This window comes from Corvus moneduloides, chromosome 1 (assembly GCF_009650955.1).
Source record: "Corvus moneduloides isolate bCorMon1 chromosome 1, bCorMon1.pri, whole genome shotgun sequence".
In the NCBI taxonomy this organism is placed as follows: domain Eukaryota; kingdom Metazoa; phylum Chordata; class Aves; order Passeriformes; family Corvidae; genus Corvus; species Corvus moneduloides.
In genome coordinates this window covers 7,920,029-8,064,207 of record NC_045476.1, presented here as the reverse complement: position 1 = coordinate 8,064,207, position 144,179 = coordinate 7,920,029, and the positions used below count along the sequence as shown (strand labels likewise).

At 41.5% G+C, this 144,179-nt stretch overlaps 2 protein-coding genes and 1 long non-coding RNA gene across 7 annotated transcripts; 2 read left to right on the top strand and 1 right to left on the bottom strand.

Annotated features, from left to right (window-relative positions):
• Positions 1 to 307: 307 nt before the first annotated feature.
• On the top strand, positions 308 to 10,214 carry SHH (sonic hedgehog signaling molecule). Its single transcript, XM_032099140.1, has 3 exons — positions 308 to 869; positions 5,613 to 5,874; positions 9,403 to 10,214. The coding sequence occupies exons 1-3, from the start codon at positions 561 to 563 to the stop codon at positions 10,107 to 10,109; spliced, it is 1,278 nt and encodes a 425-aa protein (XP_031955031.1). The 5' UTR covers positions 308 to 560; the 3' UTR covers positions 10,110 to 10,214.
• A 12-nt stretch (positions 10,215 to 10,226) lies between these two features.
• LOC116439505 lies at positions 10,227 to 13,641 on the top strand. Its single transcript, XR_004238180.1, has 2 exons — positions 10,227 to 11,792; positions 12,291 to 13,641. It is a non-coding gene; the product is annotated as an uncharacterized LOC116439505 (long non-coding RNA).
• A 20,443-nt stretch (positions 13,642 to 34,084) lies between these two features.
• Positions 34,085 to 135,530, bottom strand: RBM33 (RNA binding motif protein 33). Of its 5 annotated transcripts, none has more exons than XM_032099088.1 (19): positions 135,298 to 135,530; positions 124,457 to 124,535; positions 119,525 to 119,573; positions 117,614 to 117,690; positions 115,330 to 115,630; positions 114,124 to 114,234; positions 107,258 to 107,429; positions 102,228 to 102,436; positions 100,127 to 100,436; positions 94,878 to 94,936; positions 79,036 to 79,195; positions 77,806 to 78,137; positions 76,849 to 77,097; positions 75,774 to 76,061; positions 67,728 to 68,366; positions 54,546 to 54,749; positions 52,969 to 53,157; positions 40,962 to 41,050; positions 34,085 to 40,782 (listed from the first exon to the last, which is right to left on the bottom strand). In XM_032099088.1, the coding sequence occupies exons 1-19, from the start codon at positions 135,323 to 135,325 to the stop codon at positions 40,734 to 40,736; spliced, it is 3,594 nt and encodes a 1,197-aa protein (XP_031954979.1). In that variant the 5' UTR covers positions 135,326 to 135,530; the 3' UTR covers positions 34,085 to 40,733. The 5 variants fall into 5 exon arrangements, with proteins under 5 accessions (XP_031954979.1, XP_031954988.1, XP_031954997.1 ...); XM_032099097.1 differs by having other exon boundaries at positions 54,546 to 54,746; XM_032099106.1 differs by having other exon boundaries at positions 100,127 to 100,283; positions 135,298 to 135,529.
• Between the last annotated feature and the right edge of the window lie 8,649 nt (positions 135,531 to 144,179).

Sequence of the window (144,179 nt, the reverse complement as noted above, 5' to 3'; positions counted from 1 at the left end):
TCAGAGAGGCATCTGTTCCTCTTGCTGACAAATGTACCATTCTGCCAAGAAAGTTTTTGGAAAAAAAAAAAAAGGAGAATAAAAAAAAAGAAATAAAAAAGAAAAAAAAAAAAAAGCGTGTAATTGATGTTATCCCAAGAAAGCACGATCTCCACCCCTCTCAGCTCCAAGCCCTTCAGGTAAAAGGAAAAAAAAATCTTTCAAGAATTTGTTGCCTTTTTGAGGGTTAAAACATCAGAAGACAAGCTTGTCTCGCCTTGGCCAATCAGCTCTCGGCCCTGGCAGCTATAATATAGAACTAAAGGCAGACTCCTCTCACAAGCGTCTTGCTTTGCTACCATTAAAATCAGACCCTTTTTTTGTCTCTCGATTGCTGTCTCCCGACCAAACTCCGATGTGTTCCGTTATCAGCGACCTAAAGCCTGCCATTCCAGCACCTGTCTTGCTAGGGATCGGTGGATAGTATACGATTCAGAAAGCAGACAAGGACATAGGAGGAGAGAGAGCTCTAGAGAGACAGCCAGGGATAGGCACAGAGAGCTTTGAAGTAATTGGATTCAATGGACGAAATGCTGCTGTTGACAAGAATTCTCTTGGTGGGCTTCATCTGCGCTCTTTTAGTCTCCTCTGGGCTGACTTGTGGACCAGGCAGGGGCATTGGAAAAAGGAGACACCCCAAAAAGCTGACCCCTTTAGCCTATAAGCAGTTTATTCCCAATGTGGCAGAGAAGACCCTAGGGGCCAGTGGAAGATATGAAGGGAAGATCACAAGAAACTCCGAGAGATTTAAAGAACTAACCCCAAATTACAACCCTGACATTATTTTTAAGGATGAAGAGAACACGGGAGCTGACAGACTGATGACTCAGGTAGAGCCACAGAGATACCTGTATTTGTGTTTGTTAACCTCTCTGAGCAATCCTAAAGGACGCATCTGTCTTAGTATTTTTGAAAGCCCCCCCCTTTCCCTCTCCCCCTCCTCCCCCCGCCCCTCCAAACTCTGCTAGTTTCCCCATTAAATGTAAATACCATCTATCCAGACAAGTTAGCAGGGGCTGGAGCTGGAGGTGTTTAGATATTCGGTGGGGAAATCTGTGTGATACTTACAGTCATTACCGTGCCATGGCGTTCCCTGTAACTTGGTTAGTGATTGCTGTTTGCATTTGTCCCCAAGGATGCACTTTGATCAAACGAATTGCATACAGCTCAGCGGACCCCAAGTGTATAGTGACCGCCAGGCCACCCACTCATTATTACAAACGTAGTCCGTGGTTGCTGCTCCTGCTGACTTGATTTATATATATATATATATTCTTTAATTTCTCTTTTTTTCTCCTTCATTTCATTTTAACCTTCATTATTATTATTGTTTTCCTCGCGAGCATATTCTAAATTTAGTAGGCATGCAGTCGTGCACTCACAAAAGGCAGCTGAAGCCGGATCGACCGTTCCTCATCTGATTCCGTATTATATAGCTCGTATTGCAATACCATCATTTGCAATTGTGCCCATCAGAGCGTAAATATATTGATATTTCTTTAAGGATGCTCGCCGCCAATGCCTTGGTACTTCCATAGGGGAGGGACTTGCAACTTATCGGCATTGCATCACCTTCTGTTTTAAAAAATCTGATGGCACAAGGTTTACAACTGGGTAAATATTGGATCTCGGGTGGAATCGGATTGCGGAACCATTTTATGGGGGAAAAAAAAAGAAAAAAAGATAAAGGAGAGAGAAAGAGAAAGAGAGAAAGAATGTGAGAGAGAACCGCTCCGAGAGTCACCTCGTAATTATTATTCATGCTCAGCAGAGAGCTCGGTGAAGTCAATTGCTCTGCCAATCCCGGAGTTTCAGAAACTACATGCAATCTAGACACTGGAAATGGGTTTCCTCCAAATATAGGTCAACAGCGCTTTTTTAATATTAATACATTTAAGCCCCACCTTCAGTGCTAGAGCAGGACTCGCCTGGAAGGACTAGGCGGGGAGTGGACGCGGGCAAGGGGGGGTGGGGGGTGGAATTTCCCAAACTCTCCCCGTTCCTCGGCCTGATTTTCCGCACGTTGCCGGGTCTCTCGGGGCGAGGGACCGGCGGCCGCCACCATCTCCTCCCGACCACCTTAAATCGCACCGCACCTCAGAGCGCGGCGGCGCCTCCGCCCGTCGCCGCCGCCGCCCCGCGCAGGGGTGCGGAGCGGAGCGGAGCGGGTGCCGGTCCCCTCTCGGGCGCTGCCCGCGCCCCTCCGCGCACCCGCCGTCCTCCGCCCCCGCTGCCTCCGGAGCCGCATCTCTCGCATTTTCAGCTCCACTTACTCCCCTCGCGTATCGATCGCGCCGGCTCGGGTTTCACCCTTCCCTCCGCAGCCCGGCGGCAGCGGCGGCGGCGGCGGCTCCGCGGGAGACGGGCTCCCGCCGGGGCTCGGCGCATCCCTCCCTGCGCGGCTGCGCCGGTGCGTGTGCGCGGCGGAGAGGAGCGGAGCGGGGCGGCGGGCGCGGGGGGAGCCGGGGCACGGTCGGGAGCGGTGGGCTGCGGGCCGGGGGCGGGCTGCGTGCTGACCCCGGCCCCGCGGCTCTCCCGGGGCACGCCGCGCCGGCTACGCGGCTGGCCGCTCCCGCTGCATTAGCTGGCAGCGTCTGAACTCCTGACCTTCTGTCAACTTCCCTCAGACGAACGAAACGAAAACAAATACTTTTCCCCCCCTCCTTCAGTGCTTGTTCCCGTGCCTTAGACACAAAGGGGGGAGGTGGGCTGAGAGCAGCGGGGCCGGGGAGGCCGCAGGGCCGGGTACCCGGCGGCAAAGAGGGGAGCGAGGTGGGGGAACGTGGTCGGGGAGCGAGCGGGGCTCCGGCACCCCTGGGCCAGGCAGGAAGAGGGGAAGCGGAGCGGGACCGGGGAGCAAGCGGAATGGTTGCCCTTGTCCCCCGTTCCCCGGCGACCCGGGGTGCCGTCCGGCCGCTGGCCTCCCTGCCTTGCTTTCGTCTCCTTCCCTCTCTCCCTCGGCCAGCAACCTCTCGTTAAATCCCAGCCTTTAAACGCCGGCTTCGGGAGCCCTTCAACCATGGAGAGATCTTTCATGGACAGAATCGTTAAACTTGCAGAGTGGTTGCCGAATGCATTAGCCGCTAGTTAATATTAACTCCAGAAGGAGAGGGGGGGCGAACGCAAACAGAGGTAGGTAAGTCAGGTTTTCAACTTTGCAGGTGACACCAGCAGTTTGCTAAGGGCTCCCCCCTTCCTCCCCTTCCTCCCCCCAACCCGGCCATTGGCTGGATTCGGGAGAGAGATAAGGAGGCCAGGTCAGTATGATAAAGCTGGAATTTGTATGAAATAAAATAGCAATCTCGTGTAATGCAGGCACACAACCGGTGCGTGATGTGAGGAATTTAGAGATCAACTTGGCATTTAGGAAGCCCACCAGGTTGTTTACACTGACAGGTACCTGTTAAGTGTTTCCTTCAAGCAATTCATTTGTGAAGAGATTAGGAGCTGGCAGGAGAGGGCTTGTTGAACAACTTTGCCTCCACACAAAGCGTTAGTGGAGGCAGCCCTGCTGAGCTTCACGGTGGCTGAACAGAATTGGGCTTGATTTGTGGCACACGACCCAATGAATTAATAAATAGTCTGGGCTTCACGGCTTTTGACTCTGACAATCCAGCTCAGGCAGTATAAAAGGGAGAAAAGTCCTTTAGGACGCTGTTTCTTCTTCTTTATTTCGCCTGAAGCTGGGAACTGGTGCTGGCAGGGCCGGAGCGGCCAGAGCCCCTCGGCGCTGCCCGCACCGCTGTCCGCGTCCCTGCCCGCGCCCCCCGCGCCCGCTCCTCCGTGCGGGGCAAGACATCGCCGTGTCGCGCAGTGCTGTCGCCTTATCAGTAGCTGACATGTTTGATCCTTCGCCCCTCTTCCCCTGTAAATCAGTGAAGGAGCGTATCTATCCACTCGGGTGTGAGAGGGAGAGGGAAAAAAATAAATCAACTTCCTTGTGCTGCTGCACTTTGCTGCCAGGAATGGTGCCGAAACCCAAACACCCGTCTCTCTCCATAAAACGGTAGGCCAGAGAGTCCAAAGTGAGCTCACGACTGTGTATTATATCTCTCGGATACCTGTACGTTGCTGGAATCACTTTCATGGCTGTTGGTGGACACATGGGATCTTTCTTGCTGAGCAACCTTGTCACGTCCCTAAAAGTAGCGTCGTCAGAGGGGCTTTGCCTTCCTGGGAGCTGTGAAAGGGGGATTTTGTGGTCTGCTATTGGGTGTGCTGTGAGCCCACTGGGGAGAAGGGTCCTGCAGAAGGCCAAGCATGGCACTCAGGCCAGTGAAATTGTTGGGAGCGCAGCTTACTGAATCCCACCGTGGCTTTCAGCCACATCGATACTTGCATCAAGACAACCACATCGGGTATATCCATGGGTTGTTTTTCTCTCAAAAAGGAGGAAGAAAGCTGGCAAAGTGTGTGTTTCTAACTCTGTACCTTTAGTCAAGCACTTTTCAATGCTTTCGGTGCTGATTTTCTCTTTCTGTAGGGCTGAGAGTCCTTTTCCCCTACTGCTGCTGTGTCTATTCCTTGCCTGGCTAAGATGGGAATCCCCCCAAAACTTTCAGGGTTTCATTTAGAGCTCATCCCCCTCCAGGGCTGCCGCTCCCCTTTTCCTCATTTTCCCCCATCCTGTGCCCCTTATTACTTGGTCCCTGCGTGCCCTGGTGCTGCTGGGCCCAGTTCAACCCAGGGAAGGCTGGTGGCTCTGGAGGTCGATGAAAAACCCTGCAGTGCCTTCTCCAAGCAGTTGGAAGGGTTTCACTCCACACAAAAGGGCTCCTATCTTGCATGGCATCCCTGCTTTGCTTAACTTCCCTCTTTGGCCCTCCCTTGCTTTTCATCTTCCCACTAAGAGCTATATTATTGTATGGATTTGCTCGGCTTTGTAGGCGAGCGCCGATGTATGTTTGAAGCAGAGTGAAGGCTTCCAGCCCATGCAGCTTTGAGGGCTCTAATGAGTGATGGGCGAAGGGAGAGAAAAATAAACCACCCCTCCCTACAGCACATAAAGGCTGTTAACATGTATTGATACCCTTTTCAACACAGAATTAAGCTGAAAAGACCAGGAGAGACATTCCGGGGGGGAATTCGTGACTCCGAGATATATGGCGAATGTTTGTTCTGGGCAGAAACTTTGCTCTCGGGAAGGCACAGGGCACTTAGCAGAGGGAATTCGCTGCATGCAGGTGGCTCTGAACCGCCACACTCACAGCCCAGCGCCAATGGTGCGGCGGAGGGGGACCCCCTGTCCCTGCAACAGGTGCCGGGTGAGGGGGCGGCTTCGTCCCTGTGGGTATTTGTGGTGTTTCAGCGTCTGTTCATCCTGTATCCCCAGGTTTCACTCTCCTCCTCCTCACCTGCCTCCCCGTCCCTCCCTGGCAGCAGGGGAAAAGATGCTCAGTTCTGACTGAGCCCATCCTGGGGTGTGTTTGGCGGGGAGCGGAGGGATGCCCCCTCTTTGGCTGGGCAGGGAGGGCAGGATGAGGCCCAGGGGGGTATAGATAGAGAAGGGGGAGTGTTCCCCTGGCTGCAGCACCCCCACAATGACCCTTCCCTGTCTGCCCGTGTCCCCGCAGCGCTGCAAGGACAAACTGAACGCCTTGGCGATCTCTGTGATGAACCAGTGGCCCGGGGTAAAGCTGCGGGTTACCGAGGGCTGGGACGAGGACGGCCACCACTCCGAGGAGTCCCTGCACTACGAGGGCCGCGCCGTGGACATCACCACCTCGGACCGGGACCGCAGCAAGTACGGCATGCTGGCCCGCCTGGCTGTCGAGGCTGGTTTCGACTGGGTCTACTACGAGTCCAAGGCGCACATCCACTGCTCCGTCAAAGCAGGTAAGGCGGGCAGCCTGCCCAGGGGCGCGTCGAAGTGGGCGGACACCCCCGGGCCACGACTCAGCGCCCCAGAGCCTTCTGTGCCCTGTGTCTGCCGCCGGGCTCCCTCCTCCCGTCCCTGCAGGGTCCCCATCACCCGGCCCGCCCCGTCCGGGCTCCCGCAGGGATGGGAATGGAGCCCCGAGGGCGCAGCCGGCCTTCCCCCGCCTCTTAGTGACCCCGCCGTAGCAGAGGTGGGGGAAAGGAAAGAATGAAGGGGAAGGGGGAAAAAAAAAGCCCAGCTGCAACTGTTTTTCACAGCGTTTTTATTTGGGTGATTTGCTCGGCCAGCCTTCCCACGAGCTCTGCGTCGCAGCCACACACCCTTCTCCTCCCCCCGTGGGATCTACTGCTTTCCCCATCCAAGGAGCATGTTCAACACAAACACTCGTGGCCGTCTCCAGCCGCCCCGCTGGCTGCACGCCTTACTCGCGAGCGCTAATCTCCGAGTGGGAGCCGGCCAGGAAAATAAATAAGTAACGTGGTCCCCAGCCTCCTTCAGCGGTAGCCGCTAGGAAATTCCCAGACAGGGATACACATACACATAATTTTTTTCCTCCCCTCCCCTGTGCTTACAACGCCACACGCTGTCTCAACCCGGGAACAGCTCACAAGAAATCCCCAACTCGCAGAGTTCCTTTTCTTCACACTTGACTCGTTTTTTGGGGTAGCAAATCTGTTGACAAGTGCCAGCCCCCAGCTCCACCGCCTCCCTCCATCCAGCTGTATGACATCCAAAGCTCTTTTTAAGAGCATACTCTAGCCCAGCAACCTGCTGGATGTGTCAAGAAACACTTGGCTGCAAAAGAAAATAATGGGCTTTCTTTAAATATAGCCGTTTGCTTCGAACCCAGCAGCCCCACGGCAGGGAAACCAGCCCGGCCCACCTGCAGGAGGGGTTTATTCTCCCCATTACAGCCCAGAGCTCCCCAGGGGCTGAGCACCTCTCCTGGCCCATGTGGGCTTTGTCCTGAGAGCCTGCTACTGCTTTTGTTCAGCTCCTGGGTCCTTTCTAGCCGAAAAGAGGCCCTGCAAAACTGTCAGCTGTGTGGAGATCCGAAACACCCCTTTCAATAGCCAAGATGGGCTTTGTAGCGCAAGGTGTCCGATTGTGGTGCGCGATGACCTTAGCCCAGGAGCGCCTCCTAATCCACCCCAGGGGTGTTTCATAGGAGAGGAGCAACCCCAAGCTGCTCATTGAGATTCGGCACACACGGACTTGGGGGCAATATTTAGAGGGTGTCAGGCAGGGTCGTGTGACTGTACGAGGCAGTCTGAAGGGAGCAGGCTTGAATTCCATCCTCTCAGCCTGATCTTAAACTGTCCAAACCTCGTTTCATGACAGAGCATCTCATGAGAAGATTAATCCCATAATGCCAGCAGGAAGATTCTTTATCTAGATCTCTGTTTGCAAAAAGTATGATCCAGGAGACTGGAATGCAAAGAAGAGTTCCCCCAAGGCCTGAATTATTGTCACCAGAACAGAGGAGGGAGAGGCAGGGGTGGTAAAAGGGACATTGATAATGCGCTACAGCAAGTATTTAGAGCAAGCTTCTACATTTAAAATTCAAATACAGATCTTGAGTGCCTTGGAAAAGTGGCTCTGCTGTGCAAATAGTGCTTGGAAGGTCCTGGGTTTTTTGGAGAGTATGTGTGTGAATTGGCACATAGGGTTTCTGCACCTGAACAAATAGGGAGGGGGAGAAAAGGGGGGGGAAGAAGCTGGGAAAAAAATGGAAGTGTCCTCTCTTCCAAGAGTGTCTGCATTTATTACATGAATCAGAATGACAATGCTGATCCTTTATTGGATTTTAATTAGAGAACCCAAACAAGCACTGCTCAAAGAAGCAGATTTTCACACCTCTGCCAATTCACTGGCATGTTTGTAGAGCTGCTACACTACTACATCTATTCATCAAGTCCCTGAATATGCAAACAGAGCTCTAGCCAGACCTTTACTGCCGGCTTGTAGGAAGGTGTAGTTTGCTAGCAGAGGCCTCCACATAAAGCACATAGCTTGTTTGTTGCCATGTCCTCCCTGAAGAGGGAAGCCTTGGAGATCTTGCTGCTTCATTTCTGAAGGAGAAGTGATAAAGTCATTAGCAAATCAATAACGGTCTAATTTTCACCCTTCCTGTCCTTCCTGAGAAAGTCATTAGGAGACACTCCAAGGATTTGTTTAAATCATAGGAATTTCAGTGACAGCCACAGAGGCAAAATATAAAATCTGTCCATCTTTAGGAGCTAAATCACCAGGTCTCTTAACTGATATAAGGAGTAACTGGGAGACAGCGGGGAAAGGCAAGGGAGGGATGGGGAATCTCAACAGCTGTAGCAAAGACACTTGCTACCATGACATACTATGGGGTATTACCCAATATTTAGAAAACCAGAGCTTTTAGGAACACTGCAAGTCCCTCTGTTAAGACAGAGACCAGCCTGGAACACAGCTTTCACACTGCTCCACAGGCAGTAGGGCTTCCAAAAAGTGATTTGCAAGAGAGACTTAGAGTCTCATTGTTACTTTCGCTTTCTTTTACTCTGAAATTGTTCCACTCAGTAGCACTGGAAAGCAGCAACAGATGATGACAGCATGTAGTATCTAAAATGAGTAACTCCCAAGAGCTGGAGGAGGTGAAGGAGGCATTTACTTGGGCCTGGCACAGGTGTTGGGCTGCTCTGGGACCGCAAGACCTGAGACAGGGAAGAGCATCCTTCTTCTAGTGGGGAGGGAGAAACTTTACCCTTTTTTGAAAGAGGAGTGAAGCAGAGCACTGGAGATGTCAAGCAGGGGTGCCATGAGAGTGGGAAGTGCCCCAGTAGCCACCACTCCTGCTGAGCAGGAGAGCAGTGAGGGCTGGAGTCAGCATGGGGGCTTGTGCAGCATGGTGGAGTAGAACTGGGGAAATTCGGGCTGCTGCTTTGCAGTGGCAAAATTTGTGCGCATGTTAGGCAAATCCTCCTCCTGTTCCCTGCTGTTTGCTACCCTAGATGTTCTCCTTGAGTCAGAGCTGAGTGGGCACCCCGAGCATCGTGAGCACAGGCACTTGCTTAGAGATGAAACTTTATGCCAGCAAAACCACTTGGCTTTGAAAGCCTGCAAGTTATCTGGCATCAGGTGTCAGTGCAGGGTAAACAGTAGCCAAGTGAGAAGTTCTTCCAGAAGAGATTTTGTTCTGGAACAGTTTTCTCAGTGGAAATATTTTGGCTCACTTCCTTAATGAGACAAATCACTCTTGTAACTCCTAACCTAGAGGGAAACGCACTGGCTCAAAGCTGGCAGGAAGGGGATTCTCACTTGACCCACTGAGTGCAAATGGGGCGTGTTCATAGGTGAGAACAGAGGAATTTCAGAGGAAAGTGGGGCTGTGTCCTGCACCTTCTTGGGTGGGTTGGGGTGGCTGGGTAAGTGATAAGTTCCCCCATGCCCCCATGACCCAGCCTGCCATGCGCCTCCTCTAACCCTGTTGTGCCTCTCTCCTCGCACAGAAAACTCAGTGGCGGCCAAATCTGGGGGCTGCTTCCCTGGCTCGGCCACGGTGCACCTGGAGCAAGGCGGGACCAAGCTGGTGAAGGACCTGAGGCCGGGAGACAGGGTGCTGGTGGCCGACACGGAGGGCCGTCTGCTCTACAGCGACTTCCTCACCTTCCTCGACCGGGAGGACGGCTCCCACAAGCTCTTCTACGTCATCGAGACCCGGCAGCCCCGGGCCCGGCTGCTGCTGACGGCCGCCCACCTCCTTTTCGTGGCCCCCCAGCAGAACCAGTCGCAGGACGGGGCCGCCGGCAGCCGGGCGCTGTTCGCCAGCCGCGTGCGGCCGGGCCAGCGGGTCTTCGTGCTGGGCGAGGGCGGGCGGCGGCTGCTGCTGGCGGCCGTGCACCGCGTGTCGCTGCGGGAGGAGGCCTCGGGCGCCTACGCCCCGCTCACTGCCCAGGGCACCATCCTCATCGACCGCGTGCTGGCCTCGTGCTACGCCGTCATCGAGGAGCACAGCTGGGCACACTGGGCCTTCGCTCCCTTCCGCCTGCTCCAGGCCGTGCTGGCCGCGCTCTGCCCCTCCGCAGTGGGCGCCCCGATGGGAGAGCCGCCGACCCCCGGCATCCACTGGTACTCTCGGCTCCTCTACCGCATCGGCAGCTGGGTGCTGGATAGTGACTCTCTGCACCCGCTGGGCATGGTGGTGTCATCCAGCTGAGGGGACCCTGCGCCACCCCGGCCACCCGCCAGGCTCCAGCAGAGAGACAGAGACACAGAGGGAGAGAGAGAGAGAGAGAGAAAGGAGAAAAAAAAAACAAAAAAAAAAAAAGAGGAAAAAAAAAAAAGAAAAGAAAAACCTAAAAGAGTAAAAAAAGAAAAAAATACATATTTTTAAAAGAGAGCACGGATTAAGACTTAAAAATAATAATAATAAAATAATAATAATTAAGTAGGACAGTCCAAAGTAGACTTTAAGGGAAACAAAGACCCCTGGAAGTTCTGTTCTGTTTAGTTTATAAATATATATATATTTTTATTTGTTCTTTTGTTTTGTTTGTTGGTTGTTTTGTTTTTTTTTTTTCCTCCTCTCCTGGATATTTATTTCTTTGGTATTTTGAATAGATGTTTTAAATGATATGAACCGGACCTTCAAGAGCCTTAAATAGTTTCTTTGATAATTTATTATCATGTGAACTGTACTCACAGGGGAAAAAATTATTTTGTGAGGCCAAGTAAAACTGCGCAGAGTCTATTTTTCTACATGTCACGTGTGTCCTGACTTTCAGAAAGCAAAATTCTGTACTTTCCCATCTCTCCATTACATTGCTCCTTCATTTCAGCAAGCCTAAAAAACAAGCAAACAAACAAACACACACAAAAAAGACAAACTTCATGGGGGTCCGTAAATTATATTTTTATACACAGAATTGTAAATTAGATTTTTTTGAGAGATCAATACTTAACTGAATCACATTTCGTTTTTTGAAATAGTGTAAAATATGAGAATATATTATTTTAATTTAAATAGTTTCAAATGTAACATCATTTCCTGTATTGTTTTCCATGTTTTGCGTTGTAAAAACACCATTTGGCCATGTTCATGGAAGTCAAGACTGTTACACAAACTTTTTATTTGCAAAAACCGTAAGAAACTTTGTTATTTTTAACTTCAGAAAAAGTTTATTAGAAAATAATATTTTTTAAAAAGCGCACATGGCGGCAGTTCTGTGACGATGGAGATGGTAGTTTGTACAGAGGGGGGAAAAGGATGTTTTGCATTAATAAATTGAGAAATAACTGCTGTAAATTTACTAAAATGTATTTTTGAATATTTTGTAATAGTTTTAATAGTTTTATAGAAATAAAATGTGCCATGCACAGTTTGGTTAGTATATAATAACTAAGAGTTCCTGGTGCATCCCATTTTTTTTTTCCTTTTTGCTTATTGGTTTAGGAATTATGATGCCTAAATGAGTGCCCGTTATTTTATTTAGATGTGTTGCTTATAACATTTAATTTTGGTACTTAATTAAGGAAATGAATCCATCACATCTGTGCATAACCTGGAATCTCTTGTACTGACAGTAGAACCTCACTTATTTGCACGAGCGACCGGCAGACGGGTTTTCCTTTGCCAGAGCCCTGGCTCCCCATCCGCGCTCAGGTGATGCTCCTCTCTTCCAGCTCCAGCACCGGCTCCATGTCCACTTCCCAGTCTGGTCTGGAGACTGTGGATGGCTCTTAAAATTGATTTCTGAGGACGTTAAAGCAAGTTTTCCCTTTGAAGCACGTTAATGTGAAGGCAGGCAGCTGTCTTCACCTTGGGACAACACCGGGATTTCAGTGGGCTTCAATTTGGGTGCCCAGAAGATGGAAACCTGAGGGAGAGACATTGACTTTGGTGAGTTAGAGGGATTCATGTGGCTGATGCTGGAAGAAGGAGATGGCCACCAGATTTCACTGGCCGCTTTGAATAACAGCACAGGGCTTGGGGCCACTGAGAACAGACCAAACGCCCTTTGCAAAACAAACAAAAGGATAAAGATTTGTTCATTTATCCTGAGAGACATTCCTTAGCTGTAACGCAGGAGTCCGTCCCAAGCCACCCATGGGTGAATGTGCTGGAGATGTGTTTTAGGAGCTGAGTGGTGCGGCCAGCGCTGCGTCCCCTGCCTGGTCCCAGCCCCAACCCACCCCAAGGGGATCATCCTTGACAGGTGCTGATCAGTGAGGTTCTGCTGCACCGTGTGCTCCTCCATGGAGGGTTTCCAGGATCCCTTTAAAAATTTTGCAAAACATTGTGTGTGCATGTGTGTGCGCGTCTGCGACGGGACCGTGCTGGAAGGGAGCTTGCCTTGAATGTCTTCTCACCTTTTCTTTGGTTTCCATTACTCACCAGTCTAGGATGTTCATCCACCAGGCCTTTTGCTCCAGAGAAACAGCCATGTTCTCTGCCGGGATGGACGGCAGCTCCAAGGCCTCCCGGAATGCCCCTGCCTGGGGCCATCTCCAGAGAGTGTAGACAGTGCTCTTCCACGCTGAAATCCTAGGAGTTTCTGGAGCACTGTCAGGAGCTGATGGCCGAGCCCCATGCATGAGCACTGCTGTGTCAAGCCCCAACAGATGGATGTGGTCTCTTCTTCCTGTCAACCTCTAGTCCAGGCCCACTTCCAGCCTCCAAAGATCGGACATGGCCAGGCTGATGAGACTTCGGAGTGACCACAGCGTACTGCAGCGCCAGGAGAGGAACCAAGCCACCCCATGCCCACCCGACATGAGGCATCACGGGGGACTGTGGACTGCCTGGTGGGTGCTGAGGGCTTGCTGCCCACCCCAGCTCGGACTCTGCCACCTCCCTGTCTTTGGGATGTGCTGGGGGCTGCAAACCCAGCTTATTTGGGGCATGTGAGAATGTGATCGTGGAACAAATGAGTCTCTGCTGTAAGAGTCTGGCCTTAGTACAGCAGCGCCTGGGTGTCTGAGCTCTCTTACTGTGTCTCTGAGAGGTGGTTGACCTTTTTTAAGGCCTTTGCACTCAAAGAAATGACCGTGTTGGAAGGTCCCTTCTCCAGAGGTTGGGTGGTGGAGGTGTTTAGGGATGTCAATGATCAAACTTAAAGCCACTGGCTTGAGGGCTTTCAGTCAAAATCACAACTGAGATGTAAAAGAGCCATCAGACCAGAGCCCAAGCTTGTGTCAGGGCAGGGCACGTGCCTGGATGGGACCACACCAGACATTGCCTCATTTAATCTTCACCCAAAGGCCGAGATGAGCTCAGAGCTTTGGGGTGTGAGAGAAGCTAAGATGCTCTTACGCCAGGATCAGCCTGTTTCACCGAGCAGAGAAATGCTGTGCCATGTTCTCCGTTGCACTTATTCCAAGCAGCTTCATGTCCTCCTCTCATCATGTCTGTATTTCACCTCTCCCTCTGGCGCCTCTCGTCAGGATCACCCCTCAGTGGTGTGTTAGAAGTGCTTCCTTAGATGGGCCAATCCAACCCATAGCTACAGCTCTTATATGAAGGATGTACTGCCATAACTTTGTGCAAAACATCTAGGAGATGTCACTGTCCATTTTCAGGGTCCAAGTATGGCAATAGTTTGTATAAAATGTACACATAGTGGTGGCTACAGAATAGTTTATGACTAAATACGTATCTATTACTGTCAAAATAATGTATAAGAATGTACTTGAAGCTATTATCCTTGTGCTCTGTTGTCTGAATAATTAAAGAAATTACAGAGACTTCCTGAAATGTCTGATATGTGATGGCATTCCTATCTCACACTTTCTGAGGATTTTACCCTGATGACATTGAAACGCAGAGTGGGGATCCTGTGGGATTTGGTATTGGACTCTTCAAACATGTCAGGAATTGTGCTGGTGCCGCTTCATGTGGTGGTCACAACATCCCTCTCCTCCCACCTACAGCCACGTAGACAGTCTGTCATTTACCTGTGAAATACTGCATGGCTTTGCAAAGCCAACTCATTTGGAAGGGTTCTGCGGGGAGGCCAGAGGTGCCCTGAAGGGCAGCCCAGCAGCAGCTGCCTGTCCTCTCCACCTCCCTCACCCAAGCGAACGTGAGAAATGACCCTAATGAGACTGGGAGTAGTTTGTGTTTACCTGACCAATAGTTCAAGCAGGGCCCTGGTGCTCAGACACCAGGGAAACCCTCCAAAGGGAAGCTTGGATGGGCCAGTAAAAGAGGATCACATCCACAGTGCAACCAAAATCCAAGCCAAGCACTGGGGTGAACCAGGTCTTTCACAGCCAAGTAGCTGTGCTGTGCCTCAGCCAGCAGCTCTTTGTGCCCTCACATGGGAAAGTTTGCTTAGCTGGATGGTTAGACATATATATGCACATATATGTATACAGATAAAATATTATTATCCTGATATTAGGAGCTCAGCATATCCTATCAGGATATAAACATGTTTACATTGGCCCTCCTGAGCATTTCACGTCACGCCGCGGCTGAGCAGATGTAAATCAGCCTGGTTGGGTGATAATTGGGCAGCAGTTTTGCAGCCCCAGTACAGCATCTATTTCAATTACAGGGGGAAGGAAACCAGAAAGAGCATTTTATCTTACTCATTACTGCAATCCATAAGGGACCACTGAATTTCTTAAGCTTTTGAAATTCTCTCTTCAGCAGTTTCTACCTAAAACTAGTTCAAACTTAACTGGAAAAAAAGGTCAATTTTCCATGTACAGAGCCCATCAGAGCTTTCAAAGGAGCAGTGTTAATGTGATCCTTGGCCTCTGCAGGCTGAAAGGGAAAAAATCATCTTTAAAAAATGCATCTTTACAAGCGATGGGGCTGTCTCAGATTTGATAGGAGGTCTGTTTGTGCCAAGATTGTTAAATATAATTTTTAATGCTTTGCATTTGGGGTGTTTAGGCTTACATATTTAAGTAATTTTGGTTTTCAGGGATGAAAAATAGTGAACAAATCCAGGAAAATACGAGTTTAATGGTCTTGTCCTGGTTCCAGTGAAATCAAGAGTGGCATCCAGAGGTGATCTGGGTGCACAGGCAATTGTGCACCTTAAAGCTGAGTGCAGGATCCTTTATAACTTCTTTTCCTTTCATTTTTAAGTGAGAGCAAGACATCTCTTCAGACAAATATTGCTGCAAATCAGGAGTGAAACCACAAGGTCAGGAAATCTTTTTGGGATAAAAATATTTGTTTTGATGTCCTGTGTCCTAAATGTGAAATAAATATTAGATTTGCTCAGTTCGGTGTGAACAAATGTCCGTTTGTATTACTGAGGAGGAGAGGTGACAAGGGATGCTCTGTGTGGCGTGACTGTGGAGGGTTCCTTGGCCACCAAACTCACATCTGGCTGCTGCCCAAGGGCAGGAGGGCTTGAACATGGACAGGGGAGCAGGGATGCTGTGAGAACACCATGCAGATCTGCCCAGCTCGCTGGACTCTGGGAATGGCACAGGGACCCCTTCTTCTTCACCCCATCTCTGGGGCAGAGCTTGCCTTGGACCAGACCCCTGGGACACCAGGATGCCCCCTTGAAAAGGGGATGTACTCACAGGAAAATATCCTTGGGAATGCTGTATCATTCCAAGTTTTGAGTCTTTTGGTGGCATTCGCTGCAAGGGAGTGGATGCTACGTCTGTGTGCAATTACAGCAACATCCTTTTGGTCTCATGACAGACAGACACTGTGTCACAGATCTGTCATAGGGTTCCCCTGGGTGGAGGAAGCTTATTTACAAGCAGGATGCAGCTCAGGCAGCTCAGGCTTTGGCTAGTTTGGAGCATTAAAGCATTTCATGCGCTTTTGTTTTGAGCAGTTTAGGCTGTAAGCAGCCTCTGGTGGTCCCAGCTCTCATCTCAGCCCAGGCCAGCTTAGAGCAAGCTGCTGGAGGCCACCCTCTGTCAGGTCCCGCATGTCTGCAAGGATGGAGGGGCTCCATCCCTCTGAGGACTGGCATTGTTCAATCAGCTAACAGTTTTCCTAAATACAGCAGCATTGCATCCCATCTATCAAGAATCTTCCTTTATATTCTCTTTGCATTTATTCTGAGAGGATGGAGACCAAAGAGTTAAAACAAGATTAGTTTTAAGAAATCTCAGGCTCAAAATCTGGGACATTCAGAGCTCTGCCAAGCTCTGCTGCTGCTTCTGCAGCCTGCCCTGAGCAGCGAGCTGCAACCTCACTCACCCATCTCACATCTTCCTTTTAAGTCAGCCCCATCCTGTTTTCTATAGCAGTAAGAACTGGTTTTAATTATTAGACAGGGATGAATGCAAATAAATATTAGTCTCAGGATTGCTCATGAACAATTCTCTTGGAATAGTCACTGGTTTGGTGTAAGCTTTGTTGGCTTTGCCAAATGATGGCCTTTCTACTCAGCAAAGTTTTTCTGGAAACAGGAGCGTAATAAATGTACAGTATCAAACAAGTCTGTTCTGGCACAGTATTTGTGTGAATAACCATTTTGTGCTAACACCAGTGGAAGCTACGGGGTTCACAGGCATCAGAAAGTCCAACTGCCATTCAAATAGTAGCAAATAATGAGTATGTGATCCCACAAATAACAACAAACCAACCTGGTTGCTTTCATTGAGGAAAATTATTATGAATCACTGTGTACTGTGGGCTCAATCCAACAACCACCAGCGTCAAAAGAAGTCTTTCCACAACTTCAAACAGGCAGGGAGCTGAGCTGTGTTTGCTCAGCTTTACCTGGTGTATCCATCGCTCTCATATTGCACCATTAAATAATAGAATTTATCAGGCAAGTAAGAATTTCCTAGAGCAGCCAAGAGTGGGCAAATGTCATCCCCTGACTGCATAAGTGCAGCTCCCAGTGATGTCAGTAGGGTTATGGATGGGCAAAATGAGGTCAGACTGTGTTGTCCTACTTTATGTGCCCTGTGGTATTACACTCAATTAAGTTTTGTCTCCCAGGACACAGCCTCTCTCCCACTAAAGTCACCAGGAACTTTGTCACTACACAACAGTGCAGGAGGAGGCACGAAATACCAGTCAGTCTTTGATCCAGAGTGCAATGAGGTTTAACCCATGTACTCAGGAACTTTCAGCTGCACTTGAAGAGGGGGGATTAAATTCATTAAAAAATAAATATATCCACGAAAATCCAACACAGGACATCTTCAGGAGAAGGCAACAGCTTTGCAAGCTCACTCAGAGCCTTGCACAGTCTAGTAGACTCAGCAAGCCCTTCTTGCCAAGGCGGGAGGGCATCTTTCCTGCCCTCTGCCAACAGCTCTCCACTGATCCTTGCAGAAAGATCCTGAATATCATGGGCTACGCTTCTTTGGCAGCGCAGCAGAATCACTCACATCTTCTGTGTGGGTGACCACATGATTGACTACTTTGAAAGTATTAACCACTGGTTATGAACTGAAACTATAAATAGCTGTAGGAAGGAGAAAACAGTAAAAAAAAAAATTCCTTTTTACGGACAAACAAGCTGCCAGAACAATGCTGGGCTTTGAGTGAACCAGGTTTGGTCCTTGCCCCTTTGATGGGGTTTCTTCTGATTTTGAGCAAGTAGCTTGTTGTCTCCCTGGCTTTACCAGAGATGGGCAGAAAAACATCTCTGAGGATAATTTTCCACCATCTATGGGGCCGACATGATGAGAAACACAGTGAATCAGGTATCATCTACTTCCCATGTGCCACTCTAAGGGATGTCCTCTGTGGGCACATGGTGAAATGCAGGGACTATCCAAAACCTTTACACAGTCCAAGCCCGCGTAATTTACACATTGGTAAAAAACTCATCTAATTTTTAGATGTCTCACAGCTGCCAGTATTAAGCATTCTTATATATAAAATAAGCATGCTTCCTACAGGATTTGAAGTCCATTCTAAATATCTTTGGAAAAGAGGACAGCTGGCTTTTCCATGATGTTAAACTCAGCATTACACACATACATCACAAGGATGACCCACAAGGGTTTAGCCAGACCAAGGCTAAGAAACAATTTTGGCTTCTGATTGTGTCTCCGTGTACCTCCATGGAGAGGAGATACCTTCTGGCTGGTGGAGTCTGGCTGGATGAGGTCTCTAATGAGTGAGCTGAGACACCAAGAGCTCACAGAGACACCTGCAAATACATCTGAATGTAGAGTCCTAACTTTACTTCTGAATCCTGCCTAAAATGTCACACCAGCCCTCTGCAGACTCCCCATGAGGTCCCAGGCTACATTTGGGACATCCTTGACTCATCCAGTGGTCCTGGTGTGGGGTGCACATGGGCTTTCCTCAGCTCTGCAGAGTGACCAAGCTCTGGGCCCAGACACATTCACCCCTCTCTCTGTGCTGGGGTAAGCCCAGCGTAGTTCAAAGCCAGAGCTCTCTCTGGAGGTGGTTCTCCACTGTGGGATTAGGACTTCAGAGAGGCCACAAACCTCAGTGCCTCTCTTTCCAAGAACAAGGCACACTTGTTCAGCCTTGCCTGCGTAGGTATAAACACCGTGCACGTACAGTGTAGTTAATTAAAACTATTCCCACTCAATTTTCCCCTGGGGGAAGGAAGGGAGAAGATACATGCTCGTGGGAGAGGTGCTCATCACATTGCTTAATGTAATCTGGAGGGGGACATGCAGTGCTGTGGGGATAAAAAGCTGTGGGGGGCTGAGGAGCACCATGGAGAGCTGTCCCTGGAAAGAAATTTCCCTTAATGTGTGCCCTGTCAAAGGGAAAAGGGGATGTGTTTCCGGGAGGGATAGCAGGAGACCAAGACCATCTGCTCCCTAAGGTGAGGAGATATGGATGGAGGCTTGCCCTGACACCCAACATAGACTTCTTGCTTGGGACTTTTGGGGATGTTGGGAACCTCCCACTTTCCAAAGTCCAGTTTTAGGGCAGCTCATGGAAAGGACAGAAGTCCCCAGTGGCTGGGTGTGGGTACAACACAGCCGGGTCTGTGCACCGGGGCTCAGTCCGAGCGACTCAGTGCTGACACCAGGAGCTGTCCTGGGCATCAGACACAGAACAGTCACAGCTCTCCCGCCCACCGCTCCCGAGTCACTTGCGGAGACAGCAGGGAGCCACTGGGGCCTGCCTTTAGTGCCGTGTGGGTGTGAAAGGGGTCGTTCACAGTGAGCGAGTGCCCTGGTCTCTGCAACCAGCACTGTGACAGGCAGCATCACAGGTGTTGTCCTTGGCTCCTTGGCTCCCAAGCACAAGTACGAACATCCTCTGCACTGAGCACAGGATATGGGACAAGCCCTTCTGAAACATTTTCATTTCAAATAAGCTCTGGTGTCTTGCTTTTGTCAGTGCCGAGCAGCGTGGAGCTGAGCTGGTGGTGCCACCGTGGAAGGGATGCAGTTGGTACCCACCAGTGCATGGGGCGATATAGATCCCTCAGGTGCTCTGGTGCCTTCCAGCAGGAGCTGAACAATACCAGGTGCAGAAGGAAAGGTGTAGCTTTGTGGGATCTGCTGGTTGCAGCAAAAGCTGACCTATGTGCAGCAAGAAGGACCTAAGCACCACCAACATCCTGGACATGCAAAGTGTTTATGCTTTTCCCAGAACAGGATTAAACCAACTGCATTTAGAACCAGGCGGGATGATGCCACTCTTCAGGGCAGGGGGGATGTCTCTGTGCAGCTCTTGACCCATCAGGGACTCAGCACGTAGGCATCTGGACAGCAGTGATGCCATTCCTCAGGGAGATGTGCCATGGGTTCCTCAGCTAGGGCTCAGGCACTTGTGAACCTGTGACAAGAGTATCTGGCACGGTAGGACCAAAATGTGCCAAAGTGCCCCAAATATCCTAAATGAAAAAGTCAGATTTCATGCTATAGGTTCCCAGGGAAGCAAATTGTCACTTTAAAAACGTTAAAAAAAAAAGCCAAGTTTGGTCTCCCCGTGGAGCTGCTCTTTGCACCAGGGAAGTATTTTGCCTGATCACAAGGTGGTCCTTTTTGGGGTGTTTTTTTTCTCTTAGCAAGGAGATATCTGTACTTTGGTTATCAACTGAAGCTAGGAATGAAATACACCTAAATATTACTTCTTCTTTGGGTGTAACTGAATATGCAGCAAAATTGGAGTATCTTCTTGTAGATTATACATTGCAGCTATTCTTTTCCTACTTATATGGATCCTGACAGGACAGAACTATTTATTGAGAGTTAAATAGTGACATCTGTTATCAGGAATATCAAATCCAGTAGAAGATGTTTCATATTAAAATAGAAACTGGTGGCCAAATTTCCTCTTGATGAATATAGACACAGCTTTATAAACTTCTTCAAAGTTTCGCTCTTTACAACAGAATAAAATTCAGCCCAAGGAGCTTCTATTAACAAGTCTTATACACATGTGCAAAAAGAGTCTGCTTTTAAAAAGTGTCTCACAACAACAAAAAGGCAGAAACAAACCCCCAGATCTTTCAGGTTTTGCTGCATTAGGTGGAATCAAAGTGACCTCTAGTGATTCCCTGTTAACCGTGCAGCTCGGCAGCCGCCTGCACTGAGCTTGAGGGGTGAGAGGGGACGTGTGCTGCTCTCTCAGCTGGTAAAAATGCAATCAATACCTGGTTAATGCAAAATTACAGCAATTAATAGCTGTTGCAATAACAATTATTACAATTCAAGTGGAGAATATTTTCCCAAACTCTACCATTTCTTCTCATGCAAGCTGTGCACTGTTAAAAGGAGTGTTTTCATCAGCCCATTAAAAATCAGCAACATAATGAATTTATTAGTAACTTATCATCCATGTGTCTTCTGGCACTGCTGACGTGCTGTTCTTTGGGAATAGACAGGATAGGAAGTGCACTAGATTTGTGATTTAACTCATTTGTTCCTAATTTTTGGAACAGTCTCGGGCTGATCACAAAATTATTACCAGTTGTGTAGGGGGTGTGGAGTGTTGCTGTGGGGCTAAGCCATCCCCAGGTTCAAGCAGAGAGATTATCACCTCTACAAGGTCATCTTTTCTCTCCCAGACTATTAAGGTTTTTTTAAAAAGAGCATAGAGAGAGGATGTTACAATTCATCAGTGGCAGGGGAAATGAAAATTGTGTATCAGCCAAATTATGTCGGTTTACCAAGAAAATCAATAGCAAAGGGAGTTAGAAATGGGGTGTCATCATTCAGAGGCAATGCAGGAGAAGATCTGTCAGCAGCAAGATGACTGTGTGCTCTGTCCTGGTATTCTCCAGGGATATTTCAGGGTTGGCAAAGGCAGAAAAAATCGTTGATTCCTTTGGCACAGGAGATTGGGATGGGCACGAAGAAGATGCTCAGGAGATGCTGAGCTCTGTTGGGACTCAGAATGTAGATATTTTTAAAAAGTCTTTCATAGGTTAGATGTGTCAATCTCTGAATCAGAGCTGGGTGAAAACCAGGACCCTATTCCTACCAGAAGAAAACCCACCCAGCTGCTTTATGTTTGTTCATGTTTCGAAGAATTAATCTCTGACCTCTGGTTCTTTCCTGCCCTATCTCTACGTCCATTAAAGACCATGAGGTTTGACATCTGCAGGAAGAAGGACAAGAACATTACTTCTGTCTTGCTGTCTCTCCCTGCTGTCGGCTCTCCACAATGGCCATGCTGAGAGCAAATTGCTGTTTGAATCATTTCCAGGGCTGATTTAGCATTCCCTGTAATTTCCACGGAGGCTGTGCCGCAGCTGCTGTAATGAAACGAGCTCCCTTGTTGTGGTCAGTGCCAGGCTGATCACCCACTTGCAATAAAGATCCTTTTTTTTCCCCCCAGATTTGTCAGCACCTTCCACTCCCACCAGGCAGTGCTATTTGGGACATTCCTAAGATACACTTCAGAAGGACTTCACATGGAAATGAGAAGTTTTGCAATGGGTGTTGCCTGACCCACCAGCCCTGTCAGGGATGCTGGGGACCCTCCTGCCTCTCTGGGGTGTCCATGGTGAAAACCAGGCTGTATTCCTAATAAACACTGCTCTCTACCCTCAAAATGCCCAGGTTGGACCTGAGTGTTGGGCTGTTACAGTCAACCTGTGGTTTCACCTGCCACTGCTCAGGAGCATCTCCTGAATTCAGCCTCCTCCATCCTGAGGCATGAAGCAACTTGAATGAGTAAAATGATGCATGTGTTTGTCCAGGGCTAGAAATTAGCCAGAGAAAAGCTATTTGTCTTCAAATAATGAATCCAGCTACCAGAGAGTCCCAGCCCAGGCTCTGCTCTGCCTGGGTAAACTTTCTGCAGAGCTACGACTGGGGGCCAAGCAGCAGGTCCCATCCACATTTCTGTGTGAAGTCAAATATGACTCAATCTGTGTCTGCTTTTAAGGTTTAGAGACTGAAGGGAAACACTTTTATTTGTTGTGAGCAGCAAAACCAATAAAAACAGGAGGGTAAGAAAAAGCAGGGGGCTCAGCACTGGATGATCTGGTGCTAACTCCGAATTATGTTTTAGACCAAGGTATCTTTATTGGTGTTAAACCAAACCAGAATCCTTCTGTGCTTCAGTTAATTTCTTTCACAAAGAAACATGCACATTTTATTAAGCTCCTTAAAAATTTCATTTTCATTTTGGATTAAATGATATCATTTTAATGAAAGACAGCAGTTAGAAAAATGCATTTTGTCTTGAAAGAATCACTTTCTGGTAAAGAACCATTTCCTATTTTTAAAGCCAGGATTGTGATAATCCAAATACTTGCATAGCCTTTGGTCACCAGCCCTGAAAGCTGTAAAAACATAATTTATTTTACACATGCATGCTGTGGGTTTATTTTTCCAGCTAAGGAATGAGAAGACAGAAGCTAGTTTCACTTTTGTGGTCTAATAGGTCAGTGCAGATTTACCATTTTAAACATGTGCAGCCATAAATACAAAACAAAACAAATTGTTGCTGCTGCTGTGATCCAAATTCCAAATTAAAAACAAATACAAATTAGACATCCCCTTTAGAAATCTCATCTATCTAAAGCTGCTGAAATATTGTCTTGATGACAGAACTTCTCAGATAACAACACTGCATAATAGGTTGACCTTTTAGAGTATTTTTACTAAACCTTGATTTTGTTTGTTTTGAATATCCTCATACTTAGAGGCATTTTTAAATTTGACTCTGTGAGCATGTGTTTGCATGCCAATTACAGATTTTGGTTTTTTTTCAAATTAACTTCCAGCCTTCATTGTCTGCAGCAAAAATGTTAAGAACATGAACCTGAAATGTTAAAAAATAAAAAGGAAATAAGGAAATTAAAATAAAAGTTGATCTTGTATTTATGTCATGGCAAAGTTTGGACAGTTGAAACTGGAATCAGGAGATGATTCAAAAGTAGCAGAGTGGAACATTTAAATTCTTTGATGCTGGAAACCATAGAAAAGTGTAAACCAGCCAGCTGGATACCAGCCCACCCAGCTCAGCCTGTCCACAAGAGACAGTGTCACCCCGGTCCTCTGTGGTCACTCGCTTGAAGAAGGAGAAACAGGATGGTGTTGAATATTTTATAAAAGGTTCACTTCTGTCTGAAGGAAAGTTTTCCTAAGGGAAGGAGTTTGACAATCTGTTCCTTAGCAAATGTCTCACTGAATTCATTGGGGCTGGAAGCAATGGAGGGGTGCAGGAACAGAGCCGGGAGAAATCAGTGCTGCACAATATGCTCCTGTAGATTCCTCACAACCATCTGTGGAGATTTGGATTTCCTGCCTTGGTACCCAAGAGTGGATTCAGAAATGTCAAAGGAAGAAGCAAGAGAGAGGAGGGGCAAACACTGGGGCTGAGGGGTCCCTTCAGCTCCTCCCCAGCACCTCCTGCAGGGGTTTCCAAATGGAGCCAGCCTCCAGACTTCCCTCATGCCAGAGGAGAGTGAGTCAAGATGTTATAACAGCTCAAGTTTCCCTGGTGCTGGTGGGACTGCACAACCTACCAAGCACATTTTGGGTCCAAAAGCAAAAAAAATAGTGTTTACCAACAAAACCTAATGCTAATGGAAGGGACGATGCCTAAAAGCCCAGTGAAGCCCTTTGAAGGTGTTGAGACTAATGGCTCTTCTCCCTGTATATCCTCCTGGGCTGTGTCTGTGGTTCAGCCAATTTTGTGATACCTGTAAAGTGTTGAAAATGCACTTCCAGTCCTCTTTAGCCACCCTTGCACAAGGCAGAACCTGACACATCACTGCAGGCACACCTCACTCCCAGAGACAAGCTAGCAAGCCTCTGAGTAGCAAAGAAGGCGATCTTTTTTGGAGGTTCATAGGGAAAATTACCATAAACCAGGTTTTGTAGCTTGACTTTGTGTAGGAATGACCTAAAGGTTGCTGAAATGTCCAGGTAAAGGTGAGGCTGTGCAGGGATAGCTTCATTCACCCTGCAGGGAGGAGCGAGTCAAAGATAACTAAGTATAGCTTGAAAAGCACCTTGCTGTGGCTTCCAGGAGAATGCTGATACTGGACATGGGAGGAAGAGAGAAATGGCTCATGGATATGTATGGAAAATTACTGGATCCACCACAGAAATTCAATTTGTCCTTTTATGCCCCTAACCTAGAAGCCTTGCAGCTCTCCACCCAGGAGCAGACAGGAACCAGCATCTGAGATAACACACCCAGAGAGGATGATGTTACACAGACCCATCAAATCAGCTGTGCTGTCAGGGCAACTGTGAAAGTAGAAACTCTAATTTGTGGTAGGGAGGAGAGGGCCTGAGCAAGCACAAGGCAAATGTCATGACCCTGGTATTGCACAAGAAAACAGAGCAGGTTTTAGATGAAAAAAGGATCAAAGATAGAGAGCCAAACAGAAAATGGAATATATAGTACCAGAATGAGTCGGTTAATGTAGAATGGTTCTTTGATAAAGTCAGCAATTTTATTTTATTTTTAGAGAGAACAATTGATCTAAGGTGAATTTGCAATTTTGTTACCTCAGCCCGAGAGAATGGAAACAGGCAGGGCTGGTGTGCAAGCTGAAGGCTTGGCAATGAGGGGCTGTGAAGAGCTCACCATGAAAATGGAAGGAGGAGACAAATGGATTTCCTCACAGATTGATTTGTTTCACTTATCTACTCTAATGCCCTGGCAGGAATTTAGGAGTATGCAATGGTGGGTGACAAGAGGAAAGCTGACCCGGTCAATAAATGTGACCAAAATACTGGTCAGGAAGCATGAGACAACCTTGACCAAATAATACAAATTATGAGAAAATGATAATCAGAAGTGCTCCTTGTGAGTGAGAACAGTTATTCCTGTTAGAAATGGGAGGGGAGAAGGGAGAACAGACTCCTGCAGGCATTAACCACATCCATGTAACCATCAGGAATGTAGCATTCCTGTGCAAAAAAGCCAGTATGATGCTAAGAGGTATCAGGTGAGCTATTTCCACCAGAGCTGGGGGAAAAGTTTGGGAAGTAGCAGATAGGCACAGGAAAAAAGGGGTTTTGAAGTCGAATTTTTTTGCTTAGAAATTGAGTGAGTCTGATGATGATGGAGATAGAGGAAGAAAGTCAGGGGGTTGTGTACTCTGAAAGAGGGAGGATTAGAGACAGGCCCTCTGCTGAAAGGTTGCTCATCCTTTGTGTACATTAACACTGGTCGGTCACACCACCCATGGAAAAACAAACACTCAGAAACACATCACATCTCTCCAGGAATTTCAGCAGGTTTCACACATATCTCTATAGCTAATTACTTGTTATTTAAAGCAGTGTTTAGCTTGCACTTATATGTCAGGAGAGATTTCCAGGGCTGACCAGCCTGACCTATGGGTGTTGGAGCAGCAGTCAGGAGATGAGCAGAGGTCTAGGTCACACTGAAAAGACCCATCCCAATCCAAGCTCTGGTAAATCAGGCATGTCGAATCCAGAGGATGGGGGTTTGGCAGGAAAGAGCTCCAGGACAGATGTGCATACCTGGAGGGGATGTCCAGGTGGGGTGCCTGGGAACACTCACTTTTGGCTGATGTTATTTTTGGTGACTGCAGTCAAAGAGCTGATGTGATGTGGGTGGAAAGTGGTGATCTCTGCAGTGTGGCCTCGGGCCAGCTCTGCTCCTATCTAGGAGCATCACCCCACCACAGAAGGGTGCACAGAAGGGCAGCCCCTGATGTAGGGTCCAACTTGTGGTTTCTCCATGGACAAACAGAGTGCACAGCTCAGAGCCAGAGCCCAGTTTCTTCCCAGTATGATGAAGGGACTTTTGCTGGGCCAAACCTTGAAGCCCACACTGCCACCCAGCTTTTCCCTGTCCAGTTTGGTGCCCAATTCACTATTTCTCATAGCTAGTTTCCTTCTGTTCAAGAATCTGCTCTTTAATACATCCACAGTTTTTACTGAATTAAAACCTTTCCTTTTTTCAGCTTCATTCCAGGTAAAGAAAATGACAATTAACCTGATTCAGTTGTGAGTTAATTCATTTAATCTCCAGGTGCCCTTAATGTTGAAATAAATACCCCTAAAACGTGGCTGAGTAGCATTCAACTCTCTTCCTTTAATTATGTGTATAATGAAGCTCATTTAGAAAGCAGCCAGCAGTACGGAGACCACATTGCAGGTATTGCCCCTCTTCCCACTATGATCCAAATCCCCTTTTCCAGGTTAGGCTGACAGTCAGGACTTCGGTCAGCACCAACTGACCACACTGCTCCTAAAATGTCTCACATGGCACAACGGCCTGGGAATTTTTGGTTCTGTGAAATACAAAGAAGAAACGGTGTCAGTGGACCCAGCTTGTGGTGTGTTACGGCTTTTCCTGCCCTCTGCCAGCAGGTAAAGATGTTTCAGTGGCAGCAGTCTCCTCTCGTTCCTCCCACCTCTCCCTGTAGCCATACCCTGCTCTGCCACACAGGAGCCAGGCTCTGGCATCCCTCAAACGCTGCAACTGAGCAACAAACTCGAGTTAAACTATTGTTCTCTACCTATCTCCTGAATCCGGAGAAAAGGAGGCTCAGGAGAGACCTTATGACTCTACAACCATCTGAAAGGAGGGTGTAGCCAGGTGGGAGTCGGTCTCTTCTCCCAAGGAACAAGTGATAGGACAAGGGGAAATGGCCTCAAGTTGCACCAGGCGAGATTTAGATGGGATTTTAAGAAAGAATTGCTTCACAGAAAGGGTTGTCAAGCCCTGGAACAGGCTGCCCATGGCAGCAGTGGAGTCCCCATCCCTGGAGGTATTTATAAGCCATGCAGCTGTGGCACTTGGGGACGTGGTTTAGTGGTGCACTTGGCAGTGCTGGGTTAACAGCTGGACTCGGCATCTTGGGAGTCTTTTCCAACTGAAGCCATTCTGTGGTTCTCTGATATTTTGATTTATCACCAGGAGGAAGGCTGGCACGGACCATGAGCGTGCCCAGGAGTTGTGTCCTGCAAGGAGCGCCCTTCCCAGCAGCTCAGACTGCAGCAGGATGCATTTCCAGAGCTGCTTGCTTCCTTGCCTGTTCGTTGTGCTCCTGTCTAAAGACTGTTGGGGATGCCAGGGGGGAAAAAAAAATAAAAACCCTACCCAAACCACTGGTAATTAGTTCCTGTAAATGGGTTTCGGTCTGGTTACGTCTCTGGCTCAGTCTGATGTAAGATTTTTCACGCCCTTTCCAAAATCACATGTTAAAACTGGTTCTCTGAGCATATTCTGGGACATTTGGTGTAAACAATTCTGATATAAAACTGCAACAAGGGGTTTTTTTGTGTTTCCCTAGGGTGTTTCAAATCATGGCACAAGGACCATATTCCTGTGGGAAACACAATCCTGCCCTCCCTACCCTCTGTTCCCCTGGAAAGCTTGACAGTGCCCAGCTGGGCACCTCATCGACCCAGCACACCTCCCAGCACACCAGACACCTCTCCTGGCACTTCTGGGCTTGGCAGGAGCAGGCAAAACTCCAGCACAACCCACACCTTGTTCAGCATCGCTCCTCCCCAGTGGCTCAGCATTGCTTGTGCCCACCCCACTGCCCCACGTGGGTCTGTGTCCTTCCATCTTACAGTAGAGACAGGAGGAGGAAGGGGAAGGTAAGCATTACAAATGGATGTCGAACCCAGAAAAGGGATTAGAGATGGGCACAGGCTCTTCCTGGGGTGGAGGATTCCTTTCCCAGGTGGGACAAGGCTCCCCCATACCAATGGCTATGCTAGAGGAGGCAGCACAGTTTGGGTGGAGGGTTTGGGAGGGGAGTGGGAGGTCCTGGGGGAAGAATTTCTCAGGGAATTTCATCATGGCTTGCTGGACTGGGGATGGGCAAAGGTGTGGTTGAAGGACGTATACCAGACTTACTTAATTTTATGAGGCTGAGAAAGAAGAAAAGCCCTTGTACCTTCATGCCCAGCATGAGTCCTTGCAACCCGGGCCAAAAAAATCACAGAGCTGGCAACAGTGGTTCACTGTCTCACACTGGCACATCCTCCTTAAGATTCACTCACCAACATAAGGAAACCTAAAAAAAAGTGAGGATTTTTGTGACACTTGGCTTTCATGTATCTTGTCATGGGTAACTTCATACATCCACTCAGGAAGCAACCCCAAATATCTTGTAAATGAGCACCACCTTCATGGGGAAGGTTCCCATCCATTGTGGTGCCCACTCTGCACTTTTAAATAAAACCCAGGAGATTCTAATAGAATGTGACAGCATTTTTTCATTTGCTTTGAAGTTTTTGATGTTTCAAAAATGCTTGCCTTCAATTCCTTGACCCCATGGCTTGTAAGGCCTCCTCACCTTCCCTCAGGTCCCTTCCTGATCCTTGGGTGAGGATCACCTGAGTCCTCCCTCACCCTCCTGCCAAGTCCCTGTGGATGGAGACCCAGGGTCTGGTTTGTCTCCTCCATGGTACAAGACCATTTGTATCAACTGAATGCTCCCAAGTCCATGGGACCTGATGGGATTCATCTTGGAGTTCTGAAGAAGCTGTCAGATGTTATGGCAGGACCCTTCTTGATCATCTACCAAAGGTCTTGGAAGTCTGGGGAAGGTCCCTCCTGGTGGGAGATACTCAATACACAAAAAGGAGTGTGAGGGAAGACCCCGGGAACTACAGATCCTTGGTTCAATGTCAGTTCCTGGAAAAATTATGGACAAGATTATACTGAGTACTACAGAAAGGCATTTAAGGAATAATGCAGTCATCAGGCACAGTCACTGTGGGTTCACAGTGGGAAAACCCTGTCCTTGGTGTTTATGTTTTAGCAGATACATGAAGCTGGGAGAGCTGCTGGGCCACACTGGTGACTGGGAGCTTGTTAGGAACTGATGGTGGGTAGGAGGACAGAGGCCTTTCCTGGTTGGGTCTTTTCATTTGATGGGTTAGCTGTTTTTGCTTGTGGGATTTTTGGGTTCTTTTAGGTTATTTTTAAGCTTTTGGGGGTATTTATTGGTACTATTTTGATAAGACAAGTATTTCTGTGCTCAGTAAATCACCTGCTTCATTTAAGCACCATGAGAGGAGGGGGAAAGCGAGGATGCAGCAGCCGCCAGGTACGAGATGCTCAGAGGATGCTGCCTCTGGGGCTCAGCAATCTCTTACCTTGTGTGCCCACCCCATCTCCTTCTAAGGCCAAACCAAGGGGGAAGAAGTGAAGAAGGCAGCACCTCTTGGCAGGAGGAGGCCAAACTGGTGACACTGTGCACTGACCAGGCTGTTACAACCACAGGCCCTTGGACATTTCACACCTAAATCTCAAAATGCAGAGTCTCGCCAGAAACAGCCACATAAAAGAGGAGCAATGAAACAGAGACTGATGCAGAGCCTCACCCAGCTGTTCCCTCACTGCTGAGGCTCCACCAAGCCCTGTTTGCACCACGGTGGCTCATGGCAGCCATCTGGTGACCACAGTCATCATCTTCTACAGAGACCAGGTGAGTGATGGCAATGCTGGGGACAGAGTGTTGTCAGGCTGCCAACAGAGCCTCCTCCTGAGCTGCCCTGAGATGGTACCTGTTTTCCTCCAGCGGCACACAGCATGACCCTGGATGGGCTCTTGCACAATAAGAATTAATTAGATAGCAGATACAAAATTTTCACTGTATCCAAAGTGTTTGCATTGTCATCTATGCAGTAACAGAGATAATAAAGCCAGAAAAATGTAGTGGCATTCAAGCCATCACATTCATGCTTTTGTGTTTGACTTCATGTTTCTCGCATACTCAAAATATTTAGGGTTTGATTTGTGTGGGGTTTTTTTAAGGCTCCAGCATGATCTGTGAGGATGCAGGTTTAAGATTGGAGAACTGCAAGTCCTTTCCTTTTCCCTTTTCCCTTTTTCCTTTCCCCCTCCCCAGCTTGCAAGCAAATGCACTCATCTATTTGCTTCTTGCAATTGATTGGACAAGAAGAAAAAAGTCAGGTTCCTTTAGATCCTAATGCACATCTTTGCAATAAGAAACACGAGGGCTCTTGCTCTGAAATAAAACCAGCTAAGAGACACTTGCCAGTTTTAATCAGTAATGCAGGGAATATCTTGGCTCTGGGCTCATCCCTGCAAGATGTGGTGTCAGGGTTTTAAACCTCCCCGGGAGCAGAAGGGCAGGAGGGATGTGCTGAGTCACTGAAGGACATCACCCTATGTGAGAAAACCTTCGTGCAGGATGCTGGCACGGGGTTCAAGCTGCCAAGATGTGGCATAAAACCTCGGCAAGGATCCTGCCGGCTCTGGGACAGCCCCTTCATCAGCAGCATTCACAGTGTGAGGACCCATTTCACCTCCCTGAGAGGGGGTAATTATTTCTTGTCAGTTAGACTCAATCACTGAACTCCACACAGCTGGTGGCAGAGAACCATTTAGCCTCATTTACCACCCTGATAGCCTTTTAGCTCTTCCACATTTCACACGGTCTCTGCCATTTCGCCCATAAATTCTCCTTTAAAAAAAAAATCATAAAAATTTATGAGGGGAAGAAAAAGGCTTAAAATGGAGGCGGCTAAGAGAAAAGGTACTAAAATTTTCAAATGAAGATGAGGTTACGTACCCCCAGCTGTTTCAAGTGCAGTGATTGAGGGTCTCACTGATGAGGGATGATTACATTCTTCCTGCTCCTCACCCCCACTAAAAGCAGTGTGCATCCTCCCTCTGGATAGGGCTGATTAACAGTAGCACAGGGAAGACTTGGGAAAGACCACATTTTCCCTGTTTTGATGCAGTCCTTGAATTTTCCTGACCCAAGTGAATGAACACAAGCCCTTTGCAATATGCCACCACCTTTAAAGACTCTGAAAGGTTTGAAGCAGTAGGAACTGTGGGTATCACTTTGCAGACAAGGCCCTTTTATAGTAGTATTTAAGATGGAGAATATAAAAAGAAATTATCTTCTCATTCAGTTAATCAGGATTTGGCTTCCAGGACTGGTTTTGCCACACAAAAATCCAGGGTAGAAATAGAAAAGGACATACTTACAATGCCAGGGTTCTCAAACTATCCAGTCCCCATGACTCAGATTTTGCATCCAGCTACTGTTTGCAGAAGCACCAGTTTCAATAATAAAGTTAATAATGATAGCAGTAATAACTTTCTTTAAAAAACGCCAATTATAAAAAGTGACAAAGAATTGACTGGGGGCTGTAAAAACAGCCAGGCATCCCAAACTCCTGAATACCTTTTGAGTCTTATCAAAAACAATTGAAAGAGCTGCTTTCCACTTTTTTTCTTTGAAGCTTTTAGCTATTCCCTCATTTCTCAGGCCCTGCAGTGGGATCTACATTAACTAAGGCTGTGGAAGGCACCTGACTTACAGAGTCATAGATAAACATAGGAAAAAGTCTCCCAAACCCCTCTCTCTCTGTTCTTACTGGCTTTGCTGCAAGTAACGGCTGTGTGATGCTGTACAGGAACATCACAGTTTCAGAATGCACAGCCTAATTTGTTTGAGACCCAAGAAAACAGGATTGGAAAAGGCTGAGGGGCTATTCAGTCCATGCTCGTGCTGTCTTAAAATCCTTCCTATGAAAGGAGAATCAGTAATTTAATGAAAAGGTTTTTAATTAGGTAACAATCAGTGGAATACAGGACTAGAATCAGAAGAAATAGAAATGCTTAACTCCTAAGTTCTCCCCATAGCATCCCCAATGCCAACAGCATCTCCACAGAACAATTTTCCTGGTCAGCATCTTTAATTTTTCACCAGCTGAAGGCACACATTCCCCTGGGATCTTTTCAGAACAGCATGGATGGGTGAATATATTTAATGTATATTCAGCAGTTACCAGAATTGACATCTGAAACCAAGGAGCAGTGGCACCATGTGACCAGTCAATTCTCATTGAACCCAGCTAAGGATGTTTTCTGTAGTTTAAGCCCTGTTCTTTGACAGGCTGAATGTGTACAGCAAAAGTAGAGGAAACCTTTGATAGATGAACCATTCAAAAAAGATTCCCAAAATAAATATCCACAGGGTGTTTCTACTTAGGGCAGTAGGGAGGTGGCTGATTGTGTTGCAATTTTTGAAGTCCAGCACTAAATCTTCATACCACACATACACATGCTGATAACTCAATTCTGGAAGTGTCTGATGCATCCAGGCTAAAAAGGCAGATCACCCCATCTATAGATCAGGTATCTGCAATTAATTCACTGCTCTTCCTCTTTTCCTAGCGACTCTAACAGCAAAAATCCTTATTTATTAATACCAGAGTGCATAGCCTTGCACTTTGCAAGATTAAATTTAATCTCACCTCTATTATTCTAATTCTCTAGTTCACCCAATTCCTCTAAGATACTCTGATCCTCCTCCTCATCTAAGCCCTCCCTCATCTCTCTCCCAACACGCTTGGTGAGCATACTCCAACTCTTCCTGCCCAAATCATTACAAATTAATTAAGGTCAATCAAGTCCAATTTTTGAAGCACAGCACTAGGCATCTCACTATTTGATTTTAAAGGTTTGTTTGCACCTCCCTTGGTCACTCCCTTTCCATTCCCTCAGTAACTATTTTTTAGCCCCATTGGTTTCCTCCCTCTCTTCCTGGCTGTCAGCCTTCCAGCTCTCAAAGCACATCACTGCATGAATCCTGAAATCCTACAAAACTGCAAGTTCATCAGCAGGACATTTTAACTTCTGAAAATCAACAGACTCCTATGCCCAATCCTCACCTGCCCTCTTGAAAAGGGAGCTTCTTCCTCCCCTGTGCTGTGCTATGGTCAATCCATTCAGTTTATGGCAGGAGTAGACTGGAGTCGATGCTCAGTGGTGCTTCAACATCACTAAAACACAAATTCCTGCCCCAAGACTATGGATTGACAGGGGTAGGGAAAGGTGATACAAGGAAGTAAACACATAGGACTCAAGTTTGCGTTTTGAGGGGTTTTGGTGAGGTTTACTTTGGTTTGGAGCCTTCTCTAGAGGAGGAGATGTGGAAGAGGTGATGCTGCAGTCAGATGGATATTTACAGTGTGCTCCTACTCTTAATACATGACAAAATCACAGGCTGAAAACTAAGTTGGAACTTTGCTCACAAACATGGCTGTTCTTACATGGCTCACTATTTAAATCACTGCATCAGAGGCATTTTTTTTTTACCTTGATGAGCCTTCTCAGGTCACTGTGTTGCTGGCTGCTGTATGTCCTCCATCAGGCTCCCAGCAGAACAAGCAATTTGGGGTGTCATTGGTCTGCCCCCATGTAACGATGTTCTCTTGAGATCTACCCCAGTAATTATGTGACAAGTTAGTAATGCTTCCCTGGAAACGTGTGTGCTGGATCACAGGTGCCACGTCCAGTGATGCCAGGATTTTTTATATTTAACTTTGTGAATAATGTTAACAAACTACTAAGTAACCCTACGAAGTGCAAGACAGCTCATTCTGACCTCTTTACTTGATCTGCAAGGGACCAGTAGAATTAGCCTCCATTTATGTTGATATAATTGTGTTCAAGAAGTAATTCATGGTGACCAAACTGAGCTTGCCAAAAGCTCCTCTTTATGTCATAAATTAAAGTAGGCAACATTTGAAAGTAGAGATCTTTTATTAGATATGTCAGTATGGCTAAAAAACACCAGAAAAGCTTTAACACTCACAAGCTTTCCTCCTCTGTGTATGTTATGAGATTCCTCTTAGCTTCCAGACCCTTTGAACTAGCCACACAAGCACAAGTTCCTTTTACCCTCAGCCACCTTTGCTTCCATCTGGGGCACCTTTGCACAGCTGTGGAAGAATCTTGTGCTACAATGCTGATGTATAAGTAAGCCCAGAGATGACACCATAATAAAAATGGTAAAATAATCCAGTTTGTGAAGCCTTTTTTGACAAGTCTGAAGTACATCAAGCAACAACGCAGGAAATGATAAAGATCAGGTTTTATTGACATATTTTAGGTACAATAAATATATTTACATGTTCACATTTCAGACATGGATTTACACGTAAAAAAACTTGTACATGAGATCATCTTTGCGTTTCCATTTTTACATTCACTTAAATAGGTACGACAAAGATCTCTTATTTGGTATCCTCCAGTCCAGTACTACACTCAAGCAATCAGCAGTGCACACCTTGTGCAGATGATGCTGTAGAAAACATGAGGCAGACGCACTCCCAGTGCAGTCAGCATGATACAGTCGGCTGTTGAATTTATATCCTGAACTGCTAATAAACAAACTCTGCAATCCAGATTAGAGCAGTACATTTGAAATGATTCTCAAAACACCCAAATATAGAGAGATATATATATGTATATATATACACTGTTTAGGACTTTACAGGTTAGGAAGGATCACATTCAGTAATAGTAATAGGAGGTAGAATCGTGTCGACAGTGTTGGTATTTCTACGTGGCAATAAGAAAAAGTGCTATTACTATCACTGAATTCAAGAACAGAGATCCTGAAAAAGTGAAAAGGATAAAATAGTTGTTAATCCTGTTTAGCCTGGCTAAATGCTCAAGCATGTAACGGAAATGTCTAAATTCCCCAGCATGGGTAAAACTGCAAAGTAAAAATGTTAAGTGGTGCTTCTCCAGCGCTCTGGGATGGGCAGCATCGCCTAAGGGGTGATACCTGTATAAAAGCAACCTCAGCTTCATGCACCAAAGTCTGCAAAGAGAAGTAGAGTATGGTAGGATTTCAGAGTGGGAGATACAGGCTTCAGGTACTGTCAAGAGAGCTGGAAGATCAGAAAACAGAGCAAAAGATTGAATGCAATGCACTCAGATAAAAAAACAGAGCTTAACAGGGAGTGAAAAGGGCAGGAACATAAGGATACAAATATCCTTGTGAAAATGGAAAAATGGGAGCAAATGAGATGGAAATGAGAAAAAGCGTAGCTGAGAGGCAAAGGGTACCACAGGAAAAAAAAAGTTGACTTAATCCAAGGGCTCCTTTATAAATAAAATTATATGCAATGGTACAGAAGATCAGCTGTGAATAAATAAGTCTTAGAATCTGGTCTCTGCTGGATCTGTAAATGAAAATGTCTATTAATTAGGAGTTAAAACTGCTGAAAGAAGTTCCATCATCTGAAAAAGAAAACCTGCAAACAAATGGTTTTGTTAGTCTAGAAACAGAAATAAAACTGTAACATTCCAAGCTCAGCCTGACAGACACTAGGAAAAAAAATACAGTGCATATTAAAATCCATTAGATGCAGACAAAGATAATCCTGAACAAACACAACATTAATACAGCAGTGTTTGAAACTGTTATCTGCCAAGTGACTACACACAACATTGCAATACATCTACATTTAACCGTACACAGGTTCTTTCACAAAAGTATTTGTAATCTGCAATACTGTTTAAAGTTTAGACGGTAAAAACCACTGAACACAAGTGCTGTTACACTAAATAAAAGCAGTGTAACCTGTTGAAAAAGTGTATCTATAAAGCCCATTTCCAGTTAGTTAGAAAAATCAGTGCATCCAACCAAGAAAGCAGAGAGCAACACAGGCACCTAAAAGATCCCATGAGATTAACCTTCCCCTCAAGGTTTTCCTTAGTGCAATAAGGACCACACTTTCCACCAAAACAAGCAGAGAAGTTGAAAATGGAGTTTGTTTGTTTTTTTTTAAATTAAAAAACCCAACCCTGCCAAAAGCAGCATTATAAAGAACAAAATGATCCTTCCCAACCATATTATACCAGAAGTTGGTATACGCAAGGATCCAATACGAATCTGGTTTTGTACACAAGCCCCTGTGCTCATGTGGACAGTAAGTTATCTCCATGATTAAAAATCAGGTTACAAAAAACCTTACAGAAAATCCTTAGGATTTGATAGTAATTTAAGATAAAATACTTTCAAGTATTATGTTTATGAATTAATTAGAAGACAAGGCATGATTTAAGGTAACATTGAAACAAAAGCTCTGTGTTACCCTAAATGACCCGTATAATACAGCTAACTTTCTGAAATCTGTTCAGGATTTGTTTCCTTTACATTTAATTTCTCATCTACCATGATGCTAAAAAAAATAAAAAGAAAATCACAAAAAAATGCATTAAAAAAAGGTTCATGTCTCTCTGAACAAAAAATGCCTTTTTGACAGTGAACAGGTGAAGCCAGATTTCTACCTTCAAGTACCATGACTTGCATCACAGACACAGTACTACACAAAGGACAGGAACATCACAAATACTATGCCAGAGGACAAACCCAGGGTATCTCCCAAGCAGACAAAAAAAAAAACCAACAAAAAAAATAAACAGGCCAAAAAAAAAACCTCAAAAGAAGAAACCCCAGAGCCTCCCACCCCCCCTCTCACCCGAGCTACACGGGGAACACACCCACACACACAGGCAGACACGGAGTTACTGAGTGCAGCAGCAGGAAGTGCCTACAGCAGCTTCCAGGGAAACTGCATCATTTCAAGCTACACAGATAAAAGATACTATGTTTAAAAAAAGATTAAAAATTTAGCACCAAGTGAAAGGTTTTTTCTTATCCCCAGTAGCTAATGTTAAAAAGAACAATGGGGACCCCCAAGGTTATTCTGAAATAACCTTCAGTTTTACTCTCATCTATATCCTTGCAATGGAAACCTAACATCAGTGAATTAAAATGCTCAGTTTGCTTGGCATTTTGACGGCTAGAAGGACTTCTTTACAGAAATTTGGAAAACTGAAGCGAATCTGGGGGATAAACTAGATATCCAAGGACAGCATAGAGAGCTTGTATCCACTCTTCCTTCCCAAAGTGGCACTGGGGATATGTGTGGGCTGAGGACAGCATCCCTCTGGCTATGGAAACGCTACAGACCTGTCCTCATCCCCCTGCGTGTGGCAGGGACCCCGAGTGTCCCCAGCACCACACGTCACTCCATCAGATGGCTCGTGTGGCACTGATAACGTGTGCCACTGATAACATGTGCCACTGGTAACACTGCAATGCACCAACGTGCCACCAACCTGGCCTACGTGTGAAACCAAAACAGCCCCAATTTTTGAGGACAGTATTACACCACAGACCTAATTTGTACCTGCCACACAGCACAATGGAACAAACCCAGAGACCCTGTGCCTTGGTCTGACAGTGCACTGTATTACCCCTCAGAAGTTAAAGGACAGAGTTGTTTCAGGGGTTTTTTTTAATTAAAAAAAAAAAAAAAAAAAAGTAGAACATTCTACTAAAATACCACAGATCATATGGGTAATTCAATATTTTAGTCAAGGCAAAATATGAATAAAGTGAATTTTCCAGTGGTACAAGATGGAAATGAAATAATTTGGAAGAAAAAAAAAAAAAGCTGACTTCATTTAACTACCTACTGGAGTTGCCTATTTAAATAATTATAAAATTATGCTAATAAAAACTGAACAAATAATACACAGATCAGGATATATGTATTGACTTACTAGCATCTTTATAAAAATTTGAAGATATACACAAAAACACATCAACATTTATGGAACCATATCCATTTAAATTTAGATAAGACAACACAAAAAACTAACAAATAGCTAAGATGTGGTTGACTGTAAGCACTTTGAGTAACATTTTAATTTTAAAAGGTCAATATTTACATACTACATTAAATGCCTTTTTTTTTCCATTTTGCATCATATTGTGAATTCACTACAAAGAAAGAACAAGATAATGGTTGCAACAGATCTTCCAAGAAAGTTAACTTAAAATTCTCAGATTTAACTCTGTGCTGGAAGAGAACACATCAAGAACACGTCCGTCTAGCTTTACCTCTACTTCCTTTGGGTTTTTTTGGGAGGAGACAACAAATGGATCTGAAAGAGCTGTATCATCCAAACCGATCAATGCCAAGAGATCCACTTTTAAGATAGGATTTGAGAAGTAAGAGAACACAAACGTTTTAAAAAATGACTCACCTAATTGCTACTTTTGCTACTGAGTTTTTCAGGGTATTAGAGAGATATGGTGACAACACAGGGTGTGAGTATGTATGTATGTGTATAATAAAACCAATATAGACATACATACATATAGTATGTTTACATATAGGAAGATACCCAGGTACTGCAGTAAGCAGCTGAATTAATCCCCAGCAATCCACCCGTGCCCTGTCTATGCACAAGCAATAATCTCCTGCAACTGCTGTTAAAGAGGATGCATCTACTCATTAAACAGGCATTGCTCACGTCACTCCTACATTTAAATAGATATGAGGCCATTTAATGTCTTTATTCCAAAGCCACACATTTGTCAAAAAAAAAAAAATTTAAAAACCCAACTGAAATAAAATTTTTTAAAACTTAAGTTGGCTGAACCTCAGGCTCTTTGGGATGGATTCAAAACCCAAAGCAGGAGCGTTTCTACAAACTTCTTTGACTTTTGAATCAAACCCATATTCTTAGGCTCCAAGAAACCCTCTAACCCCAATAATGTTTGCTTCTGACAGGACAGCTGATCAACTGCAGATGTTCCTACTGCTGAACTCGGCTGCTGGCCTGTCTGGCGTTTGCATCTCTCCCAGATTTCCAGACACGCACCACTATCACTCCACTCCGAGATGTCTCCTCGTCCTTCTCACTGCAGAGAAGCTGCTCCCTAACACTGGGATGAGGAACTGTTTAATGTGTTGTTTTAAAGGTAAGCAGTTATTTCTGAAGAATAGAAGTGACATAATCTGAGGAGGCAGTGTAGGGGTCCCAGAGCTGATGGTGTCAGCACTGAACAGCCCAGGGCTGATCACTTTGCAGGTCTTTGGGGTTGGTCCCACTGGGCACTTCCTACCTGCAGCTCATGCTCTGTCCTGGACTTGGCTTGACCCTGAAGCGCTAACAGAACTTCATGTACAGCAGTTGTGCTGGCTGTCATTAAACATTATGCATGAATATGAGGGTATAAACCTCACTTCCATGAAAAGATTCTCATTCTGTTACTGTGTCTTGCCACTACGTTTTAAAAGGACTTTAAGAGTATTTCCTAAGCACCATGTTATTCTATATTATTTCAATGAACAGAGAGCAGGTCTACCTAGCAGACTTTTGACAGTACTTACTCATTATTTTTGGTAACTTTTACCTAATTGAAAATCTGGACCAAAAGTGGAAGAAAGACAAATAGGTATCTGTGCCATTAAATCTTAAAAAAAATAGATACTATTAAAAAAAGGTACTATAAATTTCCTTAGCTCATCCTTTCCAGCTTGGCATGCCTATTTTGGACCCCACTTGAAGCACTTTTATTTCATACCCATAGTGTTTTTCTGCAGTCACTCAGGTAACAAACCTACACTTCGGCAAGTCCCCCTCCCTTCAAACAGTAGGTAGAGTGCTTAAGAGTATTCCTAAAATAAAGCATGGAGCAAAACATCATGGTCTAAAAACTAAGGAAATGTTCATAAAAACTGGAATCCAATATAAAGATGACATTTTAATAAGTTTATTCAGAAGTAACTGAAAAAATTGTTCCTTTGGCAACTCCATCTGGACGGTTCTAATCAAAAGGAAATATTACGAATTTGACTTTGAATAAAATATAAGCTCCTTAACGTTTGCATGGCATTTTTGGGAACTGACATGTTCACCAGGAGATTCACAATGTCCTTATAGCCCTTTATGTATCAGGAACACCATATCAAAACAAGTCCTTTCAGTTATGGGTTTCTTACGGTTCAGCATTAATCACAAAATAAATCTCAAAGAAAAAAGCCTGATCAAAATAAAGCATGAGGCAACCATGAAACACTAGCCCAAAAGAACTACCAGGAATGCACCACTCTTCCTGCATAACATTTTTGAAGTGACCCACCAAGTATTTCTTTTTCCTTGCATCTGGCAGTGTTACTTAAAACAATCTAATTACAACTCAGAGTTCACCAACCCATGATGCTACTGAAGGGTGAAGATCCTTGTTTTTAAAAACCAAGGCAAAATACAGCAGTGGTTTTATGGAATAAGCAGAGTTGGAAAGAGAAGATGGAACTCTATGTTGGAATAGAAAAATGCAAAGACAGACTTATTTACAAAGACCAAAACTACAATTTTCCAGTGTCACCTCCAAAGCTTCTCAGCAAGCTGCTATTCAGTGAAGCAGACCATGTTCAAATCTATGCAAGAATACCTTCTGTGCTCTCAGGTATACAATGCAACTAATTTGTTTAGAAAAATGAGTTTTCATTCAAATACCTTGCACTGAAGATAAGAGCAACCATTATCAAATATTCTTTGCTATGAAGAAAGTTTTTTAAATCTTTCGCTGCAACCATTCTCTCTCAAGTCACTGTGGTCACACAGTAGGATCTTGAAGAACAGTGTCTACATGCATCAAAAGCATTTTGGAAAAAAAAAATTCTATAATTCCATGTGGTTACAACAGAATGTGAAGAAACCGAACAGAAATTCCACCTTTGCAGATTCTCTTGAATTCACCTCTCCTGGAGGTCATCTCGGTGCTTTCTGTAGTTCAACAGAGCAGTTACAGACTGAGCTGACAGGGTTCCCAACCCGATGCATTTTTCACTGTGAGTCTGTAGCTCCACAGTACACTGAGGTTGGTGCTGGGGCTTCTCTCAGCAGACATCACTCCACAATCAGCGCCACGTTGATGTGGGACAGATCTATCATGTGCCTGTCAAAAGTTAAAAGAAGGTTAAATGCGGTGCTCAGACTGATTCTGGCAAGGAGCTTCTATGAAGGTCACTAATCAACAGATGCTTGATTGGATTAACGAAACACTGGGCCAGAGATTGATTATATCTTCTGAAAGGAGGGAAGGAACCACGGCGGAGACAGTGCTTAATTATTTACCTGTGGAATTTCTGTTGAAATGCTAAAGCGTGTGCTGGCTCCTTAAATTTTGCTATGGCTTTCCGTTGTTGAGGAAGCATCTGTAAACTCTGCAGAGACAAAAAGCCAAAACATATTTTTAATATTCACTTCAAGATCCGCTTCACAGTAACCCCTTATTTTGCACGAAACCAACTGAAATCTTGCTGTATTTCTTTTTTTCAGTAACATACTTCAGTTCTCTTATTGATAACCAGTAAGAGAACACACTGGAAAGAGACTTCTGAGACTGCAGTCACAGTCCCAGCTGAAGGTGTTTGAGTTGGTGTGTTAAACAACTGAACCACCTGGAAAACCCAGACTATCATTTGTTAAGCAAAGGTGACAACTTCAACTCAATCCACACACATGAGCCAAGCCCCACAGCCAAACTTCCAAGGAGTAACAAGCAGTCAACTGGTCAGAGCTCAACTTCCCACACAAGCACCTGGAGTCATTCACCTGATGTACATTAAGGGATCAGGGCTTCCCACAGGTTAAACAGGGGCAGACAGAAAAAAGTGCTAAGTTCTGATCTCTCAACTGTGTATCCTCACACCGTTTTCATAAAACAACAGGCCAGCTTTTGACAGGCACCACCATGAAACCCCACTGAGATGGATTAGGTCACCACTTCCAAGTCCTCCTAGTAAAAGGAAACCATATAACACACATCTACCCAGACACGTCCATCGGATACATACCTCCCATACCATGAGAGCAGCAGTTCACAGTGCTTTAACTATGACAAACAGTAGTACTGAGCTCTCCGAAACTACAGCACACCTGAGCCAGGGCTCTGGAGAATTCATGTCCTTACTCCCTGCTTGCAGCAGAAGTTCAGGCCAAAATGATCTCAGAGAGGAGTCCTGTGGCCTTGGTAAAGAGGTGTTACCACACTTATGAAGATGAAAGTTCATGCTTTGAGTTAGCCCTTCAGTTATGATAGAAGAGTTTCCCAAAAGATACTTGAGAAATTCAAGAAGATTAAGCTTTACACATTAAGTAGTTACATACCCAACAATGAGTGGGAACATCCAACAAGTATACTCAGAATGGAAACAGAATACTCAGGATGGAAATACGATCCTGAAATCCTGCTGCCTGTGAACACAGGCCAGAGATTTCAGAGTAACTAGGTTAAAACAGATCTGAAGGTTTTAATCAAAATTTCACAGTTCCACAGTGATTCCAACATCTCAAAGAAAGTTCTGGATGTTTAACAGCCTATGCTGCAGCACATTAAAGACAGAATTGTTCTGATTCAGCTTCCAGTTTCCAGTTGTTCTTATGGCTTTGGATGCAGAATAAAGAATTACTAACATTCTACTTTTCTGTGAGTGTCTACATAAAGACAATACAGTTTTATACTGAGATTTAGATACATATATATATACACACACACATATATATACACACACAGACAAATGCAGGTATATGGACACCTTAAAACTTTTCTAGATGATAACTTCCTGATGGGTAAGTATGAACATAATTCTTTGCTCCTGCATTTTGCCTGGACCTCAGCTGCATCCCCCACACTTGGATGATTCCAGTCCTCTGACGGTCAGTCTTTGGGATTTTAAACTTTACTTCCAAAAATTCTCTATCACCATCTAGACTGTTAAAAAAGTACCACAGATCTTTAGACAAAACAACTATTCCTTGGGAAACAACATACAACCCCACTTGATACATTTTGAGGGTGACATACTTTGAGATCTCTTAGTGAAATAGCTTTTAATCCCACGAATGTGTTCCCTGTTCATTCAATCTAATGGAGCATTTTAAGCAAGACGTCAAATGCCTAGATGAAATTTGTCATTAAAATTGTCTACTTCTATCTTTTTTGAACACATAAGACTCTCTTGGAAAGATGTTTATTTAACAAGAGCCATGGAACCTGATAAGTCGTATTTCTTTGCATCTAAGCCTGACAATTCAGCTTTGCCACTTTCTGTAACTTACCTATCTGTGATTTTGAAGCAATTAATTTTGCACCTTCCTGTAACTGACAGGAAATTTTCCTCTCTCCAGGAAAATCACAGATGTTTAGTATTTCCACCACATCTGTGATTTCAAAGTGAAAGCTGAGTAAAAGTTAAAGGATTCAGCAAATCTGATAAGCATCAGCAGGTTAATTTGCATTTTATAGTTTTTTGAAAGCTGCTATGATGAAAAGGTAAGTCACTGCAACTTCCCCATTTCTGAGCTGGTAGAAATAGTAGTTAGCTTTAAAAAAAGCCATTCAGTGGATGATTTTTTTTTTTTTAAAATCAAAATGCTCTTGACACAGTTAAGCACATTTTACCTACAAGAATGCAGTCACGCTGCAGAAAGCAGCAGTGAAAGATCTTGGATAAAGCTCAATTCTCCTGCAGGTTTTTCTGCAGGAATAAGCGAATGCTGTAGTTTGTGTTCTCCTCCCTTACTGATCTCACTTTTTTATGATTTATAGAACTAGATCTTAACACACACTTTCTTGACACCACTTTTCTTACTAGAAAAGAAAGAACCACAAACTAAGTAAGTGCTATCACTGAGGACTAAGCTTTTGAAGACTAAAAATTAAACACAGCCCTTAAATAACCTTTGGAAAGAACAGACTTTAAGAGTTGACAAAAAAAAAGCATCTCTGAATTGCAACTAAAAACAAACAAACAAAAAAAATCCGTTCCTTTCAAAGAAGTCAACAGTTTTAATACAAGAAAAACCTGTTTGAATCATCAAAAGGATGAATATTTCAGTGAACAGTTCAGCAAGAAGGGCTGTAAAAGAACACAGGGATGCATCCTTCCAGCTGCACCCTGCATGTCCTGCTGTCAACTGCTTCCCTCCCCTCTCCAGATCCACCTCCAGCTCTCCTGCTGCCAACTGATCCTCCCCACAATGTCAGGTCTCACTCGACTGCCACAGCAGATTCTCCCAATGCTTTATGGTCCAGACCCCTGTTGTGATCAACTGAAGAAGAGAAGCTGCATTTGGTGATGTTTCCCACAAGAACTGAGCTATTATTGCATTAATAATCTTGACATGCACAAAAGCAAAATTTGATTTTGCAGTTTATACAATCATGATGCTAAATTATTAACAAGCTTCTCAGTAATTAGCATGTAAAAAGTCAACTAAAGGCAGATATTCTGGTGTAGTGCAGACTTATTAGCAGAATTAGGCAAAGTATCTAAATATTATTATAGGTAACTTATTTATACTTTCTAATGAATTAAGTTTATTGACTGACTAGTTTGGGTACTGTGTTCTTACACTGCATTACTGCTTTATTTTCCAAAGTAAAAAAAAAAAATCCAAATTAAAACACAATGTATTTTAATACTCAACTGCTTTGGCAACAAGGCATCAGTTTTTGGGTAAGTCTACTGAAAAGCATCTTTATCAGATTTAATTTCACTGGTCAATACAGACAACAATGGAAACAAAAAACCAACTCATCTGATCCTTCTCTGAACTGCCTAAACATCACCCATCACTCAGCCCAGGGTAAGGCAGCATCTCCTCAACTGCTGCAATTACACATGCCTAGACTAAGACCAAGAATTAAGGACTGCAAAACAAAGCATACACTAATGCTACACAAACAATACTGCTCCAGTAGGAAACTGTCTGAAAAAAATTGATTTAAATGTGCTTAATACAAATTCTCAGCCTCTGCTGTGCTCAAACTATGGTAGCAAAAATGATGCATAATCACTTCATGTTTGTTAAGGTATATGAGGTCTATACACCTTCTTTGGGTATAGATGAAAAAAACTTCTGGTTTTGTTTTAACAAGGGACAATTACTAAGCTAAGTTACTCTGAAGATGTGACTGCAGCCTGCAATACCACCATAAATACCTCTGCTGTGTTTTCAAACAAATCCTCAACTATCTTCACTTGCAAGTATGAACATTATTCATCTAACAAATATAAAACAAATATAAAAAAATATATCTAACAAAGATTTATTTGTGTTCTGATTTTGGAACAATACCCTCTTACTTACTTTACTACTTAAGCCCCGAGTTTTATGTTTTTAGAACACTGATTGTCAGGCACACATTTGCCACATGTGTAGGTCCCAAACTGCTGCTATCCCACCCTGAACAGATGGACTACTGGCTGGGCATAGAAATTAGAGTCCCACTTCAGCAGAAATTTGAAGTAAAATAACTGTATACTCATCCTACTGGATTATTTCTGTCTTTTTGAATTTGGGGTGATTTGCAGTTTAGACCTGATCCTGCATTTAGATGATGTTCACAACTATAGTCAGAAGAAAATATTCCTTGTGTACCCTGTGGTATTTTATTAGCTCAAAATATTCAAGGCATTATCTCAAAGACTTACTGCATCAGCTTCTGCTTTTGTTGATTTCAAACACACAAGCTAGGAAAATACATCTAAAAATTAATTCATTTGCAAATCTTAATCATGTTACCTTCCTAATATAACACACTTAAACATTTTCATCCCTTTGGAATAATTTGGCAGCTGTTTTTTTTCAGTGATAACATTCAATAGCCCCTCTCCCCCTTTTAAAACACATTATCCCAGAGGCACAAACACCACTGCTGATGGGCTCAGCCTTGGCCAGTGGCGGGTCCATCCTGGAGATGGTTGGCATTGGCTCTATCAGACACAGGGGAACCTTCTGGCAGCTCCACACAGAAGCCACCCCTGTAGCCCGCCCCCCCCCCCCGCAAAAACGTGGGCATCAAATCCAATACACATTTCTCAAAAAGTAATTCAGTGTGTTGCTCTTAGACTTGAAGCAGCACCACAAGGCAGCTATGAGCACCACACAGGACTAAGGACAGCTGCTCTCTCATTTTCAAAGAACAAATACTCCTACAGCTGATGCCTTGGGGTGGCCACCTAAAAACAGAGGCTAGACAAAAAAAAGAGAATAAAAGTAGGTATTGATTTGAAGGGCTTTCAAAGGTACACCCCAGGCAGCCAAAAGGCTCCACACCCAAGATGGACCCTGGGTCACGGGTTCTTCACACTTTTATAAGTTTGGTCCATTTGCATATCAGGGTTAATTCTCCAGTTATAACTTCAGTTAATGATGTAATTACCCCAAGTTTGCCCCTCCTCTTCAGAGGCTTTTAGTTTATACATTTTGGGCCTGGGACAATTGAGGTGTCCTTGGAAAGCAAACCTAGAGAGGTTTGTTATGTCTAACCAACATGAGAGAACAGTGGTTAACAGTCCACACAAAACTTCAGAGTTACACACCAGGCAGTACAGGATTTGAAAAATATAAAAGTTAAAACCTAAGGTATCATTCCCCCCCTTTAGAGGCTTGACAAGGGCTCTACCTTGTCGAGACTATTCTAAGTATCTACTCTAACAGCAGTATACATCTAACAATAGTATCACCACAGTACATGCCTACTACTACAATAGTAGGCATCACAGCAGTCCTCGGTCTTATGATCTTCACTGACAAAACATATGGTTCTATCTTTCCCAAAGCATGATACCTCACTAGGAATTTGATCTGAGTTTGGGATTATTCTGTGACCTACAGATTTTGAAAGGCCAGTGGTAGGAGGCAGAGAAGGATGCAGCCTCTGGAGACCAGCTGGTTCTAGTGAGCATCCCCTGACTTCTCATTTAATGGGAGGCCTCCCTCTTCCTCCACAGAAGACTTCCCTATTGCCACACCGTGTGACACCAGATTCTGCTATCATGAACTCCTAAACTGAAATATCACAATCCTCCCAAACGTCACAGCTCTGAGAAAACAACTTCATTCACATCTCTTTAAGTTGACCTAGTAAGATGTTCACCAGAGGATGAAAACCTCTTCTGGGATCCACTCAGGTGTAAAGGATTGACAATACACACAATAACTTCCAAGGGATTTCAAATGTCTGGTTACTTTACAGATTTGGCTGTACAGATCTACTGTGCAGCACTTCCTGATAGCAGCCTGAGGTCACAGGTATTGTGGGCATGCTCCTGTTGGACTCTGGAAAACAGAGATTACATTCTGACACATTTCTAGCATTAAAATAAAAAGCTAGTTTAGAGTGAGGAACCGTATTTTATATGGAATGGATTTAGGAAGCACAGAGCTCATACTGATCTTGACCGTCTCCTTTTTCTGCTTAGGAATTGCCATGGGAAGATGCAGATCTTAGGCTGAATGGAAAATTCAAGAAACCCAGTATTTCATAACCAGACTTTTGATTCAGAGTTTACCTACAAACTGTTTTAAAACAACATACTATTTCAACAACTTAAAAAATAACCAGCAGCTCTGGCTTTTTCTGCAACTGAACTATCACCAGAGGCCAAGGCACGAATATCATAAAAGGACCATTCCCTCTGAATGGTATTTCCTTAGGCCTGAAGATCTACACTACCCTCAAATTTCTCCTCTACCCACAGTCTGTAATTAAATTTGCACTTACTTGTACAATATTGAAATAGCCAGTTAGCAGCACATTTATCTCAGTAAAACTCCACTGCAAAACCAAGGGCCTTGAGACAAACAGCAGGACATCCTTAAGTACAAAGCAAGAGATTGTTTGCAGCAAGCAAACATCTTTGACACCAAAACTCTCAGAGGTTACACAGAGAGCAAGAAGTTAAAAGGAAGATTACAGAGGACTGGGAGATGGAAACCAAGCAGGTAGGAATGAGACTAGAGCAAGCACTCATTTCAACTATAGGAGACACATGTGAAATGAAAGTTCCTCCTTCACTTAATTTCTCTCACTGAACTAAATGGACTGCCCAGCAGACCGCATGTTCAGTAATCAGTGAGTTTGGTATTAGGAGTGGTAACTCATATGAAGCTGCTAAAATCCAGGTCTATGCAAAATGAAAGTGTAAACCTTCCCAACCAACATCATCTCTAGTGTGTGATCCAAGGTACTCTGCAACAAGTCAAATAGCAGCACAGCAGGCACTTTCTGAACAGAAAGATCAGATTCTATTTATTCCTCCCTCCCATCAATAAATGCAGACATGTTTTTATTGTCCTCGCAGTCTCCTGACACCTGAAGCATCTTTCCTAGCAGTGACGCTTCCCAGCCACTACCAGCAGGCACAGAGGCTGGGACAGAATGTATTTATTTCACCTTAACTGTTGCAATTGATCTCTTCCACCTTCTGTTCCTCCTTCCTGCTTTTCTGCCACCTTTGACTTCCTACTATCTGTGGAAGGTATCAACAACTATCTACCCTTAAAAGTACTCAGCTTTCTTTCTCCATATGCAAGGTGTCATGAGGGGAAAGGCTGTTCTGTCCTCGAGCTAGGCATCTGTAGCTCACACACAGCTCTACAGCAAGGCTGAACTGGACAGGCTCATGATGGAGCTGCTCTTCTTTCCCCCCAGCCCCAAGGCTGGAGCAGGACTGCCCATGTCTTCTCTCCCAAAGCTTCTGCAACAGCTGAAAATGTTTTCACAGGTAGAAAGACCACAGTGGTCCCCATGTAATCCTGAGCACATTAAGCCAGAGGAGAAACCCCCTGCTGACCTGCAAGAGCCATGTTCTGGGTGTGTGCATCCATGGCATTTCCACTGATGCCTCTGTGAACTAAAGATAAATCCAGCAATCTGGAATGCAGAGTCAGGGCAGCGGGCTGGCTGTGGCTGCCTTTACCCCAGCTGAGCACTAGGTAGCACTGTCACTCCAAGAAAGCAAAGCCAGGCACGTCAACGTTGGAATTGCTTTTTCTTTCCCAGACCAGAAATGACAACGTTAGCAGAGTAAAACCCCTGTTTGTAGAAGTACTCAAAGTACACCTACAATCCCAACATTCTCATCACCTCTGATATACAATAGTATATCTTTCCTTTTTTTTTCTTTTTTTTTCTTTTTTTAAGCATCAGAATTTATGATCTTAAATCTTCACAGAGCAATACTGAGATTTTGCAGTGATTGGTTTGCAATCATTTGATGTAAGAAAACATGATTAAAGATGACGATGATGGAACACCTCCACAGAACAACTCCCCCAGTACTCAAATTATCTGGAGATCTAGAAAATGGTCCATTCTACCTGCCACCATCCTAAAAAAACCCAATTCATCTGAAGGTGGCAATAACTAGCTGAACACAAGCCTCTTTAGACAGTGTAAACATTAAACCTGGATTCAAGAGCACAAAAAAATATACAAGTGCTGTTTTTCATGACCTTTGCAACTAATTAATAATCTACTTTATCAAGTGGTTCTGGATGGATGTGTATTGAATGTCACTGCTCCAGCACCATCCTCAGGAGGCTTTAGTTTGGTGGTGTGCTTTTTCTTCTGTACTTTCCAACACTTTGGAATACATAGTTTTATTTATAACACGTAATTATTTTAGAATCAGCAATGAGATTTTACTGCAGACACATTATTTGTTTCTGAAAGCTTATCTTTGCCAGAAAGAGTATGACAGCAAAGTGTATGCTGGAAGGAAGCCCTTCTGCTAATTTCATCATGTTTGAGTTGTAAAAGGCAGCTATAACAAAGGGGATGTTCCTGGAGCCCCAAAGATTTTCTTCTATTCAATGTGAGAATCTTAATGCTATTTTTTTCTCCTACGTTAATAACAGAACACCTTTAGTGAAGCAGGGATGAGAATTAAAGTTTTCAATGATTAGGCAATAGAGGGTATTTCAAAGGTTATGTATGGGAAAGATAATTTTCAGAATTTCTCGAGTATGGAAGGGAAAAATGCTGAATTTCCAACTTCAACTCTAAGTTTCCCCCATCCTCTCTTATGCATGCCCAGTTATTCCCAAACCCTGACTCAATGAAAGCTGATGGCAAAACTTGGAGCATTGAACATCATAAACTGAGGGAAGCTTTTAACTTCCCTTCTCAAGATTTGTGCAAGGTACTTGTACCTCGAGAATGATACTGACAAGACAAAGCTAAAAATAAAACCCTAACCCAGAAAAGCAAAGTAATCTCTTCCTCCCTGTTAACTCCATTGATAAATTATAGACTTTTTCCACAACTTAAAACTGTTATGCCAGCAAAGATTCACTTTCTGAGAAAACACACACAGGATGATCACACTGGAACAAATTCAGGGTATTTGGAAACAAGAGCTGGTGTGGGATCAGTTGCTTTACAGATGCCCCAGCACGGAAGGTAAAGATTAAGCAGAGGTCCTCCATCAGCTGGGACAAATGCTCATGCTCTATTCTTCCTGTCAAAGAGCAGGGAGATCCTTGGGAAGTATTTCTTCCTCCTCTCTGCAAGCTCTGTCTCAGTGCAGCCACTACCACGTTCACATCTTGACTGCAGCAGAAATTGATACATGAGATACTTGGATTTCTGAGCTGTGTTTGCACGTTGCTTTGAAGCAAGGTGCTTGTTTAACATCAGAGGTGTATGTGCCACAGTTTGTGAACCTTTACCTTTAATCAGGGATTTGGGAGTTGGATATGTGTTATTTCAAAACGCTATCCAGGCATGACAAGAACTTCTTAAGTTCTGATTGAGACTTAAATTTCATTTACAATTGCAAAAAAATAAGGATGAGTTTGACACATAACACACTGAAGACAAATAAAATGAAAAATCTTGATCTCAAAGGAGTTCAGTTACTTAAGGAAAATTCTGCTAAATACAGTCAACAGCTGAAGACAGGATATTCTACATCTTAAAGACTGAGTCAGAACTGACTCACCCTTCTCTCCTCTTACTATTTCTTCAGCTCCATCAGACACCATCTAAAAACCTGGGCACCTTGCCTAATTTCTAAAAAAGCAGCTAGAATTTCTCACCTTGCTTTTTTCTCACAATTGCCATCTCCCCAGATCCCTCCTATTCCAGTCCATCAAGCTGCAACACTTCATCTTAGAGGGCCAGAGCTCTGCACTACCCAAGGGCTGTTTGCTCTGGTCCATGCCTCTCACACACTGTCCTCACACAGAGAGCCTCCAAAGCCTGCATGGAAAGAGCCCTTCCAGTCACTACTGGGCTCTCTTCAGCAGCTCACTTCGGCACTCCTCCCTGCAAAATCCCTTACCTGGAGCCCATATTAAAGAAAGAATGAGGAAATAACTGAGTATCCCTTTGCTATCAGGGCCTCCCAACCTCCCAGCTGTAGTGGATTTTGTATAGCACTGAGCACAAAAAATAGTTAAAACATTAATTTACAGCCACGAGAAAATCCACTCGTATACTTCAGGATATTGACCTCTTTGAAAATCTAGCACCACCTATATAAAACTAATTGCTGTGGATAGCAACAATGTAGATTTTCAAACATTATGTTTTCCATTCTTGTCCGCCTAGTCACTTAAAATAGTTGCTGCATCTTCCTCATTGGGTGCATTAACACTTCTGTGGTGCCACTTCTGAAGATGGCATTAAAGAACAAAACCAAAAAGCTAAATATTACATATGGTGGAACCAGTCTTACAGTCTTCCTACAAAAGGATCACTCTTTTCCTGCATATCTCACCATTCATACTTGTGAAACATCATTTAGTCTCAAACAAGCCAGAGAATTTCTAGCCTTCTACAAGTCAGACTTGAAATTCAAGTGCAGAATTAGCACAAAAGCATTCTGCCTCATTAGTTAAATTCAAGCACCTTGTTCAAGTACTACTTCTAGATTTCTGGTAAGGTGAAAATAGATGATGATTCAGAAAGCATAATTTCCAAAGGTACAGTTGATGCTGCTGCAAGAATACAAGTTCTGGAGGGCACAGATATGCATCAAATCCCACTAGAAAATTAGTCATTGTTTTTTCTCCTGTAAGTACATCCTTCTAAATTGGCCTGTGACATTGAATTGAGAGACCAGGGTTTGGAGTCTGCTATGAAACAGCAAGTACTGAATAAATTTTTTAGCACATTCTCAATAACTTCTCTCAATTGTGAGATTTCCTTGCAGGGTTTCTATTAATCTCCTTCTAATATTCTCATGCAAGATTTAGCAAGTAAACACTGAATAAATGTGCTTTGGAACTGTATGAATAATTTCCTAGAGTACTACAGAACACGAAGGCACAAAGTATTTTGTGAGAGTAGTTTTGCTTTCCCAAACAAATTAAACCTCTCTGAATTGATGACGTAAATAATTCAGCATTATTCCATTTACTAAATTAGGAACAAGTGAGGCAGAGTGTTCATCTTTAGGAGAGCAGTGTGTTTTGCAACAGAGAGATGATCCCAGTAACAAAGAAGTCTCATAGAACACCTCCAATTCACGCATTGCATTTGTCTGAAAATGTTGTTCCTGTCAAAAGGAAAAAAAATTCTCACCTGTATTTTTCATTATTCATTGACTGATCTTTTTAAATGCAGTAACAGTAAGTCAGACAGGGCCTCCTAAGCCTTTCACTGCTTTGAAAACCTCCTGCTTTCCTAAAGTCATTTAACTGACACATCAGTTCTAGGAGGCAGTTTATGAACAGAAGCTGCACAGCAGATACAACAGTGTGTGCGTGTCATAACCTTGCTCACAGGCCCCTACTGAAGACAACCTTCTAAAAAATTAAGGATCAATAAAATCCTCCAAAGAAACCTGTGTTTTCATCTGAAAAAGTAGAGGATGCTACACAGTATAAAATGTCCACTGGATAGTGGTCATTAAGTGCTTGTACCCCAAGATTGCAATGACAGAAAAAGGTAAATGTCAAAAAAGAGAGTAGGTGCAAGTCAACAATAAACAAGGACAGCACTCAAAAATACATTTGCTTTGATATGACCATCTGGCTATAAAACCTCACAGAATGGACAGGCTTGTATTGCCTAAGAAAATAACAGAAATAGCACAGGAACTCCAAAATGAAGGAGAATTTTGCAGCAGGAATGTGATGGTTAGCAAAGTCCTACTGGACCTCCTGTGCTGCAGTATCATCACGTGCTTGTCTTTGCTACGAGGTGTAGCTTGTGTGGGTGGGGGTGCCTTCAAACATAAATTACCAATAAACACGCATTGTATTTAATGTCAGGGAATTAATTGAGCTTTCCGGAATGAAAGCCTTTTGGCACAAAAATGATAAACCAAGGTTGACCTACCTGAATGGGTCCCACTGACATCAGCAGGTTTTTCAGTTGGACATCAGTAGTTGATGAAGAAAGCCCTTCAACTGACACAATACAGGGCTGAGGTTTGCACTCCACCACTCGCAGGTTCTGTTTATTTGGCATCAAGCGTCCTCGGCCCATCTGGCCTGCTACTCCTCTGCCTCTGCCATGCATAATGACCTGCCAACAACAAAAGTAACAGTATTTTGATTTACTTACCCACCGACTCTGCTTACTGCACTTGACAGAGGATATAAAAGTTGGCTATTTACTTGAAGATTTTAAGTTGATTTAAAACAGCTTGTTGCTGTTTGCTGATTTGAAAGGCTGCTTATTAACATATACAAACCCCTTTTAGCAGGATAACAAGTTATATATTGAGTTATATATACTGCATTCATCCTAGAAGCCTCAGCTCTAGCACAGATTGATCAATCAAGCAGCGGAAGACCTCAGACAAAAATATATAACCTAGTTTTCAACACTGATCACATCAGCAGCATGTGTTCAGCTCCCATATTTTGAATCTGGACAAAAAAATCCAACAGGTGATCCCTCTCCTTTTTCTATTCTTTACCTGCAGTTAAATTTAATGTATTCACAGGATCAGCAAACTGCTTGAAGCACCTTCAATCTCTACTGCTACCAACTCTTGGTCTGTTACCAGAATGGAGTTTTATTTGCAAATGCCTAAATAACTTTAAAGTAACTTTTTTCAAAGTTCCTCTCCCCTGTACTCTGGAGCAGGAAATGCATGGATTTGATTCTTGCAAATTAAATGTTGAACAGTTAGAGAGAGGAAAAATAACAATGAAACAGAGTAACAAACATTAAACAAAGTTAACACTTAACACTGAGTCAACATTCAACAGAGTTTCTTGATTCTCACGTGGAAACCCTACGATGGGTAATAACTTTTCACACCCTTCCACATCAGCAATGAAACTTTATCCTTACATGAAGCAGGGAGATTATGGCCAACAGTTCAAATCCAAGAACTAACTTAAAAACCAAAATCCCAGCCACTTCCAAGGAGTGTGCCAGCTTGCAAATGCAGAGAAGGCACACGCTGCTGACACCCTGACCCTTCCTGCCTCCTACCAGCGCATGATCAGTGCAAAAATCAAGTTACAAGATCACCAGCTGTTTTGAGTGATACCAACTTTGGGGATCCAGCAAAGAGCATCCTGAAACAGTTACCGTGTGCTCCTGCATATGCAGGAAACAGCCAAAATAAAAACTTAAGCACAATTTCAAAAAACCACTTGGTTTTAAAGCCAGAAAGCACATTGGATATCATCTCCCTCCAGTAGCTGTCTCAGGACACACGCACTTCCCCTGGGAGTGCTGAGCCGGCCAGAACGTCAGCAGATGAAGCAACCTGCAGGCACTGCCAGTCTGTGCTGGGTACAAACAAGTCTCTCTAGATTAAAAGCTTTATATGCAATTATGCATCTCGTGGGTCATGCAGCCCTGCGCTAGCAATTGACAAACAGAATGCTGGTTATTTATAGAGCAACACAGCTAGACAGTGAAACTTCTAGCAGCAATATGCATCTAAAAATCACCTTTTTAGGTTGATGGATTCCCTGGATGTTTTTGACTCCTTGAGGAGCTGGTGAATGGATCTGTGCCTGCTGCTGCTGTTGGTGCTGCTGCATTCCCTTTGTCAATGTGACCTTCCGCACTGGCTGCTGTTTCGGCTCCGGGGGTTGTTGAGGCCGCTGGGGTTGGCCCTCTGGGTGAAAAAAGCCAGCATCCTCTCCCCCCTGCTGAAATCAACAACACAACAGCAGCTCAGTGTCCAGGCACTGCACACCCTCGCCCTGAGCAGCCTCCTGCCACATTCCAGCTCACTCAGAGAGTATCCAGGGCTTTGCCTGCTAAAGCAAACTGGGGGCCGTGGCAGGCGCGTGCCAAGGCTCAGCCTGGAAATTACACTTCACCCTAAGATAAATCCATGCTAACTGAAGAACAGTTTACTTTGCTCAGGCTTTATTATAATTACAATGGTCAATCATGTCTTTTCATATACAAAGCAACAAGATGCTTTCAGTTCTCTTTCCAAATCATTCTTCCTTCCAGCTTACATGTGAACTATGGTGTGTGTTATTTATTACTTTTTTTTTTTTTTTTTAACATAAAGAGAGACATACACATTGCAGAAGAAGGAGCAAAGAACTGTGGAGGCTGGAAAAGTCAGGCAACTGCTTTGCTCATACTTAAACCTCCAACCTTCCTTTAGTTAAAAACTGGCATTTATTTTGAAGTGCATACTCATTCTGCCAACTTCTCCACCAGCAGCTTTTTAAGCAGTCCCCCTCCTCGGATACTATCTGTACTTGGAACAGTTCCTCAAGGTGTTTTTTTGTCTGCCTTATAAAGCTCTTATTATATATATTTGTAATCATAAGCACAGTGAAACACCATCTCAGGGTCTTTGTCTTTGACTAAGTCCCTAACCAACCTCTGGTAACCTGCAAAAGCTCTCAAATAGAAGGCATGTCTAAGGGAAAGAAGTAAAATACTATGAAATTACCTTTATTTACAGAGGGTTTTCTTTTCCCTTTCCCTAAATATTCACAAGCCAAAACTCCTTTTGCATCTGTAACATGTCACGAACCAGAGGTTTTCATGCTAACTGGCACATTTCTTGTGGGTAAGGAGACAAAACACAAGGGTGCAGAAGGAACACATTTATGGTCTAATAGCAAGATTATCTTCACTGAGAATACAAATTAGTACCTCTCTGCATTAAAGAAAAGCAAAAGAAACACTTAGTGAGGACTGGTTACTAAGCCTCAGCTAAGATTTGATAAGAAATAGTTTGTGGTATGTAAGCCAGTCTCATGTTTGCAAGTTCAGTTCACAATTTACACCTCTCAATTAAGGCCTCTGCATTATAAAGTATATGCAGGCTACAAGTTCTCAAGTACTTAAATCCCAGACAAATGAGATTCAAACCTCCTTGCACTACACCTCAAAAGCACAATCTGTCACAGGGAAAATCCTAAAGCTCATAATGGCATTTGCCCACAGTGTCCAAAACGAGAAAGCAACAGAAATCTGCATCTGTCTTTTCCACCCCTAATGACAAACAGGTTTTTTTCTCTGCTGAACTGAATGGCCCCAAGTCCTCATGGAAAACTTTATATATAAACCTTTTAGAGTAGCACTTAGTGAGAAATTATAAAGCTTTCCCTTCAGTTCTCTTCAATTTGTATTCAAAAGTACAAAAGCGAGAGCACTCCTGAAAAACCCAAACATATGCACAAAACCTTACCAGGTAAACAGCATTAAAACCTCCTCATTTTAGTATTAGTTCTGATATCAGCATCACCATAAGCCCTATGCCTTGATCAGATAATTTCTTTTATTCAAACCTACAGCAGCTGGAAGATGATTAAACTAAAAAGAACAAAAAAAATTCTAGGAGGAATTTAAATGCAGTAACTGGGATTTAAAATCTAATCTCTGCTAAATGCCTGCTGTGAGAACCATAAATATTTGCAACCATTTCTTTCCAAACCAAAAAACGATCCCAGCACATCGGAAGAGAATCTGAGAGCAAAGCCCTCAGGTACAAAACACATCGAACATGCTCATTACAGAAACTTCAAAAGCAAACAATCATTTCACATAAAAGTCTAGGATGGCCAACAACCACCCAATATTTAACTACCAAGCTCAATTATCACCAAATAAAACTGTATAAACTGAGCACAGAACTATAACAGAGTCAAAGGCATTAGCACACAACATTGGTTTGCACTGATGAAAAATCTGATGGGGTCTGTTCCCTGCTGGGGTCTCAAATGCCACCACTGGAGTTTGCTGCTACCACGATGCTTCTGCAAGAGTCTGAAAAGGTGGAAAGCTGTGGACTTTTTAATGAACTGATACATTTCAGAAATAAGAAAACCTACAGAAAACAATAAAGAAAGGGGATGGAACAAGCTTTGCTTGCTCCTGCAAAAAGAAGGAAAGGAAACTGAATCAAACCCTTTCTTCCCATTACTGCTCTGAACATTTACTGGTTTTGAGACAACTCGAAGGGGGCAAGCAGACATGAAACTGCAGCACTGCTTCTCAAGAGAGGTCCATGAGCCAGCAGTGTGGTGCTCAAGGCCTAACAGAGCTGAGCATGTCAGCAAGACATTAGTTCCTGTTACAGGCAGCCTGGCTTCAACTGAAGATAACACCTGGTGGTTTTCTTAAGAAAATAAAAACAAAACATGACTGCTAACTGACATGTGCCAACAGGCAAAACGACACAGAAGATGCATTTTAGCAGCAATTCCTTTTTCACTGCTTAAAGACATGACAGTGCAAGGACAAACACTTGTCTGAGCCAAAATGAGCAACCTATGTAGTACCATGTAGTGGCAAATTACTCTCACCACCACCATCATCCTTTAAACTACTGTCCAAGACAACAACAGGTGGTTCTTCCCGGTATGACAATGAAGAATCAAGTTGAGCAAAACACCTGAAAAGAGCTTTTTAACATCTGGACTTAAAGCTACAAACCCTCAGAACACTACTGACAGGTCACATGCTCATAGGAGAACACTGACATATTGGAGGAAAGGACATACAATTGTAAAGATGACTGTACATATGCTGACTCCTGATGTTCCCTCATGAGCTGTCCTATGAACTGGCACCAAAACACACAGCAAATTACAGGCAAGCAGGTAAGTCCACTGAAGCTGTACTGCAGCACCTACCCCAAATGACATCTAAATCACAGAAGCTAAATTGCTAACATCTCTTCTACTTAAAATGTCTCGGGTCTAGCTCATCTTAAATCAGCTTTTGCTTTTCCTAAAGACAATTTCTGTATTGTTAATTTTTCACCAGCTTACATCACTGCCCTCCTCACACTTAAATATGCAGCAACAGAGGGAGGTATTAAAATTTTAAGCCTTCTCATGTCAAAATACATTTTTATCTGTTGTCCTTCCTATGGCATTTTACAATGTACAGGGCTGCAGTAAATTTTTCAGAGATGCATCTATTCATCATCATGGCCTGTCATATCTAATTTGATGTACAAAATGCTGACCCTGGGTAGAATGCCTTGGAGTCCACCACAGAGACCTAGGATTGATTGATACAAGCTCTGATTTTATACTTCAACTTTCCTCTAAAGTCCTGTGCAGAAAAGGAATTTCCATTCTTTGTCTGCAAACCAATGAAGGAAGAATATTTTTCTCTTATTGTCTACTCCTTAATTTCTAGATTATAAATCATCCTGACTTTCGAGCTCTGAATTTCCAAGTTTTAAAAAAGGTCTGCCTTCCTAAGATCTTGCCAGGAAAGAGTTCTCTTGAAACAAACTTTCCATTATTCAATTAAAGCTGGAGTAATGAAAATGCCTTTTTTTAAGTTGCAGGAGTCCTGTTCAGGGGCAAGTATAAAAAGTATCTTTCAAATTTCAAGTAGTGAAAGATTGCATGCAGTGCCAAAATAATTTCAAAAACTGTGTGTATATAAACAAAGCTCAAAAGAGGTAAAAGGATTTGATTTACATGGTGAATGTTTTTCAAACCTCTGCTCTGGAAGAATCTGCAGTTTGACCTGAAACTAGACTAACAAAAAGAACTGATGCCATTCAATGGCCATGACTTTTAGAACCAATTCACTGATATCTATCAAAGCTGTTTTTCATCAGCCTCTCACTATACAGACCTATCTATAGTCAGTGCTGTGTTTTGAGCAACATTGAAAGAATTCTGTCAAATACGAGATCACAAATTCTAAAAGCAGAATTTTATGAAGGACTGCTTGAATTTAGCAAGCTGGAGCTCTGTCATAATCATTATGACAGTTTTATGATGAAGATGAAGTTTATTTGCCACCAACATTAGCAGGACAAATTTATTTATAACAAATGCTTTAAAATGTACTGATAAAAATGCCTATTGATACTGTCAGAGCTGCTTGCAATTTGACAGATCAAATCTTATTTTCATTCTTAAACCCCATGAAGGAATGGTATCACCAACTTGCATTCTGTAGTGAGCAAATTGATTAATCCCCCTCTATAGAAATCTCAACTCTTGATTACACCTATCAGACGTTAAGCAGCATTATTCTAGAGTGACAACACTTGATAAATTCCCAAACCATTTTTCTCAGCCTTTGTGGCCCTGCTAGCTTGTATTAACCCTGATGAAAAATTAATTTTCCTTATCTTCTGTTAAACCCCAAAATCCAAATCCACCAAACTGGCAACTCTTTCTGTAAAGGTATTATGAAAACCTCTAAAAGATTAATTGCATGTCTTCAGGTGACATTAAATTAATTTCTGTACTCGTGACAGACATTTGATACTCCGTACTGAGAGGACAGATAACATTGTCAGGATACACAGAAGGACAGTGCTGCAGTGTCCCAGGGCAGCCTCTTATGAATTCTCCTTTCGATAAGGCCATACTTCACTGTCATTGGCACTGTTAGTGATCTTGCAGCCCACAGACCTCACTGCACAGGTTTCTATTAACTACCACAATGCTGTGTCTATCCATGTAATCTTTGTAAAGCTAATGCAAAATCATCCAATAGCAAAGGGATGCGCATGCTGGATAAGGCACTTAAAAGGAATAAATAAACTCTGGTTGATTTGTGTAAAATACCACAGAGAAGCAAAATGTTGTAATCTTTTTTTGAGCTGCATTACAACACAAATTCTCTGTAACACGATGAAGACTTAAATCTGGCAGGGAAATCTCAGTCCAAAATGGTACTGTAATTGATTTCTTGTAAGAAAGAAGAAACCCCTCATCTGTTACCAGTTTAAGGCAGTATTTCTAGAAATTAGTACCTTTAAAGTATCGCAGTAGCTGGGTGAGGAAAACATCCTTTATGTTATTAAATTCATCTTTACTTTCAGGACAAGAGAAATTACTACTCGTCAGCTATATAGGTTTTCATAGGTAAACTTGTATTATACTGATACTGCAACTGACTGTAGTAAAAAGACAGAAATCTACACAGACAGCTGTGATCCCCACGTAACAAAGAAATGTAAAGCAAAAACCACACAGAACAACACTGATTTTCATCTAATACATGTGAGCATTTTTTCACCACAATTAGCAGAAATGCATATTAAAGGCAAACCCTAATAACGAGCTATTTCTCTCTGACTGGTGCTCCAAATGCTTTACCACTTTGATACAGCTGGCTGACAGACTGGGGAGCTGGGAATAGGAAGCCTAATCACTTGCCAAATATCCCACAACCGAGTGACATGACCAAGCACTGTTTCTGAACAGTTGACGATCTGTTTTCAATCTGTCAAATGCCAATGAGAAACACCTGGAGGCCTTTTTTTTTTTTAGGCCTTCTAGACCTTTAAAAGGTTCTTTTTTTTTTTTAAGAATAGCAGTAGTTAAGAAAACTGCTCTCCCACCAGGATAGAAAATGCCACTCTCTCAACAGACAACGCATCATTAACAACTGGTTTAAGATATATTAATGGTCTAGCTTTGACTCAAAGTACACATAGCAATAAGCTACATCAGACAACAAAAGTGATGAAACAGCCAAATCATTCCCAGTTCACACCAGAGAAAAACTACACTTCTGATGCTGGTCAGTGATTTAGGGCCTAAAATTTTTGTATAGGCTGAATTTAACCCAAGCAAGAGCACACAGACTAAGCAATAAGTAAATAAATAAAATGCAGAAACAATTCCCTTCGTGTGATAAAGACACTGCTACACTGCTTCAGTGAGCCATGATGTGATGAGTATCTTCTACGCCTAATGGTGTATGAAAAGTCAGAACTGCAAGAAGAAAATGTCTTATAGAAAAAAGCAGCTAATTCCATTTAATCCTATGTACTAACACAACTCTTAACTTAACTATCTCCTCATCTGCCTGAAAGGAGAACTAAGGCATGGAAAAGGACTGGCCAAACAGAGTCCCAGCCATACCCATGCTGCATGAAGTTTCACTGGGAGTGACAAAAGCACAGCTTGAATCACACTGAATCAGTGTTGAATCACAACCACCCACCAGCTTATTATGGAAAAAAAATTTATAAAAACTATGTGTCAAAGCTACAGCAAAATCAAGCTTCTGGAATGAACATGTCTAATACTCTCAGAAATACCTTCATTTTTATGTGTCGTCTGCAAAATATGTAACGCATATAAACAATGTTTTGAGCAAAGGTGCCTGGTTTGCTTTTCAGTTGGCAGCTTAAGAGGTTTTTTTGTACAGTGAATTTTAGCAAAGACTGGACATGCAGAGAATCACCAAGAGAAAAAGCTCCTGTTGGAAAATCTCAGCAATTCAAAACTTCGGATGGCCCAAAGCTCCTGGAGGAACACTTCCCAGCTGGACACCAGCTATGGCACAGAAAGCCACTACTGGATATCAAAGACCTGTACAACTAGAATTTCCCTTCTTATGCCATGTCAGGTCTTTCTAGTTCATGTTCCTTGAACCTTAAAACTACTGGCAAGTCAAATCCCTCTTGTGTCCTGCCTGAAGCTCCTGCTAAGTCTTGATAAAGACAATCCCCATTCCCTCCCTCCCCAAACACTCCTGACTCAAGAGCCAAACCTCCACACCAAAGGTCTAGTCCAAGTGGTCCAACGTTTTAACAGAGGGATGTGACTTCCCAGACTACTCAACTGTACAAATCTGCAAGCTTGCCTCCCTAGTTAAGAGACTGCATTTTCATATGAAAACTGACTCTCTCTGCAAAGCACTTTAGTGGTGTCACAGCTGTCTTTATCAGGAAACTGAGCTCCAAGATCCTCTGTAACACCAACATTGTACAGATATGAATTCTGCACTGTAACATTTACAACGGCAGAGAAACTCTCCTTTGAGACTTAACAAGAGTGACAAGTAACAAACGCTCTGCTTTCTAGATGTTCAGGAGCAAGCTGCACTCTTCTTCAACATACAATTTAAAAGTCTCCTGAGGAAAAGGAGAAACCTGTTCTGCAGTCTACAGTAGAAAATGCTTTACTGCACTTTAGATCCAAGCTACCCATAGCAAAGTCAAATTCAGTTTAGGTAAAGATCTCTTCCCTCTTTCAACCACTTTATTAGAAGCGCATAAAATGTATTATCTGTATCTGGTTTGGTTGTCACCTTAAGTCTCACTTGCTAAGTGTGTCCACACACACCCTTAATATTTCCTTTTCCCAGTAACCAAATATGCCCTAAGAGTACAACACAGTCCACCTCCTGACCCCCAATCCATTAAATACTCTGTCTCTATAGGGACCATCCTCACTGAAGGTCTGGGGGACAGGGTTTATTCTCATTTTCAAATGTTCTTGCCATGGGCAGGGACACCTTCCACTAGACCAGGTTGGTCAAAGCCCCATCCAACCTGGCCTTCAACACTTTCAGGGTTGGGGCACCCACAGCTTCTCTGGGGACCCTGTTCCATTTCCTCACCATGCTCATAGGAGAGAATTTCTTTCTAATATCCAATATAAATCTACCCTTCTTCGATGTGAAGTCATTCCTCCTTGTCCTATCACTCCATGGCCTTGTAAAAAGTCCCTCTTCAGCTCTCTTGTAGCCCCTTTAGGAACTGGAAGGTTCTATAAGGTCTCCTTGGAGCCTTCTCTTATCCAGGCTGAACAGCTCCAACTTTCTCAGTCTGTCATCAGAGGGGAGGTGCTCCAGTGCCCTTACCAATTTTGTGGCTCCTGGACACTTTTCAACAGTTTCTTACAACTAAGAAATGAATGTCCATTTGTGAAATATTTCCAGAGCGAAATCTTGCAGGCTGTGGCAGACAGAGTCCTTCTTCAACAGCATTTACATCAGTCAGAGGTCTTGCCCATTTTGCCATGGTATCTGGGCATAGATATGGTTTCTGCAGCTCGCTCAGCCCACTCCTAGGTGGGCGTTATCCATGCCTCCTTCAAACAGTGGGATACAAAAACACCAATGCCATTCTCCCATTTCTTAAAAAGTTATGGAACTATATAGAGCAGGGGTTCCTTTGTCAAGGGTTGGGGGAAAGGGCTCCCTCATAAACTTCTCACACAAATGCCACAACTCTCAGTGTTTACAATTCCTGACATTTAGATGAAAGGGGCTAAAAAGAGCTTTCAAGTCAAATATTTTTAATTAAACTTGAACACATACATGCAAGTAGAAACAAGTACAAACATTAAGCAAAGTTGGTTGATACGGTTACATTATCAAACAAGAATCATCTCAATCAGTATCTTTTTTCCATATTTAGAACTCCATGTTCATCTCACACTTCTCAGTTACTTCAAATATGAACGAAGTTGTCCATCTTCCATTTCCATTTTGTTTTTGCAATCCAAGGACGTTTTTTGTGACAGGCTTTTCAAACAAAAGAACTTGCCAGCTCTTTTTTCAAGCTCTTCATATGAAGCATTTCAGGTTTTCAGGAATTAGGATCACTTGTAAGATACTGCTTGTAATGCAACAGGGAACACCAAGATTTTTATGTATTTTTATGTAGAAATGTATTTATGAAAAAACCCTCATTGTGCAGCCTTCCACAGAGACAAAGATTGGTGTGTTCTTGGTGCAGCATAAGAACCAGCATTTTCAGGCCTTTGGGACAGACACACAGCTCTCTGAGCATGGCAGGACATTTTCTGGCTAGAGAGAAATCATCCAACAACAACATAAGATGACAATGATACAGAGAGTTTAAGATATTGTAGTTTCCCACAGAACCTCCAATTAAACAGAAAACATGTTCAGCATGTATTTCATATGATTGTAAGATATCTAAGGTTATAGCTGGTACAAACCTGTTCTTCCAGGACTAAAACAACTCTGGATATACTGACGTAAGGAGTTCAATTGCATTTGGTACTAGAACTATTAACAGAAAGATTGATCACAGAGCGCCCAAAGAGCACCACGAACAGCCAAAGTGTTAGAAAACATGACTCATCAAGAGAGAATGAAAGATATGAGAGCTCAGAAACAGTTAAGATATCTTTAAGAAGAGAGACAGGCACAAAGAGAGAGAAATTCTTCCCCATGTCTCTTCAAGTATAATACAAATAGTCAGAGATTCAAAATTACAGCCAGAAAATGTGATTTGGCCACTAAGAAAATTCTCCTAAATATACACATGTGATACTGGAATAGATGACCTAGGAAATCTGCAAAAATGAGATCTCAGAAAAAGGCTGAACAAATCTGTCAGGAATACTACTGAGTTTACCCCCCTGCCCCCTTCAAGACAAATTATTTCAACAGTCTTTTCACCCTTATTTTCTATAATTTTATGATCAAATTTTGAAGTGATTTATTAGAGTCTTTCTTTCCTACACTCTCATTGACTTTATACTTACAAGTAACTTTACCATTGACTTCAGGCTCCTCAGCAAGCCAGGCAAGTCTCAGATGTTTTATTAGTAAAATTTACAAGTATGAATACTCAGTGAATACACTGAGCTCTTGTATCTGAAAAGGACAGCTCTGAGGAAATGCCACACAAAACAAAGCACACAGGATACATCAAAAGATATCTGGGCCTCCTTGGAAAAATAAAACCAAGAACAAAACCAAAAACAAACCAACAAAAAATCCCTAAAATCCCCCCAAACCATCCCTCCCCCCGAAAAAAAAGCCCCAATCCAAAACCAAACCAGCAGCAAAAAAATTCCAAGTCCATGTGATAAAACACTGTCTCATTTTCCAGGAACATAACATTTAAAGGCATAATTAAAATGGAAAGATATTCACTTTACTGCCATTCCTGCATCATTTATATGTATATTAAAGAGGGATGGGAAAATCAGTATTGGGGGGAGGTGAAGGGTGGGATTTGTTTTAAAAAAAAAAAAGTATCAACAGACAAAATCATTACTGACAGTACCTAACATGTCACACATGTTGGTACACAGACTTAGTCTGACATACTGGAAATGCTGAATCATTTTCTACTTTCATTTTCCTGAAGCATAAGAAGTCATAAATTAAGGCATCTTATGCATCAGGAAAACTGAACAAGTTAAAATATTCCTGGAATTTACATCGCAATTCTTACAATTCCAAAAGTAAAATCCTCTCACAAAATGAAAGACCATTTTATCTTCTAAGGACCCAAGCGGTATTTCCACCTGAAGGTCGGAGATCTTCGGCAGCACTGCTGTGTCCAGCAGCACAAACAGACAAAACTCAGCCTGGTAAACTTGAGCCTGCCCTCAAGAGAAGAAGCCATTCTCTTCTGACAGTATCTGTACTCCAGAGTTCTCACCAACACACCATACTCCTTAACTGGTACACAAAAACCATCACCAGCAACACAGAACCACTGAATCCTGGTTCTACAGATGGTCCTACTAAATTAGTAAAAGTCCTTGTTACCAGTTTCTGGTTTAGGCCAATTTGGTCTAGAGTTAGTACAGTTCTGGACTCGAGCAGCTCCTTCAGCTAAGAGCTCTCCAGTGGTGCAACAGGAGGGACTTGCCAGGCCTTCACTTGAACCCAGTGAGCTCCAAAACGGAACCTGCATTGTGTCTAATCGTGAGCCACCTCACTTGTACAAGTGTATTCAAACCACCTCTGCACAAAAGGGCCCAAGAAAGGAAAAGGCTACAAGGGATTATATGGAGAGCAAAGGCAGGGATGCTTAGCTGCAGGACAGAACCAGCGCATACAGGTAAGGGATACCAGCAACCACTTTGCCAAAGGCAGGGAATTAGAGGAAGCACTATTACATGCCAAGGAGAATGGCTAGGGAAAATGAGATTTGGCTTTTGCTTTATATTTAGTGCTCAGGCAAAAGTTGCAAAAATAAATAAAGCATGTGGCAGGACAAAAGCAGTGGAAACTAAATATTATCTCCAGTCGTGCTAGTATTCGGAGTCCAAGCACCTTTTAACCCTTCCTTTAAATCCTGTCAAAAATGGACTAGAAGATTGTCTGCCCTGCTGCTCAGTGTTTATTTTTTTCCTTGTGTGGTCAAATAAAGTCACAGATTCAGCTTGTCACTAACTGATTAAAAATTAATCAACTATCTTGATCAGTGTTAACAGCTGATTGCAATGCTTGCTTTCGCTCTCCACAGTTGGAAGGAAACTTAAAATGCCCATGGCAACATGAAAACTGACAAAGGCTACACGTAAAGAACCTGCTTCACCTTGCTGAAACCTCAGTATCTGAAAGTTAAGGAGGACAGAGTAAATCTGCTTCTGTGCACAATGAAAGAGGAGTTACACATGCATTTAATGAAGCTCATTGCTCTTGCTTACCATGAGATTTATCTGAAACAAATAATTTATGGTCTTCTGAAACAGAGCACTGTGATAAAACTATTTCATTGTGAATGCTACTGTGGGCATTGATAACTATTTGTTACGAGGAGCTGCATACAGTTGTGACTGGCATTGTTTTGTTCCACCACACAATAAAAGAAGTTGTGCATGACTCCTTTATTCACTTCTGCATTAATCACAAACCTGTCATACCTCTTGCAGGCCACTGGGATTCCTGCAGACATACTTATATATAAATATTTTTAGCTCAACAGAATTAACTTCTTTCAGCTTTCTGTACTTTATTCTTCTGTACTTAAGTTACCATGTCTGAGGAATTAGAGCTGACAACAACGTGACGTGCAGGATGTCTGTGTAGTCAATAATGCCCTGTATGTTAATATTTGGAAAGACCACACAGTCATCATGCAATTCACAGTTCTGAGTGTATTTAAGTTTTATGAGCTGTAGAAAAAAGTTAATAAAAACTAGTTAAGATTCTGGCATTTAAACTTCCTCCCCATTTCTACAGAGTAAAGCCTACCCTCCAAGCCCTTGTTCAGTCCGTTACACACTGTTTTGTTTTCCCAAATAATGCTACAAATAATTTAAAAGCATTCTTCCAGAAAAACACCTCCAATGTGCTGCTACATCACATCATTCTCTCCTTCTCAGCATAAACCCAAGGACAGACTTCACTCACTGACAACATGATCTCAGTATGTCCCCTCATCTTAGTTTCTTTAGAGCCCTAACAAATTAACTTGTCTTTTCATTAAGACAGAAGAAATTTGATCAAGAGACTTTCTAACCAAAACCCCAGATTTTAAATAGTCACACTGTCCTCAAGACGATCATTGTGAGTCCTCCACACTAGTGCTCAAGGGACATACTGCAGATAAAAGACCCCTCATCAAGAGATAAGGAAATCTCATTTAGATGCAGAAGTGAAATGGTAATGTTTTAAACCCAGCCTCTAACAGAAAACATTCCCCTCCAACATACTGCTAAAATTAGTTTCATAACATGCTTCCCAAGAAAATAAAAAGAATCTTCCCTTGAGTACAGAATCACACACATCTGCACACAACTAAGCTAGGTGGCTTCACCTACCAAATAAGAAGGTCCTTTTTAACCAAACCTTAATTAAATACAGCCACCCAAACCCTTTTCGCTGAGCAATTATCAGACCTATCAGCCTTAAGCAAAAGGAACTCAACTGAGCTTTCAGATTTCAGTCTCCAAGTTACAACTTAAAAGAAAGGAGTATTTCTATGTGATTTCATTGGTAACTGCCTGGCAGTAAAGTATTACAGGAAGCACTAATTTTTTAATAACTGCTAATAAATTACAGTTCTGAAAATATAATATATGGACTATTAGGTGTGCTAAACCTGTTACTTTCCTCACCAGCTCAGGCCCATTTTTTATTTTGGCGTTACACAGAGTCAAACACACAGAAACAAACCACGAGGAGACACAGAGATGAGATGAGCCTTGTAAACTTACCCCTCCTGACAACTTAATCACCCTGACTTTGCTGCCGACATGGGGCCCATCACTACCACTGTTTGTCCGCTGCATGACAGTCCTTTTCACCCCTGGCTTCTGCTCCTGGGGCCTCGCAGGGACGGAGGCCACTCGAGCCGCCTGTGGCGTGGGCAGCGCCGCTGCAGCAGGTTTGGTCTGTAACACTTTCTGTGGCGCCTGAGGCTGACTCGCAGGAACTGTTCTAGTTTGCCTCAGCTGCTTCACTGGCTTCATCTGCTGTCCTTGGTACTGCCCATCCCCTGCACCCTGGGGGAAATCTGTGGGTTTGGGGTGGATGTTTGCAACTACCGCGTCTTGCTTTCTAACAAGGAGTCTGTTTTTCACGTTGTGCCTGGTCTGCAAGCCGGAGTGGGGGATGTAGGGGCTGCCATTGGTGGGGAACTCGGAGGAGTCCTCCTCGTGCTGCATGTAGGACTGCTGGGAACAAGGCTGCTGCTGCTGCTGCTGCTGCGCAAGTCTCTCCAGCAACTCTCTCTTCCTGGCCCCAGCCTGCTGCTGCCGTCTCAGCTCCTTCTGCTTCAGGATCTCCTCTCTCAGGCGCTTCTGCTCTTCTATCTTCAAACGATACAACCGAGTTTCTTCATCTTCGTCTGGATACTACAAAGGAAAATACAAATGAATTTATAAAATCCTAAAAAAATGCCCAGCTTGGTCAAAACAACAAGAAATTGTTTCAGATGTTGTAAAGCTGTAACTCTGAAGAGCTTTTTAAATTTTCCCTGATACCAAAGCAAGGCTATTAGTGGAGTGTATCTGCTGCTAAGGTTTATTTGCTATTCATTACAGACAAACAGCTCAGATCTGGCTTAGGACTCAGATATACTACTTCCTAGACAGAAAAGCTTTAATACCACTTGAGAAATCTGATCAGAATACTTAAAAAAAATAATAATAATAAAAAAAGTTTTACAAATTGGAACTAATTTAAAAGTTTCCAAAACCAATTAAACTATTAATATAATTCGAGATATCAAAATATGTTTCAAATAGAAGGTAACAATACAGAGGCAACCCACTGTCACACAGGTTTTATCTTGCTCTTTTCTGACAAAGTAACAAAAGGTAGGGTGGTAAATGACCTGAAAGGCCCTGATTAGAACTATTGATTTTTCTCACAGAATTTTCAGCCTGATCTCAAACTCATTTGTCACACAATAATTGGTTATAATGAACAGCACAAGTCAATCTCTCTGACCTTGAACTCATGCACTCTCTTCAGAATCAAAATGTTGCCAAATGCAGTGTTGGAATATTAATGGTATATAGAGAAAGCCTTTAATATTCCAGCCCTGGGCCCCTCTGAAAGTACTGCACACCATCAAATAACCTTTCTAAAGATTCCTCAACTCTGGCAGAACAGGTTCTATGAAAAGCTGTATAAAAATGGACAAGAATCAAGGAAATGCAGATTCTCGACATCCTGGAAAAGAAATCAAATGCTTCTTGCAATAAAATCACATATATTTTTCAATATTAGGAAAGGTACTTTTTAATTATATTACTTCTCTCTTTTCAACCACTTCAAATATTAAGTTAGACTTATAGAGAATGCTTACAAATGGTAATGAGCGCAACATTCTACTCAAGATGTATTAATCACCCCTAACAACAGCCTCTCTCTCTTCACATGCTGGTAAATGAATGCATAAAGAGTGTTAAAATATTTCTCAAAACCTGGGAATCTGTGATGAACCTTTATGTATCTTGCAGCAACTCAGTGCAAACTGTTGTCAACACAACTGCCATTTATTGAGCATATGTGACCCAAATCTGTGACCTGAAGTTTTTGGTTTTGCTTTTTTTAATATTCAAGTGCTTTTAGTCCTGGTGCACCCTAGAATCCTCCCCAACCCAAGACAAAACCCAGCAGAACAGATTCAGCCGTAATATTGGTTTATGGATGTGAAAGCCCAGATTTGCACTCACAGCACCCAGATGCACAAATCCTCAATGCTTATTTCCTTCAGCTGTAGCTGCTTCTTCCCTGAACAGGTATTGACTGGGATTATTCTCACAGTTACTAAAAAACAGCTCATTGTCTCAGATTAGAAGTCTAATTAGAAGCCTAAACAATGGCTAAATAAGACTAACCAAATTGCATTTTTTACGATTTGTATTTATTTTTTAAGTATGGGTTGTAGTTCAGGGATGAGGTCTAACACAGTCCTTTGCATGAGAATGCTACATTTACCCAGAAGTTCTTATCTTTATCTATACTGTGTGGAACATGATGGTGGTGATTAATAATCACTGCGACAACTAAATTAGATGTCTGTGTTGATGAGAAACATACCCAAATATTTCATCTTATATTGACAACTAGAGATGCTGAATTGTAGAAAAAAATATAGAAAATGACCCTTATGAAATACAGGGAAAGATTAAGACCCTTAAGAATAGCTTGCAAAGGATGAGAAAACAGGTAAACTCCAGCTAGGATCTGCTGTTATGCAGATCCTGATGCAATTAATAAAATTTTCAGTCATTTTCAGAGACACTAAGTATCACAGTTACTGAAATTGTCCAAAGAGAAAACTTGCTTCACTTAATGAATTAGTTTATTCACGCACTTTGGTTTAGATCATAATATTCTACAATTTATCTTAACAAGCCTGACAGATGCCATGAGCCAATACCAAGTTCACTTTTGGAGGCAGCTGTGTGATTTTTTTTTTTTCCCCCTTACGTTCAACTGGAACACTGCAGCACAAATCTGCAGGCGACCACTTCTACCAGTGCCCCTTATTATCAAGGATTTGCCTGCTCATTCTATCACCTAACAAGTTCTGAAGGCCTTGGGAGACGTAGATCACAATGTGGTAAGCTCAGAACACCAACTCAAAGGTTACACACAGCAGCAGAGAGATGTGTACTTGCAGCACACTTAAATGAGTCCTGCCAGCAGACAAGGAATGAACATCCTGAGGGACTCTAATACATCCCTGCAACAGCCCTTGGACAGATACACTAATTCCAACTATGCCAGAATTAAACACAGAAAAGATGACTGACAAACTCTATTACCAACACACTTGCAGTTAGAAGAATGCTTAGCAGAATATTCACTGTCAGAATATTCAGGCAACTTGATCTCAAATATAATCCGTAACCTTCCTTTCTGAAACTCAACTCAAGAAATTAGCAATGATCCTAGGAAGTCAGTCCCTTCTTAAAGGGTAAGCTTGAAAATCAAGGGCCAAGAGCCCTGAGGTTATATGACAACTGCAGATCAGTCTGTCAACAGGCTAGAGGTAGACCCATAAGCAAGTTACTACTACTGTTAAATTCTAAACAAAAATACCCTTGCAGCTAGAGGAAGATAATATAAAGGCCCTGTGATGATTAACAAAATATCTGCATTAGAAGTCAGGTTTAACTCAATTTAGTTGTACAATGACCCAACAGTACAGACTGAGAAGGACAGCAAACTCCTTACCAGGATGAAACAGGGGCAAGTAAATCCCCTTCTCCTCAGCTTTAAGAGCACCTTATATACACCACCCTAGAGAGTGGGGATATATATGTGACGTATAGTACATATAATGACCTACAGTATGTAATGAGGACATTCAGCATATGGAACAGGCAAGACAGGATCAAGATGAACACAGGACAATGCCTACTGCTAATGATTTTCATCCCATTAGTTTAATAAGCCCCGTATAGATTTCTCCAACAAACAACAGGATTGCCAAGGAAAAAAAAAAAAGGCAAGGCAAGCAAGCATTGTGCCTACAGAATCAACTGGGAGAAAGTACATCCTTCAAAGTTCAAACCATTATAATTTTCACATCCTGTGTCTGGAAGCAACATTATCTGTAGGTGAAAAAGCAGAAAAACATGGAGCAGCCTTTTCCCTAGATAAACTATTAATCTTCAAATGTTTTGGGTAGAAAACTTCACAACATGAAGAAATGGTGCATCATGCAAGTACATGGCTCCTCCTTTTACAGGAGGCTAGAGAATACAAAAGGCCAGAGATGCACTTGGTTCTGTGGGGGTGGCTTTTTTTGTGCCAGGTTTTGAGAGTTTGTTTTCTTTTTCTTTTTTTTTTTTCAAGTGGAAATTCTCATCCATCTTTGAACAGCTTGAACACAATGCATTTCACTGAGATTTGAAGGCAGACTGAGCCTTAGCTGTAGGTTTCTCTTCTGCCTTAAGGTCCAAGGCAGCTTTGATGGAAAGCACCAAAAGAAAACGTTACAGGCTGCTTTTCTGAATCCAGCTGAAGGGCACCAGCAAGAGAAGCAGCAGTCTCACATCCTTCTTCTGGGGAACCTAGAATGGCACTGTGGACTTAGGAAAAGACAGCAAAGACACACTCTAAAACAAGGGATTAAACTTTCCATTGAAATTTTAGTCCTAGTATCAGTAGCTTGCTTTTTGTATAGTGAATTAAAAAGAAAATTTAAAACCCCACGTTTTTTCAGAGGTCTGCAGCATTAATTGCCAATTAATAGAACTAAATGCTGAGTCATAAGAACCAGACACTGTTAATGTTCTGGTTGGCTCCCAAGGAACAAAAAAGGAATCATGCAATCAGGCTCACTTGTGTGTCTCAGTAAAATGGGTGCAAGAACAGAGCACTCAAAATGGTTTGATCTGTGGCATAAACACAGATCTATTCAGCAGGCTTGCCTTTATTTTTTTATGCTGTAACATTAAAAACATAAGAGACTAGAATAATTCGTCCAAAAATTTATGCCAAGTGTTTGCAAAAGGTACAGCCAGAGCCAAATTGCATCCTTTAGCTGCTTGTGTTCAAACCCACAAAGTATCTGAATTAAAGGGTACCTACATATACACACACTGTACATTTCACATTGCTGATAACATCAGCTCCTGAACCTGAGGAAGGTATGAGACACCCTACAAAGCACAGGTGCTGTACATCTTGGACAAACAGGGAGAGACTAAAGAACAAGGCTACAAGTTACTCCAAGAAACACACTGCCCTCTTGCCAACTTCCAATTGGAAAAAAACCCCAAAACTTGTGATAAGACTCTTCTAAGCACAAGACAGGAGGTACCATTACAAAATTTTGGAAGACAAGCTATCTCAAATGGAGAAAAATCAAATTGAGTCATTTTCAATTTTTCAGGTAGCCTAATTCCAAAAAGATAAAAATATTCAGATACATTTGATCTAGTAATTTAATGCAGCAACTCTTTTCTATATTGCAAGCCTTGTTAAAAAAGACAGCAACATAAAATCTAGCAACTAAATTTTACAATTTACTGGATTTGGAAAAATGGTATATGAAGGTTTTCTTTCAAGTACATCAAGGACATTAATCCCAATGTAAGTACTAACATCAGCACACCTATGATTATGAAGTGCTCTACTAATTTCCTTCCTGTTCCGAGCTCCAATATCCATTTCCCCTAAAGATATATCACCTTTCTCCATTCTCCCTCTTTAACCTCAAAAATGCTTAATACTGCCTTAATTCCTCTTATCCTAAGCTGACTTCAACAGGAGCAGCATTAGGCCCACATCATCCAGACTTTCCTATTTCAATGACAAAATGATCTTTCAGACTGAGGATATACAAGTTTAAATCCTGGGGAGTAAGAGCTATTCTGAACAGGCATTTAAGGTCAGTATTTTGCAGCCTCACAGGAACAGGAACACAAGCATTCCATTAATACACAGTTTTTAATCTTCTAGTCACTCATGTTGCAAATCTTTCAGATATCTATATTTAGGGTGAGCAAAACTTCTAACAGCCAATATTGTTATTTTTTGGTGCTTCCTGAATGATAGGCTGCTCACAAATACAGCCACTGACTCTTTAGGAAGAAAGATGCAAAGAGAAGTCTTAATTTTCCAGTTGAGGACACTTGCAAAATAACCTGCCCGATTCAGTTATGTGCCATACAGCTAGAAAAGGTGACAGAACTTAACTCTTTCTCATTGTCATCGAAAGCAAAAGAACAGGATGAAGTCAGCTAATTACCAGAAAAAACACACAAAAAAGACTGGAAAACATTACAATCTGCCTAAGGAGAGATATGTAATAACTTACTTTACAACAACAGTGCAGAATAAGATTAAATGCTTGTAAATGAGCATTCTTAGTGCACCATTCCCATCTGTAGGAGTGACAATAAGCAGGAGCAGTGAACAAGACCTGCAGTGGCACAGCAGAAGTGGGACAACTGCTACTACACTGTTTGCAGCACCATCCTCTGTTCAGGTGTGCTTTGGAAGGAGAAGGTTCTGTGTGCACACATTCACACTCTCCTAACGCTTGCCAAATTTGTCTACAAAGGCTTTACTAGGAGACATCATTTTTTCCAATACAACTCTGGTTTTTTATCCTGCTTTGCAAAAACTTGCATAAAACAGGTATCAGATTTTTTTTCAATGACAGTTTTGACAGAGAAATAAAGAGGAAGCTTTATTTGTAATACACCAAGAATTCACACAAGTAAGATTAGTTCATTTGATAACCACAAGCTAGAGTGTGTTTAAAACGTAAAATGGAGACAACAAGATGACTGCTTTGGGGCTTTTTGTTTTTTTTTTTAGTTTTCTAGTTAATTTAATTAAAAATTTAAAAATATTCTTATCCTTTTCTAAATACTGCCAGAGATATTTTGGAACTGATGCTTTAATTTTCATATGACTACACTATGAATAACTTCAAGATGTTTTAGATGGGGAGGCCTGTGGCTGATTTTTCAAGACTTACCTTACTAGTGGCCTGAAAGACAGGGGCTTCTCTATGAGGCACTGCATTTGCTGTGACTGAGATTATTCCAAGAGACTGAATTGAGGGGAAAGAGATTACTTAAATATTTTTCAAAAAAAGGTGAAAATTAAAAGCTAAAAAACGGATTTTTTTTTCATTTCCATTGCAAAGCCAGTGCACAAGAGGTGAAACACTGGTAGCTTTGGGTTTCTTCTGTGCCTCATTCATGGAAATTAGTTATGACCATCCCTAATTCAAGAACAAGATGAAAAGCTAATCATGAGCAGCTTAAAAGGAAGACAGCATTATCACAATTAAAGCTTTCAACAGTTGTTGAAGAAAACCTGGTCCTTGAGACAAGACTCATGGTTAACTGCAACTATAAAGATTTACAGTTCTTCACAGAATAGCCTGACAAAGCACACAGGGTGCATTTAGCCATCATGCTCAAGATAAAGAGCACCATCAGTCCAATCCTACCCACTCTCTCCAACCAACAGAGCTCCCAGAGTCTTCTCTAGCTGCCAGGAGACCTGTGCAGGGAAACGGTCATCTGTTCACGCCACACAATCCAGTGGAGCTGAAAACACTGGCATCTCATTTTTTCAATTGTGCAGAGTACCAGCAGAGCAAACAGCATCACTTTCTCCAAAATGGAAAACTTAAAAGCATCTCCTATTGTCCCTCACACAAAAAGGTTTCATAAAAGGGAGAGTTTCTTTTTCAAGAGCAAGAAGCTCCATGGACAGCACAGCTATGAACTCCTGCATGAATGCTCAAGGCCTAGTAGAGACTGAACAGCCTAAAGGAAAACAGCAAGAGAAAGACAGCTCTCCAAATAGCCTACTTTTTTCTTTTGAGGCATACAGCATCATACAAAATGACAGAGAAGAGGCTTTCAGACTTAGAAAGAGTAAGACTTAGAAGAGTAAGATCACCTGAAAATAAAATAAATTGTAACTCCCCAAGATAAAAATGGGCAAAATGAGTATTTCAGAGGCTTGTATCACTGATCACCTTTCCCTAGTAGAAATGCCTCTTCTCCTGCAAAACAGATTCGTCGCAGCCCTGCCAACCTTCCAGACCTTTTATATCAATGGAGACTGTTTCTGCTATTGCAATAAAAGAGAAAAGTGCAATTCAGAAGGGAGGCCTCTAGTGGCACCAAAAAATATTTGGTGGATAATATACTAAGTGTGCTTTCAGTTCATAAATCAGACTAGAAAAGTTTTTTAAAGGCAAGAGCTTTGTTTCTTGTTTGGTTGTTGGTCTTTTGCTTAAAAACAACAACAAAAACCCCCCTTACCTCTGGTTCAGATTTTCCTTCTGACTTTGCCTGGCCCACTGGTGTGATTGCTTTAGCTTTCATCTCAGGCCTTCCCTGGGAGTTCACACCACCAGTGACAGGCTTGGTGGCAGACATGGTGCTGGTAATGGGTTTGACCTGAGCAGCTGGGGTGGAGTTCCGCCTGTTGTTGCTCATCTCCATGGCGTGGGATGGGGCTATTGGCAACTCACGCAAGTTGCTGTTCCTGGGAGCAGTCGACTGAAGCTGCTGATTCGAACGCTTGACAATATTCTGTGATGGGGTACTCTGAAAAGCAGAAAGGAAAAAAACTGCTGACTTCCACCACAAACCAGGCTGAAGTTGTTTTGGTTCCACATTTTCCTGATTTAGTTAAGTTTGGGAAAACAAGCTTTGTGAAGAAGCACAATATTTTTAATGTCAGAAAAAAACCCCCCAGAAATTAGAACGCTTTAATAACCTATTTTTCTAATTAAAAGCAAAACTTCATCTCACTTAACACCATTCTGAGAAATTGGCTTCACTGTGTGATTGACTTTCCTAATCAAAGCAACTATGCTAAACTATAGTTACCTTGTCTTGAGCACTGCTACAGACTGTTGTGCTACCAAACCTACCAAGATGCAGAATATGCTGCATGGGAGGAAACTCACAAGACAGGGGAGGCACTACCTGAACCAGAAAACTGATTAGCAGTGGTACAGAGAGGCCTTCACGTTGAAAGCACGTCAGAGAATTAGGCTCCCACACAATCACAGACTACCAGCAGTTGTAAAGTCTTATTAAGCAGATCTATCCTTCATAACCCCTTCATTGCTAGTTCTTGGGAAACTGCAACATCTCCTATTGGATCCAAATCAAAAAGAACACTAAAGACGAGAGGAGAAAAGATATACATGGTATTTTTCAATGTAGATTATAAAACAATCAAGGCAGAAAATGAGCAAGAAATGATGAAAGTAGAGGAAAGGGCAGGAAGGGAATAAATAGGACTGAAAAACCATGCTGGCGAGTTTTGTAATCTGCGCTTACATGCCTGCTTCCCACGCAGGACACTGATATATGTGACACTTACATGCCTTGGCTTCATTGGACCCTGTCGTGGCTGACACTGCATCCTGTTGTTATTTGGCTGCTGCTGCGTGGCTTGCATGTGAGGCCTGAACTGTGGCTGGTTCATGGGCATCAAGGGCTGCGGAGGCCCTTGGAGATGGTGATGGTGTTGCTGCTGCTGCTGCTGGTGATGGTGCTGCTGCTGCTGCTGGTGATGGTGCTGCTGAGGCTGAGGTTGTGGCTGAGGCTGTATTGGAGGATGCATGGGACCCTTCGCATGAAGAAAAAAATATTTTAGTTTCAAGGTAATAAACTCCTGAAAAGCAAATCCAGCCTCCTGAATCCTTAGAACTATAAGCAGCTACGAATCAGGTTAAACAAAAATCATAGAGAGTAAAAATACAGACTAACAGAAGCAGTGTAAGGTTGTTCTACACATAAACCTGTGTAGGCAGCAGCTGAAGTGCAAACAGACAAACTCAAGGGTCCCTGCCCTCTACACTGTTTTCTAACGACGTTTATCCTGCCCCACTTCAGCGGTGCTGCAGAGCTCCGTACCCGGGCGGGCGCCGCTGCCGGCAGAGGGCACTGCCGGCCCGCAGCACCCGGGAACACGGGCCCGGGCACCGACCGGGACAGGGCCGGAGAGAGACCGGGAACACGGGCCGGAGAGAGACCGGGAACACGGGCCGGAGAGAGACCGGGAACACGGGCCCGGCACCGACCGGACAGGGCTGGAGAGAGACCGGGACGCGGACCCGGCACCGACCGGACAGGGCTGGAGAGAGACCGGGACGCGGACCCGGCACCGACCGAAGAGGGCTGGAGAGAGACCGGGACACGGGCACAATAGTGGGACACTGCAGCAGGGAGAAGATCCATCACTCGCCAGGCACAGCAGTAAGGGCGTTACAGGGCCATACCCCTCGGACCTGCAATCCCAATGGCTCTGGCTCTGTTCCTGCCCCTGGCCCCGTACCTGCATGCTGGGCTGCGCGTGCGGGGACAGGAAGGGCTGTCCCGGCGCCTGCAGGAACTGCTGCCGCGGGGGGATGAAAGGCCGCGGGGTGGCAGAGCCCGGCTGGTTGAAGTGCAGGATCCCCACCGGGCCCTGGGGCTGCATGCTGGGCCGCACCGGCCGCTCCCGGGGATACACGGGCTGCTGTCCCTGCTGGTTAAAGGCGGGCCCGGGCGGGCTGAACGGCATCGGGCTCTGCGTAGGAACGGGATGGGCGCTGTTAAGAAGCGGGGGAGGCGGTGGCGGTGGGGGGCTTCGCTGCTCAAACAAGGGGTGACCTGGGAACCTCGGATCTGTGGGAAGGAAAGAACTGATTAAATGACAACCTCCCTGGGACACAAACACATTTCAGAAACATAGAGCTCTATTCTGTTTTGGAAAGTAACCTGAAATTAGCAGAATGCAAAACTGTATGGGATGTTTTAATTATATCAGTTACCCTCAAGGTTATGTTTATCTTGTTCCTGCCACTTGTGTATAAAAGGAATTGATCCATGAAAGACCAGCACAACTGGTACTTTGCTGGAATCAGCAATACCTTTTGGAAATTCTACTTTAATAAAATCAATGAAGGATTCCAGTGATTATAGTTTAAAGCACAGAAGAACTCATAAAACATTGACACCATCATTGTACCATGACCAGGTACATAGCACATTTTTACATATCAAATGTGTGTAAAATGTCTGTAATATGCTGTATACACACACATTACATATATGTGGTATAAACATAAACATGTACTTACTCTCTCTCTTTGGTTTGCTAGGCTTTATCACTGTAGCTAACCTTAACAGATTTCTTACATTACACACTGAGTCCAGGCGGTTTTAAGACTTACTAATGGAAACCCAAGTGTATAGAGAGTACTTATCCAAAATATAACAAAGTGCAACAACTTCATTGCTACAGCCACTTAGATATTAATTATTTTTGTGTCTATATAAATATCCAGATTCATGGCAGTTACAGGTGAAGACATATAAAAAAAAGGTAAAAATCCACATAAAAAAAAGTAAAAATATACACAACAACCAGAATTTTTGGCATGTACCAGCCTGGCTACATCACATAGGATCTTCCAGCCTTCAGGTTCTTCTGAACACTTCACGTTGTGGTATATGCAGTCACAGTGCAGAGTCACTTTACAAAAGGTGGGTGTTATTTGTTACTGGGATTGAAAATGCTTACCTGCTATGAAGAAAGGATCTCTGTCCTGAGGAGGTGGAGGAGGGAGTGGTGGAGGTGGTGGGGGTGGCCCTCTCCACTGGTCCTGGATTGGCAGCCTTGGGGCTTGTGAGAAGTTGGTAGGAACTGGTCCAGGTGTATGCTGCTGGAAGTCTGGAGGGCCCTATTTAAAAAGGCAGAATTAAAATTAAGGTTACCATGCAGAAATGTGTGTATTGTCTGCTATAACTTTTTTCTTAAAAATACAATTGCTGTACGAATTATCTCCTATCACCTGTACAAACTGACAGCCCTGACTGAGTCATTCATTCACAATGGAAGATATATTAAACCCAAGTACAGTATCTTGAAATGAATTCACAACGTTTTAATAATCAGTAGCACCACAGGAATGCCATTTCTTCTCAAGCTTATTGAAATCCATGCAATTATTGACCTTCTTTCCCATTAATCCAAAAAAATCTGAATGTCTACTTTAGAAGACATTCTTGACATTTATCTTCTTAAACCATATTATTCTTCATCATCAATTTAGCACAATGCAAGCTACAGAAGTGAGCAGCTTTACTTAAAAAAAAAAAAGGGGGGGGGGGCAAGGACAATTTACGGCATCCAGAAAATTAAAGAAATTGTCTTTCTAAAAGAATTAAGAGGAGAGTAACATTTCTGTCTATTCACAGTTTAGCATCTGAAGCATTATAAGAAAGAGTACAAAATTTTCTTTCCTCCAGTAAGGCACTGGATTTTTTTCTTTTTTTAATGCCTTTGCATATTGCAGGAAGCAGTATATCAATACAAAAGCAGAACTCTGCAGAAGACAAATTTAATTGACTAATTCACACTGTTGTTTTTTTCTATCAGAAGTTGACAAAACATATTGGCAACCTCATACACAGAATAAGCTTTGCTTCACATAAATCATATTCTCAACCATTTCCTTATTATATGAGTAAATCAAGTAAGCAACGAAAATAATCTGTGAACATCCTTGCTTCCCTCATTACAAGGATTAGGAAACCAGTGATGGGACCTGTTCTGTCTACATGTAATGCTCACCTTGAAGCTTAAACTTACATTGCTGAAGACAAGCTTTTCAAAACAGATTCCACACCAAAAACTCCCTGCTAGGCTGAAGTATGGTCATCAGGAAAGGGCCAAACAACTAAGCTGCAGTAGCTTATCTTTTATCTGTTGAGCTGCGCTCACCAAGGGAATTTCTCGCACAGCAAAAATGGCCCTGGAAACTGGACTGTACTCACTATCAAAGCAGCACAAGACAGCTGCTTTACAGTCTTCTACCAGCACAATATAACTGGGATTGGCAAGGCCCAAGTAAGTAGATGAGAGGCACCAAGGATCAGATCCATTATTAAATCTGTGGCCTTCCTGAGAACACCTGAACAGGGATATGTGAGATACTAAGACCTCTTATTTGGGAGCAGGACTGTGACTACTTATTTTATGTTATTATTACAGCCATCAACTATAAATACATTATCTTTCCTAGAGATTAAAGGGTCTATATCCCCTTGCCAGTGCTTCCAGCCAGCCAGTCTCCTGTGGGTATTTCATTTAGTGAAGAGACATTACATTACACTCAAGCATGACAGTCCTCATAACATACAGTTTGTAGGAGGAGCTGCTACACTTCTGCAAGTGAACAGTTACAACACACAATACTCCTGCCACCTTGGAAGCGAGTACTGCCTTTGAATTTCACACACTGTCTGCAGACAACAGAGTTAGAGCAAGAGGGAGCTGTTTGGGATGGAAAAAGTGACATTTATTTGTTCCATGGAAACCTTTTCAGGCTTAGCTCAACAAGGATGTTCACTGCATTGCTCTTCCCTCATGTTCAGCAGGACAGCACTGGCTGCCTGCCAAAAGAGCAACTGAATACAAGCCTTGAGGATCCTGACCCTTCACTCCCAAACACATCTCTAGCACCAGTGCACATAGGAGCTGCCAGAGGTACTTTCAAACTAAGGCTAAATGCATTCCCTCATCTTGGAAGCCTTGGTGATAAAAGCCTGTTTCTCAAAAGTACTGCTCTTACAGTAATCCCAGGGAATACACAGCCCTTCCACATGCTGCACATCCTCGAGGGAGGCACCCAGAAAACCAACTCATTTTTAGCTATTTAGTTATTAGTTTATCACTGGACAATGCATAAGGTCATTGCAACAGTTCAACAGGGCAGTTGCACACAAGATGGTTTGAATCTTGCATCTGATTTACAGCATGTAGTCACACATCTTGCATCTCAGGACAGAACATGGTCTTGACAGACAACCTTTTTTCCCCATTTTCAGAGAGTTTGACTTGGAAGCTCTCAAATTCCTCATATTTTACCCTAGACAAATGCCTGTACATATCTTGGTCATTTGTAAAATAGCCAGAAAAAAAAAAAAAATTACATGGAAACTTACTGAAACCTGGGCTAATAAATCTTAAGTGTCGCATATCTGCCAGCCGAGCTGAAGAACTGGCAGCAGCAATGATCTGTCTGGGCTTGGTTCCAAGCACCAAATGGCACTGCAGTGATCACAGTCTCCTCTACCTGCTTTTTCCAAACTCCATGTATTCTGTGCTGGTTGAGGTAACAGATCCTTAATCAGTCTCTCCCCTCACTCCCAAACTTCAGTTTTAGTGCTAGGCTGGAAGTTAACAGGCTTAGGCTACAAAATAACCAGCCAACTCTGTTTCTCCAACCACATTTGTAACCTGGTCTCAAGCATCCTCCTCAATATTAATTCCTTGCCAAATTTGCCTTACTGTCTTCCTGGTCCTGCTCACTCTTCAGATACATCCTCTCATCCCCCATCATGTCTTTCACTCTGCCACTTTCACTCCCAATCCCAGCATGGATCCAGCTTCCCAGCTTCCAGACTGCAAACTGGTGAGCTCGTGTTGTGGCAGCTGGTGAAGAGCTCCTATGTGCCCCACTCAGCCCCTGATTACTTGCCTGTACACCTACACCAGGCCATTTCCCCTCTTTTTCCTGCCAGGGAAGCAGCAGGAATTTGTATTTTAAATAAACAATTCTTTGTACCAGCCTTCCCTCTCCTGCCAACCTGTACCCTCATTACTATGCCCAGATCCATCTCCTCCTAAGGCAGCCCCGAATTGCAAATGCATGGCAAGTCCTGTTGAATTTCACACAGCTCTTATGTACTGAAACATCCTCACTGCAGCCAAACTCAAGTTTCTTCCTTGGAAACTGAGCAATAATAAAACATTTCTAAATAACTTCACTTGGGCACAACAGTATTTTTCCACCGTTTCAGTCTTGGAATGAAAGTATTTGGAAAATTTCAACCAAAAGGATTTAAAATGAGGCCAGCAACCAGCACATCTTGGTTTAGGCCACTGAAGTCTGTTAGTATTACACACACTGAGCACAGATTTGTATTTCCCATCATAAGGAAACAAACTTTTATGAAATAAGCTTTAGGTGAATTTTAGAACTGAGCAGTACATAGTCATTTTAGGTCTAAGAAAGGTCACACTTTCTAAAATATGATATTACAGTTCATTTACAAAAAAATTACACAAACTGTTAACCAGCAAGACATTTTACTGTTAAAAATAGTAGCAATGCTGATTTCAAGCTCCCTGTGATCTTCAGTACCAAAGGTGTCCATCCATCTTAAAAAACAAACATTTACTGCCCTCTAAATACCTGCACTGATTTAACACAAAGTAACAGGTATCCAACTGTTATCCAAAAACTGGTGTCAAAAAATCCAACAAATGCTCACTAAGATACATTAAGAATTTTTTTCTCTAGTTTTATTAGTAGTATATTTCACATAAGTACATGACACAACACAAGTTTGGGTCAAAGTAACTCCAAGAAAAAGCAAGAATGAAATACCTGAAGTTTGGAACTCTTCCGATTGGCCTCTCTTTTTTCCATCCCTAGCAGTTAAGAATTCTGGGGGTTTTTTCCAGTTTTTAAGTAAGAGTCCAGATTTGCTAACAAATACCTACTTATCTGATTGCTGAGCAGACTTTAACTTTATGTACATGACATTTTGAAAAACTACTAAATTATGACTGATCACATTTCTTGGCTGATAACCAAAGGCCAATCATGCAAAATTAATTGCAAAGACACTTGTTATTTGCTGAAAAACGAATTACCAATGTTTGCTTCTAAAAAAAAAAAAAAAAAAAAAAAAAAAAAAAAAAAAAAAATTAGTTTTATTCTTTTCCTTCTTACAGTCATGACAGACTGACCTCCACTTCTCCCCTAAACCAGCTTTGCTCCTATGTCCCTAAAGATAAAAATACTGCCCTAAATAACAGTAAAACAGGGAGGGGGAAGCATGTATTTTCATATCTTACTTACATTGTTGAGATTTTTCTTCTGAAAAAGCTTCCAGGATAATTCCAATAGGAATTCAATTGTGTGGTTGATTCATATCACACACTACCATGTGAAACTAAAACTTTAAATGTTCAACTAGAGCTACTACTTACAGACACACATGAACTCTTTTAAAAAAAGAAAATATGTAAACTATGATGGGTATTTTTCTAAGTTATGAGGTGTTTGTCTATTATTCTCAAATGACATTACTTTTTTTCCCAATTCAATAGAAATACAGTAATACTACCACTTCAACTTTTACTTATGCCAAATTCTAATTGTCCTAAAACCAGTACAAAGTAATGTAACACCTCTCCATTGCTTAAAGCTTTTGAGGGTGGGCTTGGCTTTTTGGTGGGTTTTTTTATGCTTAACAGTAGTTAAACTATAATTTTAGAAGTGGATTATTTTACCATTAACGTTAAATTCTACACTCAGCAAGTATTTGTTGCTAATAACCCCCAACTGCCCTCTGGTATTTGGTAGGAAAGACCACTCAGAGCTATTTAACTTCAAAAATTAATGAAGAGCAGGTGCAAAAGCCAGGTTTCATAATGGTCTATTTTTGATAAAATAAGCATACTGTAACATAGATGCATAATAAATCTTTATGTGCACAGTAGTTACTCCCATTTTTCATGGTTTCACTATCCAGACAGTTTCAAATTACACCCAACTATTCAGTACACACATCAGCTAAGACTCCCTGCAAAAAAACATTTTAACTATTACTTCACCATTATTAAATCTTTCAGGAAACCTCCCTACTCAGTGTTCAAAACCACCTATTTTCAAGCTAACAGGTTTCAACCTAAGAAAAGAAAATTGCAGATTCACATGATCAGCCACTGGTCCAAGGTTCTGCATCTCAGCCCAACACTGGGGCCAACTCTGACACTGGGGGAAAGGACAAAATATTTATGTGCCTTCCCAGTGAGATCCCACAAGGTTGGTTCACATTCATACAGAAATGGTTACCATGACAGCTACCAAATGTCTGTAAGAACAACCCAGCAGAGGTCTGTATTTTTTCCTGTTTGTAAGGAATGCTCTGGACTCTGTAACTTAATTTATCCTCATGCAATTTTATTTCAAAAATTCAAAAAGGGAAAAAAAAGTTGGTGCGTAAGAATACAAGAACTGAGGTCTAGAAGGAAATTACATCGGAAATAGGATTCTGTGTAGATTTCTAAAGAGAACATAATCATAGACATTTTAGAAATACTTCAAAGGAGAAGACAACAGAACAGTGAAGTGCTACTGACAGGTATTTTGTCTTAAATCTTTAATTTTGTGAAGTTTACTCTTACCAAAAGAATGTACCCACTCTTCCTCCCAGACACACCATAATTTACTGCACTCCAGACTGACATTTTTATACAATTCTGAATAACTGCAGGTCGTACAATTTCCCCTTTTACTAATTTCAATTACTCAATATAGTTAAGGCATAACTTACACCTTATCAATCACTTTTGGAAAAAAAAAGGCAAGGCAAACTTGTGTCTACAATTCATTAGAGTTGTGAATAGCTCATTGAACATGACTTTCACACACACAGGCAATCCCACCTTCTGAAAGAACATGAGATAAGGTTACTTTAATCCTTTCAAAGAACTACACTATTTTGCCTTCCTTTTATCCCTTTAAATATCCTTCCTAGTTAAGAAATTAACATTTTCTCTCATACAATTCTTACACAAATTGTGCTTTTACTTTTCTGCATCTCTTGTTAATTACATGATGTTATCTGCAATAATCTATTCATGAAGCACAGATAACTTTGGTTACCAATAAAAGGGAAAACTTAGCATAAATTGCTTAGCACAAAGTTAATCTTATAAAGCAAGGAATAAAGAGGATCTAACAGCTATTATATGATTTATCAACTTCTCTAAAAGGGTCACTCCACTTTTTTTCATGAGACTAATTAAATACCTTAACAATGTCATTGAAACTTCATGAATCTTTCAATAAAATACACCCTGCCTGCACAACATGTTTTCATTTATTAATCTCACTTAAAATGCAAAGAGCTAGGAGAACCCCATTGACAGTTAAGCAGGGCCATTCAGTTAATTCTTCTTATATGGTTTAAATGCAAAGAATAATGACCACTATAACCTATGACAATTAAAACTATAGCCATCTGTCACAAGATGTTAATCCTCTTATTTCAGCAGCCCCCAGACTTTTCAAAAAGCCTTCCTAAACTGCCTACTTTCTGTGCAAGGAACTGACTTTTCATCCTCTTGTGTAGGAAACACCACTCATATATCTTGGATATGGTTCAAAAATTTTCAAGTAGAAATATGTATCTATATGTTCCACAAAACACAGGTCTTCAAGTTTCACAGTACTTTGTTTTAGTCTGCATAGCACACAAAAAGGAATGACTCCTGGAAATTTTTTATCATAAAATTAATTTTAATATTTTTTAAATACAGTTTCAATGATTCAGTATTGTTCCTCTGATGCCTATCACGTAAATCCATCATGGTGATCTAAAACCTAGCAAGCACCACGGCTTTTCCAAAAGATTTAGGACAAGATCACCTAATATAAAAAACACACCTTGAATTCATGCCAATCATAGACAAAAAAGTTCAGAGTCCCCATAGAAGTCCAGACAACAGTTTTATGTTACCCACATGTGAATCTTTTTAAAGTTTCTTTTTTAAAGTTTCGGGAATTTTTTTCTGAGGGGAAAATGTATAAAGGTAGCCAAGCACTGGTTCAAGCACATGGACTGCACAGATCCTGGCACTACAGGCAGACTGAGTCAGAGAGAATGGGCTGGTATTTTCAACTAAGCTGGAAGCAATTTTTAATATTATAATGTACCACACAACTTGGACAAGCTCCTCTGACACTACTCAACTCCAAGAGATAGAGTGTTGAGAGGCTTAGGCAGAAGTCCAGGTCATCTGTAAGAGAAGTCACCAATGCCCTATTTCACTGTTTAGGGTCTCAGAATTCAGCCAACATGGAAAACCAGTACAAGCAGGAGAGAAAGGCATGGAATCCCCTGTTATTTAAGCCAATTTATGATCAAATAGCTAAAATAAGTAACACAGGCAATACAGACAGAGATGGGTAATCCAAGCATACTGACAACCCCTAGTGGTGCAGGAGATAAAACCTTTTGGTATACAATAGTTCTAATTTTTAGCTTTAATCAAGTTTCATCCAGTTTCAGGACATCCCCGCAATACATCCAGCAGGAACTGATTCATGTTGCAAATGGAGACAAAAATACTCCCAATTTCAATGTGTTTCTAAGAGAAGAAACAAAGCAGAAGCGCCCACAAGCAACCACTTCTCCACAGGAGAACTTCTGCTTTAGAGAGTCCTTAATGAAATACAGGCACAGAAAATGTATTGGTAACTAAATCCCAGCTCTAGATTTAAACTCCTAATTTAAAGTGCTGATGTGCAAAACAACCACACTCCCATCCATCTATTCTGTATGGATGAAGGAAGAGTGTTTCCAGCAGAGACAGGCCATAACGAGAAACAGTGTGACAGACAAGCTGTTGCAGCCTGCACAGACTGAAGGAAGAGTAAACCCAAACCTCTCAAACCACAAACCTAAGGAATTTTTTAAACACTAAATTCTTAAACTAATGCATCTGGAAGATTCAGTTTCGCTTAAGTTTGCAATCCTCTGCAGGAGTGGGGTATAGAAGAGTGCATGATAATTTTTGTTTGGTGGCCTCTATCTTCATAAGATTAAGTACAATGCAAATAGAAATTGGAGAAAGAGTGTAAGGGACGTAAGTGTCATTTAAAACAATGACCTCTCCCTTAAGAGATAAGGATTTGATAATCATTTATTAAAGGACAGTAAAATCCTTCTCCATATTTTCTGTGTTGAAAGCTAACAGTTTTATGGATGCGTAAAAAATTAAGGACCCAGAAACACTGGACCCCTCCTGCTCTCAGGATCAATGGGATAAGATCTAAACAAAATTTACACCTTTCCCTTGGACTTCCCAGAGACTATTCCTTGGAAGTATTATCACAGTGTTTATGTGTATCTTGGTGGCCTACAAGTCAGAGAACTTCAATGCAACCTGAGGATGATGTTCCTCCCTTTAACAAAAAATGCTCAGGTTGTTACAAAAAAAGCCAAGAAGCAGCCAGATTTACAGAAGACAAAAATCAGAATTGCTGCTAACATGGACTTTGAAAATGACCTGATTATTTAGTAATCAATTTACCTGATTCACAACTTTTAATTCTGTAAGGAAATCTCATTTTTGAGGTGTTCTGCACATCTCTGACCTTACAAACACATTGGTGTGAGAACTTTATATACTCAAGAGTTCCCAATATGCCTGCAGGTACTATTCATGTGTTGGGTAAGACGGCCTGAATGCTTTTTATTCATTTTTGGGTATCCTACAGTCAACCAGTAATATCTCTCTGAATTGCCTCATTTTTTTGTGAACAGTAGTGACTTACTGTTTTATAATAAAACGGAGCTTTTCCCCTTTCACATTCTAAAGAATTAGCAAGAACTGAAGGCACAGAAGGTGAACAAATACCAGTTTATAGATTTACTTTTTTTTGTATTGTGATGACACAAATGTACTGAGTTATCTTTTAAAAGGACATTTTCTCATCTCAGTGAAATAGCCTAAGATCACTATACTATCACCTAATACTCTCTGGTATTATAATAGATACATTTTAGTTCTCTATTCCGTGTTTAAGCTCCAGACTACTCTTACGGCATTGTACTCAGCAGACTGTATATTTTAATTGGATTTCTTTACAAGTCTTGATTTCTGCAAAGTAACTCTTTAACAGTACTTAATTAATGGCAAAATAGCATATGCATAATACTTTTACCTCTTTGCCTTGATAAAAATCTGTGCTTTGCTTACAATGCATTAAAAGCTTCACATTGCATTTATACAAATAACAAAGTACAACCTATATATCTAGATAAACAAAAACTTTTTTACTCTGAGGATGCCTGTGCACTTGCACCATCCTTGGAGATATTCAAAAGCCATCCACGTGTGTTCCTGGGCAACTGGCTTCAGTTGGCCCTGCTTGAACAGAGAGATGGACCAGGTGACCTCCAGAGGTCAACCTCAGCCTCTGTGATTCTGTGTTTAGCAGGAAGTAAAGATGAGACTGAAGAAAATCTAGCATTATTAACACAGGAAAAAATAAAATCTATAACTGTTTTTGCCTGGCTGTGCTAAACACCAATCACCTAACACAAGAATATGACAGTAACTATAAAATATAAATGCACAAGTTTGCTGCTCTATTTTACTGTCTACAGAGCACGTGCACGCTGGAGCCAGCATGACAAGTTAAAGGGTTACTGCATTTAGAAACCAGCTATTTCTCTCTTATTTAATAGCTGTTACCATCATGTTTAGCTGCTGCTGCTCCTCCTGCAGATGGGAATTCATTGATATGATTAAATTTGATGGTATGATAATGTATGGTAATCGTGATTAATCAGAAGCCCACTAGCAAATGGAGAATGTTGGGTATTATGTCACCTGCATTTTAAACTGCATTCCCTCTATGGCAGCCTGACAATACTTGACAGCTGGAGGGATCTCATGCTGCACTTGCTTGCTACTACTTATAGATCTGATAACAGAAAGAGCCCATCATTCCTTCACTATCTTAAGTGCTGTAATTACAGAGCTTTGCAGTCAAGTTGTGAAAACAGTACCTGTTAAAAACCAAAGCCTTTTGCCAGCTGCTGAACAAGCTCTGTCTCACATCTGCAAGGGCTATAATCTGAAAGAAATGTTATTTGATGCAGCAGTCTCATTCAAACATGATTTGCATGAAATGCTGTGCAAAGCACTGTCCAAGAAATGTCAATCAACACCACCTGATACCATGTATCCTGTTAAATGAAAACAAAATGCTTTCTACACTACCTGTGATCTGCCACTACTACACAGCGATAGAGTGAAAATTTCATTTACTGTTACTCATTATAGTGAAGCCATAGCTAAAGCAGAATAATTGTGAGGAAGTAAGAGAATCATTTTCACATTGGCTTTTTATTCCCATTAACAGTTTGTCTCCTACATACGTACCGTTGCAAACACACATGAGTTACTAAATATCAGTTTAAAATGACTGACTGTGGTCAGATGCAGGGATATTTATATAATTAGTCTATACTGTGAGTACTGCAGAATATGAGACCACATTAATAACAATTGCTACAAAACCCTTACTCACATGTAGCAACTCATGACTGAATTTGAAACAACTGGGAAAAAATCTAGTCCCTATTCACATTTCCCACAACACACGGCAAACACTATTGCAAGGAGTTTTGTTTTCAGAGCACTGCAAATTTCTGCCTCTACATCCTGTAAGAGGTGGTGCAGCCACAGACCCAGGCCCACTGTAATACCATTAAGCCAACCAGTGTTTGGTTAAATGGTGGTGGGGTGATCCATGTCAGTCCAAGAATCACCTGGGAAAAAATAAGTAAGCTGTATTCTAATGTACCTTTTAGAATTAATTTGTATAGCACTAATATGCTGCTTTCTTAAAAGAAATGTTTCAAGTAAGCGACCATAAAGGACAGCAACTTCTGTTTTGAGCAATGATTGGTCCCTTGTTTAAAAACCTCTCACAGATGAAATCATAAAGAAGTATTTAAAAACAGTGTCTGGAACACAAACAACACTTGAAAGCTCAGAATTCAAACTATTGTTTCCAGAAGTGTTGGAAAAAATGAATCAAAGCTAATCAACTGCCTTTCATAGCATCCATTTGAGACACCACCTAATGTGCTGGAGATCAAGTGGCAGCATGCTGAATGAGAATATAAAGTTTACTAAAGTTTTTGAGGTTTAAAGGAAAAAAATGTATGCTCTGAGATAAAGATTATTCTAAAAAGAAGTTCCAAAAACAAATCATGTCAAAACTCCCTGGGAATCAAAAAGACATACAACATATGCTATTCACAAGGGCCTGAGGTAAGTCACCCTAATAAAGTCTTAAAAATACTGAATAAAACATAATTTATGTTTTACAATTCAACTTTTTCAGACATGAATCCAACAGTTATCTGAAACACACCCACCCAGGGCACTAAGGTGTCCTATCAAAAGAAAAAAGCTTTGTGCATTAAAAAATAACAAAGCCTTCCTGGCACAAATTAGTCAGGTAGACACTGGTGCCACTGTATCTTGTGCTTGGTGCCACTTCAGAGCATTCCCTCCGCTCTGAATCTCAAGTTGACCAAAGCTAACCAAACGTGTCAGTGGGCTGGACACCTGCCCAGCTCACACCACATCCAGGGTAACAGGTTAAGAACAACAGCTAAATGAGAATTTATCCCAACTTCCTGAAAGTTTTCCTGGCAAAAGGCATACAAGCTCCATTAACAGGCTCTGCATCCTCTGCAGCAGCAGTTTCAGAGGAGGGTCCGGGTCATGGACAGAGGGGGAGCAGCCTCAGACCTGAAGAATCCCTTTCTACCTTCAGCAGGGTGAGGCAGGCTCTCCCCAGCTTCCTTTTCTCCACAAACCTGGATACTAGGGATAACTCACAATTTCTGGCTGAAGAACACTGACACCTTCCCTCTGCCACGTTCCATCCTGAAGCGGGCATGACAACACTCCTTTCATTTACGTATGTCCGTAAAATATTGCATGTGTGTGTCACATGGTATTGCTTCAGTGTTCATGAAGTTAATAAATGATGTTTGAAGCCAAAAGCCTCTATAAATTTTTCTTCAGGCAAACAGTGAAATATTTCAGACATGGAATAAAAAAACCTGGACCATCAGCTTAACTCCCAGCTTCATACTCACTAATGCCCTGGCCTCCGTAATAGTCAGTTAGCAGCAGCCTTCATATAAAGCATTTAGAAATACCTCTCCCATTTAAACTCTTCTTCCCTTGTTTTACCCCATCTTTCTTCACAGAACACAGGAATTGAAAGAGAAATTAGCCCAGATAACAAACACAGGATGAAGGACAGGAATCACAGTGGTCCCTCTTGTGTAACATAAAACCCTCCAGCTCTGTCCCTGCACTGGGGCATCCACAAGAATTAGTAAATCGTTCAGAAAACACATGAAAATTTCAGAAGATCCATATGACCAGTCTGTGAATAAAGTCTTCTGCGACTTTCTTTTTAATGGATCAGTCCCCAAAGTAGAATGTGAAATACCAACTGTGACACCGGGACAGGAACTCGGGAAAAGGCCTCTTAACCACATTAAAGCAAAGGCAGATGATAAAGCCAGACCTACGGGACTCTGCCAAAGAGGCTATTTAATCTATTCTTCAAACTGTTTAAAGAAAACATGCACTTGGCACTTGCACAGTTCCAAGTTAATTCAAACCATGCTTGAAGACTGGATTACTATAAACTACAGCCACGAGTACTGTGCAATTCAGGCAAGCAGAATTCACATCCTTAACTCCCATATCCCACAAGTTCACCATGTTTCTCAGCTGTGACACACCTCAGATCCATCATTTGTTCAGTCCTTGTCAGCTGCATATAGCTCTCAAACATCATTCACACCAAGTCACGTCAAACACTTGGAGAGTAACAGATAAGACAACTTGATTGCTTGATTCAAGATTACTCTAAGTGTTAAAATAACTATGTAGGCAACACAGATTCATTCCCTTGCATCTTTTCCAGTATTCCATCTCTAAACATTCCAGAAGTTAAGTTTTAAGAAAGAAATAACTGAACAATGAGCTCTACCCTGAAATACTAAAACTGAGAATCAAGTTTAAGGGAATTTTATCAGTCCCCACTGTAAGCAGGTTCAGTCCTGATCAACACTAGCCTGACATAGCACTACATTATTTCCTATAATTTAGGTCTCATGCCATACGTTAGCATGTTCATTACAACTTTGTTCAACCCTTCAATTACATCCTTCTGCAGAAGGTTGTAAGAATTAACCATTACATGGTTACAAGTCATTTCATCTGCCCTAAATTAGCAACACCTGGTTTCCAATAGATTTATGACTGGCAATTGACTAGCTCTGATTGAAGATCTTCCCATATTTGGAGCACACAGGCTCTCTGCACTGAGAGGTTTCTCTCCTAGGTAAGACAGGAACTCAGAGAAATTTTGTTTCAGTTATGGCACTGGTCACTTCTGGTCTCTTTGTGCAAGAATTTCATTATTTTTCATGTTTCCACCTCTCCCACATTCAATCAAAAGAAACCACCCAGTTCAAAGTTCAAGGGGAAAGCAGACTGCAAATATTTAATTCTAACCCCACCATCTTTTAGAAGCAAAGCAATCAGAAAAATCAGTTAACTATTATCCTTTGATTATGCAATCCTAAAAAAAAGAGCAAATTCAAGTTATTACATATCCAGAGATTCTTTATACAGTGAAGAAAAGGCTGAATGAACTGTAATCTGGAATAAGTCTTTGATCTTTTTCAAGTGGCTTGTCAAAATTGTCTAACCACTGCTGCATTGCTTTAAGTCAACATTTATACATAAACAAGTGAATTATAATGGCACAAAGGCATCTGACATGTAACAGCAAAAAAGGTAGTTCTGAAGATAAAACGTTAGAGTCAGAAAGTAAATTTGTCTTCAGCTCAAGAGCTAACATACTACATTTAATAAAACAAACATGAGATATGTACACAGTGACACTTAATTCCTAATCCTAATATGACTGATAACCTATGCAAAATTTATAAAGTACTTCATAAGGGAAGTCCACTTTATAACTCAGTAAGCCATGGAAAGATGAAGCCCCTTTCTCAGGGTCATGCAGCACGTTACTGCTGAAGTAGAAAAAAAACCAGTCAGGGCAACCAAATGACAATGCCAGATCCTCTTAGTTAAGTCAACCCTCCTCCTCCTTATGAAAATTTAATTACACTGACTCTTTTCTGGTGCACTGCTTATATAAATAAAAAGGCAGCAAGTAGTCAAGTTTTTCCTGCAGGCTAAAGGAGCAAGAGTCCTACCAAAAAGTGTTCTATTTACTTTATTCCCTTTTAAAAACTGTTGCATATAGATTAGTTAGGTTTGCAGTACTTCTCAACTTGCAATCTCAAAAGTGAACAGAATTAAAATCTAATTTCACAGTCAATTTTGAAAAAAATAATTTCCAATTTTTCTACACTGATGTAAACACACTTCAAAGATGCCAATTACAATGCCTTCACAGGTATTCCTTATCGTCCAATTTCTTTTCCATCCCAAATTGTGTTTACTGGCAAATCAACTTAGTGTCAAAGAATAACAAATGCAAGACACTGGTTTTCATAAAAAATAGCAATTAAAATTACTTTCAAAATATAAATAAGGTCTCCCCATAATACTAAAGGCTGTTGAAGAAAACTATTTTCTCTGAAAACCACAATACTTTTAATAAAAAAATAGCTCAAAAATATTTTAAGATAAAATATAACACAAATTTACTTAATGAAACTGTGGGTTTACTGCTTAACCTTTTAAGACCTCACAGAAGAAAGCAGAAATGTAAAGACTGTTTCTTTGCAAAATACAGACATCACAATTCCTCAGCTACATGTTCTGTATGAAAAATAGTCTGCATTAAAAACAACCAGCTCTGCACTGGGCAATCAAAAGTCACAGCAGGTTTCTGAAATCTGTTTCTTTCCAACACATCTGATCTCTATGCCAGTAACTTACTGTGTGATACTACACTGATGTTTAGACACCTATTTTCCTCCTTCAACCCTGCACACATCAACAGAGGATATTTTTTGTGTGTTTTATATATTTGGGAAGCATAAAATACTTCAGGTAATATTACAAGCAAGATTTTCTTTTGCTTATTTTGATACTCTGCAAACCATTTCAACTAGAAATTTAGGATAATCCAAACTGTGAAATGATAAGAAAAGTTCCAGAAGCATGTACTCTTTCCATTCAAAGAGTTAAAAAAAATTATGAAGTGAAATTAGCCTAGTGAAGCAGCTAAGTGTCTTCTCTGTTTTCAAAATTAGAAACATAAAAGAAAGCAAGGTCATGCAATGCCAGTTCCATTTTTATATATAAAAAACATGAGGGCATTGAAATACCTTTAGTAATGATGAAAATGATTGCTGCATTTTACAATAAATATGTATTACTCCTTTTTAAGCTTAGGGATTATTTCAAATAGCCTTTTATTACATCAAATAAAATAAGGATTCTATTTATACAGAAAGAGTCAAGTAATAAAATGAAGCCCATATTCCTTAAGACAAGATGCATTCACGCCTTTCCCACTGGAGAGACTGGTTCAACAATTTTACAGTTAAACGGAATTAATTCTACTCTCAAAAATCCATTGACCTTAAGCTTTTAACAAACATTTTCAACTGCAGAATGTATTGTCAATATTTACAAATCCTTAAAATTATATTTCACTGGAACAGCTTTTATTTGCTATATTAATATTTCCTTGCAAATGTATGCTTATCCATATCAGAGAAGAAGAAACAGCTGCTACTCACAGGAAATCTCTGGGGTCCTACAGCAGGTCGTGGCTGGGTGGGAACTGGCAGCAAGGGCACTGAAACAAGAAGCACCTTTTAACACCATTTGTTTTACCTAACAGTTGTTGTAGTTATTTCCAAAAGCAGTTGCAATAAAAAGCCATGATTAAAATCTGCTACTTTTACCCTCACATGTCACAGTTCTGACAATTAACTTTGAGCAACCGTTCCCTCCCCTGCAACATGCAACAGGGCAATTAGGATTCTCCTAGTTAATTTACATAATTTAGTTCTGCATTTTCCAGAATTAAATTGCTCCTTGTTGCAGGAAGGCAAACTAGAATAGTTATTCAGCCAAAGACATCTCTTAGACAAAGCTGACAGAGACACTAACAATAATTTCATGTTTCAAATGGAAGGATATATGATTAGTTTGCCTTCTCAACTTCACACCACTCAACATTTCCTAGGCATCTCCCAGTTTCACCACCAAGCTACCACAAAAAGCATGGACATTAGAGACATTAAGTGGTAAAAATCACTGCTGGTAAAAATCACTGAGGGTAAAATGAGGCAGCTGCAATTAACAACACACAAAAACTACTTAGATCTGGCCTTGCCACCACAGTGGTGTGTGCAACTGTGATCACAGAATGCTGATCTCAGATGAAAGACTGTGATTGCATAGAGACACCAACAAGAATTAGGAGACCTTTTTCAGAAAAGAACCCTCAGAAACTAGTATTTCAGGGGGATTAACATGGATGATTTGTCCTCACAACTGCACTTGGAAACGCTAGTCACAAAAAGCGATTTCCCAAAACGTTCACTGAATGTTATGGCAAAAAGCACAAACTGGTACATACAGCTGGATCACCTTGAGAACTGAACTTATATTTGAATCCCCAACACAAAGTGTAATGACAGCTTTCCCATTTCCCAGTGTGCTTTTTATTTCCTCTCAGAATTGTCTAAGTGGTTAAAAATACAAACATTTCCATGTTAAACAAAAGGCCTAGAGAAGTTAAATAAAGCATTTTAAACTACAGAGACTGTGTTTGCTCATTTACTAAAAGCCTTTAGTAAGGTTCTTCTATCATTTGTTTTAAGCACTTCTGAAAGCAACAGAAAACATTTTCCAGGCAGGGTTATACACTGACTTTGCAGACAGCTACTGTGTTACACTTCAGAGCAGGAAAGATGTTAAGAAATGCTGCTAGTTTGAGAGTGAAGTTGGGTGCATTTCCCCAGCACAGAAGTTTGCTCAGATGCCTCAAAAATCCCTTCTCCCTTGGTAACCAAGGCACAAGAACTAATACATTAGTGGGTTTTTTTCAGTTCATGTCCATGCCTGGCTTCCATCCACTTTTGTTAAGTACTTGTGGTTTGCTGGTTCAGAGACTGATGAGGTAAACTAATTGCAGCAGTCTTTCAGCACGGGAGGACTGTGTGCAAGCTTTGTATCACATTACACCAGAAGATGACTTGAATAGTTTCATCCTGGCCTCTAATGAACATCTGTCGGTATCAAACAGCCATGGCCACATGGAAAAAATTGATAGGATGCTCTTGACAGACCTAGTCCTAAAATAGATCAGGTATTACAGGTCAGAGGGGCACCGAGAAAAATAGCATGAGGTAGGAAACAGAAATGTCAACTGAACAGAGCACTCAAGTCTACTTCAATATCCTGCCTCCAGCAGTAGCATATAAATTTACATATTCATATATTTTAAACAAATTAATTTAATACTCATGAAAGGTAGTAGTTAAACTCTGTGCCCTTTCAATCCTTGGACACTTGCTTGAGCAGCAGAGAAGTCTCAAGCCCTCATTTTCTTGATGTCAAATATTCCATAGGTGTGAAAAGTATGCTTCAAAAATAATACACAGCATGTTGTAAGACACTATTTTAAGAAGATTAAATTGCTTCTTGCTATAAATTCCAACGCTATACTTGAAAAGATGAAGAAGCAACTCCCACACCGATTATTCAGGAGAATTACAATGTGATTTCTCCCAAGACACCAAACAGTTTTCAAAAGGTAAATGGCATACTGAGCTGCCATAAACTGCTCATTAGTTCATGTCAGTTTTGGCAGCACCACAGTATCCTTGAAATAGTTACTTGTGGTATAAACATTTAAGGGGAAAAAATGCAACACCTATTATCACAGGTTAAATCAGTATTTTCACAGTACATCTACGTACAGTCCTCCAGCACTAATAAATTGATCATACTCAAATTTGGACATGCATTCAGCAAAAATTACTACTTACAACTCAGAACTAATTTACAGAATAGGATACAAAGAAAAGAGAAAACTATATGACAAGCAACAGACGTGGGATTCAAATGCCACAGGAGCCACAGCTGAACACCAACTGCACACACCTGCAGCAGATATCCACAGAGGCTCATCTTTTAGGGGCTCAGTAGACCAAGTTCATAATCATTTATGAATCTTCAAAGACTAAAAATAGTACCAATTCATTTGAAACAAAACTGACTTGAAAGTAACTATTTCTTTGAATCAGGATTCAAGGCTGGGCAGGGAGATGGTGGCTACTGTAAGAGATTTGCCTTTGAAACATCAAAGGAATAAGCCAATGATGGGATTCTTCAACAGTGTTTCAACTCCCTTTCAGGCTGAACTAGCTGTCTACTAGAGCTCTCAGACATGATATTTTATTCACATGAAAATTTCGTAACAATTTACAGGAGGTTTGAGTCTATTTTAGAAAATACTGATATATTCAATGCATTTCCAGACTAACTCAAACAAAATGTTTAAAAAGTGTATTCTATGATCTGCAGTTAGGAAAAGTGTCCCTGGTGCTGACAATTAGAAGTGTGTGAGCTTAATCCTGCCATAAAATTAGAGAGGAAAAAATGCCAGTCTACACTAAAACATGACAGCACACCATTAAAATTACCAGAACCTAAGTGTGCATATCATGCCCTTCCAGACATGGCATTTTTAGCTTCCAGGCATCACATTTTTAACAACCGAATCCCAATAAACTTTGCACCTATCTGACTGTATTCTCCAGTGTGTAAAAGCCCTCATGTATCTGGAAATATGTTCAGCCAAGAAGGGGCAGGACATCATCAAGAACAAAGTCAATCTGATGTTTCATCCTTCCTGGTACCCTGAAAGAAATGATGCTGCAAGTGAAACACATCCTTATGTTGTCAACCACCAGTCTCTGCCTACTGGGGCTTCAAGTAGATGGATTAAAGGAAGATTTTTTAAGAGAAAGTTTGGAACAGCACTCCCTACACTGGAATGTCTATCAACCATTTGCCTGCAGTGACTGCTTTAAAATTCACCTTAATATGCAAACACCATTGAAGATTTTAGAATTATGCTCATTTATCTATTATCTGATTTCCAACACATTTTCATGTTTTCCTTAGGTGTGCAAGTTTACTTTCCTGTAACATAACTGTACTGCTACAAATTAAGACTGAGATGGCCACTACTCTCAGTCACTGCAGGAGACTCAGCTTCCAATATATGCTCTCTAATCAAAAAGATTAAATTTCTACAGTGACTTAAAAGATTGTATTTAACAGTATGCTGCACACCTATTAGCAGAAAAATTCAGCAGTCTTGCCAAGGACTCTTTCAGTAGAATGAATGGCACAAAGGGATTTCATACGAAGCAGCTGCCATCAATACACAGAGCAAAGAATGTCCTTGCTGAATGCAGGTTTTAACACCATTCAACAATCAATCACTCCTTCTCCAGGGCTGCTCAGTCTAAGAGAACCCCCAGACTTTTACAAGCCAAGAAATGAATGTGCACATAAAGTCAGCAGGTGTAAGATCTAAAAAAAATCCAAGAACCCCCATCCCTCTTACAAATCCAATACTGAAGCTCTCCTAACCTGCAGGAGGTACACAACTCTGTGGAAATGAAGACTGAAAAACAGACTATGAACAAGATCAAGCAGGAGACCTGCAACAGCCACAGTGCCACAGACATAGTGGTAAAGCTGAGAAGAGCCTGAAGCTGCCCAGTAATGTGAATAAAAACTCCTCAGGCAAAAGAAAGAAAATACACTGGTACACTTTTGACATTAGGCAAAATCCTCAATAGCCATTCCCAGCATTATGATCACATTTGATTACCTAGCTAGAAAAGGTCTGGTACTATTTCACAGGGACAGAGAAAAAGCATCTAGAATAGTGTAAAAGCAATTTTTGCTACTCACTAAACAGTAACTTACTTTGGTAGTACTAGAAAAATGCACAGAAGGCACAAATCCAAGAGTAAAGGGTCTTTTGGAGTGTTTCCAGATAATCTGTCCTCACGCATAATTTGGTGGGAAGCACCACAGGGAAAAGCAAAATAAGCTCTCTGACACAGCTACTACAAAGCCATCTGTGAGAAGCACAACAGACCTCCATATACTGGCAATATTCTACCCTGCCAAATTCCTGTTTTTCATTGGTCAAATAAATGAAGCAAAGATAGCACTGGCTTGGAGTTCTGATGTGAAGGGGAAAAAATAGAGAAAAACTAATGGTAAATATCTATAAATATTTATGTGTTTCTTCAGTCTGTCTTGTCCCAACATAATCAGAAATCAGCTATGCAGGTGTCTCTTTTTTTAACCTTCTTTGGGATTAAACACTTCCTAAATAAGCAGTAACATGAACAGCTTTGCTGAGAGCTACCCTAAGAAGTGTATCCCAAAGAACGTTTGTGTTAACTTAGGGAAAAAACACTTGTATATTTGCAAATCAAAACAATTACAGATGTGGCCCTGAAAGGAGAATTGAGGGCCCATTATCTTGTTAAGTAAGGACAGCAATTGGTATCTTTCACAGAGCAATTATATTGCAAGGAGTACCTCAGTACCTTCTCACCGAAACAGGTAGATGGTCATTCTGCGAATGGTTGGAATGTCCTGGGAAATGTACAAACTGCAGTACTTCCCTAGTTTTGAAAACTGACACTTACTGTTTTTTGAAACACACATTCTCTTTTTCAGTTTCCATTTTCACTGCTCTTCACAGGCTTTACATTAGAATAGCAAACATGATAAAAGCTGAAAAGGCTTTGCTTGTTCAGCTGGCCACAGTCCAACAACATTCTGTCTTACTTCTGGCAAAACATTTGTTTCAAGCTTCATGAAAAAAAGAGCAGCCTGAAGCACATTTCCATGAAGTGATAAACAAACAAATTGTTCCATCCCTGGCAAAGAATGAGATGAGTCACGCTTGCATGACTGGGAAGGTGTTCAGAAAGCTCACCTTGTACAGGCGTCACTACTGTCCCCTTGAAATGTGGATTTATGTGTATGTTCTTCGGTTGCTGAGGTGTCACTGGAGGGGGAGTCATCATTATTCGAGGCGTTTCTATCTGAGGGGGCATATGTAGCCCTGGAGGAGGAGAAGAATGATGCTGATGCTGTAAAGGAAGCAGAGATTGTAACTGTTGCTGCTGCTGCTGTTGTTGCTGCTGCTGTTGCTGCTGTTGTTGTTGTTGCTGCTGCTGCTGTTGCTGCTGGAACAGACTCATAACAGGTTGCTGGTGTGTTGGAATTAACCTCTGTGAGTGAGTCTAAAGTCAGACAAAAGAACAGAGTCACTAGGCTTTTAAGTTAAAATTATCTTGACATAAATGAGCACAAAACCAAGACATCTCTGGAGAACAATTAAGGCCAACTATGAACAGAGAAACTTCTTTTTCCTATAATCAACTGGAACCACTAAAAAACATCAGCACAGAAAAGCAAAGGAGCAATCGAGAACATTCATATGAAGGAGAGGACAGCAAAGAGCAAGGAACACACAGGGAATGCAGACATTCACTCATTTTTAACAGTGAAACTGTCTAGTTTCATATGGCAGGGTTCTGCCTACGTCAGTGGAAACTGTTATCAACTGCAATAAGGTGTGCGTGAAGATCAGTAGAAATCTGAGTCCTAGCATCCAAACAAATCCACTACCTTTTGTCTCATCTATAAAAGAGCCTTTCTGAGGTAACAGACCTAGCACCATCAACTGAGGTCAAAATACAAATTCTGATATCAGTACAGCACAAATTCAAATACCCCTCAGATACCAGTGCAGCACAACTATCCATACTGCTTGAAGAAAAAACTCATTTAAAGATACCTTTCAAAGCTATCTTCCCTAACACACAAGAAAGTCTCTTGCTCAACTCTCAAAAACAACCAGTGCTAATAAAAAAAATATTGTTTCTTTCCAGAGACATTCTTCTGCCTCTGAAGTCACTGATACTAGATATCAGTCCTACTCCAGTACCTTCCATGGCAGTACAAGAAGCAACCCAAAAAGGCAACCTTTTAGCAACAAGGATGTGACAGATTGTTTCTTTCAACAGCCATACACATAAAGCAAAGCAGCTACATAGTGTGCACAGGCAGTCACTGTGATGAGCACAAAAAATATTTACATTTAAAATCAAAATAGCTTGCAAGGACTGCAGCAAAATAGAAAAAAAGTTTTCAACCTTCAATGCTTGAAAAGCACGAAATACTCTACTGCAGGGCTCTCAAGCGCTGAGATATGCACCGACTCCTGCCAGTGACCAGCACCTACTTACTGCTGTTGGAAAAAATCACCTTTGTTTTACACAGATGACCTTGTCCTGAAAAGACATTTACAGACTTTGTTCTACAATCTCAGCTTCCAGTATATTTTATAGCAGTGAACAAAAATAAGTGTTGACCTCTTGATCACTTGCCACAGTTGGTTTTGGTTTTTGTAGGGGTTTTTTGATGGAAAAAGTAAAGTCTCTTAGATTGCGATACAAAGCACAGGGGAGAAAAATAAAGTAGAAACAAAACTAAATTTCATTTGAAATCCCAAAATAATAACTTATCTAGTAGTGAAGTGGTGATTACTGTCTAGGGTTTTATTTACCTCCACAGTACCATAGCTTATATGCAAATAGATTTTTTTAAGAAGTATCAGCAAAAATATTATCCCGACAGAACCCAGGAAGTATTTTACAGAATCATTTTTTAAACTACATTATTATGAATAATGTGAGACTGAACATGCTTCCATGTTGCATGTAGAAGACATCTCAGAGGAATTCAGTTTTTCCTCCATCCTCATGCAAACCAGCAGGTAAGTCTGACTGTGATCTATCAGTCAAAATCCACTTCTCATTTGGAGGCCTTGAGATTGCTCAAGCCAGTAACAGGACTAAGCACACACTTTACAATCATCACATCACAGAAAGCCCACATTGCCTAACAGTGCCCTGAAAGAGCAGAAGGCGGAATATATATCCCACCTTTGCAAAGATTCATGATTTAAAATGTATTTCTCCACAACTTCCTGAAAGGATGCTCAAAGAATACTAAGGATTAAAAGGTACCATTGTTGATGGCTGGTTTGGCAGCAGTGCAGGCCTGTGATCCTTCATTCTTCCCCTATCATTATTGTCTCTCCTTTGTTCTCCCATTCCGTGGCACATAACTGAGCCTCCTCTTCTCCCTCCTCTCCTGGAGCCGTATCGTCCCTGCTTAAGCTGCCTTTCCCTCTCTTCAAATTCACGTAATGCTGCTTGGGCTTCTGCAGAAAGCTCTGTTGAGAGAGAAATTAGGAAAAATATTTTAGCTTTGCGCTGAGAAGCTGGAAAACACAATGGCAAATAAAACAGTGCCAGAACTATAGAAGAATCCCTGCAACTAACACAAAATTTGCAGGCACTTTCATCTCCTTTAGGTGGCATGTTAACATTTCATTAAAAGACATCTTTTAAAGAAAAGAGCACAGATACTTGTGTCTTTTGCACAGGCAAAAAGCAGCAGATAAATGAAACAAACATGACCAAAAAGGTCTGGTTGTTTTCTTTTTGAAGATGGTATATTGAAATCTGCCTTTTTCTTTAAGAGGAGGCTATGGCTCCTCTCAAAGTTCCATTATCTTTAACATCTCACTTATCTGCAGATGTCAGGCGAGACAATGAATCTCCAGTAAACTTTACAGTAAAGGATCCGTTGAGTCTTCCACATAAACAGATTTTATCCACCAGCCTTCTGCACATTGGCCTGTTCCAAAGGAGGATTTTCTGCTTGCTTAAGTGTGTTTCTAGCACATAACTACTTAATTTTTATTTTATTGTATGTGGTTTAAGAACCAGCTGTACTTCACAAGTGATAATTCCACTAAAGAGAGAGCACACGTTAAAGTCTGTGCTCAGCTCAAGTCGAACACATGGCTGCTGATAACACCCACCCAACTCACGTGATAGGTAAACATTAGAGAACACATGGTAATCAACAAAGATGACATTTTCTTGAAACCTTGGACAATGCTGACAACATTAAGCAAGAAATGATGCGGTAATAGACCCAGGTAATGAAACTACTTGAAAATACAGAAAAAGTCTACAACATACTTCAGGAAACACACCACGAAAGTATATGCCGTACCACACACTAGGTTTCAATCAATTAAAAGGAATAATAAACCTTAACTCAAATATGCAGCTGAGTCTTTTGCCATGTGCCAGTCAGATCCTTTGTTACCCCTAACATTGATTTCTGCCTCTAACAAGGCAAAATTAAACCACTAAAAACAAACACACTCCTGACAAAAACATTTTGAATTAATATAGTATATATAATTTGCAATACTACACAGTGGTCATAATACCTGAATATCAGAATAAAAATAATTTGTATGTGGCATGAGACACTACTACTACATCTCCACACCACTAGATATCCTCCACCAAGAATATAAAACTCAATTAGAAAACTCTTACAGTTTCTTGTGAGTCTAAAGGCCAAAGCTACTTAAACCACCATCTTAAACATCTCCATAAGTAATCTCTATTAATCTTTGAAGTTGAGGATTGACAGAAGGGCAGAAAAGGGTGAGCACTGAGCATTCCCTCTGCGGCAGTTGTTCTTACTTGGCTACAAAAACTACCTGCATGACTGAGCTGCAATGACTGTAAATTTGCATGTCCCAGTTTTCAGAAATATTTAGCACCTCCACAAAGCAGGAGCTTCTCAATTTTTAAAAGTTCTGAACTTGCTGATGGCCTGTAAGAACACAGCAAACATGACAGACTTCTAAAAGCCCAGGATCTCCCAGTTTCCTATTTCATTTCTGCATGTTGGTGGTGAGAAAGTTTCCCTACCTCCTTTTCTCTCCACTCTGACACCATAATTAAATGGCATAAAACCTTAACAGATACTCTCATGAAATGCTACCTTTGCCCTCAAGCCACCTGCACAGCAGAGCCCACAACAATCAGGCTTTATCAGGAAAATCTTACAGAATGCTTAAAATGAGTAAAGGAACGACAATCTCTCAAATCTTAAGTACCAAATGTGCATTTTTGACAAAAATTGAGACAAATGTACTCTTGCCCAAAGCAATCAAAAGCATTATATGGAACTACAACAACCACCATCTTTGGTCAGCCAGGGATCAAAAAAGCTGGTTTGATGGGAAAAATAGAGCTCTGATTTAAAGTCTCCTTCCTCCCCACACCTGCATCAAGTTGTGTTTCTTCAGAAACCCACAAGCATGAAAGGGCAAACGTGAGCTTTAACTTGAGCTGCCTGAAAAACAGACCACTACTTCCCATACATCCATGGGGAAAAACAGTGCCACTACGCTGCAAAAGAGTAACTCTCTTTCCCTTATCCAGAAGGGATACAAATCCTGCACAGCATCCTGGGAATGCTGCTGGTTGGACAGCTGTTTTGTTTTCCCAGCAATAGGACAAGCAGGGCAACTTCTCTGCCGTCTTCCACACTACAACCCTGAACTCAGCAAGGCTGTAGTCTGGAAAATAAAGTTCAGTCATTGCAACAGGTACCTACCACTGATAGTCATGCAAGATAAGAAGCAAGCTCCTATTAATAGCTTAGAAATCACATGTGAGGAAAGCAATTTTTAATGAACCTAGGAACAGAGCTAGGCTTCCTAAAAAGTAAGATTATGGCCAAGTCTCTCAGCAGTACGCATTGAAGGACACTGAACAGAAACAACTTTGGAAGAAAGAATGGGCTGCTCCTAACAAAATTACTTCAGAGCACTATGCTGATTAAGCTTGGGGAAGGGATGACAGCATCCATGCAAAGTCAAGTCTGTCAATCGTGGATGTGCAAAATCACTCTCTTCAAAGTGAATAAATTGTTTTACTCCTCACTTTACACAAAATTTCTCAAACTTTTAAGGCCATGTCCTTAAAGGCACAGTTCACATGCTTAGTTTTTCAGTCATGAAAGTGAACACATGAAACACTAATTTTGGAAAAAAATATCCCAAACAAAACTCCCCATAAATTCACATTGATACTACATCTATGACCACAGAAGTACAATATAATCATTTGATTAAAAAAAAATTCTATCAACATCAAGCATACTTTCCCCACAACACGCCACTGAGGGCAACAGTGAAGAATTTTGTTCATACACAGAAGCTCAAGTTCAGAACCACAGACAGACTGCAAAAGTTAAGACTGATGCCATGAATACTTCAAGTGCTGCATGTATCTAAACATCACCACACAGCAAAATATAGTCAGCTCTGTTATTAGAGGGGCTGCATATTGAATTTGAGAGCACTGTGTCCCACATACAGAGATCAAGCAGAGGAGATGGTTTTGCAAGGAAGGAAGCAACAAAAATAGTCCCTGCTTCTCTGAAAGCAAGCTCAGACTGCTCAGTAGAAAAGAGGTGACGAGCAGAGGAAGAAGAGATTCTCTCTCCCTCCCTGGGCTCTTCCAAAGCACAGCTAGGTACTCACATGAATACTGCTTCTTGCTGGCTAAGAACTTGTGCACAACTATTAAGACATATTCATTTACATACATATGCAATACCTTGTCATTTCTTTTCTCCTCATCATCCAGATCTGCAAACTGATTACACACTCTGCTTCTGGACACAGAACAACTGGACAAATTTAAAACACTCACTTTAATTTCCTAGCCCTGCCTGAAACCTCAGCCACCAGTCATCAGAGTGAACACGAGCCAACTAAGCAGGGCATAACAAGAAGTACTGCCACATCCAATTGACCTTTGTTAACACTTTGCAAACGGTTCTGCGTAAGTCTAAGAGTTTGGGTTGCAGTTTTTTTATTACATTCAGAGGGAATACTTCAGTTTAGTAATACCAAAGACATTTTTCCTCTTCACTTTCCTTAACAGGTGACTACATCCAGAGAATTGTGACAATTCCCACTCTGAGAAGACTTCAACTACACACACTGAAAGAAGTTATGTATTTCTTACCAAAGGTGACAAACTTGATGTCGCTAGAAATCAATTGCATAGATGTCCTAAAATACCCCTCTTCTGAGCTCTGAAAAGCCATTCTTTACATTATCTTGGATAAAGAAATGTTTAGGAAAGATCTCAGCTACATTTTTGAGAACACAGTATTTTTACATCTTTTTTACCAGCACACACTTGGTCTCATCTTGACTGTATTTCTCACACACACAGTTAATGCTGTGAATCAGCAATTATTTTTCTAGTGTCTCTAAGTGTCAAAATTAATTTCACTATCTCTGGTAATAAAATGGTTTCAAATGACATCTTTAATCAGTAAGTAAGAATGCACTCCTCCAATAGAGACAAGCTGTCACAAAAGGTCACCAAAATGTGACAGGATGGAAATTACATTTGTAACTTCAACTGAAATGTTAATTTCTCTTTAAGTGTTTTCTGAACTATGTTCATATTTTAGAGTAAGGAGATGTAGGTCTGCAATGAAATTTCATTTTAAAACCACAGCAGCTGTAAAAATTTGCTCTATACTCTCAAAAGGAAGCAGATATTTATATGCAAACAAGAATTTTTTGCAGTTTAAACCTTCAACCACAAGGTCAGTTATCTGGTCTCTATCAACACATTATCAGGAAAAACTAGTGCAAGTAGAAACCACTTTGCAACCACAAGAATGTGTTCCAAAAAAATCTCTTTCTAGAATTATCCACATTTGCATCATCTTTCCCTTATATCTCAGAGCTACATCCCAGACCACTTAGAATTACATTTAAAAGTCTAATTCAAATCACAGTTCCTTTAACAGCCAAGCTCCACTACAGGTTTTCTCCTTATTGGCTGGTCTTGTTTTTATATTAAACTTAAGAATAAATCTACAGATACATGAAAACAAATGCAATTGTCATTTACGTTACAATTATGTACTGAAATTTAGTTATTCCAGTACAGTCTTGGTCTTGAAATATTCTGTTTTGTAAAGCCACCAGCACCTTTTGTACAAACAAGATACGGTCTCTATGTGGTTTGTAGAAATATGGTCTCATGGTTGCAAACACATTTGGAATGCACCTCAGCTGAACCACCCTTTGCCCTTTACTATCATTCATCACAGCTCGGCAAAACAGTCCATTGCCTCAAAACCTCACCCAAAGTTTCTGGAATGTTTCTCCTTTCTCTTGTCACATCTGAGAGCCTGATGATTGTTCCTTCTTTCCGTTCAGTTTTGAAACGTAATCGTCCAGACTCTTCGTCATCATCCTCCTCTTCATCAGATTCTTCTTTTGTTTCTTCTTGAAGTTCCAGAGATCCAATAGCTGCCTAAATCACAAAAAACAGAGGACATGCAGCCTCAAAAGAACAAGTCTCTGGCAATCAGTGTCAAAAAGCAAAGCTTTCTTTAAAAGCCCCTTTCTACAAATTTTGCTGGCATTATACATTGTGCTCATATATAATTCAGTGAGCATTTAAGAGCTTGGTGAATTTTTTAGAAATATAAACACTTGTACTATATAATAAACTATGAAGTAAAATCTATTTAGAAAAGAAATTTGCTGTAATATTTAAGGGAATATTGAAACTCCAGTTGGAAGCTCCATCTGGTTAGTAGTTACTTCTGCACACAGATTGACATTTTACCACTGAATTGACTAAGATGCAAACCTTGGTTACTACCAGATTCAAGGGTTCAAGTAACAAAAGCAGTAAAATCTTAATTTTTTTCATCTTTTAACAACTGTCAGTCCTATGCTGTTAAAAAAAACCCAGCCAAAACAACAACAACAAAACTAAGAAAACCTTGCATTTCAATCTCATTCCCCTAGGTATGTATGCCTTCACTCTGTCTGTTCCTCAAATACTTTTCAGTTTTAATTCAGTATTGATGGGGAGAATGAGAACAGGATTGGATAAAATTTGGAAATACTAAATTTGTATTCTGGAATGCTACTGGAATGCTTCTGGAATTTACTTTCCAGTTCTCTCTAAAACAGAGAACATTTATTTAAATAAAACAATGTTCCAAATGACAATGGATTCCTCTCCTTCAAATTAATATAAACTAAAAAAAAAAATTCATTTTCCCGTGCAGGCCTGATGAAAATAATGTTCAGAGTGTTACACAAGCTATATTTGATTTCTACAGTTGAAAATGAGAAGTGTTCTAATACTGTATGATTCTCCATAAAAATTTTTGGTTACTGTGTATTTGATTAATTCTTGTACAAGCCTATTCGTTCATTTCTTAGGGCCTGAACATGCATTTTAATTCTATGCAAAGCCACTTAATACATCATAAATTCTATGCTGCTTGAGGACAGTTAAAAAATGAGCCAAATCTAACATGCAAAAATGGTTTAATCTTCTAATTAACCAGATCAGTGCAGAAATTTATATGAGAAAGGCACAGCAAGTGTGACAGTCATGTGGACAGATATTAAAACACAAATGAAGAAAGAATTAATGGCATAATTGTGCAAGAGATTGCAAATTTCCCTATCCAGCAGCCTAACTTCATCCATAACCAAAAAGAAATGTGGGAAGCAGTATCAGAGACAGGGTGACCTGGCAAGACAGTTTCTGCTTTGGAAGACAGCAAACCTTTATGAACTCAAGCTCAAAGCTACTCTGGATTTGGTCTGGTGAATGAATGATCTGTATACTTAGTTACGGGGCATTAATGTGCTCAAGTTGTGTTTTATCCATTCCAGACAAACTTTTAAGCATTACATTTCCTCACGTCACAAAACTGCTTTAAGATATAGCTAAGAGAACAGTCAAATTTTACAAAAGGCTTTAAGGCTTTCACGTTATAAATATATTTATTTTGGTGTAACATTATCATATTAAAAAAAAAGCAGGTAAAAACAACAGACAAAGCAGGAAAAAAACCCTTCAAGACTGAAATAAATCCAAATTTCAAAAGCAAACCCAAACTGAGCACAACTGGTCTAATTAACATATCCACATATAATCAAAATACCTTTGAGGACAAGCAGTTGATACTCATGAAACATAGGAGGGATGTTAGCAAGGAAAGAGATGCTAACATGGTTTAATAAAAACAAACAACACCAAGAGAAAGACAGGGTTGGAATTTCAAAAGAGGGATTCCCAAAAGAGAAAGGAGTAGCAATATCTCTATCAAATCTTTATAAATATCACAAACCCTATAATTTTACTGTCTCACTGCTTCTTCTAAGAAACTTTCCCTTCAGGACCAGGATTCGGAAGTCAGAAGTGGAGCAGCTGTTTTGCAAGACATACTCACACTACACTGAGCCTCCTGCTTTACGCTAAAGCATAAATCCCAGACACATCTACTCTCTATGTCCACCTCCCTTAAAAGCTACACTGGAATTCTGGTTTTTATTAATCAAAGACTGGTCTCAGTCATGTAATCCCATCTGGGAGTGCTAAACTTAATGTGCAAGGCTCTATGTGTAGCTCAAACTTCAGAATCAGGACTAGAAAGTTTAATGAAGTCTACACTGTCCTGGAAACTTCCGCTGTGTTTTAACAAAATGCTACTAAAAAAAAACCAAACCAACCTGTAGAAACTCTGTTGCATTTTGATAATTATTCATTCTGGAAAAAAAAAAAATCTATTCTAAAAAGAAAACATCCAAAGTTCTGACAGACTATCAGACAACTGCTTAGCTACAGAAAAATAAAAACAAAAAATCTCAAACTTTTCTAGACTAGCACTATTTTACTCTTACTGACTTACACCAGTTCTGTAGCCTTGGTCTGACTCACTTTATTCATCAGCATAATGCTCATGCCACCCACTAACTAGTAACAGCCATACAAGCATTAAGTATCAAAGACAAAAAAACCAAAAAAATCAAAGGAGCCAATGAAAAAGCAGGCACCAAGGCAACTCAGTGCTGGAGAACGGTAACTGACCCACACCCAAGTCTGATTACACCTATTATTGAGGGATTTTGCAACGCAGATACAAACACGTCTGACAGCCACCCATATGCTCTCTCCATACAGCTCCAGGAAAGCTTGGCTGAGCAGGGTAGCAGCACACACCCTTCCCCTGCAGTTTGTTCTACGGTTGTACAAAGCAAAACTTCTACATGATCTTTTCCCGCTTCCAGCCAAACAGAAGGAGCCGTTTTGCCAAGACGCATGAATGAATTCTGTGTTTCAAAAAGACACAACTGAAGACAGAGAATTAAGACACATTATTAGTTACAGGATTCTTTAATACTTGCTAATCATGAATATCTTTGCATATATATAAACAGTCCTTGAATGGCCACTTGAGGTCATTGGACTGGACTCACCAGCCAAGGCTTCTCAGCAGCTCTCCTCAAAGGAAGCTTTACATCTCCCATTATGACACACCTTGCACAAAGCTACCAAAGAGCTTTGCTGGCCCTTACATAGAAACAGAATGACCTTTCTTCTGCCATGAGGTCAGGGGTTCCTGCCATTCTTAGAAATAACTATGCCATAAATCCCAGCCACTGAGCAGAACTCCTCACACTGAGCTATGATCTGCTATGGAGAAGGAGTGAGTGCTCCTGCCCTGAAGAGCTTACAGGCAGATGCAGGAATGGTAACTGACACAGCCCAAGGGAAGCACAGAAACACTGACAGCATGATCCTCCCAAACATGGGATCCTCCCAGCAGTGTTCAGGAGAGCTTTGTGCCAGAGATTCACAAGATGTGCAAAACCAACTAAAAGGTGAAACAAAAAACTTCTACTAAATAGCCATAAAAAAGGAAGTGGAAGCATCTACTAGAGGTTAACACTGAAGCAGCATCAATTCTTCAATCCTAGGGGATCAAGAAATAAGGCAGGTAAGAAGATATTACACCTATTCTAAGGGCACCTCAATTTCACAGACGAAAAATGGGAGTAAAAAAATTAATCTAAGTGCCTTAAAATATGTTTCAAAATTGGATGGTTTGATTTGCACTCTTATCACCATTTTCCTCCAAGCTGGCAAGTAGTGTTTTCAAACTTGAAAAACAGAACTAAAATGCAGAAGTTTTGGCTAAACACAGATGGAACAATTCAGATAGACACACTGGCCTTTTTCTTCCAAGCCTGTATTCTATCAAAAGAAAAGCAGTATGCAGCACTACTTCATTAAACGCTTTCTTGATTAAAGTACTCTTCATTTCTTATCAGCATAACCCAAGACAGTTTAAATTATGCAATGATAAATCCCCTATCATAGACTTTACAGATTACTTCCAATATAAAACAAAGACATTATAAATTCTAATTTCATGAGGCTTAATTTTTATGAACATTTCACAGAAGTAATTAGTGGTATTTTTCCTCTAAAAATATTTCGGACATGATACCTCATGTGGCTGTTCTACACACCTATTTGCTGCTGAAACTTCTGGGTGTTGGGTTTTGCTTTATACCTTAGGAAGACAAAAATATTTTCTGAAGCATTACTACATTTTTCAGGGAAGCCACATAGAGTGTTTTTCATTTAAAATCCAAGTTCTGAAATTTCAAGGACTGTTTCAAAACCAAACTTTACCTGCCTATTCCTCACTTCTCCCACCTGAGTGCCACTTGTAACAAGTGTCTCACTTCTCTTATTCACTTGTTTCCCCCCCATCATGGTCCAATTCTCCAGCCAGTAAGCTTTTCTCTTGGTTTACAAGATTTCTTCGTGCAATACAGTAAGATACTTCAGTTGGTTTTAATGTGGAAACTGCTTAAAATAAACCATTCGACACCCTTCTCTGTTGTTCAGATGCCAAATTTCAATCAAGAGATAATACTGCTCTTTCTTTGTACTGCATCCATTGCAGTTCCAGTCTTGTGTTGCAGGAGAACAGCAGTCCTTACCCTTGTTTACAAGCAGTGGATGTTATGAGATTTAAGGAAAAGTGCTGTTATATAACACTCGAATAAAGAACAAAACTCTTCAGAGCTGGAGGCAGGCATCTAACCATGCAATGAACAGAAGTGAATACTCTACAAAGGTTCTCTCTCATGGTGGTATTCTCCTTTGGAGAGTGCAACTGTGAGCCTACTGCCAAATGGAAATAAGACCCATACAAAATAATACAGGAATAAAAAGATGGTACTATTTTGGAAAGGTGAATTTTATGGCAATCTGCAAGCCATCAGAATAAAGCCAAAACATGAGTAACCGAAGATATGGCCAAAATATTCACCCTAAATGATGAGCAAATTCTATAAAAGCTCCATTAACAAAATCAGTTAAGAACTTGCTTTGATGGTACCTTTTGAATGAAAGGAATTTAATTCTGAGTTCGACAAATTTGGACAAGGTGATTATTACAGAATTCTCACTCCGGAGTTCGTACTCTCAAAATGAAGCTGTGCTTTTCTACAGCAGTGTTTGGCAGTGAATCCCAGCTATGTATTTAATTTTACATGATGTGCCTTGTGTCCATCATCTCAGACTGCGGCTGCAGACAGCACAAATGCATCAGTCCACCTCCAAAACACCATAGCAGAAGTGTGTATCATCAATCCAGTGAATGAATAAAGAGTGTTCAAGGATTTCACGTTCTTTTGGAGGGTAGATTTAACACTTGGGAAGCAGGAAATTAACCACATTAAGGTATATTTGGTGCAAGATGCTGCTCTTGCAACAGTGAAGGCTGAACGATGCAGGTGGCCCCTTTCAATGCAGATCTCCACCTACCAAAAATGTTGTTTTACCAAGACAGGTTTGATACAACTGGAGCATCACAGCACACCCAGTTGTCAGAACTTCCTAGAGTAATGCTGCTGCGTCTTTGAGGAATTGATTTCCTGATGAGTTAAAGCTCCAAAGAGGAAATACACCTCGACTACACTTCTCAGCAGGTAATCCATTCAATCCTATTTAATTAAGAATTGGAATAAAAGTAATATTAAAGGAGATTCCTGGTGGGGAAAAGAAAAATCTTACATCAAAAACTCGCTGCAAATTAAAAATAGTTATGATACTCTTGCCTAATAACAAAAGGAGAAACCTTGCAACAGAGTTAAAGTGGTAAGTTAAAAAAGCAATTCTTTTCATTAAAGCTTTCAAGTGCACAAAATATGGCGTTGCACACACATGATACAAGATGTCTTCATTTTTGTAAGGTTAATTAGTATATCTAGCCAGTACATCCAATAAGAAATCAGTTATCCCAGTAACCCACCCCTGGGTAAGCCCCCTGGAAGTGGTCCAGGGCCTTCTTTGCCCTATTTTCTTGTTATGTCTCTTAAATTTTGGTAGAAAATAAGATGTCCTTGTCAGGAATTCTCTTCTTAAGAATAAGACTAAACAGAATTTCAAGAATGTATAGTAAGGGTCTGTTAAACTGTGAGGGAGGGCAGGAAAAATACTAGAAGCTACAAAAATATACATTAAAAATCTACAAGGCTATAAATACATGAAAAATATATAAAAAGCTAAAAAACCTTTAGGCATCACTACCCGGCTATAATCAGTTAATGTGTACTTGGCAGACTTTGGCATAAGCTTTCTTATTGCAACTGAAAGAACTCATCCATTTTTCTAATCAAAGAAGATAAACCTCACAGGAATTTCAGTCTTACCACAACTTTCGAAACAACAATCTGACCTTCGCCTGTCTAAAATACCAAACCTTCCATGCTTACACTCCTCCTCAAAGGGAGATACCCAAGAACTGTATTTACATCCCAACAGCCCCAATGATACATCTGGAAAGGGAAGCACCACAGCTCTTGGAGATTTAACAGACTGTGCAGTATTACTGTCATCTCCTACCTAAACAGGTCCCTGAAGTTTCTAATGTTGAAGCCAAGACTAAGTATGCTCATTTTGGGCTTTTCCTTATGACTTTAATCCCAAGGGAGAGAGGGGATCTGATGTATCTGACAATACAGATGCTATCACAATTCATCTTATAGAAAGAGTACTACCACCAGTAACTCAACACTGGCGAAGTTGCACCAATTCTTACCCAGCAGTATGTACAACTCTACAAAAATCAAACTGTAACAGAGCTAGTTACTTTAAGTTTCCATTAGTCACAGCATACCTCTTCTGATTCATTAGCCATTGTTTGGGATTCTTCCAGCTCCTCATCAGCTGCATACTCTCCTTGTTCTTCCATTGCTTGCTCATTATATGATTGCATGTAATCTTCATCCTAAAGCAGTAACACAGGAAGGTAAAAAGACAGAGGCCAGCAAAATAGGTGAGGTCTGACTGCATTGCTACAGCTTCCAGAGTGGAAGAGAAGTATTGCATCTCTCAGAACTATCAACAGTAAGTTATGCGGCACATATACAGCATAATTAACAGGGCTTTTAACTAGGCAATAATTTCAACATTACCAAAACAGTTTCCATTCATATCCCAGCAATGTCATCATAAAGATTCCATTTAATTCTGTTTGCCCCAACTACTTCTATACATCTACATCCACTGATTACAAATTCATAAAGCAAACACTGCAGGACTTTCTTACAGGAAAAAACCATCTATAGCACATATACATTAACATCAGGTTTTACCCCATCGAAATATAAACATTCTTTAAGCATTCTGCAAGCGCTTACATATGAGTGGTTCAACTCTGAAAAATTATGAACATAAAACAAAAGCAAAATCTTTCTTATATTTGCTTGTATTTTAAAACACCTCACTGACACATACAGTTTTCATTAAGATTAAATAATTTCATTAGCACTTAAAGCCAGTGCATGTTCTCTAACATGCTGCTTAAATTATATTGAATTATGCAGGTGACATTTTCTGAACTAACCTCCAATCTCTTTATTCAGGTTTAGACAGCTCTCAGTTACAAAAAGGATGAACAAGCAGGACATCAATCACTTTGGGATATTAGCACCTTAAAGATGTCTTTAGCAGGTCAATAATCTTTTCACCTTCGAAGGACTTTATCAGATCTTGTCTAAAGCCTGGATAAAAGCTTTTGCATTAAGTACTTCTAACAATTGGCAGTGTATCTCCACCACACAAAGCTGTTTTCTTCCTTAAGGATACAATCCTCAAGGTCATGATTCTCAACTGCTTTCCAGCATGACAAAGGAGCATTACCTACCGCCAAACAAGCTGTCAACACAAACTTTGTCACAGCCTAGATAAAGAAACTGGCACACAGTGATAATAGGTCTAATTTTCCCTCCTCCCTAGGGAGGTAAACAGATTTTAAATCAGTCTAAAACCCTATGCACGTGAAGCAATGTTATCTTTGAAGATACAATAGAAAGAAACTCACTGGAAATTCATCTAGGGGTTCATTGATTTCAAGGTCTAGCACTTCATCTTCTTCTCCAGGCTCTTCCCCATATTCTATTTGGTCTTCTGTCAGTTCAGGATCATTGCCTTCATAATGTCCTTCCTCTGCATACTCTGAGGCATATTCTTCAGGTGCTTCAGATTTGTCATAACCAATTTCATCTTCCCCTTGGTCATACTCAGACTCATGTTCCAGTGAGGGATCGTTGATGGACTCTGAGAGTTCGTATGATGTCAGGATGCCAGATGTGGCATTGAGGCTCACTGTGACGCCTGGAGAGCTGTGGGATAGGGGGAGAATTCAGAGGCTGAAGTCTAACTGTCAACTACTCACAAAGATTCAGCAAAACAAAGCCAACAAACATAAAATCCAAGTTGGTGGATAGAATTATACCCCATAAACTATTTGACTCCATGCCATGTTCTCATAATGCATTCTAAAATGCAGCTTATCACCAGCTGCAGGCTATTTGACCAGGGGAATCAAACCAACCAGATGGTTTAGCAGGTCAAACTGGCAAAAGTCCTGCTTGGTAACCAAAGCAGACCAGATTCAATTTTAATTCCAAGACTAACAAAAAACCACACAAAATTACTATAACTGCATCTGTTTTTCCAATCTTCCAGAATACACTAGTACTTTTCACTAAATGTATTAACGTTCTTCATTCTTGATTATCTTGAATTCCAACTTACATTTTTATGATAGATTTAATGTTCTACTTAAAATCATATAAAATAGTCAAGAACTGTAATTTAAATGATTAAGACATTCTTAACTAGCACTAGCATAGACACTGAGAAAAACCAATCAATAGAAAAACTGGCAAGTTTATAATCTGCAGGCAGGCAAAGCAAAGCTCAGAGTTTACTGTTGACAAAAGCTAGTGCCATTAACACAAAAAAAAGCAACTAACCAACAGCAGACTAGTTCTTGATTTGAGGGCTCCAGGTATAAGGAACACAAAGCATTTATTTTTTGTTAAATAACATTCCTATTATTCACTATTTTCCTAAGTTTGGGGGAACAAGATCCAGGCAGCTTTGAGCTATTTGCATCTCTAAGACAGAGAAGATTTAACAGGAAAGTGAAGACATTATGCAGGATTATCATTATCCTCCCAACTACAGAAGCATGAGGTTGAATGGAAACATAAGGGGAAGGGAAAGGCTCTCTCTGGCAATAAAACTGCTAAAAATGCAAATCTTGGCTACAGAAACCTGCTTCCACTGGGCTATATTATCACATTTGAGATACTTCATCATCACTGTGTTTTGTTACCCAGGGGCCTCAAGGAGGATATACAGCAAAAAACCACAAAGAACTATAACTGGGATTCTCCCTTTGAAGGCAACAGTCCAACCCTCACTCCTGCAGGGAGGAAAACAGCAGTCAGTGAAGAGATTGATGGTGGAGTGTTTTATCACACCCTCATCAATCCAACATAGGGGCAGGACTCCTTATCCACACTACAGCTAAAGACAGGGGATGTCAGGGATGGAGATACACCTATGTATGTTACACATACACATTCAAAGCCTTTCAGATGACATGCCCTGACAAGTAAAGGAAAAGCTAGAAAAACACACAGGCCAGAAGAAGCAGCAATGGCACTGCATCACTCTGGCATCACAAGCATCCTCCCTCCTACTTCAGTCCAGCTTGACAAGTAAAAACAAGAAGACACTCATTTTGACTTGTGACGCCCATAATTCAGCTGTGGAGCTGTATCACCACAGGGTATTCATAGGGCAGGATCCTCAGTAAACTCCCATGGCAGTACCTGCTCCAGCCCATTAAGTCTGTTCAAAATTTTATGCTATGTAATTGTACACAAATACTTAAGTCACAAATTTTCCTCCTTGGCATCTTAGGAGGTAAGAGAAATTTCTAAAAGAAAGATGGCAGAAAAGGACTATATAGGAGAAGGAAGCTTACCACAGTAAGCAATACTGAGGCAGTAAAGCAAGCTCTGTAAGTGCTTATAATTAATTCTATATGCACCGTAGATGACAATTTCTTCTCGTAGGCTTTTTATAGATTTGAATAAATTTATTAGATCAAAATAAAAAATAATTTTACTGAAATGTTAACAATGCTACTGAATACATTATATATATATATCACTAAATAACTGGCTAGCTAAAAAGCAAAACCATTCTAAGTACATATCAGTAACTTTAGTTTAGTAGTTATTAGGTATCAGTAATAGTAGTCATTCATAGCTTTGAGTTATCCAAAACAAGATTCAAGAGAGAAATACCGAAATTCTTGTTCTTCTTCATTGTCACTTTGCAGAAGATCATCATTCAGCTCTTCATCTGACAAGTCTGACTGATTCTAGGTTTCAGAAAAAGTCAATCATGAACACAAAAGATACAAACTAAGTACTGAACGGTAAATATTTTTTACGAAGAATACATTCCAAACTAAGACCATATCATCAAAGAAATTACCTAATTCAATAAGAAAAAACACACACCACAAGATCATAAATCTTAAAATACATCTTTGACAATCCTATAGATATTTACAGAACTCAGACTTGCCTATCAACATTTTTTTTCACTGATCCTTCTCAAATACAGCCAAAGATGACAATTTAAGACAGACCAGGAAGGAAGAAAGGTTAGCGTTTGTACACAGCCTTGTGACCTTGATGCATTAGGCAAGTCAAGAAAATGCATGAACTGCAACTTCTAGAGAGCTGAGATAGGAGACTGGAGGAAAGGATACAATAAAGAAAACTGAAAAATCATTATTCGTTTATAAGCGAAGAAAAAACCAGAAGAAAATACTGTGTCTCCTCCTAATCTGTCAAATTAAACAACGTTCATGTGGTTTGGTTTGGGTTTTTTTTAGTAATTACCCCCTTGGAAGAGGTAACTGCATTTTTGCTAAGCAACATTTCCAACCCTTAAAGTAATAGGGCCAGAAAGGGCACACAAAGGCAGATTTACCTAAAAGTACTGGGATGAGATTAAATAGATGGAAGTTTAGCCTAAATAGCTCAGGGAAAAACTTTCTGAGAAATCTATTATTACCCCACCATATGAGTCCATACCCACAGATGCTGCCCTGTGACATGACAAACTAAAAAGAAGAATATAAAAAGCACAAAAAACCATAATACACTGGAGAATCGAGTACTGGTCAGTATTCACATATATAATTTTTAAGGTAAGTAAGTGGCTTTATCAACTCCATTCATAGTACAAAGATGCATACAATGCTAATTAATTGCTTATGGTTCTGGTAACTGTGTAACAAACATCTACAACCATTATCCTCCTGGAGTTTTGTTCTCTTTAAACCAGCACATAAGAATAAGGAACTTCCTGTCTTTAATAGAAATGCTTATAGAATAATTTCAAGAAGCTAACTTTCAACATTTGGAGGATGGTTATAAAAAACTACAACAAATAAACTCTTAATAAAGCTGGGTTTTTTAACTACCTATTAGTCTCCAATGAAAACCTTTAAAATTACTTTAAAAATGAGTTCATTTCGCAGATAAAATACCAAAAGAGGTGACCAGTCGATTTGATTTTTTAAACAGAAGTCCTGTCTTCTCCTACAGATATCTGGCAAATCCAAAGATACATTTAGTTCTTTTCACAGAGTTCAATTCTGGAAATAGGTACCAGAAGGAAGAGCAGACATGAGGAGAACTTGTTTATGTTCCCCAGTTTTAGCTGCTCCCATATTTTTCCCCTCACTTTAAAAGGGGAAATCCTCTGCCTACTCATCAGACAGCAACGTAGCAGATCACACACACCATGTGCGAACTTTCACAGACAACACTGACTGCTTTTTTATTTATTCTCTGGTAAATACTGCTGGTATTCTGACAAGTGATTTTTAATAGGCAGGAAACTGGCATTTGGATTAAATTCTTCATCATGCTAATTAGCATTCAGCAGACGTAGCTGGGTTGAAAAAAAATTTTCCTGTAAGTTTTATTTTTAAAAGCAACACTTAAAGGTATTTCACAGAAGGAAACAGAGCCCTGAGTGCAGAATGCTCTGGCAGTAAGGAAGATCTCAGGTACCTGTGGCTGTCAGGCTTTGGGGAGGTGACTGTAAAACACACGAGACCAAACCTGAACTGGTTAAGTTGAATAACATTCACATTTTAATGTCTGCAACAATTCACTTTACTACACATCTCTTACCTTTTTTCCAGTTAGTAAATCCTCTCCAAGCAAGTCATCATCAAGCTCACTGGAAAACAGTAACAAATTTAACAAGTTGAACCTTACAAAACAAAACCAAACACCTTACAGGGCATGCGCCTTAAAAAACTGCCTCGAGAAGAATTGCTGCCAAGACAGCACAAAGCCTCTTTTAGCAAAGCATTCAGGGAATAAAAATTTTTACTGAAACAACAGGCCATACATATTAAATAAGTCTGCTATTGCACAGTCATTTCATTTCCATATGCTCTCCTTTCCATATCCCCTCAACTAAACACAGCAGAGAAACCTAGCCAAAGCACAGGCACAGCCAGCCAAAACACAGCCATTCTAGATCCTTCACACCAAGGCCATTTGGACACACTGTCCAAATTCATTCTGTCCAAATTGCTGACTTCCAGCTCCCCAGGGAGGAAACAAGTGAGACAAGAATGCCCTGTGGGCAAAACTCAGTCTACAGGTCCCCCTGTGGCCCGAGCCAAGCCGTAGCTCAACAAAGAGCTGGGAAGCCAGCTGGCTTGGGAGCCTGGATCTTTCCTAAAGGCCAGGCTTAGGCCTTGATCTTTCATAAACACTTTATTCCCTCCTCCTCAAGTTGAGGGTAAGGTCAAACAGATATTTGTAGGGCGACAAAATCAAATGCATGTTTCCCCAGTTCTGTAATTGTGCCCAAGAATTCAGGAAGCACAGAAATACCTGTCTTACAAAACTTCTGCCATCACAGGACACCTGCCCCATAAATAAGATTCAATTCAAGGAGCTACAGTCCAGGTGTGTTAAACTTTAGAACAGCTGCTTAATTTCACTCTTTCTTCAGTGAAAGAGTTATCTAGCAACAGGGATAAACAGATTCCCCTTCTATAATAAACCCTTGTTACTGACAAAAGCATGTATTACAATATGCATATCAATACTAAAATGAGATGCCAGTGATTTGAAATATGAGTTGTACCTTAAGAGGAGACTATTTCTACCTGCACACCTTAAAAAAAATCAAAGACAAACAAAAACCACCATGCCTTAGGGTAGTACATAAAAATCAAATCATCCCAAGTGAGAATGGCCTATATAAAAAGTAATTTCTATGAGTTCCTTAGGACTACATGGCAAATACTTGAAAATGGGGAGCCAAAACATAAATCAGTTGGTTTTGCAGATGGATACATCTCTTTCAGTGCTGATTACTGTACAGATGGGAGGGAAGGAGGCATAGGGGTGGTGTAAAAATCTTATGGGCTAGGAAAGAACAAATGATACACTGAAGAAGCCCTAAATAGGACATTATCATCAGTACACAGAATTTATCCACGGTTATTGATCACAAATAGTTCCAGGAATGGCTGAACATTAACTAATAGCAATTGTTTTGTGCTCAATGTAATATTAAACAAAAATCAGGAGGTAAGACATATCATACATTCCAAAGAGCAAACTGACTAGAACTTAAGCCTCTTCATTCTGAGACAGGAAACTCTATGTAACAGAAATGGTTGCAGAAAAATTTCCTACTTCAATTTTGTCTCTAAAAAAAAAAAAAAAAAAAAAATCACTAATCTCTTCAACTGCCAGTAATCTGACAAATGCATCAAAAGGTTTGAAAATATTTCCCAGCACATGGTTTGCCACTGACGGCTTTTAATAAAACTGCACTAGAGAAATTCCAAAAGATGGCAAGAGCATATGTTATAGCAGCATTTAAAGACAAAAACCAAGTTCAGGTAGCAAGAAATTCAGATTAAGGAAAGGAGTGGAAAAGAAAGATATAAATTAATTATCTAAACATAGCTAGGGCTATTTAGCATATTACTAAAAAAGCATCCTTGATGTGGTTACTCAGAAAAAGATTAACATTTGATCACTAGAAGTAACTGCAAACATATTATAGATTTTTAGAAACTCTGGCCTATTGCTTGACAGTCAAAAAAATTAACACTAGGATATAAATGAAGTTTGTATCAGGAAAGGATACCCATCAAAACATATTAAAATATTCAATGTCATTCAGTATTTTCATCGATAAATTAGAAGAAAAATGACCATTTTTGACTTTTTGAATAAGCAAAGTAACAGTGAAAAGACTGCACCATATAGTGGAACTATCTCAAGCTCCTTTCAAGTACACAAGTTATCTGTTAGAAAAAGTTACCTATTAGAAAAAAGGGGGACCACAAGGACTAAATCTGAGCATTAAAAAGAAAGCAAACAAAAGACCCACAAAGAAAACAAAGCAAACAAAAAACCCCAGATACTAGGCTAGCTGAGAAGAACAGACAAAAATGAATGGTTGTAATCTGCTATCACACAAATCCACATAAAATAAACGTGAATAAAAGTACACGTCTATGATAAAGGCAACTCACCCTCACTATCATCAAGACAAAGGTCTTTCCAAACCCACAAGAAATTTTGGGTTAAGATAATTTTGGGTTTGCTGCTCTCAAAAGAAAGAGACTGATTTTCTTCCCCCTCCTCAACCCGCAACACCCAACATTTTCCTCACTGAATAAATTTAGCTTTCCCAAATAAGGAAAAAAATAACAAAAAAAGCAGACAGTAAAAAGTGGAAAGTTTTCTGCCAGCATAGAGAAATTAGTAATCTCAAAGAAGGGTCTGAACCAAGTGAATTTCAGTAGAAGTCAACTACTAAATCAGCCCTGTCATCTTGAAGAAGAGCACCAGAAATGCAGGTTTATCCCAAACCCAAGCTTTGGGCTACTTAATGTAGATAAATGTATAAATTAACATGATAAAGACATCAGACTTAGGCCTCCAGTTTCATGAGCATGCCTCATTAAACATGAGCAGTAGCAAGGACACAAATGTTTCAGGAAAAGAAACTGTAAAAAATGGGAAAAACTCTCCAAGAACAATATTACATTTTGTACTCCCAAATAACTGGGGCCTTCCAAATCTCAGTTAACACCCCCCAGGGCTTGAGAAAGGACAGAGATTGGAAAATTTAAAATTATTTAAGTGACTGGGGGATGGGACTCAGTCAAGCCTTACTGTGTAACAACACAGCAAGAGCTGATGGTTGATGAAGATCTGTGACTAACAGAACTCCTTCATCTCCCCCCCTCAAATGTTGCTTCAGTTGAAAACAAAGCATGAAGGATTAAAACACAGACTACTGTGCTCATCCAGCCCTTCTTCCATCCTCAAGAAACCATGTCCTTTACTGAATTAGGCCAGTCGGTAAAACCCCCAAGCAATTACAATAGGCAACGTATCCATGTACAGCATTTGTAATTGCCAAGACACTCATAAAACTCAACACTTCCAAAGACTTTTTTAATTAAAAAAATATTCCAACACATGCAAATAATATTTTATTAGATACACTTGTAAAATAAAATTTCTGAAATGACAGCAAGATGAAAGTCTGGAATCTTCCGCTTTGCACCTAAAACCACTTCCCTCACATTTTCACTATTGAATTTTTTATCATCTCTCTTAAATAAATGCAGCTAACAATAAACACAAATTAATTTTTTTTCTCTAAAACTAAGTCCTTGTATACTTCAAAGTCTCAGCTTGGTGAAAATACTCTAGAACTGCTCTCAAGCCCTATTAAAACCAGCTTTGCACAGGGAGTTTACTACTGGGTAAAAGCTTCCAATTTCCGATGCAACAGCTGCTTGACTCTTCCAAATTTTCTCAAGTGATGAGTAGGGCAGCTAAAACCAAATGTGACCAGTCAGCAGCTAAGAGCCCACCCATTCACACCACAAAGTCAGCAAAGGCCAGAAGTTCAGAAAATATTCTAATACAAAACATTCTGCCTCTAAGACTGATTTTAAGGTTTCTGAATAACCCATCCTGGGGATGGAAGGCAGCACAGGAGTGACCCACCCCGAGCAAGTTCTTTTAATTACCCTCTCAAACCAGAGCAGTTCCTCAATGCAGTTCAGCATCCAACCCTCTAAGAGCTGTACTGGCCTGACAGAGAGCAGACACTGCTCACCAGCAAACAGCAGAACACCCTGTATATACTGGAGCTACTGTCCAAATTCCTCAGTCATATGCTCACCTCCTGCAGCAATGAAAACTACCCACTTAACCTAGCAGAAGAGCACAGAGGAGGAACTGAATGCCTCTGGAATGACAATAAATGTAGAGCAGTTGATTTACTCCAAGGGCTCAGCTCAGTGGAAAACTACTTAGTAAAATTTGTTTACTACAGTCACTTGAGTGATTATTAGAGAAGACAGAAATCTATTTGGAGTATTTTTTTCTCCCTTTTAGAGTGAAACCACTGGTAAAGTCTGAACAAGTCTATTACTAAAAAGGAATCATAGAAAAATAACAGAAACAAGTGAAAAGTTTTCTCCCAGAAAGAGTAGACCAGTCTAGCTAGCAGCTTGATTCCTGTCACATAAAAGAACACACATTCTTCCCCAAAATAACCCAAAGCACACACTCTTCTCAATCTTTAAAACAGTGATATTGTTGAAGAAGCCCATGCCTAAGCTCTCCACCTCTTCCCCGATTTAAAACTGAAGTAGAACTTTGAGGATAAGAACTTAAACATCAAGTAAAAAAAAAAAAAATTAAAAATTAAGTTGGGCAAATTCAAGTACTAGCAAATTCTAACTCTGTAAACCACCAAGGTCTACTAAATATTTAAAAGGAAAACCAGAACATTAATTGCAAAATTACACACCATAAATACGTAGTACTTATCCAATTTTAAATGGCACCTCTTCACAATGCTCTATATTCCTCAAGGCAAGTACATGTTTGGCACGATCTAGCATTGGCTGACACATGCAAAACAACCAACATCTTCATTAGTATCTAAATGTGCACTGTTCTAAATGTTACAGTACAAAATGCCAGAAGGGGAAAACAGAACAATGCAATTCAGCATCGAAATTCATCAGAAAGCGAACATGAAAATATTCTACCTACCTGTCCCAGTCATCATCTCCAGCTCTTCTTCTCCAAGACCTTTCTGCACCAGGCTTATCAAACTGATCAAAGTCATCATCTGTAAAAAAAGGTGACTACATTAAATAATTCTTACTGAAATGAAACGTTGCCAAAGCAACCACACAGATGGGATTTTCTGGGTGCATGTGGGGGTGTGCATGTTGTTCAGAAGATGCAAAAATACCCTTTTTTACTTTCTAATTACCATGAAGAAAACAGACAAATACCAACATAGAATTATAGAATCATTAAGGTTGGAAAAGACCTGTAAGATCACCAAGTTCAACCATCAACCCAGCTCCACCACAATGTGCACCACTAAACCATGTCTGCAAATGCCATATATAGCCAAGTGGTTTTTGAACCCTTCCAGGGAGGGTGACTCCATTTTCCTGGGGAGCCTGTTTCAATGCTTTACAATTTTTTCAAATATCCAATCTAAACCTCCCTTGGCACAACTTAAGGCCATTTCCTCTCATTCTGTCCCTTGTCACGTGGGGGAAGGGACAGACTCCCACCTGCATACAGCCTCCTTTCAGGTGGCTATAGAGAGTGATAAGGTCCCCCTGAGCCTCCTTTTCTCCAGGCTGAACACCCCCAGCCCCCTCAACTGCTTCCTGTCAGACCTGTGCTCCAGACCCTGCACCAGCTTTGCTGCCTTTCTCTGGACACACTCCAGCACTTCAGTGTCTTTCTTGCAGTGAGAGGCTCAAAACTGAACACAGGATTTGAGGTGCAGCCTCATCAGTGTTGAGTACAAGGGGGTGATCATGGCCCTTGCCCTGCTGGCCACACACACAAACCAAGATGGCCTTTTTGGCCACCTGGCCACACTGCTGGCTCATATTCAGCCACTGTCAACTGACATCCCCACGCTTCAACAGTAAAAAAAACTCCATAATGTACTACACAGCTTTGCCTCTTCTCACTGTTGTTGCAAGGATCACCTGAGGAAAACAGAGCATGAGCTAAATCACTGGCAGATTTTTACAATGAAAGTCACTCCACAGACAAGAGCTCCCCAGAAAAGCACGAAACTTTAGTACAATGGAGGTGAAGGTAACAACATCTGCCAAATCTTGCTTCCCTTGGAGGCCACAAGCTCAACCACTAACACTGAGCCTGCAAAGGCACTTTGAAAATAGGAGTAAACCTCAGGTCAGCACAGGGCAGGTCAGTACCAGCAACACGACACAGAAGAGAAAAGTCAGCTGGAAGGCATCATCAGTTATCTCAACTGGGGCAGTAAAACCCCCAAGAAGTCACTGCAGCAGACTACACTCTGTACCTAAGCATGCACTTGCCTTCCAAGAAACAACTGGTGCTCCATATTTCTCTCAACAAACACCCCAGTTTAGCCCACCACATCCTCTTGCATAGCTTAGTTTGCAAACGACAATTTTGCTACTTAAAAATATAAAAACCTCCATTTCTCTGCAGAGAATATGCAAAGGTCATTTGCTCTGTTCAGACATCATGTCTTGTCACCTGGAAACTGCAAGCACATACCCTCAGTTATACTCTGCCTCCACTTTCCCACTCTCACTACAGCCCAACATAGAATGCACACCTGGATTTATTCTCTTTTCACATATTTTAACAGCTTTAGTAAGAATCAAACAAGTGGGCAAATAAAAGTTACGCTCAACACAGGGGGAAACCTGCTGCAGTTTAATGGTCTGCAAAATACAGGAGGTCAAGCAATCCAGACCTTGCGGTCTGACACTGTGAATTTGGATCATGAAGATGCCATATACCAACTTGCCCTCCTGAGTCTACTTGCATTCAACTCTAACCAAGTACACTGCCAAGGATCAACTGTTTTATTCAACTGGTTTTTCTGGTTGGTTGGTTTCTTTAATAAACCTCCAAAACCAAATCTGTCTTCAGCTCTTTAAACTCAACCCACTATCCTTTAGTGAATATTCCCCATATGCAGTGACAAACCTATTCACTTCTTACTTCATCTTATCAAAATATCAGTGTTAGTGACTGATAGAAGTTTAAAAGAAGGTAAAAACATTAAAAAGAGAAAATTCAGATCTTGCAACATCATCATATTAAGAACTTTCAAACCCGAAATTTTAATCATAAATAGCTATGAAAGTAAGACTGCTCAGTATGAATTACGATGCAACATGAGACAAGTGTGGCAACTCTCTTATTTTGAAACAGTAGGTAGAAATAATTCTCCTTGATCAGGTCCTCCCCTTTACTATCAAGAGATATGTTTATATTTTAACTAATCTTTTATATTTAAACTGATTCACATGGGCTAAAACCACTGTAAACAGTTGTTTTACATTTCTCTGCTCAAACATCTACATATTGCAACCTCCTATTCCAATTCCTATTTCACTCACAGGGGAAAGCCAAACAAATACACAAAAATTTCCCATCTTCCTCTTGAACACTAAATTAACCAGTTCTGTGGTCTCTGGGAGGAGGAAAAAAAAAAAACCAAAAAACAAAAAACCATGTTGCTCTCCTTATGGTCATTCAAAACCACGGTGCAGTGACTGTCTTAGGGCAGTGACATTTTAAGGGCACTAATATCATGCACTGACACTGTTTTTACAGCTGGATTGCAGTAATTCACTGACTTGATATAACCACCACCAAAGATTATTTTTTAAGGTAAAGCAACTGGTTTGGCAGCAACCCAAATAACACATGTCCACATACTGCCTAGCACAGCTGAAGACAACGACCACCATTAGGAAGACAGTAAATTCTTTTTAAGCTATGCCTGCTTGCAAGATACATTTTTTCATGCCAGGCACCCCTTTAGCACTAGAGTTGTATTATAAACCAAGACACTTGAAGATTTGAGCACTTAGCACACAATCCTCCCACAGATGGGCCTTCACATCAGCGAGGTTTAAATTTAGACAACACGAAGTTACACACCAAACCCTTCTTCTCTGTTAAAATGTCTTCACAGCGAAGAGAAACACTTTTCAGTACAACTCACAGCACTTTTCCAAACCAGATATCAAAGCTTCACAGCCATAAAAATGTTTCAGCCTATTATTGCTGCTGGTGAAGAAATCAGAGCAAATGAAGGTCCAAGTTCCTGGCAAGTTTCTAGTGTGGGCCTGAATCTCCACCACTCAGCTATCATCCCGAACCTCTACCCTCCACCTCTTCCAACCCCTCCAAATTTCTCACATCCTATTCCTTATTTATGAGCAACTTCTACCAAAATTCAAAGCTGAATTACATCCACCAAAGCTCTCTTCCAAATTGCCTTCTAGCAGGATGTACACAAAAGCCTAAAAAATGACTGGACAATTAGCCTGTAGTGACCGCAGCTTGCAAGAACTGCTCCACATGTCCCCTTCACCTCCCTGTTTTCTCATCTCTTCTCTCCCCACATCAACACATGATATAAAGATCTTCAGGACAGAGAGAGACAGCTTTTCTTTTTTATGCTTATTTGCTCAGTGACAGCTGACACTGACAATGAGCATTACAAATTATGCCATTTTGACATTAAGGATTGTCAGAGCAGGTTGTAGCTTTCCTTTAGAAAAGGAGGTCATGACAGCCATACATCTACGAATAACTTTCCATGCCAGCTTTATTTCTGAGACAGCAGCTCTGAAATGGACTCGGGCCTTGCACCTGCAATGTGATGTGATACCTAACAGACCTCACGAGGCATCACTTTCTCTCCATTTCTGAAACCACACAGACTTTCATTTTTCTTCAACCTGTCTAGGCAATAACATTGCAAAATACCAGCAAACAACAATCAATGTAACATTTATAGCTGTTTCTCCTTGAGAAACTCAAAGCCCGTGTTTGTGCCACAGGTGGTTAAATGCCTATAAAACATTAACTTGTACAGAAATAAAACCACTCAGCATCAGCAGAGTGAGAGCATAGCCAAAGTTTAATTTTTTTTTAAAATAATTCTCAGAACTACTGTGTGTAAGACAGTAGAAAAGAAAAATGGATGGTGGGAATCCATGAACATAAGCTTTAAAGCCTTAAAATGTCTATGGCAGGGAAGAGGGTCTGTATCTCTTCCAGCAGTCTCGGTGCAGCCGCACACAGCAACTGTTGCTAAGACACGCAAGGCGCTGGCCACGGCTCCTCAGCAAAGCTCACCAAGATGATGTTCGTGCATCAGCGGGGTACCAACTGGAACCTGCTGATAGGTGATCACCGAACACACTAAGCCCCCTCTAATTTCCAGGCAACACTAGTAAGCAAAACAAAAAAAACCCCAGAGCAAACCAAAGGAGATCTATCAAACACCAAAAACGCGTTAACTGAATAAGCAAGCAGAAGGGGCCAGTTATAGAGGGAAAAACCAAACCAATCCACCACTTGGCTCTTCCTACTGCAGTTCTAAGAAAACCACCGTGATCAAAGTGGCAGGGAAGTTTCAGGATGCTGCAGAGAAGGACTCATGCTGCCTGTTTTGTTAGACCAGCCTGCCTCACAAGGCTCTGGCCAGCTGTGAAGCAGAATAAACACAAACACACTTGGGCCCCACACTAAAAGGTTCCTATTTTCTTTATACTTACCCTGGTGCTGCACCAGCAGTGAAGTAAATTGTTCCATGCAGCTTATGTTCTAGTTTTATGATATATGGCCACAACTGGTATCTTTTTTCCTGTTCAATGAGAACAGATCATCCACACCAGAAAACCACAAAATACAAGCCTTATTTCTTCTCTGGCTGTGCTGATGGCAGTTTCTAACTCTGTGGACACCCCTTCAATAAAATCCTCATTATTTTTTCTCTGTAAAATGGAAGTCTTAAGCTGCACAGTCAAGTCTCACAGGCGTAGGAGGTGAATCAGCAGAACACTGCAGAGCTCTTAACATCTTAAAATGGTACTGACAGCTTAAAAAGGTAGTCACACATAGCAACTGTTGCTAAGATGGAGTATTTTACTGCAATGAGATGGCCAAGACTTCTAGAGTAAGGAAAACATTTGATGACTGCATTTCCAGTCTTCCCAGAACTACACCTGAAAGCTTTCCAGAACACTAACCACATGCTGTCTCACAAACCTGAACAGTTCAAAATCCTGTGTTCTGGTTTGTTTCAGCATTACACTTTCATGAACACAAAGCATATTATTGTAGTTTTAGGCACTGAAGACTTCTCCTTATGCAAAACAAGATGGAGATGCCACAATGATCCTATAGTTCAATGGCTAAAACAGTTCTATGCACTCTTTACCCAACAGGTCTTTTACTGAAGTAACTAAACCTCACTGCTTTTGGGCAAAATAAAAACAAACCCAGTATGATTCTGTGATAGGTAAGCGAGCTAGTAAAAGAAAAAAAATTAAAGAAGAACAGAAAACTAGAGGGGAAAAAGTCACCACGTGAAAAAACACCATTTCTGTATTTTTCAAATAATACTGAATATAACAAATCCATCTTGCTCTATCCCATTCAAAACACTAAATAAGACAAGTTGATAGCATTTCAAGCACAAGACAGAAAATGAAAAACATCTTACCAGATTATCTTTTTGTAATAACATATTTCTACAAAATATTTTTCTTCATGTTTCACTGCAAAAAGTTACACAACACATAGGAACTGTAAAAGCTTGATTTTCAGCACCCAAGTACATCATGTAAAAGCAGCCAATGAACTGAATTTTGGTATCTCTTGCCATGCAATACAAAATAACAGGTTTCATGAAGACTGACTGTGTCTGTAGCACAGGCTGGCAATATAACTGTACTGTTAACACCAGTTGAACAAAAACTTCTGGTAACAAATCCTGACAGCATCTGGCAGGAGAAAACCCACAAGGTCAACAGGAATTTCTGAATCCAAGTCTGTGACATAAACCCAACAATTTATGAAGTCCACTACAAATACAGTCCCACTTATTACAAAACAAGCAAGCTTTCTACACCATCACAAAAATCACATTCAGTCTCATCACCACATTATGCACTAATACACCACAAAAAAACCACAGTTTAGTTTATCAGTTCAGGAACAGACATCATTCAGCCTTTATATTGGTAAACAATTACTCATAGAAGGCTTAACTATTTGATGACTAAGTATTTATAACAACCTAGCAATTGCCGAAGACATTCCTCAATTAGTGTATTTCATGTTTTGTTTCCAAAGTACTCCTACAGACAAAGTTTAGCTTCCTCAAAGAAATAAAGCAAAAAAAGTAAGTTCTACAGCAGAGAAATTATTTTTACCTTCTTAAAACCAACAGGGTTTTTTTTTTTTTTTTGAGTTTCTATGCAAAGCAAGCCACTAGCAATATGCAAGATCAGAATTATGATATGCTGCCTGGAACTGGAATTCTCTAACCAATGCTTGAAAGAAATAGGGCCTCTTCTTCCTTTTTTTTTAATTAATAAACTACATCTAAACTCAAAACCACCAAGTCACCAAAAAAAAAATTTAATTTTTTTTTATTTGAAAGTATTTTTCAAAGTCTGATTGAACTAGAAAATATATTTGCTTCAGAAAACCAAAAGTAACATAGTCCTTGTTTTACAAATGCTGAACAGCAAAGGAAGGCCAAGAGTTTAAATGAAAATCACATGAGTTTGGTTCCCAAATGGATCTGGACACTGATGAGAAACTAACTCTCCAGAAACTCTCCAGCATCTTTCACAGCAACCAAAAGTCATAGTTAAAATTGAGGCTGCATTACAGCACAACATATCACAGGATGAATCACATCACTTACTCGAGGGTTTTCTGGTCAAGCCTGTGACAGCCATCATCTTAAACTATCCTGGATAAAAAATTCTATGTGACCTAAAATCTGAGGTTTAGTATTTAATACAATAAAGTTTGGTCTGGCTTTTAAAAAAACAACTGATACTAAGGATATGTTTGTTTCAGATGACCTGAAAAGAGGAAACATTCAAAAGAGTGAAAGCTTGTCAAAAAAGCAGAGAGATTAAAAATTGCTGTGTTCAAAGGACATCTCCCTGCCTCAAGCACATTGAAGCAGCAATGTTTTTTGGCACTAGTTCTTGGTACAATACTAAGTACAACACAAGGGCACTAGTTCTTAATACACCCATGCGCATACTATTTCCTTAATTGTAAACTCTATAGACCTCTAAGACTTGGAGGAGTTTTAGTGTGTGCATCACCTAGGCACAAATGTAGAATCTACTTCCAGTCCCTGGATGCCACTGCTGAATAGCCTGAAGCACAACAAGTTCAACTGAATTTATCACACTGGATAACTTCTACTACATCTTTGGACAGTGACCCACAACACACAGAAAGCTACTTGCTGTGCTAACAGTGTAAGAAGCTCTTCTCCACTTTTCATCAACAGCGTCACAAGAGGCTTTTAAAGCCATTACATTGCTGAGAGTGCAACAGCAAACCTCATATATGTTCAAATGACATGAAGCCTCAGAAGTAAAACACCAATTCTGCAACTCTTGGTCCAGGACTTCCAGCAGGAAGGGACACACGTGTCAACGGGACCCTCCCCAACTCCTCCTCCACCCAATCCCATGCCATGACTCACAAACCAAGGACATCTCCACCCAAAAGTCTTCTAGGCCACTGAAGTTTATCAGAAGTAAACTAATCTGAAAGGAAGAAAGTTTACAATTATTTTCCCTTACTGCAGTGTGGCAGACAATGAAAAGGTGCTCCTTGCTTTGTTTTGGAGATGGTTTGGTGTTTAACCTATAACCACCTCCCCCTAAATGGGACTAAAGTCTGGCTGCACACTGACTGCCGTAAATATCAGTAAAAAATTTCAGCATCTATACAAAATGGTTGTTGCCTTATACTATATGATCATTAAATCACATAATAGTCCAGGTTTGAAGGGACCCTCCAACACCACCTGGTCTCCCATGAGAAAAGGAGCCTAGATGAGATAAATTACCTAGCACCCTGTCCTAACATATCCTGAAAGCCTCCAGTAACAGCGGCTCCATCATGTTCCTAAGGAAATTTTCCCAGTGAATGATGATTCTCCCTGTTAAAAGAGTCTTTCTTGTATCAAGTGAAGCCTCTCCTGGTGCAATTTGTAGCCACTGTCCCTTGTCTTCTCTGTGCAGCTCCTTGCGAAGAGAAAGCCTCCATCCTCTCTGTTCTCACCCTTTAAGTAAGATTATGTTCTCAATATTCAGTGTTTCCTCTGGTTCTGTTTTTGTATGTAAAATTGGAACAAAGGTTGGGAACCACTGTCTTATCAATGGACTAATAACCAGCTATGAGCCCTCAAGATCCCTCATCACCAGCACACCCACCTCGACTTTTCATGTTTCTACTTGTAGCCATTCCAGAATTAGGAGCAGGCTGAATCAGGTTTACTAGCTAAAGAATTTGCAAAGTATTATGCAACTGTGAATGACTCCCAGAGACCTCACAGACCACCACTTAAAAACTTTCTAGCTTGTGAAACCTAACACCAAAAGAGTCTTAACCTTTATCCTTAAAAAGCTTTGCTGCACCAACACATCTGGTCACAAAAGTACTTGTGAATGCTTTATTCTTATGAATCAAGCCAGTATTTCCCCAAAGCTTTAAAGATTATAAATGACCCATGAATGAGTCCACACACGCTGTCCAACAGACAAATCATCTTCCTTCCATCAAATACATTTAAATGTTCAGCCAACACAGACATTTCACATTTTATTCTCAGTCCTGTAGAATACTGTTACAGAGGATTTAAACTTTAATCTGTATCCTCTAAGCCAAAACTATCTCATTTTGTCAGCTGTTATGCTGCAATGTCATCAAATTAACACTAACTTATATCTCCAATACCTATTTTGTACTATTTTACCAATCATTAGCTTTCTTTTTTTTTAAGAAAACTGTGGGGTGCTGTTATGTACATATTTTAAAGTCTTTCCCTCACTCCCAAAAACTGAAAAACTAAATCCCGAACATTAGTTTCTACAGTTAAAATTTAAATGACAAAAATCACTTAGCTTCTTTCTCATGCTACCACTACTGACTTTAGACAGTAGTCCCTTTCCAAAAAGAGGTGCATATTCTATTTCTGTAAGTTCTAGGCTTTCTTTACTGGGCTTTAAAAGTGTATTTAACAGCCTCAACCAGGAATTTTCCCTGAGTAGTCACGGACATAAGTGTGTGACCAGTGGGTTCCTTCATTCAGCAAGTGCTGCACAGTGATCACCAAGACTAAACAAACACTGTTTATGTGGGGCAGGGATCGCATTTAAGTGGCCACCATTTCCCAATGCTCAGTGTGAACGCTGAACAAACAACTGCTTGTGCCCACTTAGAACACAGGGATCCCAATTCACCCTCAGACACAAACAGAACTCTACAACAACAAAAATCAGCCTTGAAATTGCAGTTTCACCACTTCGTTGAAGGCCATCTGCTGCAGCACACGCCTTTGTACATGAAAGCACATTCATTCACCTTGCAGCAGTTTTAAACACAAGAACCAAAATGCTTCAAAAGTGACACTTTCTTTAATTTACTCTGTCTTCGTAATACCACAAAAACTTCTACCTAGAACACAGATACCAACCTTACTTCCACATCACAAGTAACTGATCTGAACCACAGAAATTAGGACAATTTTTGAAAAATAACTCCAATATTGCAATGTATTTAATACCATTAAAACAATGCCTAAGGTACTAAACTATTTGCTATCTTACCAGTCAGCGCTGTCCTTCCTTGCCTTCTTCCCAAACTCAACTCCTAAATTTGGGAATTTCTTTCTAACACTTACCTTTATGTGTGGCAAGACTTACTATAAAAATGTAATTATGTTTATGTGCCTTGTCACCGATCAAACCAACCATGGAGCACAGTCAGACCACTTTGCTGAGTAAGCACTGAACGAGCCACCACTCTTCTCAACAACTTACAGAGACTTAATCACCCTAAACTTTTGTACAGACAAGGACAAGTGGGTCAACTGAGCACTCTGATCAGTCTTTATCAAAAACTGATATTCCTAGTGAAAGCAAGCACAGAAACACACATATCCTCTTAACAGTATCTCCCCTGAACACTTCAGAGAGACCCCTCGAAAGGCTTTCTTTTAATCGCCCAAACAAATGTTCTCATTTTAAAGTCTGCTTAATCAGAACCACAAGTTTTGAGCTATCTATTAAAATACTGTGTGTAGAGGTGTCCGCAGTTACGCAGAAGTACAGTGGAACAAACGCCTGACAGTCCTGGGAGTCAAGCACTGACTTCATTTTACACTTTCCAAGTGATATTTTCTACTTCCGGACAATCTGTAAAATAAATTATAACTACACTGCAGATTAGAGACGTGTTACTCAGACAGGCCACACACCTGTACCTGTAAAAACTATGAAAAAATACCCACCGTCCATAAAGGCACTTAAGTAAAGACTGGACGTGACACTTCGTACCATGGTTTAGTTGATACGGTGGTGTTCGGTCACAGGTCGGACTCGATGGTCTCAAAGGTGTTTTCCAACCTAACTGATCCTGTGAATGTCTTTCAATAAAACACACCCGTGTCCCCCGGACGCCCCGCACCCGGGGCGAGTGGCGAGGCCGCTGTCCCTCCCGGCCCTGCCCCGGCCGAGCGGCCACAGCACCTCCCATCGCCGCACGACGCCGGCTCCCAGGACCCGGAGCGGCGCTCCCGGGAACCGGCGCTGCCAGGGAAGCTCCTGCTCCCCCCGGTGCGCGGCCCCCCAGCCCCCAACCACGCGGGACGCGCCGCCCCCACCCAGGCCCACGGCAGCGGCGGCGCCTCCGCCCCGGGAAGGCCCCGCAGGAGCCCGCGGCTCCCCGCACCCCGCCGGCCGCGCCGCCCCGAGCCGGCCCCGCTCCCCCGGGCGAGGCCCCCGAGCACCCACCTGCGCCTCCTCCCAGCGCGGCTGCCATGGCTCTTCGCCCGGCCCAGGCGGCGGCGGCGGGTCGCGGCAGCGCCGCGGTGCCGCCCGCCGGAACGGCGGCTCCCGGCGATGCGGCGAAGGACGCGGGCAACGGGCCAGGAAGGGCTCGGATTCAGCGCCCGGCGAGCCCCGCTCCCGCCGCCGGAGAACAACAAACTAGCACAACATGGCGGCCGCCGCCGCTGTCGTCGCCGCGCTGCATGCCGGGACGGCGGCGGACCAAGGTCCCTCCTCCGCGGCGGGGGCGGGCGGGCGGCGCGCGCCGCTGGTTGGTCGCCCCGGCGGCCTCCGCGCGTGCGCGGGACGGGCGGGCGGCGCGCCTGCGCCTGGGCGGGCCGGGCGGGGCGCGTGCGCGGAGGCGCCGGCAGGGCGGAATGGCGGCCGGGGCGGGGCACGGCTGCGGTCGGTGTCGCGGCTGCGGGGGCGGGCAGCCCAGCTGGTGCTGGTGCGGTTTTCCCTGGCCTGGACGAACAGTGGGAATGGAAGGGAGAGACTCCCTGATGGGGGTCTGTAGATGTCTCTTGCGGACGTGGGTGACCCCTCGTACCGCCTTGAAATGCGCGGCTCCCATTGAATCTCGGAATCCGTTCGGTTGGGAAAGACCTCTGAGATCATCGAGTCCATCCTATGACTGAACAAACACTACCATGCCAATTACACCACGGCACTGAGTGCCACGTCCGGTCTTTCCTTAAACACTTCCAGGAACGGCGTCTCCGCCACCATCCTGGGCAGCCATTCCCATGTCTAATCGCGCTTTTTGTCAAACCTAAACCTCCCCTGGGGCAGCTTAAGACTATTTCTTCTTGTCCTATCACAGGTTGCTTTAGACATGAGACCGACTCCCACCTGGCTCCAGCCTCCTTTCAGGTGCTTGTAGAGAGCAATAAAGTACCCCCTGAGTCTCCTTTTCTCCAGGCTGAGCACCCCCAGCTCCCCCAGCTGCTCCTCGTCAGACCTGTGCTCCAGACCCTGCACCAGCTTCGTGTCCTTTCTGTGGACCCACTCCAGCATCTCAATGTCCTTCCTGAATGGAGGGTCCCAGAACTGGACACACTGGGCTGTATTGAGGCTTCAGGAGTCACAGTTCCAGCTTGAACTCCCCAGTTCAGCTGCCTGTTGGGTGACAAAAAACCTCATGAGTCGAGGAGTTAAATACACCATGAAGGGGATGGGTCAGGGTGTGATAGATAGATCAGTGGTACCCCATCTCTCAAGGCTTGAGCATGCAGGGAAGTTAACCCGTGTATAAATTGAACTGAAGAAGTTCAGACCATGTGGTTCTTGCTTTCCCACTCAAACCTCACCTGAGTTCTCACTTTACAGGTTCAGTTTTACAACATGCTCAGTTTAGTTCATTGCAAACTGTGAATCCTTTCCTGCTGGTGGTCCAAGCACTTCCCTCCTGGCTGCTTGGCTGCTTGCTCCCCTCTCCTTTTCAAAGGACCCAGTGATCGTGTGGCTGCTGCGTGCATCAGTTTGGATCGCTGATCCCATAGAAAAGTGATTACCAAAAAGTTTTCCTTTTGAGTTTCCTTCTTGAGTTCTCCCAGTTTTAACAGGAGAATCCAGATTTCTGCACAGGCCAGGTTAAATGCAATATAAAATTATGCCATGATATAAAACAAACTTCTAGGTTATACTACTTGTGAGGAAACCAAATCTGATCTAAAACAGTTTAATGGAGCCTACTATAACAAGACTAGTTCAAGTAAACGGCAAAACTTTCCCAGGTGGACAAGTCCTCATGGAAATAATTAACAATGTTAGTATTTAAATTATCAGCATTATCTGATTAAACCCTCGCTATGAGAATAGTGAAGTTCTCATGTCACTTTGTTCTGTGCTCCCTGCAGACTTGTCTCTACATTGCATTTGATCTCATTTTTCAGGTTTTCTTCACAACCATACAGCTAGAGGTTTATTCTTTTTGTATTCCTACAAACTCAGCTGAATTCTGTCTTTAATTCATCAGTAGGTGATGCTTGCTGATAATTTAGTATGTAGTCCATCAGTCCAGCTCTGATTGCCTGATGTAGGGGCGATAAGTGAATACTACAACTATCAATGGTAAAAACCACCGTGATTTCAGTGCAGCCAGGATTTCAGCAATTACTCATTGGTATTGATCTTCCTCTCCTGAAGCTGGTTTGCAATACAAAAGGGTTTCCTGACAAGGGAAGGAGTTTCCTGGGCTCCTTAAAGGCTGTGTGGGGCAAGACTCAGCCAGTCTCAGCTGCAGCCTTTTACAGTTCACAGCTCTCTTGTCAAAATTCTCTGTATTCCTTTTGTTTGATGCTGGAAAATTGTTAAACATAATGTATTCACAATGGGCAGCTTTGTGGAATTCAGCTATGTAGAAGAGTGCATTTTATGGATGTCTTATGCTCCGTATTTTTGCTCATTTTAATAACTAATTTGTTTGCTATGACTGACAGTCCAAACAGAAACCAATTTACCATTTGCTTAGAAGACCAAACCAATGTTAAAGAGGAATAAGAGGACGCTTAACTATTATTTTGTTAATATACAAACACTTCAGCCACTTTGCACAGCTCTGGTACAAAATGAGTGGCCATTCCCAGGTATCTGAACTTCAGCAGGCGTGGAACAGGGACCTAAATGATAATGACAGAGGCAGGTATGGTGACTCTACTCACCTTCACTCAGAACTTCCTATGAATTTTCAAATTCCAGGAACTATACTTGCTCTGGACTGGGTGTAAAAACTCCAGCTTTTTCTCTGTACTACCTACGCTGTGCTATAAAACACAAGTGTGCTCATGTCTTTTTGGTTAGTTAACATACAGCTTTTGGAACCCATGAGTTAAAATTACTTTATGTGAACTAATCATCATCAGTTTAAAAAATACTTTTGGAAGTTCTCCATAAATAATATACTTGCCTGTGAGTCTTCCAAGAAAATCCTGTTGCAGTCAGGAATGCAACAGATTATCTTGCAAGAGGATTAAGTAAATGACAGAGAGAGAACTCAAGATCCAGTAATCCTGATTCTGCACTCACTGCATTACTGGAGCAGGTTGCTTTGCATTTCCTGCCTCAGATTTCTTCTTTTAAACCTTTCAATAAAAATTGTTGTGTCCTAACTTCTCTACCTTAAGCTATTTCCCCAGTAATAGTCATTATCACTTTTATTTACACAAGGTTTGGATGTTAACATTTTCTTTTCAAAAGAATTTTTGACTTATTTTTGGAGCAGGCACAATCTTTTTTAAAATCTTTTTTATATTTAAATCATTATTTATTTTTGCACACTCAAATGGTTAAAAATCAATCAGAAATCCAGTACAGCAACATTCCAAGTTTAATTCCATTAAACACTTGAAATTAATATGAGGGTGTTTAGAACAGTGTTATCAGCAGCAAATGGTTCCTAATTCCCTAGACAAAGTATACTTTTGACTTACCTTTTAACCACAGCTACCTCTTTGTGAGCTTGCTTTCTAGTCTGGCAAAACCAGACTTGAGTTTTCACAGTATGGCAGGCTGGCCCAGATGGGTGGTCCAGTCGTGGGTTTGGCTCATAACCTCCCTGTGCCGAACCTCTCAAAGTGACACCTCACTCCCAGGCACCATCTTTCATCCAAAGTTAAACCTGTCTTTGGGTCAATTCCTCCAAACCAGGCATTAAACAGTTCCTGGGTTACTTCAGCAACATCCTGTGATGCAGCAAATGTTCTGTCACACCTGACAGGAAATCCTGGATTTAAAGTGTACAAATGAGGGGTGCAAAAGCAAATCCGCTCTCTTGTAGGTGTCACTGGGCCTGATCTATGACCTGTTGGCAGTGACAGCAATCGTAGGGGGCAGCAGTACCTCTTAAAAAAGAGACACAGGTGAAAGGTGCTTTCTCTGTGAGCCAATTCCCTGGAAGGACAGAGGCAGATTAGGAAGTTGCCAAGACTTAAAAACTAATAAGTGTCATCCTTAAGGAAAGAGAACAGTATGAGGATTAAAACAAAGTATATGAAAAATACTGGCAATGAAGTTTGAACAGAAAACATTTCTGAGTGTGTTACAGCCCCATTACTAACTGCAGTTTCGAGCTGTGGGCAGTGTTCATGTGTATCCAATTTTGGTTTCACTGTATTTTTTCTTTCTGTTTCCTCCTGCATTCTTGTTACATATTTATCCCCTTGTTGCAGCTTATCTGCCTTGTAGTCTGCAATCCACTTGATGCATCTTATTTCAACTGTAATTTCTTCAGAGCATTGTGACCCTGGGACCCCATAAGCAGCTGCGAGGGTGGAGAACAGGAGAGCTTGTGAGCTGAGAAATGGGCTGAACAAGCAATGTGTCAAGTGTGTTATTGATATGTCACGTGTGGAGTCCCTAGGAAGGTGGTCAACCACCAAAGATCAAAATCTCAACAGAACACATATCTTGTTGTAGTGTAAAATATATAAATTTTTACTAGCTGCAACTGGCTGCAGGGAAGTTTGGGCTGTACTTTGGGTTCTGAACAGAGAGCAGCACTCAGAAGCCTGAATAGTGCTCTGGACCCAGTGTTTGCAATATATTTTGGGAATCTAGTGGAAAGAAATCAAAAAGCACCAAGAAAATAAAAGTGTTAAATATTTTACAGTGATTTAATTATATTTTTTTTTCAGTCTGGATGCTGGAAATCTGACTAAACTGGGCATCTGACTAAGTCTTTGCTTCATTTCACCCGGGAACCCATCTGGTGTCAGGGACAGCAGGTGAATCAGGGTGAAGTTATAAATGTAAGGCAGTCCTTCCTTTCAAGAATGACTCAATATAGTGGATAATGTCTAAGATCCCCCATTCTTAGGTAAAGGGAGTGGTACCCCATGATAAACATATCAGAGTAAATAAAGCTTAAGAGTGTCTCCCAAGACTTCCTGACAAGGAGCCAATGTACAGCATTGTTGGCCTTGCCCAAATGCTGAGCTTTGGGAAGAGCTTGCTTTCTCTGGACACAGGCCAGTCTGTAAAAGAGCAGAAGGACACGTGATGGCTCTAGGCAAACCTCAGAGCATCACAAGGAACTCCTGTGGCTCAGATTCCTGTGACCCATACCTGTGAGCAAAACACAGTGCTCTGTGGAGCCCCACTGAACATTGTGCACAGGTACCAAATGTCAGCTATCGTGTACGAACTTCCAGATACAAGCTCATGTTCCTAAGAACTCCTCGTGCCAGAAGGCTGTAATCCCGTTAAAAGCCTTTGGGAACTACTGCAATGCAAATAATAGTAGCAATAATTAGCTCTGCTTTAATTGATACTGTGTATTTCTCAAATGTCAGTGAAAATTTGCTTTGCTAAGCCAACAACTTCTCCCCTGGAACTCTGCTGTCTTTACCAGAATTACACGAGGGGTGAGTTTGGATCATTGTAGGTTCCTGGCATAAATTATCAGCTGTTGATTCCTTGCCCTTTAAAACTTGGCAAGCATACAAGAAGAGTTTGCCAGACATGCAAGAACTAGGTCTATGCATTTATGGGGAAATCCTCTGGGACTATGCACAGAAAGGAGTACAATTTGCTAGAAGTAGCCAGCTGTGAAATCCAGGAACTCCTGCACACAGCTCGAGCAACTTAGAGCATATTTAGCCTGGCGTCAGTACCAGTAGTTCCTGAAAGCAGTTTTTGCTCCCTCAGCTTTATGAAAGCAGAATGTGATAGCAACAAACCCTGTAAATGTGTGGAGATGCTAAATTTACAGAAGAATCCTAATGAGGGTGATTTGGAGTGGCATAATCTATAGAGTCAGTTTATGGTTTATCCCAGTGGCTCGGAGTTGTCTCTGCTTAACACTGAGAGTGCAGGTCTGAGCACATCATTGGCATAAATTAGTAAAGATAACACACTCCAAAGCACTCAGCATCTTCAGCATGAGCAACATCCTCATCTGGACCTTTTGTTTTACTGAGCACCTGAGAATTTTAATGCCCCATCCTTTATGGACAGACATCTTGCCTTGTAGCACTGGTACAACTCCATGCTCAGACACTCCTCGGGGCTTCTTTCTCAGGGGAGGATAAATGTTCTCTATCTCTGGTTATGCAAAGGTCAGATGCCTAAGCTAAGCTTGTTGTGTAACCTCCTTCATTCAGTTACATTGGATGGGCTGAATGGGGGCTCTTAGCTGGGAGACACTTCTTTTGGTCAAGGTGAAGGGAAATAAATCCCAGCCATAGAGTCTCTATTTTTAAAGGATTGAGCAAGATTAGTGCTGGTAGCAGATCTTCAGTCCAACATTTTCCATGTTTATCGGGAAAAGACTCCTGGCTTGGAGAGCTTCAGTGCATTATTACAGAATCAAGCTATTTCTGTGTTTGCTGGGCCTAATGGGTAATGGGTTTAGGCTCTAATGGGGTCCTTCAGAGATTCAAGAGATACAAAGCACCTGATTTTATGGGTTTTCCATATGCACAAAAGTGTTGTTGCCAAACAGACTCAGGAACAGATCACTCTAGCACGTTACCAATAAGCCAATTAGTGAAATGAGGCATTGCAAGTATTAGACTGCTTTATGCAAATATGTTTGTGTAGAAGACAGAATAATTTGAACTGGATTTACATTCAGGAAGACCTTGCCAGTGTGATATGTGGTGATAGTTGCTACAGCTGTTATTGATCAGTTTCTCTTTTCATCCTGATATGTGTGGATGTAAATGCAATGAGTATGTGAACCTTAATGAACACAAGGATGGTCAGGATTCAGACCTTATCATGTCTTTTTTTCAGTAGCTACATTTGGTCCACAGGTTTTGCAACACCCTCTGATACTAACTTTGGTTATACTATTTTTCCATTACAGTCATTGGAGGCATCAGTATTTTATTTGGGTCAAAATCACGAAATTTTCACATTCAGCTAAATTCCTTACGAGGAAGAGTGATAGAATTAGGACTTATGTATCAAATCAGTTTGATATGGGGACTTTAATTTATCTAGTTGATCCAACAGATTTATTTATCACAGCCTGTCCATGTTAAGCTGGGTACCTTTTTTGTATTGAATTCCTGGCAGCCCAGGAGCAGGTTATGGAACATGACCCATTACAGTGGGCTGAGGTACAGGGAACCGATAGAGATGCATTATCCAATGCTCAGGTTGAAGTGCTATCTTGTATAACAAATTATTGACTTCATTGTACATAGTACTAGGATTTAATTAAGCGATAAGGCCCATCATGGTGGCCCTTTATCTAGCAGATAAGGATTTACCAAGCTTACCCAAGAGGTCTTTATCTGAAAGATAAGAAAAAGGTACATAAGGTGCCTTCTGCTTTTAAATCTTTAATTGAAAAGACCTGATTTTTTTAAGTTCTAGGTTGTTTATTCTTCATGACTTAGTATTAAAGATTCAGATGGATTTTTGTAAGGAAGGTTGTAGCAGGGAGGAATGTTACCAGTGGCCTTCACTGGTAATAGGATTTATGTAGTTTTTATTCACAATGCACCAGCTCTCAGATGAAGTAGAAATTTAGCCTCTGATTTGCAGGAGGAGATTTTCCAGTGACTTCATGATCTCATAGTCATAAAAAAGATTCATTCATTGCTGATTTCAGAGGGTTGTAATTGTGATCATGTTGTAAAGTTTAGAAAAAATTGTGATTGCACAATAGACAAAAATGAGGGACAAATAATTTCAAGACAGTTCTTTTAATGATTATGTTGTCAGCTAAGCTAAATTGTGGCTAATTCTCTAGTCCTTTATGTGATGTAAAGAAATGCAAGCAGAAAACATATAAAGAACTTGAGGCTAATGCAAAGACCTGGCTCTTAGAATAGGATGAACACACTGGAAGCACAAAATAATACTACTGCCAATGCTCAGTGGAGACAAACACAGAGGAAATTCCAGAGAAAGGAGAGAAGAGCATATGTTTTTTATGAGAAAGGCGCACATAAGGGCCACTGCATGGTTGAAAACAGGACAGGATCTTTGGATTTAGCTGATTTAATCCCTAATGTTACAGACACTATTCTAATAGAGTAGTTTCATAAAGGCTCAAGCTCTTTTTAGAAGTAGCTGGGCTTTTGCCTCCCCCTCCCTTAGAGGAAGGCTGTTGTGCGACATCCATACACTCATAATTATCTGGCATCTTCCTGTTTACAGTATGACTGTATTGCTGGCCAGTCCATACTTGTTTTGTCTTATGTGCTGATACAATCTTTTAGCATAAGTGACATTTCTTCCTTCCCAGTGTTTTTCTTTCCCATCCCCATGTAAGCCCAGACATCAGTCAACCTTTACTAGAGTATCTGAACTGGACCATTCTGTCTTTGCAGGTCCAGAAATGACAACCACCAATTGACTCTGTGCCCCTTCTGGGACCAGGGATGCATCAGACTCGCTGTTTGTTCCACCTCAAGTTGCTTTGCGTATGCTCTGTGAAAATCTCCTGAATTTCCAGGCATCCAAGAACCTAAGCTGCCACATACTGGAAATCCAGTAGGTTACTGCCCAAAGCAGTTGTCTACCACATAAATTGATAGCGTTGGCAGCTCTGCTTGTGAAAGACCCCCTGTTCCCCAGATTGTTAATCATCCTGCTCTGCACCTGTTCCAGCTTGAATTCTTCATGCTTGAACAAGGGCAGTAAAGCAGAGTCTGAAGGGATCAGATTGTATTAGAAGAGCTTGGAGCAATTCAAGCCAGGACCGAGTAGCAATTATAATGAGAGATACCCTCCAGGTTACACGAGAGGCAAATTGCCTCAGCGGTGAGCAGAAGTTTGTAGTGCTGCTTTGGGCCTGTTCATTCAGGAACCAGGGGATTTCATTTCCATTGTTGACAATATGGCACCTTTTATGGGCAATTGATTCCCATTCTTAAAAACTATCTGGCACA

Coding starts and splice junctions, on each gene's coding strand:
- SHH (XM_032099140.1), top strand. CDS start 561: ATGGACGAAATGCTGCTGTTGACAAGAATTCTCTTGGTGGGCTTCATC. Junction 870..5,612: donor CTGACAGACTGATGACTCAG/GTAGAGCCACAG, acceptor GTGTCCCCGCAG/CGCTGCAAGGACAAACTGAA. Junction 5,875..9,402: donor CCACTGCTCCGTCAAAGCAG/GTAAGGCGGGCA, acceptor CTCCTCGCACAG/AAAACTCAGTGGCGGCCAAA.
- RBM33 (XM_032099088.1), bottom strand. CDS start 135,325: ATGGCAGCCGCGCTGGGAGGAGGCGCAG. Junction 68,367..75,773: donor AAGGAAAATCTGAACCAGAG/GTAAGGGGGGTT, acceptor TTTCCTTTGTAG/TATCCAGACGAAGATGAAGA. Junction 40,783..40,961: donor TTTCAACAGAAATTCCACAG/GTAAATAATTAA, acceptor AACTTTTGACAG/GCACATGATAGATCTGTCCC.